The sequence below is a fragment of the Phocoena phocoena genome, chromosome 14, assembly GCF_963924675.1.
Source record: "Phocoena phocoena chromosome 14, mPhoPho1.1, whole genome shotgun sequence".
In the NCBI taxonomy this organism is placed as follows: domain Eukaryota; kingdom Metazoa; phylum Chordata; class Mammalia; order Artiodactyla; family Phocoenidae; genus Phocoena; species Phocoena phocoena.
Window position 1 is genome coordinate 70,499,357 of NC_089232.1, and position 140,542 is coordinate 70,639,898.

A 140,542-nucleotide genomic window follows, 5' to 3' on the forward strand; every position below is an offset into this window, starting at 1 on the left:
TGAGAACAGTAACTACACCCAGGGTTGCCATGGGGCACCCAAGGAAGAGGCCCCCAGGGCTGAGAACCTGACCTTGATGCCCCTGGCTCCCTGGATGACAGAGAAGTCACTGTGGTGCCATGTTGGCAGGACTTGCTGGAAACCTGCCCCCCGGAACTCACTGGAAGTCCATCCTTTTGGGTCCCAAGGAAAGTTGTCCATGAGGAAGTATCTTGCCGGGGGCACAATGCTACTAAACCACCCAGAAGGAGTATTGGGTGAAGCTGCTGGCTGCTCGCGACTGTCGAACACTGCTGGAGCCAGGTGCTGGGGAAGCACCCTTGCTGCAGGCCAGGCGCTGGAGAAGCTGTGACTGGACAGGCCTGGCCACTAGGGGAGCCCCAGGGGCAGCAGGATCTGACTGCTGGACAAGTTGTATACGATGCAGAAACCCTTCAAGAGAGCACACTGGTTCTAGGAAAGAAAACTCCTCCTCCTTCAATGTCTCTCCAGTGCCCTCTCCTGAGGGAGTTTGATGTCATGCCAGCTGGCAAAGGGGACATATTTAAGGGGCCTAGCTTCATTTTCACAGAGCAGGCAATGAAGGGTGAATAAACTAACTGGCACGGTCTGCTGCTTGGGCTGCACAGCTTCCATCTGCCCCCTTTTACACACACGTGAGCTCCCCTACAACGACCCAATAGTTGTATTTCTACCTACCAAGACACAGCTGTCCTGCTTCCCGTTCTTACCCTGTCTCCCAAATGAGGCGTCCCAGCACTTATTGTATCAGTCACTGTCTACATGAGCAACGCCTCAAGTTCAGTCACAGTCTCACTGAATATTCTGTTACCTAAAGACTAAATTGCAACGTTAACTTCTAACAACTTGTATATAAAATATAAATAGTGGGAAGATGAAGGAAAAAGAAGAAAAGTGTTACCATGTACAAATAAACACACATCTATATCAAGTAAATAGAAAACATGCAAAACTGCTATAGTTCTCATTTCTATATTTGTTCACAAGACCACGTTTGCTCTCCGGCTTCCTTTTCCCATTTCCCATCCTGTATCTCCTCTGCACTCAGCTGGAACCTCAGCAGGGCAGGATTCTTTTACCTGGTGGAGTGACCCAAACCTTGATTCCTGAAGGATCTGAATCCTCGGTTGTCCTGCCTTTTCTTTTCTCGGTTCCTGTAGGTTTTCATTAACCCTTACTTTGGGGCATGGAAGTTCTAAGAGGTACTTGAGAGAATCCTCTGATTCCAGAAATTATCTTCCTGGCCTTTATTGTATACCAGCAACCCAATTTCTCCTTGGTAACTAGGATCAATCACTCCAGCTTGTGGAGTAACTCCTTCTTGTCTGTTGGTTCAGCGGCATTAAGGGGGTCCCCAAAGCCAGGTCAATGACTCGTCTTCCAGTGGAACCATTGCGGTGTCCTCTTGGCAGACAGCATTCAGAGCCCCTAAACCTTTTCAGAGATGCGGGAGTGGAGTGGGGACCAGATGCAGGGATCAAGGGGAGAGTAAGTGAAGAGGCTCTGGAGCTGGCACGTGTGGACCGTTGTTTAGAGAAGGCTGGAAGGGCCAAGAATCACACAGGTGTGGACGGTGGGCCGCCTCGGCCGGGGGTGGGAGGGGAGGACAGAATCAGAGCCGGGCTCGTGGCCGTCCAGACAGCAGGCCCCGCCAGGGTCCACATGGCTGATTCTCACGTGGACTGTCAGCCTGGACCCTGTGCCCTGCCTCCTGGGGCATGGGGAGCCCATCGACTGCCACCGCACACACGACCCCGACCCCCCAGCAGGGCTCCTCCTGGCTCACCGTGTTCGGAAATGCGTGCTCCTGTACGGAACTCTGTATTGGCTCATTTTGGCTCCCAAGAACAACTTCAGCTCCTTACCAGCGTCTATTCTGGGTACAAACCTCCTTTTTTTCTCTCCTCCCTGCTTTGGGGGCTGTGTCATGGTAACCGTAAGTGTGAGCAGAGGAGTCTGATTCAACTCGGCTCTGCTAGTGTGGCCGCCATGATGGTGGCATTTGGTGTGATGAGAAATGCTCACGCTGGTGGTGCTCTGGCCTCGAGGGTGGTGTGAGAGCCACAAGTCATCTTGCTGTGACTTCAAAGCCAGACAGATGGGCTTTGAAGTGGGGAACAGGATGGCAGGATTGTTGGCCTGTCGCCAGCGGCTTTTGGTGTTCTACTCCCCCTTATCCAGCCCCAGTCTTGTGACCAAGGGTGGGGGAAGACGTGGCAGATAAACATCTCTGTCTGGGAGGCTGTGATGTCTCCTCTCGGCTTTCTGCTGCCCCCAGCTTACCAAGCTTATCACCACCCTGGCAGATGCTTGGGTGGTGTGGGGCACAAGATACTCTCACGTCTTCTGTCACCCACAGGACTCATTTGCACCTCCTCCTAGGGTCAAATAGGAAATTCAGCCGTGAGGCTGTTATCTACGGGCTGGTGTCGCATCAGGGGCACAGAGAGCTGATCTGGGGTCTGTGTTACTCGTGTTCATCCGTGACTGGGTGTCGCCATGTCTGTAAGGACTCTTAAGTTAGATGGACCTGGACTCAGAATCCTGCCCTGGGACTTTCGACCTGCACTACTCTGGAGAGGTAATTAACCTCTCCAAGCCTCAGCTTATCCTTCCATAGAATGGGAATAATAGTAGAAGCAACTTCATAGACTTCATAGGTTGGTTGTGAGGATGAGACGGGACAAGGCATGTCCCTTAGCACAGTGCTGGACACACGGTAGGCGCTCAGTAAATAGTAGGATGGATAAATGAATGACTCCCTCATCGGCAGGGCACTGAACACGATGATTAGAAGCTTGGACTGCCTGTTACCACCCTTCCCCCTGCCCTCACAGCCGACAGGCCTCACCAGGAGAGGGAGACTAACTGGAAACTTTGTTTTCTGATCAATTCCTTGGGAAAGTTAACATGTTTGCAATGGTCACATGCTAATTGTAAGAGATCGTGATGAAGTGGAAAACTGTGGGCTTCGGCGGGGGACAGACCTGGATTGGTATCTGGTTCCTCCACCCATGAACTGTGTGACCTTAGGCAGCTTTGCTAACCTCTCCATACCTCGTTCTTCTCATCTAGAAAATGGGGATAAAAATAGTCTCCACCTCAAAGGGTTGGAGTGAGGTGTGAGGATGTACAAGATGTTGAAATTGTAAAGCTCTTTTCACAGGGCCTGGCGCGTTGTAAGAATCGTAACCAGTACAAGCTCCGTTTGAGTGAAGTACACTCACGGGTACTCCAGGGAGGTCAACAAAGGAGAGAAAACCGTGGGCTGGGTTAGTCAGGGACTAATAATTGTTAGAATGTATTGAGTATATTCTTTGTGTCAGGCACTCCTGTTGGCATGTTTCTTAAAGCAAATAATTTTAATGTTATTTCATCCATTCTATTTTTTTTTGGCCACGCCGTGCGGCTTGCAGGATCTTAGTTCCCTGACCAGTGAGGGAATCGAACCTGGGCCCCCTGCAGTGGAAGTGTGGAGTCCTAACCACTGGACCACCAGGGAATTCCCTGTTAGCATTTTTAATACATCTCACTTTAATTCTCACAACGGGCCTGTGAAGTGGCAAGAGTTATTTTCCCCATTTTACAGCTGAGAAAACTGATGCACAGTTATGCCTCAGGTCACACAGCTGACGCTAATACAGACAGAATTTGAACCCACGCAGTCGGGCCTCCCAGGGAAGACTTCAGGAGGTTGAGATTAGTATATGAGTCAGGACCGTCAGCCGCAAGGCACAGACTCACTCACACCAAAGTAGGGAAAGTCTCACATTACCGGGAGGTTCAGAGATGCCCTGCCTCCAGGTCCCGGGGCCCAGACAATGGCCTCAGTGTTCCAGCGTCTATCTCCATCCCTCAGGCAAGCTTTCCCCAATGCAGCCAGCAGCTCCTGACCCACGTCCCATCACGTTAGCATCTTTCCTTTGCACCAAACGCTCCTGGGGGGCCTCTGATTGGCCCCGCCTGGTCACACGCTCACTCTGTGACTAGGGTGAGGGGTGGGTGGCCACAAACACCACAAAACCCCACTGGGAAGGAGGGGAAGGTAACTAGATCGAAACCAGCAAAGTCCACTGCAAAAAGGGCAGACTTCAGCTAGAGGGGTGAAGAAGGACCTGGTGCAGAGACGGTCAGATATTTTTCAGCAATTCAAAGAGAGGACTTGAGATGGAGCCGGAGGGGCTCTTATGGTGGTCACATTAGGGTTGTTTTTGATGGAGGAAGACCTGGGTTTGTGGGCAATTATGGTTTTGTTTCTGGAAGAGGATGATTCCTCACTGGCCCTTGTTGAGGTGAGACTGGGGTGACGATCTAGTCGGTGCTGGTTGGAGCAGGCTTGGAGGTGAGCCTTTGGGGTGATTGATTGGCTCAGGGGGTGCTGATGGGGTTGGGATCGGTGAGGAGGGTGGGAATGGTGCTGGGGACGGTGTGGTGGCAGAGGTGGGAGGTGACGCAGCAGGACGGTCTGGAGGCTTCAGGAGATGGTTGAATTGTGGGTCTTGGGTCTGAGATGGGCTGATGAGCGAGCTGGGCTGTGGTTAGGGATGTGGGCAGCAATGGCATGTCAACGTACAGTTAGGGGGGAACATAAGGGAGGTGCACCATGCTGCACATGGGCTGGACTTGGTGGAAATGATGTGTTGCGAGAATTAAACATTTCGTGAGGGATGTGATGGTGGGGCGGGGAGGGAGGTACCACTTTTAGAGCGGATGATGGAACTCTGTGTGGGGGTGAGGAGCTGATGATGGGTGTTCTGTGGGACGTGACGGTTTCGTAGCGTAACAGAGGTGGGAGGACCTAGCTGCACTCTTATGGAGGAGGATGGAGGCCAAACCCATCCAATGGTTGCAGCTGGATGTAAGCCCTCATTCCCAGACCCATTCTCTCTTTTTAAAAATTACTTTTTATCTCTTCACAGTATTACATGCATATAATTTAAGAAGTAAACAGGACTAACATCTCTTCACCAAATGCAGTTGTTCCTTGTCTCCTTCCACCTTCTTCTTCTCAGAGGCAACCACTTTTAGCTGTTTCTTCTAGCGATTTTGCATCTCATGGGTCTGAGTAATGTTCGTATTTTTGACTCTTCCATTGTAGACATTTTCCATTGATTTCCTATTTGGTAAATAAGAATTTAGCTCTCTTATATGGCCAACCATGGCATTCTACCCAGCCAACCCCCTCAATATTTCTCGTGGTAGACATACTATCAATAGTACCTTACCAGGGGTCTTCCCTGGTGGCACAGTGGTTAAGAATCCACCTGCCAGTGCAGGGGACACGGGTTCGAGCCCTGCTCCGGGAAGATCCCACATGCCACGGAGCAACTAAGCCTGTGCACCACAACTACTAAGCCTGTGCTCTAGAGCTCGTGTGCCACAACTACTGAGCTCTTGTGCCACCACTACTGAAGCCCACGCGCCTAGAGCCCATGCTCCGCAACAAGGGAAGCCACCGCAATGAGAAGCCCCCGCACCGCAACGAAGAGTAGCCCCCGCTCGCCGCAACCAGAGAAAAGCCTGCGCGCAGCAACGAAGACCCAACGCAGCCAAAAATAAATTAAATAAATAAATAAATAGTACCTTACCAGTGTTCTTTCAAAAATGTCTTGTGCCTATAATAATATACATATATGTATGCGTGTAGCAGGCAGGATAATGGCCCTGCAAAGACGGCCACATCCTAATCCCCTGAACCCGTGAATGTGTCACCTTATGTGGCAAAAGAGACTTCACAGATGTGGTTAAGTTAAGGATCTTGAGATGGGGAGATTTATCCTGGATCATCTGGGTGGGCCCAGTGTCATCATCAGGATCCCTGAAAGTGAAAGGCAGAGGCAGGAGGGTCAGAGTAATGTGATGGGAGAAAGACTGGCCATTGCTGGCTTTGAGGATGGAAGGGAGCCAGGAGCCAAGGAATGCGAGCAGCCTCTCGAAGCTGAAAAAGTTAAGAAAATGGAACCTCCCCAGGGCCTGCAGAAAAGCATGCAGTCCGCCAACACCTCGATTTCAGCCCAGTGACGAGAACCATTTTGGACTTCTGACTTCCAGAACTGCAAGAAACAAATTTGTGCTGTTTTAAGCCATTAACTTTGCGGTAATTTGTAACAGAAGCAATAGGAAATTAATACACCAGGTAGTATGTCTACATCCACATACATACATACAAACATGCATACTTATGTATGTTATGTACACATACTTGTTAAATCAGCTAATGCAACTATTCATAGCTGAGCTTTATACTGTATTACAATAGTTTCTTTTTTTCCCCCTGAAATGAATAATTACCTCGTTTCTTTTTCTTAATTGACTTTTGTCATTTAAAAAAATATTTATTTATTTATTTAATTTGGCTGCGCTGGGTCTTGGCTGTGGCACGCAGGATCTTCACTGCTGCATGTGGGATCCAGTTCCCTGACCAGGGATCGAACCTGGGCCCCCTGCATTGGAAGTGCAGAGTCTTAACCACTGGATCACCAGGGAAGCCCCTACCTTGTTTCTTTATCTGCCTTATTTTCTTTATACCTTTTGCCCATTTCTGCTACACCTCCTAATAGCTGTCTGTATGGCTTCCACGAGGGCGGTCACATCAAGTGTTATGTTTCAGTTCCATTTTTTGAGTTATCCGCTCTATTGCTCTCGGGGCGTGTGGCATAGGTAGCTGCCGTCCGGTGACTTCTTTTTGTTGTCCTCCTTGGCATTCCCTTTGCCTTCCTTCTGGTTGGAATTCTGGAGCCCATGTCTTCTTGCTTGTTTTACTCCCCCGTTTGGAGCCCATTGCCCAGGACAGGTCTTCATCTTTATCCAAATCCATTCAGTCCCTGAGTTCAGACCACAGAGTAAAAACAGCGAATGACACCTGTAGTTTTGTCAGGTTAAAAAGACAGTTCAGGCTTCCCTGGTGGCGCAGTGGTTGAGAGTCCGCCTGCCGATGCAGGGGACACGGGTTCGTGCCCCGGTCCGGGAAGATCCCACGTGCCACAGAGCGGCTGGGCCCGTGAGCCATGGCCGCTGAGCCTGCGCGTCCGGAGCCTGTGCTCCGCAACGGGAGAGGCCACAACAGTGAGAGGCGCGTGTACCGCAAAAAAAAAAAACCAGTTCAGTGGAAGCAGCTTAAGTGTCCATCGACAGATGAATGGATAAAGAAGATGCAGCACATATATACAATGGAATATTACTCAGCCATAAAAAGGAACGAAATTGAGTTATTTGTAGTGAGGTGGATGGACCTAGAGACTGTCATACAGAGTGAAGTAAGTCAGAAAGAGAAAAACAAATACCATATGCTAACACATATATATGGAATCCAAAAAAAAAAAAAAAAGGGTTCTGAAGAACGTAGGGACAGGACAGGAATAAAGATGCAGACGTAGAGAATGGACTTGAGGACACGGGGAGGGGGAAGGGTAAGCTGGGACAAAGTGAGAGAGTAGCATTTACATATATACACTACCAAATGTAAAATAGATAGCTAGTGGGAAGCAGCCACATAGCACAGGGAGATCAGCTCGGTGCTTTGTGACCACCTAGAGGGGTGGGATAGGGAGGGTGGGAGGGAGACGCAAGAAGGAGGAGATATGGGGATATATATTTATGTATAGCTGATTCACTTTGTTATACAGCAGAAACTAACACACCATTGTAAAGCAATTATACTCCAATAAAGATGTTAAACAAAAAAACAAAGAAAACCCCAAAAAGATACATGTACCCCTATGTTGACAGCAGCACTGTTTACAATAGCCAAAACATGGAAACAACCTAAATGTCCATCGACAGAGGAATGGATAAAGATGTGGTACATATACACAATGGAATACTACTCAGCCATAAAAAAGAACAAAAAAGGCCATTTGCAGCAACATGGATGCAACATGAGATTGTCATACTAAGTGATAGTATTATCATGCTATCCACTAAGATTATCATACTTTCTCAGAAAGAGAAAGACAACTATCATATGGTATCACTTATATGTGGAACCTAAAATAAGGCACAAATGCACCTATCTACAAAACAGAAACAGACTCATAGACATAGAGAACAGATTTATGGTTGGCAAGAGGGAGGGGGGAGGGAGAGGGATGGACTGGGAGTTTGGGGTTGGTAGATGCAAACTATTACATTTAGAATGGATAAACAGTAAGGTCCTAATGTATAGCACAGGGAACTATATTCAAAAACCTGGGATAAACCATAATGGAAAAGAGTATAAAAAAGAATGCGTATGTGTGTATAACTGAGTCACTGTGCGGTGCAGTAGAGATGGGCACAACATTGTAAATCAACTCTACTTCAATTTAAAAGAAAAAAGAAAGTTCAGTGGTAGAGGGCATGGTGGTGCCCTTCCATGGTGGAAGCACTGCAAGTTGGAGTCTTCCCTCGGATGTCTAGTGGTCCTTGGTTGTCCTTTCAGGGTTAAGAACAGGGGACTAAAAAGCTGATTGGAAGCTGGCTGACTTGCAGATCCACACTGGCTGACCTAAACAAGCCATTTGGAAACCATTTGGGTTCTGGTGTCAATATCTGTATGCTTAGGCCTTTCTTCTTGCGCTGGTAAGATTCTCCAGAGAAGAAGGTAAGGTCTGGCTGCCACTATTCTAGGAGCCCAGTGGGGGACTAGCCTGGGGGACTCAACCTCAGCGTTGAAAATAACCTTCGTCTCCTTGGTTTTTGTTTATTACTCTTGCTGTCAACGGTGCTTGTTGACTCTCTGCGCAAAGACCCTCTGTTTTGTGCTCTCTAGAGAGTGAATCTTCAGACTTCTGGGGGAGGTGGATTTAGGGATTTTACTTCTTTCATTCGATCCTTTTTATTTTCACACATGCATCCTCTTCACCCCTGGTCCCGGAGATACGTGGTGCTATCATGCCACGTGTCTTTAAAGGACTCTGTTATAAATCACTTGTCCTGTGCTTGTCTGAAATTTGCCTGCCACAAATCTGCTTTCCAGACCCCCACATTTTGTTGGTGGTGTCTCCTCTCTGTTCAGCCCAATCTTGTGACTTTATGTCTTCTTTATTTTATTTTTTTCTGGCCACACCATGTGGCATGCGGGATCTCAGTTCCCCAACCAGGGTTCGAACCCGTGCGCCCTGCAGTGGGAGCACGGAGTCTTAACCACTGGACCACCAAGTAAGTCCCTTTATGTCTTCTTTAAAAAATCTTTCTGCTACATTGGATTTAGAAGGTGGCGCACTTGGGTGTGTAGATTCAAAATCCCATTCCTCTTCCACAGCAGTTTTGTAACTGGAGTGGTGAGGATGGTGACCATGTCAGTTGTGATACCAAGACATTTTCATGATAGGATTCCTCAAAACAACTTTTTTTGAGTTGTTATGAAATTATTCATGGCCACTGTGGACGTTAGCAGTATAAAGGAGAAAATAAAAGCTGCCTATTGTGGCGGTAGGGCTCTTGGCAAGGGTTTTTATTTGGTGGTGGTTTTGTGGTGCAGCCCTTGGCATGCGTGAGGAGGATGCTTTGGTGCCGGGAGCAGCAGGGCCGTCATGTCATGGTAGACACACGCTGCTGTGTTGGGACCGTGGGCCCAAGAGCAGGTCTCTTCCCTCGGCAGGACTGCTTGGGAGAAGAAGGAAGCTTCTAAGGACGGGCGGGAAGCGCAGTGTTCAGGCCTGGACCTTGGCCACCACAGTGGGCTCTGGAGCTGTGCAGTGCATGGCCTGTCCAGCCATGTGCTGGATGGTCTTAGATGATGCTGGGTGGCTTTGAGGGACACTTACTGACAAGGCTGTTCCATTGAGTTACACAAAGGAACCGAAAGACTGACCCAGGTCAGCTGTGTTTGCTGTGAGACAGCATGCAGCTCATGTCAGAGGGGTGAGCAGAGGAAGGGGCGGAGGAAAGAGCCTTTCCTTTCCTTTCCGGGGTGTCTGCCGTCAGGGTCAACACCCTGTGATGTTCTGCATTTCCCTCCTGCTTCCTTCCTCTTGTCACTAGCCACCAGAGGTTCTCTGAAAGTTTTTTCTTACAGAAGCCCCTGGATGTTTCTAGGCCTCAGGGCAGCATTGAGACACATATCCGGGAGAGGGCTATCTGCCCCTGACTTACTTTGTGCCTGGCTCGGACTCCATTATAGGGCTCTCGGGGCTCCTGGAGATGGCCCAGCCTCGTAGGATCCTGCCCTTTGCCTTTGGGGCCTCCAACAGCTTGGCAGGGCCGGGCTAGAAGACGTTCTCGAAGATCATCTAGTCGACCTCTTCCATTTTATGGATGAGGAAGCTAAGGGCCAGAGAAGTTCTTCCCGGGTTCAGTGTTCTTCCCAGCCAGACCCTGCCTCTCTCAGCTAGCTCATCCTTTTGAAGATTTTGATGTGGTGGGTGATCGGGGATATTTGTGCTAACAGACAAGGGGTGGGTTTGAGGGGGACTCGCGGGCTGGCTGATGATGGTCAGAAGCCTTGTAGAGTTCTGGGTTGGCCCGGTTGTCTGATGGGCTCTCGGGGTTGTTTCTGTGGGGTGGTGTAAGCTGGGGGGCGGAGCTTCATAGAGATGCCCTCAGAGCCCTAGAGTCAGAGATCTGGATTCAAGCCTCTGCCCTGACACTGAGACACGGGTAAGCCCTAGCCTTTTGCAGCCTTAGATTCAATAGTAGATGGTACTAATACTTGTAGCTGCCCAAAGAGGAAGACCCGTCCCGGGCTTTGCACCGCGTGGGACACACGGATTTGCTCTCCCTCCTGCACCCGCATAGCAGACGTTCCTCGGCCCAGCACTGCGCCCAGCCTGGACCAGCGCTACACCTGCGGCTTCCTTAGGGCTCACCTGGGGGTGGGTGGGAGCACCTTCAGCCTGTCCAGGCTCTAACTTATGGGGCCCCTCGTGTCCGGGCCCTAAGGAGGCTCCTCCCAGCGCCAGCTTCCCCCTCCACACCCCCCCACCTCCCAGCCCAGCGCCCATCCCTGGGGAGGGGCTGCACCCGTGGGAGACCCAAGCCTGCGCCTTCTCCGGTTCCTGGTTTTCCAGGGAGCTCTGGCTGGAGGGGGATGGGAGAAGCAGCCCTGGAGTGGGGTGGGGGGGAGCGGGGGAAGCAGAACCGGGAACTGGAAGTGGAAGGGTGTGGGTGGGCCCGGATCCAGCCTGCCTCCCACTTTCCTCCTCCTGCCAGGCCCCTCCCCGTGCTGGCTGGCCCTCGGAGGCAGGCGCTGGGCCCAGGCTCCTCCTGGGGGGCGAAGAGCCGGAGATCTCTCTGCGGCTCCTCCGAACCAAGGGGGTGAAGCCGCGACCCGCCCCCCCCCCCCCCCGCCCCAGCTGAGGCCTGTGGCCCGGCCTTTGTTAGTTCACTGGCGAGAGGCCCGCACCTGAAGCAGGGAGGCCGAAAAGCCCCTAAAATTCAGCCATGTGCGTTCACAGGGCCCCCTGGAGCCCACAGTTCCCCAAGGCAGGTGGGGCTGGTTCGCGGGGTGCCGGGGGAGCGGCCTGGCATCCTCCCTCGCTCAGTGCGGCTGCCGCCTCGCCCCCTGCCCCACCCCGGGGCGTCCCCTGGACAGCCCTGCAAACCCAGGCCTTCAGCCTGGCCGCAGTCCGGGTTCACCCTCAGCCTTCTCCGGGCCCAGGCGCTGGCCCTAAAGTGAGGTGACATTCATCTCACTACATCCTGTGACTGCGGCTCACTTCCTCCACGTGGTGGGGGCGGGGTGGGGGTAGGGGCGCGGGGAGGACAGATCAGAAGGAAAATGTAGCCGGCTGGGGACCTCTGGGATTTCCCGGGGGGGCGGGGGGGGGGCGGAGGCTGCGGGAAGCTTTCAAAGGAAAGAACAGCCGTGAATGAAGAGACGGGAGGGGGCGGGAGGCGGCTGGAAGTCCCACAAGTGGCGCCCACTGTGCCTCGGCAACTGTCGCGTGTTGGAGGCAGGTGCGGCCCTCCTGCCGATTCGGCCTCGGTGCCCGCATCGCTGGGTGCCCGCATCGCTGGGTGCCGGGTCAGCCCGCGCCTGGGAAAAGGAGTCAGGCCAGCGTGGCCCCGGGGCCGAGGGTCTGGCCCTGGGAGCTGGTGGCTGTCAGCTGGGGCCTGGGGTGGAGGTGGCTTGCCCTGCTGACCCCTCTTCTCTTCCCCCCACAGGTGGAGCCACGGGAAGCCCAGCCCCACAGACAGCCTGAGGCCACGTTTCACCCTCGGCGCCGGGATCTATGTTTAAGTTTTAACTCTTGCTTACCAAGACCACGATAATTCCTTCCCCAGAGGCCAGCAGCCCCCCAGCCCCGCGCAGCCCCAGCCTGCCTCCCACCGCCCAGCTGCCCGCGATGCCCGCCAGCGGCCCCGGGGACGCCAGCGGCCCCGCTCCGGAGCGGGGGGAGGAGGAGCGCAAGGTGAGCAGCCGGCTCTGCTGGGGGCGCTGGGCGCTGGACCGCGCCGCTCCGTCTTCACACGGGCCTGTAGGGAAGACCTATCTCCCCGTTTTGGTGATGAGCAAACTGAGGCTTGGAGAGGTTAAATCCTGGTGGTCAGGCTCCGGGACCCAGTCTTCAACCCCCGCGGTGTGTGAGCAGAGCTTCAGACCCCAGGCGTGTGCGATTGTTAGGGCTGGCCTTGCAGGGTCCTCACATCTGGCTTCCTTTCTGGATCGGCCTCTTACTAGCTGTGTGTCCTCAGGTGAGTCACTTTACCTGGGTTAGCTGCCTCTGTTTCCCCAGGGGGGTTAGTAGCTTTGGGGAGGCCAAAGACAAGTTCAGGGGGCTCTGTAGATGGGAGGCCTCGTGAAGGCTCCCCCGGTGGCACAGACAGCGAGGCTCACCGCGGTGCGTGGCGCGCTGTGTGCTGTGTGCTCAGGGTGGCACCAGTCACAGTGGAGATGGTGATTTCCCTCCCCTGCCCCATCCCTGGCGCTGAGCAAGTGTCACTTCTGGCCATGGAGCTAGTGACCTCCTTGTTTTTGGAGCCCCATGAGGGGTGACCTCTTCACCCTTCTGCTCAACTCCAGGATGGGCCTAAATCAGTTAGAGGAGATGCCAGCAGACTGGTAGGTGTCCCCGCTGGCTTTCGACAGGCAACCTCGGGACCTCACCAAGCCGTGTCCACCTGTAGGCAAAGCCATTCGAATCCCCAGCACGTGGACTCTTTTTCCCTTCTGTGGAATGGTAGACCCTGCCGCCACCCTTCCAGGGAAGCTATGCCAGCCAACGGCCTTCCTGGGGTGTCCCATCTGTCATGCCCTGGTCCCCGCAGTTCCCTCTGCCTGTTCTCCTCTCCCTGAGCGGGAGTGAGGGGTGGTGATACTTGGTGGTATCTGAGAGCTTCTGGGGCACAGTTTGTCCTCCTGGAACCGGGGTGGACACCTGACACTAGGTGTGGGACCACTGAGCGCTCTGAGGGGGTCAGCTCTGGTGATCCGCCATCAGCGGCAGTTCCGAGACCTGCTTCCTGCCCCCCCTCCCGCCGCGTGTGCTCAGCTCCCTCTGGGCTCGCTCATTCTTAGAGCCAGTGTCTGCCTTCTGGGTGGTTTCCATCCATTCGGGCCTTGAGGACAGCCCTTGAAACAAGTGGGGCAAGGACAGATGGCCCTGGTTTGGAGATGAGGAAGCTGAGCCCAGCTTATCAGTGGGGGGTCCAGATGAGAGCCTGCTCTCCTGTATCGGAGTCTTTTTCACTGCCCCACCTGCATGGGTCCTGTTACGGACACACACACACACACACACACACACACACACACACACACACACACATGCACGCACGTGCGCGGATGCGTGCATGAAGCCCAGACACCTGTCTTTCCAGCCCAGGATCCTGCAGAGTGCCACGGGACTGGGGACCATGTATACCCCCAAGCTGGGAAGAAAGTGCATGCTGCAGCCCACTGGGTGGGGCTCCTAGGGGTTACAGGTCAGTCCCTTTCTTTCTGATCCCGCGGACTCAGGCGGCAGCAGACCCAGACCCTGCCGCCATAGAGTCAGGGCCACCTGCACCCACCTGTGCTCTTGAGTGGCAGCCGTGGCCATGGATAATTCCCTTCCCTCCTTGGGCCTGGCTTTGCTCCTCCGTTAGATTAGGTGACCCTGACCCCTCCCCCGGTCCGATGTCCTGACTGGTGCTGACACAGCTCCGTGTCCATGCACTTGTAGTTGGTGGTCAGCTGCCCCCCGCCCCCCAGCTGGAGGAGGAGGGGCAGCCGAGCCACATTTCTCCGGTTACTGAACAGGGCTTCCCTGGGCCGCAGAGCCCCCGGCCCCTCCCATGGAGAGCCGCAGACAGGCTCGCCATCATGACAGTTCAGGACAGGGAAAAAGCACTGGACAGAGGGTCCCGAGTCCCCGGCCCCAGGCCTGAAGATGTCACTTATTGGAGATGTGACTTCAGGCCCTCTGGGCTTGCGTTTGCTCAGCTGTAAAATGGGGATAGTAACTCTAGCTGTGCCTGTTTTATGGGGTGGTTGTGGAAGTCAGATGAGGTCACGGGCATGGAGTGAGTGCCCTGCAAACAGCAAAGTCTGGTCCAATTATGAGGGATTACGATTGCTATTATTATCTACCCATAGTAACTGTTCTGGCTCAAGAGGCAACAAACACACACCCAGGCCCAGAGCCTGGTGCTGATAGAGGGAGCTGACAGATGGGGGCTGGGGTATGGGGGGCGCTCTCCCCAGTGTGCATGCTGGCTCACCTGGTACACCTCCCTGGCACCGCTGGGCTGGTTCTCGTGCAGCGCCCAGGAGGGCAGGCAGAGATGCTGACAGCCGCCCACGGCGGCCCGTGAAAGCCAGGCCTGGGGCAGGGGTGCTGTGTGGCTGCAGAGTGGAAGATGGGTTTGGGCCACAGCCCAAGGAGTCTGGCAGAGTTTCCAGGGGCACCTGGCACAAAGGAACTGTTTGGTGAGCCAGAGGGCAGGGGTGTGGCTGCCCACTGGCCCCTTCACCACCTGGCCCCATGTGCCCTTCCCGCCTGCCCCTCCCCCCCCCCCCCCCCCCCGGCCACGCCTCCCTGTACCTTTCACTCCAGTACTTCCTGGAGCTGCCAGGCCTTTGTTTATGCTGCTTCCTCTGACTGATGTGCCCTTTCCCTAATTTTCTCTCCTCTCTGATCAAAGCCCTGGCTTCAGTCTGTCTTGAATTACAGAGAGAACCATTGGTTCTCAAAATGTGATCCCTAAACCAGCAGCACCTGGAAGGCTTAGAAATGCAAAAGCTCGGGCCCCACCCTAGACCTGCTGAATCAGAAACTCTGGGGAGGGGACCTAGCAATCCTTGTTTTTACCAACCCTCTAGGGGATTTGAGAAGTACTGGTGTGGATAATATCCAGCCCCGCAGCTGCCCCAGGAGCGCAGGACCCCAGCCACCATCGTCTGGGTGGATCTTCAGGGCCCGACTAGCGCACAGTAGGTGCTCAGGAAGTATCTTGTGGATAGGATGGAGAGAAAGATGAGAGTGGATAAGACCCCTTCACAGGAGAACAATCCCAGAGCCCTGATCAAACAGGCAGGGTGCAGAGCTGTGCGTGGTAGGCTGAGGCAGCCGTGGCTGTTCTTGGCAGTGCAGAGAGGCCTGTGTATGTGGTGTCCTTGTGGCACCTGCCCAGCAGCCTCCCCAGCCCTACTGTCCATGTGTTGGGCAGGGACGGGGCAGCTTGGGGAGCCTGGGAGGAGGCAGACTAGGTGGGGGTGGTGGTGAGGAGGGATGCTGAGCCCTGGGACTCTGGCAGTGAGGGTCGGCTGGGTAAATCTGGCCACAGAAAAGGGAGGGGGAGCTGGCCTTATGAGAGATGGGAAGGGAGGTGAGCATCAGGAAGTCCAGGAGCCTTGGTTCTGGCTCAGAGGGGATCATGGAGATATGGTGCCAGGCCCTGTGTAGAGAGGAGAGAGGCGGGCAGAGGGAGCAGGACGGGGGACCAAGAGCATTCCAAGCCCGGGGCTGGAAGGGCCTCCTCAGATCCCCAAATGTGAATCAGTGCCTGGCCAGGAGTCCAAGCCCCGGGCTGGGCCCCGATCTTGCTGTTCCCCTCCTTCCTCGGGCCTCAGAAACATAACAGATGCATTGAGTGCCGACTATCTGCCAGGTGCTCTTTTAAGCTCTGTACTTGCATTATCTTATTTCATTCTTACAACTGCTCCATAAGGTAGGCTCTATTATTTTCATCACTCTATCTTATTAAAGACTAAACTGATGCTCAGAGAGGTCAGGTCACTTGTCTAAGGCCACACAGCTAGTAAGTAGTGGTGCTGGGATTCGAACCCCAGCTCCTGTGCCTTTCAGGCTGCCTCCTATGTGAAGGGGGATGGAATGGATGGTGTCTCCCAGCTGTGATGTTCCATAGTCCTATCCAAGTTTCTTCTGAAAGTCGGGATGGTCAGAGAATGCTTTTCTCTGCGTAGCAGTGCTCTTGCCCTGGGGTCGCTGTTGGGGGCACTTCATCTCCAGCAGGAGCTCACGTACACAGGCTAGTATGTGTGACTGGCTATACGTGCGCACGCACATACACACACATACCAGGTACATACTCTTATGTGTGGAAGACACTGCTGTGGACACGTTGCTTCTTTCCCTTCCTCCTTCCTCCTTCCCTCCTTTCCTCCTTTTCAGACTTAGGTACCTTTCCAGGTACCTGGCACATAGTAGGGCTCCACGAGTTTGTTGGGTGAACTGAATATACCTTGCTGGAGGACCTAGTAAAGGGAAGGGGATAGGAAGATACAAGGATGGGTAAGCCATGCCTGCCCTCTGGAGGAAACAGGCCGCTCCTGGACGGCTCGCCCTGAGCTCACCCTCTCCTGCTGGGTAGGAGAAGCGCCTGTTGGGGGGGTACGTGTTTGTGCTGGGGGGAGCACAGCAAGTGTGCCTGTGTGTGTGTGTGCATGCCTGTGTGTATATGTATGCACGTATGGCCAGTGCTGTGGCCAGGGCTCCTCCCTTCTCACCTAGGTCCAACCCAGAGACCTGGCGTACTGATTTCCCTCGGGCGCCGACCACTTCCTGCACTCCGGTTCCGAAGTTCAAGGGCATCCTTGGGTGGGGTTCCCCCGGCTCCACGCTCAGCTGTTCTTGCTGGCCCACAGATCCGGTGCCCGCCCCGGGCATGCCCTGCCTTTAGAGCACTCAGATGCCCACACACGGTCACTCGGCCTGCTCTTTGCTTTAAAATCGTCACTATAGGGGTCGTTGAGGGAGCATCCCTCTTACACATTTAAACAGTTCCAGTAAAGGCAGCTTTGCCCTTACCTCTTCGGGAACACAGCTAATAATAATAATGGCGTGTCCGTTTTTAGCTCAGTGGAGTCGATTAGATGCTTGTGCATGGAGAGCAGGCAAGTGATGTAAACAGTGCCCACCCCAGAGCTGACTGGGACCTCCATTTTAGGGTTCGGGTTCTCTAAAATTCTCTAAGTTAACTGCTATTACATGTCAAGTTTAACTCTGCAGTCAATACAGTCTTGAGTGGGGGTCGGTTGGACTCTGGAGATAGACCCTTGTTTGAATGTGGACTCAGCTAGGTGACTGCCGAGCGGCGTAATGAGAGATTTCCGTGAGATGGTGTGTGTGAGTGGTTAACACGGTGGCACAGATTTAGTCTTGTAATTGATTTTGGACAGTGAACTAGCTGTCTGTCTATATACTTACCTTCCTCCCCATCTACCTGTCTCTCTGTCTGCCAACCTATCTGCACATTTGTGGTGAAGATCCACTGCAGCCCCGAGGACTGAGAGGCATGGGAGAAGAGTGGGGACAATGCAGACGAGGGTGTGAATGGTGTGGGTTTAAAGTCCCCTGAGAGCCCACGGCCTATGGCCCCCTCTCCCTTTACCCACTGAACAGAAGCAAAACTGAGGCAAGTTGCAGGATGACCTAACTCCTTTTTTTTTTTTTTTTTGGCTGCGTTGGGTCTTTGTTGCTACGTTCGGGCTTTCTCTAGTTGCAGCGAGGGGGGGGCTACCCTTCATTGTGGTGCGCAGGCTTCTCATTGCGGTGGCTTCTCTTGTTGCAGAGCACGGGCTCTAGGCACCTGGGCTTCAGTAGTTGCAGCACGCGGGCTCATTAGTTGCGGCACTCAGGCCCTAAAGCACGTGGGCTTCGGTAGTTGTGGCTCGCGGGCTCTAGAGCGCAGGCTCAGTAGTTGTGGCGCACGGGCTTCGTTGCTCCGCAGCATGTGGGATCTTCCCGGACCAGGGCTCGAACTCGTGTCCCCTGCATTGGCAGGTGGATTCTTAACTGCTGTGCCACCAGGGAAGTCCCAGGATGACCTAACTGCTGATGGCAGGGGCTATGCTACCTTCAGAGGCTCGCATGCGGGGCCACGGCCGGGCCCAAGGTCCCTCAGGTCTGGGCTGGGGTTGGAGCCCATCCCGGCCAAGAAGCCGGCCCCACAGGGCCTGGGCGGGGAAGCTGAGCTCAGCTCTGCAAAGGGAAGAGGGCCGGTGGGGAGCTGAGCAAGAGTGGGTGTCCCAGGATGACTGAGAAATGGGAAGATATCCTTCCTTTCTGGCACCTGGACTGGGCACAGGGCCTGGTCATGTCCTGCAGCTGCCTCTGTGGAGAGCCACAGGGCTCTTAGGGCTGTTACTTACAATCACCCCCCCTTAGCATGTGCGCGGTGTGCAAGGGCGTCTAAAGGAGTTTCCTTTGCCCGGCAATTAACTCACCTACCCCTCACAGTAACTGGAGGATCCCCATTTTACAGGTAGGGAGTTGAGGCTTAGAGAGGTTGAGAAACTTGGTAACAGTCACGTGGCTACGAAGTAGATTTTTCTGGATTCTTTCCATCCACCAAGGGAGGGTGGCCGGTGGGGTGGGAAGGAGATGGTGGGCTGTGCAGAGCCCGGGTGTGCTGCTGAAGGAGCGAGGGCGAGGGGGCTTGGGGTGGCTGCTAGCAGAGTGGGCGCGCTCCATCCCAGCCCTCGGCACAGCACAGGCACTTGTGTATTTATGTGTCGTCTCTCCCTCTGAACTGAGTTCCCTGTTTGCTTATCTTTATATCTGGTACATAGCTGGTGCTCGGTAAATGTTTTTGAGCACATCCATGGGCCTGGCCTTATGGTAGCCCTAGGACCACAGGGGTGGGCACGGCTGGGCTGCAGTGGGCTGGGTATGTGCTGGGGGGAGTCTCCGTTCCGGAAGGCGGTGAGGCCCCAGCATGGTGCACGGGGTGAGGAGGGCCTGGGGAAAGCCCACAGTGCACAGGTGCCTGGGAGCTGTGCGGGTGTCGGAGGGGCCATCAGGACACGGACGCTGCCTTCTGGGAGCATGGCCTTTTGGGAGTCATGGAAGACCTTCCTCGATAATTATAATACGAAGCCCACTGAGCAGTCAGTGAATATCTGTTGAACATTGTTGAGTTAGTTGAAACAAAGGACTGATGAGCTTTGGGAGGTGACCGAGAGCAGAAGAGACGGGGGGCTTGGGAGGGCTGCGTGGAAGTGGGAGCACCTACAGCAATTCCCGGTGCCCCTGCTCTCCCCTCCTGTCCTCCTGCAGCTCACCCTGCGGCCCAGCCTGGGCCTGCCATGCGTGTGCGTGTGCATGTGTGCGCGCGTGTGCGCGGGGTGCTCTGCGGAGTCGTGGGCCTGGTACTCAGGCACCCAGAACGGGGCTCTGCCTGCCAGAGAAGCCAATTCGTTTCACTGAATTCCACGACCACAGACAGGTCCTGGGAGGCCAGCCAGCCAGCTGGCAAAGGCTGTACGTGCTTCTTGTCCCAGGGGGCCCGGGCAAGTGGCCGGCTAGATCCGGCAAGTTCATCCCCTTGACTCAAACGCCAACTTGAGACATCTGCTCAGCGGATGCTGGGTCAGTAGCATCCGGTGTACGCTCTGAAGGGGGCACGTATGTCTGGCTGGCCGGCTGGCTCTGGGTGAGGGCCTCGTGGGATGTGTCTCTCTTAGCGGGAGGGGTCCCCGTCTAGGCATGAGGCCCCTGAGACAACTGCGTGTGGATGTATGCGTGTGAATGCCAGAGCATACCTTTACCTTGGCTTGCCTGCCTGCTCATCGTCGTGCATATGTACACGTGTCAGGGGCACACGGCATCGTAGGGTATGGTGGCATGTTGCTGTGGAAAGACCCAAGGGCTGGGAATCAAAAGATTTAAATTTTGGTTGTAAAGGCCTCCCTTGCTGGCTCTCTGATCTCTGAAAGTTAGGTAACCACTCTGAGCTTCAGATTTCCCGCCTGCGTAATGGAAAAAAATAAAACCAGCTCTACTTTCTGTAAAGCATAAGAGTAAAATGAAATAACGTACGTGAAAATGCTTTGTTAATTACCATGTACTGTACCAACGTGAGATTATTGTCATCATGGCCCAGCTCCTCAGAATGCGAAGCTGTGTGTGGCCTAAAATAATCCATCCAGTGAGCTGTGTTAAAATGTAGGTCAAATCATAGCCTCAGAAGTTGAGAGAGGCTGATGGTAACCACCTAATCTAACAGGCCACCAAATGTAGAGGGGCTTTGAAAACTGTAAAGAGTTACATAAATTGAAGTGACATGATTACGTTTAAGACGAGAAAATACGTTTTAGTCATCCTGTTTCCTGACTTTGAGTCATAAAGATGAGAACAGCACTGGATTCTCCTGCTTGGCTGTATTTGTGCACGTTTGTGGATTTGTACACGTGCCTCTCTCTGTGTGTATGGACTTGTTTATTGAACATCTACTATGTGACAGTCACTCATCAAGTATTTTGAGTGCCTGCCCTGTGCCAGGTGCATCGCTCTAGGCACTGGGGACGAAGCCAAGGTGAATAAGACAGAGTTCCTTTCCTCGAGGGGCTTCTGGCTTGATCATGATGATAGCTGGTAGTTGCAGTGCTGGATAGTGGGTGCTATGGGAGAGGAAGGACCCATAGACTCAGTCTAGGTGGGGTATGGGAAGGAGGGGCCCGGGGGAAGGGAATCTAGGAAGTGAGGTTGGAAAAGTGAGGCAGAAGCAAGGGTCTGTGCCAATGTCCCAGGGAGGGAGCAGCCCACATTTGCACCTGGCATGGTCGGTTTACGATGGGTGGGAAGTGCCGGCCAGATCCTAGGGCCTTCCTTCACCGGGGCTAAGGAGCTTGGCTTGATCCTGCAGGGCCCTGGGAGCCCCCTCAGCAAGGGTTTAAGCTCTGTGGAGTGACGTAATCAGCTTTGCATTTTGGAAGGATCACGGAGCCCCAGTGTTCCTGAGTATCTCACTGCGGCGGTACCAGCCAGATGTTGGGGTTTGTCTGTAGCACTGAGTGATGGCTGCATATGCCGGGCAGTGAGCTGGGGTTTGCATGGGGGTGGGGAGGGACGGGGAGGAGGGAGGGATGCACGTTTGTGAATAGTTCTGGTCGGGACCTGGGAGCGGAGGAAGTCAGCGATTCTTGAGTGACTCTCATGTGTCAGCTTTCCATATATTACCTCATTTAATTGTTATACCATTGCTGTGAAGTAGATATTATTATCCCCATTTTGTAGGTGAGGAACGCTAGACTAGAGAGGTTAAATAGCTCGAAGGGACTAGGGAGTAAATAGCAGAGCAAAAAGTCCAGCCTGCCCCCTCCCTGCCCCAAAGCCCACCTCACTAGAATTTCTGCCCATTCCTGCCTCCTCCCACTGGGAGGACTGACGAATTCAGCCCCTTCACTTGACAGATGAGGAAACCAACCTGGGCTCAAGGCTCTTCCTGCTAAATTTGTTACTGTTTTCCAGCTGCTCCAAGTCACTGTGGATGCGACTCTTCCCTTTCAGAGTATTAGTGACGCCTCCCGGCTCAGTGCTACTGGCAGATTTGATAAGCATATTTTACATTCCTTTGCTCAGCCCATCAGCAAAGATATTGAATGAAACAGGCCCCACGACAGATGCGAGAGTGAACCGCTTGATACGCCTCCTTGAGGGGCACGCCCCGAGCCATCTGCTCACCCTTCTCAGTGTATTACCCCTCTCACTTGTGGGTGTGAATGCAGGCAGACCCAGAGCTGAAGGTATCGCCACCTCCCTTTGCCCCGCGATGTCGCCGTATCACGGAAGAATGACGTGTTGACCGAAAACGGCACGCTTTTCACAAAGCCGTGCTTCAGGGCTAGATGGAAAGGGTATGGGCCAGAGTCGCTCAGACCTCGGTGCCACTCCCCACCTGGACTCTCGTGGAGACTCGGTTTCCGAAGCACACCCCAGGGGTACCGGAGGGCAGAGTGTTGGACTGGGCATCAGGTGCCGTTCCCCGCTTGGGCCCTGAGGGATAGGCTCAGGACATGGCCCTGGGGGCTCCCCGTTCTCAATACATCAGGACCTGGACAGATGGTCTGGCATCAAGGTCTTCCACCTCTTCCTCTTGGGGGTGTTGCATTGAACTGAATTCAACAGGGAAGGATGTGCTGAGCATCTCCTGTGTGTCAGGCAGAGCACGTGTGTGGAGGTGAGGAATGACAGCAAGTCTCCAGATGGCACAGGGGTTGCCTATCAGGGGCCCCCAAAGGCTTTCTCCATATGCTAATGGAAGCTGGGGCTTGGCGGTCCTGAAACAGCAGGTGTCTTTGTTTTTAGTCAGCACAGGCAGCCTGGTAATTGTGGTTCCTTGGTGCTGATCTGAGGCTCTGATTGGCTTTCCCGTCTCTGATTAGTTCAGAGCAAAAGTTAGAAAATCAGATGAATCTCTTCTGTAAGAGATGCAGCGTGCTAAAGAAGTAGTTCAGAGCCCAGAATTTCTGGGTGGTAGGAGTCTTTTCAGACCCCATGGCCACCCAGGCTGGTCCTGACCCACCTCGGCACCCCCTCTTGGCTGCTCCCTGTGCATTCCAGGCCCATGGGCCCGGCCACGAGCAATGGTCAGAGGCTTGGCTAGGTGTGGCCTAGTGCTCTGCAGGCAAGTACAGGGGCTGGGTGGGCCTCCTGCTGCCGGGGAATATGTAAGTCCTCTCATCGAGGGGCATATGGAAGACCCACTAAGTGCTGCTGAGTCTGTTCTAGGCTCTGGGCATTCAGCAGTGAACAAAACAGGCAAGGGTATGAACCACTTAGTCATCTGTCTTCTTAAAAACCCGAGAAGCAGGCAGAATGGACACCTTCCTACCCCCATTTTATGGATGAGGAAACTGAGTTTCAGAGAGAACAGTCCTGGAACTAGCACATGGACAAGCCGGGCTCATACCCATTTTGCTTTGCTTTAAGCCCCGTGCCTTTCCACGACCTTGCGTGGTCTCCAAATGTGTTGTAAATGCCGAGTTACCCGGTTGGCACGATCAAGACGGTGCCCTTTTAGCCGTGGTGTAACCTGACCAAAAGCACCACCTCAGCTGAAATTCACTATACTTGGGTAGATTCAGTTGGAACTTTCACCAACGTTAAGCTGCATTGGTAATATTTTCTCTCTGTGTGATCCAAGTGATTGTTTCTTAAATGGGGGTGTCTGTGGGGTCTCAGAAGGCAGCCCAGCACCAGCAGGCCTGGCTTACCATGGGACATGTGGCCCTGGGCCCCCCTCCAGTCCAGGCCCACAGAGCTGTCATGGAGGCCTCCCCGCCACTTGGCTGTCCCACACCTCGGCCTTTCTGCCCTCACAGTTTCTCTGCCATGTTTTCCTGAAAAGAGCCTCTCAAGGGTCTCTGGTCCTGGGGCAGCCTTTCTCTCACCACCCTGGACCCTCACCTCCTGTCCGCAGCCGGCACTAGGCTCCCTGTCCTTGGCTTCTTTTCCAGACCTTTCTCGGCTGGGTTCCTTAAACTGTCTCTCCAGCCCCTCTCCGGCCCCTCGGTCCTCATTGCCGTGTCATTCTGCACAGCTTCCCTCTGAGGCTGACTGTTTCCACCCCTAACCAAATCTCTCTGCGCTCGACTTCTTTGCATCTGTCGACTTTGCCTCTTGGGTTGGCAACTCCCTTTTTTCTTGTACCCACAATACACCGGCATCCCCTTTCTGCTCCTCTGAACACTCTCTCCACCTCCCGCAACTTGACTGGAGTCTCCCCTCAGTGCTAAGGCCTGGGGCCTCTGTCATCTTCCACCCATATGTCCTCAGAGGGCTCCCGGACTCTCAGCTGCAATGCTAAATCTCCTTCCCGGGCAGGTCTGTCCCAGATGTGCCTTGAATGGATGGATGGACAGAGCGGGCCAGTGCCACTCTTCCCATCGGTCTCATGTCTGTGACGGGTCGCAGTAGGTTTCCATCTGCATGTCCCACCGTCACCTGAAAATTAATGTGGCAAACCACAAGCTATTTTGAAATCACAAAAAATGAAAGTAGAGTGGGACATCGAGGGCCACCTCGATTCAATCCCCTGGGAATCTGTGCCCCTCCCCTTTTCTGTGGCACCAGCGTGGCTCTGGGCTGGCGCCCTCCCCTGGGAGGACTGTGAGGATGTCTGCGGTGGCCGACGTCGTGCAGGGCACGAACGGCAGGCGGCCTGAGGGGCCTCTGCTGGGCCAGGGTCCCTTTCTCGCTCCTTCCCCAGCACAGCTTGCCCTCATGATTAGTCATGCTGGAGCCGGCTGAGTCAGAAGCAGCTTGTGGGTGGTTTGTGGCCAGGCTGGAGCAGTGAGGCAGGAGGACTTTCTAGGTTTATGTGTCTGCCCCACGAGACAAGCATTGCAGGGCTCGGCCCTGGCATGTGCCAGGTGAAGGGCGGTAACAAAACCAAACTCTGGTCCAAAATTCAGCGAAGGACGGGCATCACGGTGAACCAAGACACGGTCCCTGAGATGCTCCCGCGGGGTGACAGGCACATGCAGTGCCTCCGCGATGTGGCAGCTGCTTCAGGGCAGGTGTATGTACAGGGGCTGTAATGCCCTCCGTGGTCTGTGGTACGCCTCCTTCCAAGGGTTGCGTGTACTTCCAGTAGACATCGCTACATGTCATGCTTCTCTTCCTGTGATTTTATTCTCTTCAATAAAGGTGATTCATTAAAGACAGCATTAATCATTTTGGTACTTGTTTTAGATTTTTTTTCATATAAATAAACTCATATCCAGAAACAAATTCTTTGTCAGAGCGTGTGTTATGATTCTGTGGTTCAGAGAACGTGTCCACCCAAGGGAGAGCTGCGTTCTGCTGGGGCAGCGGGGCGGCTCTGAAGTCCCCTGAGGATGAAGTTGACTCGGCCCTCGGGGTGGCCCAGCTCTGCCAGTCAGAAAGCGGGTGAAGACCATCCCTGCCAGGGGGACCAGCGCGGCACAACCCTGGGAGTGTGGCTGCCCTGCGGGTGGGACGCTGGGGAGGGCGCTGGGGTCCAGCCCCGGCTTTACAGGCTGTGTCTGTGCCCACAGGAGGGAGAGGAGCAGGACGAGGCTCGCGGCAAGGAGGAGCGGCAGGAGCCCAGCACAACTGCCCGGAAGGTGGGGCGGCCTGGGAGGAAGCGCAAGCACCCTCCGGTGAGTGAGGTGGCGTACCCCCAGCCCAGGTGCGCGTGCAGGCGCACGCACGCGTACGCACACACGCTAACAGCACGCACGCACGCACGCGCCTGCGCACACTGTAAACGCCCGTGATGTGTCCTGCAGGGACCTGGGCACGCCAAGACGGGGCATGGAGTGTACCCCTCCAGCTGTAGAGCCCAATTCCATTCCCCATTCACTGGATCCCCAAAACCACCCCCAAACTTTCCTATTTTCTGCATCGAACTGGAGGCCCCTAGAGGCCAGGGGACTTGCGCTGTGGGTCTTGTGGGACTTGAACCAGGCGCCTGACTCTCAGCTTCTTTCTGGAAGGGCAGCAAGAGAGTGGGACTTGTTTTTCCCTAGCCTGCCTGCATGGGCCCCTCCCTCCCCATCCAGACACCCACCTTGGGCCTCAGCCCCACCTGGAGAACTTGGAGGGAGGGAACTGAGGTCTGGAAGTCCGATCGAAGTGAGTAGGGAAGAGACGCAGGCTGTGAAGAGAGGAGGAGGGCTGGGCACTGTGGAAGTCCAGTGGAAGTGTAGACCCCGGGCTTCCGGGTGCCATTGCCTCTGAATCGGGGTGGGGGGGACTCTGGGGTTGCCCAAGATGAGGCGTGCTCCGGAGGGCAAGGCCCGTGGGCGGCAGGAACGTGCCTTCCTTATGCCTTAAACTCAGAGGCAGAACAATAGTTATCTGCCAGCTGCAGCCACAGCTGGTTCCTTTCTTTTCGTCCCTTCCAGCTGAGAACGGGGAACTTGGAGCAAGAAGGTAAAAGGAGCCAGGAGCCCCGCATTTGTAACTCAGCCCTTCAAGGAAATGTTCTCAGCGGGGCAGGATTTTCCTCCTCGGGGCAGAGAGCAGGGTGAACGTGGCTGCAGTGAAAGGGGCAGCGGAGGGAGGGAGGGCGGGCTGCACCAGCTGGAGGTGAGGGGGCTTCTTGGAGTCGGGAGCTCTGGGAATCTGCAGGGCACTGAAGTGCACCACTGCCACTTCTGCTTGGAGATTTGGAGGGGAGGGGGGAAGAAGCTAAGTCATTTAACTGGTAAGTAATTTTAAACACTTTAATATTAAAGCAGACATGGATATTTTATGGCCTGGAATGAAAAATTCACATGCAGTTGAAAGATAAAACGGGACTTCAAAGGAATTTTCAGCTTGCAGCAGACTCCAGGCTGCGCTCCCAGATTCCCGGGGGTCCCTCCACTCTCCTCCCCACCCTCACAGGGCACCTGGCGGGAGAAGGTGGAGGGGCACAGTGCAGGCTGAGTCAGAGCCCACCTGTCATTCCGAATCTGAGCTGCATGTGCGCTCGAGATCGAGCTCTGCAGCGCAAACTCCGCCTTTCCCTGGCTCGGGTGCTGGGGATGGGAGCCACCACCTGTAGCAAATGGGACCTGGCAGCCCTTTGACTCACATTTGTGAGTCCCTGGAACCAAAGGGAGGGAACATCACTGAGAGGTGGGGTGGGGCCCCAGGATCAGAGGGTGCAGGGAAATCAGGGGTAAGTGTGGAAGTGCGTCCAGAGCTGGACGATGAGAGGGAAGAGGGGCACGGCCCGGTGGGTCATACACCCCTGGCCTGGAACAGTGCCCAGCATGGAAGGAAAAGCACTGTCTTTAAAATCCAACAGACCTGGGTTTAAATCCCAGCTCCGCCACAGACCACCTGTGTGACATTGAACAAGTCACTGCCCGAACCTTGGGTTCCCGTTCTGAAAAACAGAGATGATAAAAATGCATTCCTCCTAGACCCCTGTGAGAATTAAATGGGTTAAAACACCAAAGAGCCAGTGGTCAGCAAAGGTCGGTCCTGCCCTTACCCGAAACAGAAGCAGCAGCCCTGGATTTACTGCTTCCCAGCTGTGTGACCTTAGCAAGTTACTGAACCTCTCTGAACTTTTGCTTCCTCATTGGTAAAATACGGCTACCGGTAATACCTGCCCTGTCCACCTCCAGGGGTGCTGTGCAAACAGCAAAGTGGGCTCCAAATGCACAGGGCCAGCAGCGTCATAAACCGGCATCCCCACCCCCGGAGGGGCCAGTGGGCCAGGGGTCTGCAAGGCCTTTCGGGTGGGAGCCTGGCATCGGCCTCTCAGCAGCTCCAGTGGGCAGCGGTGCGCATCCCATGCAGGTCAGTGTGGATGTGGTCCAGTCCTAAGTGAGGCCCTGGGAAGGGAGAGAGTGCGTGGGGAGGCATGGGGCTGAGGCAGCTGTCGTGAAAGGGACGCCTTGCACGTAGAGGGGAACAGAGAACAGCCCGCAGATCTTCCCCGGCAGCAGGCCCGTGGACCCCAAGGGAGCCCACGTGGGGGAAGTTCGTGCTGCAGCTCAGGGCCAGCCCACGGTCTCCTGGGCCTCGGGCCACCTGGTTCACTTGTGGAGCAGGTGCTGGCCCAGGCCTCCACCCCTCCCCAGCCGAGGAGCACAGCAGGGAGGGCTTCAGGGGACCTGGCGCAGCTGTGGCCCTGGGAACAGATTGACCAGGGAGCTTTAAAGCAGCTGAGTGTGTGTCATCGAGCTAAGCCTGGAAACGGGGTGGGAGGGTGGGCTTGGCTCAAATCCTGGCAGGTGGAACAGAGGGAGCAGTGCTGGGAGTGCAAACATTTGTGCAAATGTTGCATATCCACTGCTGGACGGGGAGGGACGAGGTATATCCAGTGGTGTCCTCACCATCCCCCGGCCTGAGGCTGTGAAATCGTCTCCAGAATTTCCCCCAGGTCTGCCTGTCCCTGAGTGCCTTCCACTTTCTCCTGCTCCTGTGTCAGCCTCCTAGCTGCGCCCTCACCCAGATCAGGCCCCACCTGCCCCCAACATCTCTCTGGAACCCCCGGCCCTCTCTTTTTCGGTGACAAACACATTACACCTACTGAGCAGCTGCCAAATAAATAAGACTTATTTCCACCTAGTGTGCTAGAGGGGAGGCCGCTTGCGGTTACACTAAATACAGCCCGGGGCACGTCGCTTTCACCTAGGAGCTTTCTTCTCCTGGGACGAGACCTGGAGCCCTCCATTTGCCTCCCCCATGTGACCCCTCCTGCCTCTGCACTGCCGCTCAGCGTCCACCTCTTTTGCCAAGGAAACCCCGCCTCTTCGCTGCTCCCTGATCACCCCAAGCACGCTTGTCCCGCTGCCTCGTAAGCTGTTCTGCAGCCTTCCCTTCTCTCTACCTGCCCGGTATCACAGCCCACCAAGGCCTGTCTTGCAAATGAAGCCCAGGGCAGCCATCGTGACCCACGCTGGCTCTCCCTTTTGAACTGACTGTGAAATTAAAATGAACACTAAGAAGTAAGACAAGGTATCAGCCCACCAATCCCAGGCTTTGGTCCACACGCCTGACTGCGAAGCACCAATCTGCGAACTATTTTGCTACCTGTCTGTACAGAACTTGAGAATCAGCATTTAGAAACCTTTATATCAATTTGATACTGTCGCCACATCCACAGTCATGATGTTGTGTTTTCCAAAAGTACCATTTCGTGGTGGATTGGGAGTTTTAAAAAACCTAAACCAAAGCCTGGCTTTTCACACAGAAAAGCTGGTGGAGAGACCTTGTCTCTTCCACCAGATCTGCCATTTAGAGGCACCCCCGTTGCACTGTCTGCCCACTCACTGAGGTCAGCGACCACGAAGAAAGGCTCAGGGTGGTGCAGCAGTCGATTGCCAGCAAGGGCTTTCTGCACCGTGACCTCATTTGATGCCAGCGACAAACCTGTGTGGGGTAGGTGGAGGCCGCTGGCATTACCATCCCCACATTCACACGAAGAGACTGAGGTTCAGAGAGGACGATCTGGACCTGGACTCCACACCTCCCGACTGCAGGGCCCACGGTGCTCATTCCCCCCTGCCGCTCCAGCCGCACCGTCTGGAAGACTGGGTATCCCCAATTCGCCTTAAGATAACATATGAAGGCAGGGCTGTTTGAAAAAGCGTGTAGACCTGGTCCAAAAAGCATCCAGAGAAAACAGAACTGAGCAGGGCAATTGACCCAAATACCAGGGAGCCTGCAGGTACGTGGGGAAGGCTGCAGCGGTCTGAGGAGTGAGCAGTGGGCCCATTTCAGCCGGGCGGCGGGGTTGGTCTGTGGCACTGGCCTCAGCGGCGGAGCAGCAACAGGAAACAGGAAGCCGGCCTCAGGGCTGGGCGGAGCCTAGAAAGGGAGCTGGCACCTGGGTGCAGGGCCTGCTGGCTGGCCAGTACCCACAACCAGAGGACGGGACAGCAGCCTGCAGGGCTGGTCCCTGCTGGCCAGAGTGTGGGCCTGTGTGTGGGTGTGAGCGTCGGCTGGGAGGAAGAGGCATCTTCCTGTTCACCGGCTCCGAGGACGTTGCTGAGTAACAAGTGAGGGTGTCCGAAGCCGGTTCCTGCCTGCTCACAGACCCAGACTGCCCCGCGACCGCCTTTGTCCTATGTGCTGGTTACCGCTGGGGCTCCAGGAGGGACAGTATCTGCCCTTGCCTGCCAGACCCTGGGGTGGGGACCGGCCTTTCAGGGCTCCCTGCCCTGTTTACTAGGTATATGCACTTATTCATTGAAAATTTATATTCATCAACTTCCTCCAGGGTTATTTTTGCTCAGTGGGAGCACTCTGAGGTCACCTCTTGCTAAGAATAACCCAGAAAGGGGGGGAGGGGGAGGGGAGGAGGGGGAGAGGGCTGGGAGCAGGCACCGAGCTCAGCCAGACCCGCTGCTGCGTAACTCACTCCTCACTCCTCGCTGGAGGCTGAGCCTCCGTCGTAACGCCTGAGTGAGTGAGTTCCTGAGGGCCAAACGGCTCCACGTCAAAGCAGAAGACTTGTGCTGTAAGCTGTGTGAAGCCGGGGGACCGTTCCACTGCAGCTTAAGCCAGCCGAGTATCGTCTCACTCAGTTATTCGGCCTTTGCAGTGTTGGCTCATTTTCCCAACTAATATGACCGTTCGATTCTTAAGACAGAACTCAAATCCCCTCTTTGTGTCCGGGTTAGAAGGGCTCCCTCACTAACCCCTGGAACCTTGACTCGGTGACTTGGTGCCCCTTGTTTTTATGCACGAAACTTCCTGAAAGGGCATCTCCCATTCCTGGGCCCCGGCCCCTCACGGGGCATCCCTGCCTGTGACCTGCGTGGGCCCACTGCTGCCTGTTCGCCTGTGTCGTCGTGCTTTTGAAGGTGTGGGGAAAACAGGGCTGTCAGACATCTCGCGAGGTTAGAGACTTGCCTTGTAACTGTGCCATGCAGACTCCTCTGCCCATTCCCCCAGCTGATCACGTCAAACCAGCGCTCACAGAGCCATGCAGTACCCCAAGAGCCTGGCCCGTGGTCTGCACCTGAAGTGCGCTCACAGAGCCATGCAGTACCCCAAGAGCCTGGCCCGCGGTCTGCACCTGAAGTGCGCTCACAGAGCCATGCAGTACCCCAAGAGCCTGGCCCGTGGTCTGCACCTGAAGTGCCGAAGACATGTTGGTGGGAGGGGCTGGACTTGGGCCTTCGAAGGGAGGTGACGTGTGGCAGGGGAAAGTGGGAGGTTTCCCCACCTAGGACCTTCCTGAGCAGCGTATGCAGGGACGAATGTGCGCGGGGATGGGTGTGCTTGGGGGAGGCCGGACCGTGCGCAGACTGGCTTGGCTGAGTGGACGAGGGTTTCATTTACAAAAACCTTTGATCTTGGGTGGAGAGGTAGTTTGCAGGCAGCCTGAGCGTTTATATTTTATCCTCTCAAAAATGTGCTGTGTTTATCTGGAGGATTTTTGAGACGGTGGGAGGTGTGAAGTGATGGGCGTCATGTTTTGGGAAGCTCACTCTGGCATCCGTGAGCATGATGGGTTGAGCACAAGAGAATGCAGGGAGATAGGATGGGGTACATTGGGGCCAAAAAATGCCCCCAGAGCCTGTTGGGGGGCGGCCATGATGGGACAGAATTGGCAGGGCCTGCAGTCCTGGGCTGCGGACCAGGGAGAGGGAGGAAGGTGCTGCCAGCCCCCAGGGCCAGTGGCAGTGGTATTGTCAGAGATGGAGACTTCTGGAAGGGAGCAGGTTTGGCAGGGGCCCTTTCCAGAGGCTGATCTACTTATCTGGTCTTATTGGGGGAGCATCTGAGTGAAATCCCAGACTCTCCATTTTGTTTTTCCAAAAGCCCCTGTTTATTTTCATCCCTCCCCGGTCCCTTCCCCAGAGCCACATGTTCCAGGCCCTCTCCAGCAAGAGGGGTTCATTCCCTCCGGTCCCGAGCCCCGTGGGCTTCCTAGGACCCCGTGGGCGTCTCCGGAGCCCAAGCTGCACCTGCCCCACTCCCGCTGCTGCAGGGACCTTCCGCACACACATCTGGGCAGAGTCATTGACGTCGGTCTTCTTTCATCATCCTCACCTAGAGAATTTTGTGCGTTTCAGTCCTGCCACCTCAAGAAAGATATACAGAGATGGAAAAGCTCCAGGGAAGGGCAGCTAAATCGATGAAGGGGAAGGCAAGGCAGCCTAGTGAGGACAGACAAGAGAGCTTATGGCTCTCCAGTCTGGAGAGACGAAGCTGAGCGGGGATGTGATTAAAGCTATGAAGTCACGCTGTAGGGTGGGGCAGGATGAGCATTGCCCCAGCGGGGGTGGGCGGGGGTGGGGAGACACACATCAGAAACTTTAGAAAGGTTCGTGAAGCATAGACAAGAAAGCACCATTTTCCATGCTGAGTTCCCTTCTCACCCAGCCTGTCACCCTAGGCCTGGATGTAGAGGTTGAAAACAGAAAAAAACTGCGAAAGAGGTTTACTTAAATACGACCTGGATCTTCTCTACATAATGGCTTTTTCAAGGGAGGCTCCAGCTCACCCTGAAATCCTTTGAGGTTGACTTCAAAGAGCACAGTCAGGCTCTCTTCCAGGTGGACAGGTGTCCCTGCTGGAAGCGGAACCCCGGATGGGCCGCCACTCACCAGGCATGCTAGTTCTTGCATCCATTTGTCACAGCTAGCAGGGGCCCCGACTGAGTGACCTCTAAGACTTCGCCACACCCTGAAGTTCTCTCCTTAGTCCTGAGTCCCTCTTCTCTCTCTCTCTCTCTCTCTCTCTCTCTCTCACTCACACACACACACACACACACACACACACACACACACACACACACACGCTGGAGAGATCTCTGGGGAGGAGGGTGGGAAAGAAGCTCCCAGCCTCAGTGGTGAGAGAAATGGTGGCACCTAGAAGTCATACCCAAGCTGGGGTCAGACTTGCCAGAGTTGGCCCTCTTTGGCCTCTGGTCCTTCTGTCCCTTGACCCCACTGGTGGCCCTTTTGGCCACTCCACTAGGGAAAAGGAAATTGGAAGGGTCAAGGTCCTGGTTCCAAAGTCTTGGGGTCCGACTCCATTCACCCCAGGAAGGCTGAGCAGGGAGGCATGTGGGCCTCTCTTGGGAGTGGGCGTGGGGGACCTCTCTGGCTCTCCCTGCCTCAAGGCCACTTCCGGCCGATCAGAGCAGTGGGCTGCCAGGGGAAGGGGCTGCAGGAAGGCCTGGGGCAGAGGAGACTGGGGAGCCTGGGCCCAATGCCAACGCTTAGGGGACAGGGCTGCCCCACTTATGTGGACGGTTTGGCTGTTTCCTGAAACGAGAGTCAACCTGGGAAAATCCAGGGCATTGGCGGCGAGCTGAAGGGTCTGCGAGGGACGGGAGTGAACGGAGGGTGCAGGTGGAGGGGGTTGTTTGCGTGTTTTTGTTGACATCATTCTGGGGCATCTGAGCACATCTCTGCGGCTGGTGAGCGGGTGTCTCTGGGCCATGGTGAACCCCTTGTGTGTCTGTGCATGTGATTGCGTCTCTGTGTGTCTTTAATCAAGAGGCCATAGCTGGCCAGACGCCAGGGTCCCCGGCTGGCATAGAGCTGAGCGTTCCAAGTGCCTTAAAGGCACAATGGCGATGAGGGGGGAGGAGGGAGGGCAGGAAGGCTGGGGAGGGCGAGGTGAGGCCATCCCACATCTGCCAGCCTCTGGGCCTCTCCCCGCCGGAGCTCCCCTGGGGTCTGGGGGCAAAGACCCCTTTCAGCGGCCGCTCCTGGCACAGGAGGAGAGGGTGAGTCAGGTGCCCAGAGCCAGGCCAGAACGTGGCTCCAACCTCCAGGGCCTTGCAGTGGTAGACACAGGGTCCCAGGTCGCCCCCCTCCACACCTGGGCCCAGGTAAGCCTGCGCCCGGGGCTGTGCTGGAGAGCTGACCCGGGGCCCTGTCTCCCTTGTATCATTTTCCTCGCCTCTTAGCTTTCGTGTGCAGGTATCATACCTGTCAAACAGGCCTCAAAATCCCTTTCCTATTTGGAGCCCCGGCACTCTGCCCCACCTTGGAAGACGAGGCCTCCCTTCCTGAGGGAGGGTTGGAGTTCTGGGGTCTGGTCCAGACTTCCAGAAAAGGGGGAGGGGAAGGGGGCAGGGTGGGGCAGCTGGGGGACTGGCTTTGGCCTGGACAGGTTCACTGCAGGAGGTTCCTTCTGGCTGTGCCTCTGGCCTTTCCCTGTGGTGGCTGCTGCCTGGGAAACAGCTGCAGCCTTTCCCTGGCCCTGCTCAGGCACATCAAAGCCTCCTTTTCCCTCCTTGGATCCCTTGGGATTTGAGGTTGGGCTTTTCCTGAGACTCAACCCAGAGCGGGTGGCTAGCTTTCAAATGCCTCTCCTGTACCTGGGTCATTTTGGAAGCTTTACCACTTAGAAGGTGTGTGACCTGAGGCAGACCTTGGAGACCTTTTCCTTGGAAAAGTGAGAGTAACACCAACCCATCAGGATAATTGGGATACTTAAGTCGATCAATTGTATAAGCGTAGCTATGCCGAGTCCTCTGCTTACATGGGGAGCTGGCAGTGGAGTGGTTGGAAGGAAGAGAGATAAAAAGTTAAATAAGGCAAAGCTCACAGTCTAGGAGGGAGACACGCAGTGAACAAATAATTAGGTAACATGTGAGGAGTGCTCTAATGAGATAGGGTGTGAAAGTGCTTTGTAAACAAATGTGGTATGCGGTGGGCTAGGGGATGTGAGTGAATGCTGGGGTGAACTTAAGGGCCAGGCTCCACAGGGGCTTTGGGGGTGTTGGGGGCAAGGCTGAGGGTTCCAAAGACCAGGGCCTGGCACAAATACCACCCGGGGTGGTGTGTGTGAGAGACAGACAGACGGACAGACAGATTTTAAAATGTTCCTTAGAAGACGGAAAGTAGAATAGTGGTTGCAGGGGCGTGGGGGTGGGGGTGGGGGTGGGGAATTTTGTTTAATGGGTACAAGAGTCTCAGTTTGGGATGATGAAGAGTTTTCAAGATGGACAGTGTTAATGGTTGTACAACAGTGTGAATGTACTTAATTTCATTGAATTGTACACTTGAAAATGGGTAAAATGGTGGGGTTGATGTTGCATATATTTTACCAAAACTTTTTTTTGTTTTAAAAAAATGGTCCCTGGAAAAAGTCCCCGGTCTGCACCTCCATCCTCAGCCCAGGGCTTTTCAACAACAGCACCATCCACGTTTGGGGCTGCGTAATTTTTGTGGTGAGGGCTGTCCCCTACCCACCAGAAGCCACTGTCTTTCCCCCCAGACCACAGTGCGGTGACCAAAAGCATCTCAGACACATTGCCAAATGTCCTCTGCGGGGCAAAATTGCCCCCAGCTGAGAACCACTGCCTTCACTGCTTGGAATGAGCTGCTCGCAGCAGGGGCCCGAGGAGCAGGTGGGCAACAGAGAAGCAGGAGGCATTTCCCCGGTGTGGAGGGGTCTTGCCTGGAAGGAAGGCAAGGATCGGCAAACTCTGAGGGGCCCCGGGAGGTGGGCCCGGGCGGGGTTAGGCGCACGGTGGGAACATACTCTGCGTGATCCGTTGTGTCCACCACCCCAGGGAGGAGAAGTGAGGGGGCCCGTGGCTGCCGTTCCCATTCTGCCTCCACTCCCGCCCTCTTCCCGTACCCCACAGGTGAGAAGAAGGGGAGTGCAAACTGTCACCTCTAGCTGCTGGCGGTGCCTTCTACAGGGACCAGGGGCTTCTGCTGCTACCCCTCCCCGCCACGGGAACAATGAGTGTCTCAGGGTGTGCCGTGTCTCCTTTCAAGGCAACTGTAAAGAATAAAAGCAAACAGAAACAGGATTTTTAACAGTTACACTTGACATGAACAAAGTTGAAACTCCCTCTAGACGTGTGAACTGGATGCTCTCACTCATAACCTGGTCTTTGGCATTAAGGGATCAATTATGACTACTGAACACCCGCCAGGTGCCCTACTCCGCACCCAGTCTAACGTAATAAAGCGAGTCCCTGCCTCTAGGAGGTGACAAGCTAATGGGGGGTGGGGGGAAAGGAGGGCACAGGCCTGGCTGGGGTGGCCACTCCTAGTGGCTTCCAGGTCTGCTCTTCTCACCTGAGATGCCCTTTTAGGGAGCACCCGGCTCCTCCCTAGAGGTTTAGAGTTGCGTCAGTCCATTTGCCTGTGGACCTCCTTCCTTCCTCTCAGTGGTTTCTTCTGGGTGGATCTGACCTGCCCAGTTACCCTGAACTCCAGAGAGGGCCAGTGAGGGGCCACTACTGGCCATGTGTGTGGGGGGTTCTTGATGGGTAAGATGGATCAAGGGTTGACCATGGCAAGAGTCAGCAGCTCCCTTAAGCCCAGAGCTTTGGTCAACTCAGGGTCATCCACAACCAGAGAGGGCGGGCAATGGGGGATGGGCTGGTCGGGAGGAAAGGAGGGAGAGGACTCGTGAGATTGGGGTAGATTTCGGCCTGCTGAGCTACCCCCGGGGCTGGAGCTGTGCAGGGTGCTCCCCTACCCCTCATCCGCCCACCTCGGGAAGGATGGCGTGTCTCATGCTGCAGACGGGTCCTCCAGGGCAGGCCTGGGAGGGGTGCCCGATCAGGGTGGGTTGGGACCCTGGGGCTGGGTTGAGTCTCGGAGCAGGTACTCCTGGGTCTCTATGCTATGGAGCTGGCAGTCAACAGGAAGTGAGTCCCAGGGTGAGAAGAGGCCGTGTGGTCCCCGGGCAGGAAGTGAGTGACAGCGGAGTTGTCTGAGCAGTTTGTGAGGCTGGGAGCCTGCCTCGACTTGAGGTGTCTGTGGGGAAGCAAGTGGCTAGAGGAAAGGAGGACCACGGCCATGGTAAGAGATTGGCACTGACCCAAACTTCTCAGCCTGCGTTGGCCAGCGGGATCCCCGACCCACCTCCCTGGGAGTGCCGCGTTTGGGGCTCTGTGGCGCTGGCACAGCCGGGCCTGAGGGTAGCAGTGGGGGCCCAGGCATGCCTGGCTCTCTGGGTTGCCTGGGCCACCTGACCCTCTCACACACTGGAGCCTCGAGGAATGAGAGGATTTATCCAGGGAGGGGAATTCTAGGGAGCCTGCTGGCTTGAGCGGGGAGGTGGGAAAGACCTTCTGAGTCCTGAACAGGGTGTGTGGGTCCTGACACCTGGGGATGGCAGCTGAAGAGAAAGACAGGGCCTGGCTGCTCCCCTGGCCGTCCTGCGTTTGGCCTCCTGGCTCTGCCGGCTTCGGCCCCAAGTGCCCAACCCTAGTGGAGGACTTCTCCCTTCCGCCAGAGGCCAGAGGCCTCGTCTTCCCCTTGCTGCAGCCCCCACCCCTGCTGCTGAGCCGCGCACACGTTTGTAGCTTTCTGTGGGAGGTTTTCTTCCTGGAAGCAGGCCTGCCCCCGGCCGTCCCACACAGCCCTCCACACGGCCAGGAGAGCAGGCTGGCAAGGCCGCGCGTTCCCTCTGCTCGCCCTCAGCTTCTCCGTGTAGGGACTCGTCCAGGGAGGACGCTGGCTTTTATTTTTGTTATTTTTTAACAAGGCCCACGTCCCTATTCGCCACCTCGGGGGTTTCCTCACCATACAGCAGTGGGCTCAGAGTTGAGATCATAGATCCTTGGAGCAGAAGCAGCCTTGAAGGCGGCCGGGCCTTGCAGGGAGGGTCTGGGGAAACCAGTGCTCTCTCAGGCTTTGGGGGGTGCTTCAGGGATACAACTCTCTGGAGGGAATTTGGCAGGATCTACTCACACGTGGATGGGCAGGCCCTCTCCCCCCGGCCAGTCCACTTCTGGGACTCTGGCCTACGGAAATCCACAGGTGCGCAGAGCTGTTAAGTGCAAGGGGTTCACTGCAGGAGAAAGCAAACCAGCCCAAAGGCCCACCATTAGGAGATGGTTGGAATAAATTAAGGAGCATCCATTCGATAGAACGCTTAGCAGCTGAGACAGAATGAGCCCGATCCATATGCACTGGTATGGAGAGATGCCCGCTGTGCTTGCTAAGTGAAAAAGCAAGTTGCAGAACAGGATAAGTCGTATGATCCCTTCTTAGGGGAAAAAAAAACCTGGATCTGGATGTGTGTATAAATACATGTGTATAAACATGTAACTTACACATGATTGTAGATGCATAGAAAAAAAGTCGAGAAAAGCTACTTGCCAGACTGTTAACAAGCAATTTAAAAAAATCTTTTCTTAAATTTATTTATTTAGTTTTTGGCTGCACTGGGTCTTCGTTGCTGCGTGCGGGCTTTCTCAAGTTGCGGCGAGCGGGGGCTACTCTTCGTTGCGGTGCGTGGGCTTCTCAGTGCAGTGGCTTCTCGTTGCCGAGCACAGGCTCTAGAGTGCGCGGGCTTCAGTAGTTGCGGCACGCAGGCTCAGTAGTTGTGGCACGCAGGCTCCAGAGCGCAGGCTCGGTAGTTGTGGCGCACGGGCTTAGTTGCTCCGCGGCATGTGGGATCCTCCCGGACCAGGGCTCGAACCCGTGTCCCCTGCATTGGCAGGCGGATTCTTAACCACTGCGCCACCAGGGAAGCCCCAAACTGTTAATAACGGCTCACCTGTGGGGAGTGATTTTGGAGGCACAGAAGTGAAATAGGAGCTTTAACCTTTTAATACTACTCACTTTTGTGTGGTTTGAGTTTTTATAATATGTGTGTCTGACTTTTATAAACAGAAAAAAAACTTGAAAAGAAGGAAACCCTCCATTGGTCTAGCCTAGTCATCTCACCTTACAGGTGGGGAAACTGAGGCGCCCTCTTGAGCGGCACCTTCCTGAGGTGTTTGCTGAGCTGGTGCCGCTCCCGCCCTTCTCCAGGCGGCTGATCTGCAGGGGAGCCGATGGGTAGGGCTGCTGGGGGCGGCCTGGTGCCCGCGGATGTGGCAGAGCGCCAAGTATAGGGGACTCTTGTCTCTCCTGCCCCAAGAGGACACCTTCGTTCCTTCTGCTGTGTCCTGGCCTACCTGCCCCCAGATGACCAAGGACCAAGTGCTGGCCACGCTCTGTCCTCACAAAGTGTGTGGCCTCAAGCTAATCACAAAATTCTCTGAGAGCCTCCCCAGGGAGGTCGAGTGGCTCTGAGGGGTAACGGGTGAGGAGCTTTTGCCCACCATGCAGTGACACTTATGAAGGACGGTTATGACAACTCTCAGTGTGATTCTTGTAGCAAGCTCAGTCCTGAGACTCTTGGGAACAAAGCAAGACACTTCTTCTTGGAGGGGAGCATGGCGCCGCGTGCTAGGGAGGGTTCCTGCAGAGACTGCGGTTGCTGGCTGGGGCCTTGGCTCTCCTGGGGTCTGAGCGCCCAGGAAAGGCTGTGGGCCAAAGCCGAGGGAGGGACCTGTGCTAGGCTTTGGGGCCCAGAGGAGGCCCTCCTTCACCCTCACACTCCACCTGGCCAGGCAGCAGCTCGAGAGACCAAGAGGAGGGGTCCTGGTTTGAAGTAGGGATAGTGTGAGGAGATCTGTTTTCAGTAGAGGCCACAGAGAAGACTTGGGCACCCTCTGTCACCTCAGTGAGTGGGGATGGCCTGGCTGGGGCGCAGCTGGCAGTGGGACCAGGCTGTTAAACCTGCTCGGTTTCTCCTCCTGTTTTCTTAACTGGAGTCCACAGACCTCTTGACTTCAGGGGGTCAGGCCTGTGAACCCCTTGAATCTGAGAGGACAACTGTGAGTGTATTTGACTCCATAAACATTTATGTGAACACAGTTTTCTGGACAGCGGTTGTATAATTTTCACCAGAATCTCAGATGGGTCAGTGATGCAAAAGGGGCTAAAACCACTGGTCTTAATTCTCCCCTCACGTTTATCTTTCCAGGTGGAAAGCAGTGACACGCCGAAGGACCCCGCCGTGACCTCCAAGTCCCCGTCCATGGCCCAAGACTCAGGCCCCTCAGAGCTGTTACCCAACGGGGACTTGGAGAAGCGGAGTGAGCCCCAGCCAGAGGAGGGGAGCCCCGCTGGGGGGCAGAAGGGCGGGGCCCCAGCAGAGGGAGAGGGTGCAGCTGGGACCCCGCCCGAAGCCTCCAGAGCCGTGGAGAATGGCTGCTGCACCCCCAAGGATGGCCGGGGAGCCCCTGCAGAAGAGGGTAAGTCCTGGGCAAAAGCAGGGCAGCCTCTGCTGGGCTGGCTGGGATCCCCCTGAGGGTTAGAACCTCGGGGCTTAGTGGGTCCCAGGAGGCCTGGGCTGGGCACGGTAGCGGAAGGTCTGCTTGCCAAAGCTGTGCCCTGCAGGCTGGATACAGCCTGCACACATTTTTGATTTGGCCCATGTAGTATTTTAAACATTAAAAAAAATGAGTTGCCAGTATTTAAGAATCAAGAAATTTCACATGAAAATCTGGAGTTTTGGCTTCTCATGGAAAAAAACAGCTAGATCTGGCAAGAGTGAGTTTACAGAATGCCATTGGTTGCCGGACTGCGGTAATGGCTGTCTCCCCATAGCCTGGTCGTGTGCCTCGCTTTCCCTCAGCCTTTGCCTGGCCTGCTTACTCTTCCGCAAGACCTGCGGCTCTTCGGGATCCACACGTTGGTAGCCCCTGGCCTGGGCGCTCGAGGGAGCAGATGTCCTTGTGGATATTAAAAGCCCAGCTAGCTTTTCCCGGTGCAGATGTCCTGAGCCCACCATAGTTGAGTGGACTGGACTGAAGTTTGGTGGTGACAGATTGGGGGAGGGGAAGAGCAGGGGGGGAGTTGGGTGTGCGCTGCCCAGCCCAGGCCTCTTCCTCTGAGGACTTTGTGGCCTGGCCCTGGAGTCCTGGAAAGTTGCCCACTTTTCTCTTTAAGGTTAAGCCAGGGATTTCGGGGCCAACAGAGCTGTAAACATGTTAGTAATGAGGACAACTAGCATTTGTACAGGGCTTCACAGTTTACGAAGCACTTTCTCATACATTATCACGTTTGATCCTCCCAGGGCCCTGCCAGGTTGTTTTGCATATGTGCATTTTGATTTCAAAAAGCCTTCCTTCCTAAGTGTACGTGAGGGAGTGAATCAGTCGATTAATTGGCATAACTTAATTTCGCATGCATTCAAACCTAATATTCGTGCAAGGTAGAGAGCATCTCCGGAAAAGAGATTCCCAAATTTATTTTAAAATATCTTTCATTCGTCTATTATTCAACTATTTATGACGTTCCCACCATGTGCAAAGCGCTTTCTGAGGTACTCACTCTGCATTTGTTGTTTTATTTACTCTTCCAAACAATCTTCTTCAAGAGGGATTACTATCCTCATCTTAAGGTGGAAAAAAACTGAGCCTTAACGAGATGAAGTGACTTGGTCAGGGACCCCAAGCCTGTCAGTGGCAGATGCAGAATTCATTCCATCTTGGTCTCTAGCTTCCGAGTCAGTCGGTGTGCCCTTCCCAGATCCCCCGCTGTTCTGGAGTGGGGCTTGGAGTGGGGGATGGTCCTGAACTCTGCACCTCCGGGGGTGTGTCCTGACTCGTGGTGGGAGTGGCCAAGGGGCCAGAGTGGAGTGAAACTGGAGGAGAGGGAGAAAACGCCATCCTCCCCTTACAACGGCCAGAGCAGAACCGGGGAACCCATCGGCCCTTCCCACCAAGTAGGCAGCTCCTGGGGCCCCACCATGGCTTGCCCCCAGCCGCCACCCAGGGCCAGGGCAGCCCTTGCTGCCTGGTGGGATGGAACCAGCACTCCAAGGCTGCTCTTAACCCGTGAGAGTTTGCTTTCGGTTTGGGATCTCCCCGGCTCTGTTCGTTCTCAGGAGGAGCTCCTTCGGTCAGTGAACAGGGGTTTATTAAACACCCATTTGGTGTGTGCCGGGATCTGGGGAAACCATCACGAGCAAAAACCTGGTTCTTGTCCTGGAGGACCTCCCAGTCCACTGGAGAGATAGGTGTTAATGAGAAATGCACACTTACAAGTGTGTGATTATACACGGAGATAAGTTCTCTAAGGGAAAATAAACATGGTTTTCTGAGGAGCTGTAACAGAGGAACGCCAGCCAGCCTGGGCTGTTACACCTAAGCTGAAGGATGAGCTGGGGATCACCAGGGAAGGCGAAGGGCCGGGAGGAGGTGAGAACAAGTGGGAGGGAGCATGGTATCCAGGGACCTGACAGAAACCTACAAGTCTGGAATGGGGGGAGGAAGGGAGAAAGGTGTGCGACAGCAGACAGGACCAGCGCAGCTTCAAGGCTGCCCTCTCAGGGGTTGACGTGATCCGCTTTGCATTTTGAAAAGATCCCTTTGCCATCTGGATCCTGGAATGGAACAGAGGGGCTGGGAAGCAGGACGAGCGATTAGGAGGCTGCTGCAGGCGCCCAGGGGAGGAGGGTGGATCTGGGGAGCTGTGGATGCTTGCCAGGGACACAAGGGGGAAGGGGAGAGATGGTTCAAGGGTTACTCCTGGGTTTGGGACTTTCACATATTGAGCGGATCCTTCTCAGAATCTTAGTGCAAAGTGTACTGGGCAAAAACATCCCACGTGTCCTTGATCTTCAAAATTTGGCCCTGGAGCAGTCCTGTGTGGCCCCAGCTATTCAGGTAGTGGGGATGCTGGCAGGGATCAGAGCTGGGATCCCTAAAGGTCACTGTGAATTGCCTGGTTGCTGAGACTGGTGAGCTGTTACCTAGAGGGGTGGGCAGTGGCCTACTGGAGGCTCGGCCACCGGTCCAGCAGTCAGCCACATAGAACACATATGCAGCTGCTTGGTTCCAATGAGGAAGGAGACTGAGGCCCCAGGGTGGAAGTGAATTGGCCATGGTCTCCTTTCGGTTCCCCTCATTCCAGGTCTCTTTTCAGGGGCCCCATCCGTCTGTCCCGGAGCCACTCTCATTAGTTCCTACACAGGAGAAATGGAGGGCTTTAAGGCAGTCTTGGCCTGGGCACCCTCCCAGGAGCCCCAGATCTTGATAGTACAACCAGGAGAAAGGAAGAGCAGAGGAGATGATGAGTAATAAAGGACAAGAGCCACCTGGACAGGCAGGTGGTGGCCCTGGAACTGCTCCTGCACTCTTAGCCCTGAGGCCGTCATGATGATAGTAGTAACGATGGTAATGTGGCTTTCTTTTTTATTTTATTTTATCTTATTTATTTTATTTTTTCTGAATATTAACTCTGTGTTGAGTGTTCTATGTCCTTACTACTCAAAGTGGTCCATGGACAGCAGCGTCTCCTGGCATGACCTGGGATGTTAGAAATGTAGAATCTCAGGCCCCACCCTAGACCTCCTGAATCAGAATCTACATTTGAAAGAGATCCTCACGATTTCAATGCATATTAAACTTTGCTGTTTATGTAATTCTCTTATTTAATCCTTGCTAGCATCTGAGGAAGACTTTTTTACCCCCCCCCCATTTTTCAGGTGGGGAGACTGAGGGTTCGGACAGGTTAAGTAACTTACCGAGATTATACAACCAGTAAAGGACCAGCACCCGAGTAGGGTCAGTACAAAGCTCCTCTCTGCTTAGACAGAACACGCAGCATTGGGCTAGTGGCTGCCCTCTGAGGCCAGCCTGGCCTCAGCCCTGTCATTGAGATTTGGGTTCACTTTAAAGGGAATTTGGGGGTGGCCCCTGGCAGAGTGTAGCCTCAGACCAACAGGTAAGTGTTAGAAGCACCCTGGCCTCTCCTGCCCCCAGGACATGAGATGCCCCAGGGTCATGTCCAAGCCTGCCAGGGCCACCCTGGAAGGCACACAGCCACCTGGCCCAGCCTGTGACCCTGGATCTGGGCCAGGAGCAGATGGACTGCAGAGGGAGTGTCGAGAGAGAGCCGCTGACCCCCCTTGACTCAGGACAAGTGCTGCATTCTAAGGCCGCCCAGTTGGTTGTTTTGCTGGGACGGGCTGGAAAGTGTGTGTGTGTGTGTGTGTGTGTGTGTGTGTGTGTGTGTGTGAGTGAGAGAGAGAGAGAGAGAGAGAGAGAGAGAGGGAGATCACTCAAGTGGGCATGCGCAGAGTATGTCAGGGAGAAAATTCCAGAAAGAAGCCAGTTGGAAACCGCATGAGGAAAAATTCTGTTTCGGGGAGCATGGGGGCTGGGGAATGAGGAAGGGGGGGAGCATCAAGGTGGTGCCGTGTAAAATAAGCTAGCCGGCTTGGGAGTCAGGAGCTCTGAAATCTGATCTCAGCTCTGGCAGTACGTCTCTCTGCTCCTGGGGCCTCAGTTTCCCCTTCGAAGGGCTAGACAGGTACCCCATCATCTCTACAATTCCTTCAGCCCCGACTTTCTTTCATTCTAATGAATAGATGATTCCCCGTAAACCACATGCCACGGAGGGTCCCGGAAGGAAGGTCCCAGGGGGCACCAGGCTGCCTCCTGATTCAAGGGTGGGCGCCCCCTCCTGGCAGCCCAAAGCCTCACTAGGGCAGAACGCGGAGGATCTGAGAGGAGGGGCGACCCCCGGGAAGGAGGGAGGCCCGGAGCGGGCAAGAGGGGAAGCCTGGCTCCAGGATGCCCGAGAAAAAGTTGGGGAGCTGGCTGTGGTGAGACAAGAGAGCCTAAAGGAAGCTCGAGGAGGAGACAGAGAAAGTCCGGTGAGACGTAAAGGCCTGCTGTGTACACAGCCTTGGCGAGTACACGTGACCCCCACTTCCTCCCGCCCCTGGGGGCAGCTGGCACCGCGGGGCCCACACCTCCCACTAGTCTGCAGGTGCTGGCCCTGCCCTCCCCGTCCCCAGATTCCAGGTCGCCAAAGCCCAGAGCAGAGCCCCGGGTCTTCCCCAGTGAGAGAGGGGGAAAGAAACATCCTCTTCGGGGACCGAGGATTCAGAGACCTTCAGTGCTGTAGCTGGTTTCCGCCTCAGAGCCAGGAGATGCAGGAGGGGCTGTTTTTTCCGTTTTGGGCTCTTTGTCTCCCCTTCACACCCCCCTCCCCGCCCCCCCAAGCGACCATGAGCCAGCCTTAGTGACCTTCCTGCTTTGGGCCCAAGCTCAGTACTCTTGGCTTCAGACAAAGGAGTTCTGGGGCCCAGGTGAGAGGAGGCTCACCTCCCACTCTCCTCACCCCCCAGCCCAGTCCCGTCCTCCAGCAGGAAGCTCAGAGGCATAATTAACCCAGCCTACAGCCAGGCCAGGACTGCAGACTCCGGGATGTGATGGCCCGGGAAGGGCGTTTGAGAGGTGACGACCCTGAGCTGGGTGGGGTAGGAGAGTGGGTAGGTACCAGGGTAGGAGCGCAGGGACATTCTGTGCTCCCCGCCCCGGACCCTTAAAGACGGTACTGCTGGGGCTTCAGCCTCCAGGGGAGCCTTCCCTTCCAGGAACTGGAATCAGGGCCCATTGAGGAACTGCAGGGAAGAGGAGCAGGGAAACGCTGCCTTCCGGAAGCATTAGAAGGGTTATGTACCTTGATTCAGTGAAGAAAAGGCCTGGAAAGCTTACAGAGGTCACGTGGAGACAGTTGGAATCCAAGGCTTCTAGAATAAAGGCCGAACTCAGGGACCTAAGAATGGGCGGAGAATGGGGTACCGAAGCAGATATTCATGACAGAAACGCATTATTGAGAACTTCAGGAGCACCTTAGAAACCATTTCCAGCATCTTTATTTTCCAGATGAGGAAACTGAGTCTCAAAGAGACGAAGTTGTTTCAGCAGAGTCTTGCTGCTGTCTCCCTGTGCCCTCCCCCTCCCCCTAGAGCATCTTTATTGCACCCCACACATACAAGCCAATGCTCCCTTCCAGGGCCAGGGAGGGCTGTGCAGTCTGGCCCCTCCTCTGGGAAGGGAGCTGTGTCGCAACTGGGAGCAGCCAAGGGGGCTATTTCCGGATCCCTTCTGTGTGCCTGAGGCACTCGATGGGCCAGAAGCCACAGTGCTGGCTTTTCTGTTGTTCCTTCGGATTTGGGCCTCCAGCCCTGCCCCAGTCCTTTTTCTGCCCTGGCTGTGCTCTGAGTCCTGGGGCCAGCATGACGCCTGGCACACAGTAGGCCATCAGGTTTGACACAGGAATGACTAAACGGTTGGAGAAGCCCTATCCCCGTGGCAGGGACCCCAGGCACAAGGTGAGGCCTCCGAGCCACTCCTGTAACTCTGCCGACAGTCCCTTTGTTCTTCCCTCTCCACAGGCAAAGAACAGAAGGAGACCAACATCGAATCCATGAAAATGGAGGCAAGTGTTTTCCTCAACCCCCAGGGGCTCTGTGGATCCTGATTCTAGGAGAAGAAAGCCACCGCTCTGACCGACTGTGGCGAGTGTGTGTGAGGGGGCCCAAGGTGGCCCCTGGCCCCTTCTTTACATGTCCCTCTGTGAGGAGCGGAGGAAGTGGGTGTGGAGGTTGGAAGGCCCCCAGCAAGGCAGCCAGCTGGTCCCCCTTCAAGACCAAGCACCTCCCCTCCCAGTTTATGTCCTGCCCCACATCCCTCACTTCTCCAGCCCAGACAGGGGCTTGGCCCGCACTCGCAGGGCTGGCATCTCTGGCCAGGAGTCAGAGCTCTGTGTTCTGCTCGAGGTGAGTGCCTCCTTGGTTTCCCCTCCAGGAGGAAAAAACCCTGCAGCGGGGCTGTCCGTGCTCACCTTAATGCCGGTCTGTCTCTGTCGTCTCTGTCCTAGGGCTCCCGGGGCCGGCTGCGGGGTGGCCTGGGCTGGGAGTCCAGCCTCCGCCAGCGGCCCATGCCGCGGCTCACCTTCCAGGCGGGGGACCCCTACTACATCAGCAAGCGCAAGCGGGACGAGTGGCTGGCACGCTGGAAAAGGGAGGTGAGGTGCCTTCTGGCCTGGGCCCCAGCCTGTCCCACGGAACTGGGAAACCGGAAGTTAGCTTCAGCCACTGTCTGCAGCTGTTGTCAGGCCCTGGCTGAGCCTCAGTTTCCCCTTCAGGTTAACCTCTCGCACTTACAGGGCACTGCTGGATCCCTAGGCAGTGGCTGGGTCCTTTGTTCTTTCAACAAATGTTATTGGACGTTTACCGTGTAACCAGGCAGTGTCCTGGGCTTTGCGCGTATAGAATTCCTGCCCTCATGGAGCTGACATTCTGATGGGGAAGATGGACAGGAAACAAGTAAACAAGGGGTTGAAATAGAGGTTAACAGAGGCCTGCTTTAGGTGGGGTGGTCAGGAGAGGCTTCTTGGAGGAGGTGGCATTTAAGTTCAGGCCTAAAGGAACAGAAGAGCTGGCTCTGTGAGTTGTGGGGTGGGGGAGAACATTCTAGGCAGAGGAAGTAGCACAAGCGAGGCCCTGACTTGTTCGGCTACGTGAAAGACCGATACTCCCAGAGTGAACCGAGCAGGGGAGAAAGTGGGGTCAGATGAAGCTGGGCGGTAAGCAGGGTCCAGTCATACAGGGCCTTGAGGTCCCGGCCGAAAGCTGTTTTTTTGTTTGTTTGTTTGTTTTATAAATTTATTTATTTTTGGCTGCGTTGCTGCACGGGCTTTCTCTAGTTGCGGCGAGTGGGGGCTGCTCTTTGCTGTGGTGCCCGGGCTCCTTCTCATTGTGGTGACTTCTCTTGTTGCGGAGCACGCAGGCTCAGTAGTTGTGGCGCATGGGCTTAGTTGCTCCGCGGCATGTGGGATCTTCCCGGACCAGGACTTGAACCCGTGTCCCCTGCATCGACAGGTGGATTCTTAACCACTGCGCCGCCACCGGGGAAGCTGCCCCGAAAGCTGGTTTAACGCTGTGTACTGGGAAGCCATTGAAGGTTTCTGTGCAGGGGAGTGATTTGATGTGGATTAAAGGAGCAGCAATGGAGACAGATAGGGACAGAGCCGGAGATTTAGAGATAGAAACAGCAGGGCTTGCTGATGGATGGCCGGGGTGGGGGAGGGGAGGGAATGGAAGCACGACTCCCAGGGGTTTGGCCTGAACACCTGGGTGATGGGTGTGCTACTTCCTTAGGTGGGGAAGACTAGGGGAGGAACGAGTTTGGGATGGGAAGGAATCAAGGTTTAGCCTGAGATGCTGAGGTGCCTGGAGCCTGGAGCATAGGGAGGTCCAGGCTGCAAATCAAAGATGAGAAGGCGTCAGGAGCAGAACCTGGCGTTTAAGTCCACGAACACTGATGAGCTCATGTAGGAAACAGGAGGAGAAAGCAGAGACAGTGTCTCTGGATTCTGTCCACAAAAACCCGACACTTACAGCCACGTGGAGAGGGGGAATGGCAGCAGCAGGACTGAGAAGGGGCCTGGGAGGAAGAAGAGGGAGGAAGAGCCGTGTCTCAGAAAGGAGAAGGTTTTCCAGAGGCAGTGGCCGCCCAGCCCTGCGGAGGCTGAGTTGAGACAGGCTGTTTGCACCTGCCGATCTGGAGGTAGCTGGTGACTTTTAGAGAGGCTTCTGTGCGGGTTGGGAGGGAGAAAGCCAGCCCAGGGAGGGCTTCAGTAGCGAGGGGAGGTGATGCCGTGGAGACCAAGGGGCGAAACCAGTTTACGAAGCACCATTGTGGGGCTGCTCTCCTGTATGTCTGGTTAGTAGAGAGAAGCCCGTTGACCTACCGGCACCAGGAAGGGAAGGGAAACGCGAACTGCCACCACGTGGGGCCTTTCACCTTCACTCTCACTTGTCTTTACCCCAGGCCTGCAAAGGATGGTGTTATCCCGTTTGCATTGTGAGAGAACTTGCTCTAGAGAAAGTTCAGTACAGGGTGGGGTGGCTACTTGATTGTTTCCAGTTCCTTTGGGATCCAGGAAGGCAGAAATTTCTCTCATGGAGGAGCCTGGAAAAGGGACAGCCTTTCCAAGGTCTGGGAGAAGAGAGGCTTGACTCTGAGCATTAAACTGGTCTTTGGGATGGAAATTCATTCAGGACCTGGGGCTATTCCCCTGTGGCCTGTGGGAGGGGCTTTGCCTTTTAACCCCTTGTTATGAGTGGCCTGTATTTCTGCTCTCCCTTAGCCCTAGGGCCAGAGGCTAGATATAAAGACTTCTTTTTTTTTTTCTTTAATATTTATTTGTTTATTTGGCTGCGCCGGGACTTCGTTGGTGCGTGTGCGGGATCTTTTAGTTGCGGCATGTGGGCTCTAGTTCCCTGACCAGGCATGGAACCCGGGCCCCCTGCATTGGGAGCGCAGAGTGTTAACCACTGGACCACCAGGGAAGTCCCTAGATACAAAGACTTTTACTTGAAGCTTGAAGACCTTCTAGAAATTTGGTGATCCTCAAACTGTGCTCCCTTGAAGAAGCAGTATGGAGGCCTGCTCTCAGTTGCAATAAAAAAGGCAGGTCTTTTCTCAACTCACAGGGAAAAGTAAGATAATAGATACATTTTCTCAATTTTAAAATTTCCACTAAAATTTAAAAAGACTTTTTTTTTTATCATGAACCTGTTCTGACATAGACAGAAATAGAGAGACTAGTATAATGAACCCCCATGTACCTATCACCAAAGTGCAACAACCATTAAAAGCTTTTCTAGAAAAAAAGTGCAACAACCATTAAAAGCTTTTCTTTGGCATCTGCTTCCCCCAACTGATAAAGGTCATCAGTGAGCGTGAACAGAAAAACTTTAAAGTTGATTTAATTTACAATATTTTAGGGATGCGTGACTTGAGATGTAGAGACTTGCACCCAGAATATATTTTCTGTTAGTAACGTTGTTCCTTGTTCGTATGATACAACTCAAGATTTCCACGACTTCCGGTACAAGCGCTAGAACCCTTGAGCCCGTTATTTCAGACTAGGGGCTGGGGCTGCAGAGTTACGTACGAGCTGGCCACAAGCTTACTCAGGGCACAGGGAAGGGGCTGGAATGGGATTGAGTTCAGGCTGCTACTGCCACGTGGGGGCCATCCCCAGAGACCACACCCGCCCCTCTTGGGCTCTGCCAGGGCACTAGGGAAGGGCTAGCTACAGGTAACAAGAGCATTGGGGAGGACTTCCCCGGCAGTCCAGTGGTTAAGACTCTGTGCTTCCACTGCAGGGGGCTCGGGTTTGATCCCTGGCCAAGGAACTGAGATCCCACATGCCTTGCGGCCAGAAAGAACCGTGGGGAAACACAGGTAGCTCCCGAGATTCCCAAGTGCCCCTCAGGCTAAAGGGCAGTAACTGTCTTCACCAGGCCTGTTTTCTGAGTGGCTTACCGTCCTCCTCTTGTGGTTTCCCCTTAGTTATCTGGCACTTGGCCCTTTCTTCTGAAACTACCTCACTAGGCCTTTCTGACCTCGTCCCCAAGATTCTTCCCATCTCCTCCAACTGCACCTTCTTAGCATCCTCCTCTGTCCCTTGACTGTGGCACCCCCAGATGTCTGCTCCCTCCCTTGACAGTGGCACCCCCAGATGTCTGCTCCCACCCTCAGCCAGTCTTTAAAGACCTTTTTTTTTTTTTTTTTTGGTTGTGTTGGGTCTTCATTGCTGCGCGTGGGCTTTCTCTAGTTGCGCTGAGCGGGGGCTACTCTTCCTTGTGGCGCGCAGGCTTCTCATTGTGGTGGCTTCTCTTGTTGCGGAGCACGGGCTCTAGGCATGCAGGCTTCAGTAGTTGTGACTCTTGGCCTCTAGAGCGCAGGCTCAGTAGTTGTGGTGCAGGGGCTTAGTTGCTTCATGGCATGTGGGATCTTCCTGGACCAGGGATCGAACCCGTGTCCCCTGCATTGGCAGGCGGATTCTTAACTACTGCGTCACCAGGGAAGTCCCCTCAGCCAGTCTTGCTCCCCTTACCACTTGTGTGCTCTCATAGATCCTACTCCCAAAAAAGACACATTCCCTACTGCCGAATACAAGCTGTTTCCCAGACTATGCCACTGGGAGGTTCCGCCAGCATTTCCAAACCTCAGAATGTGACGCCTGCCCTTTGAAGTTCCTGCAGGGCACCATCATTGAGCTGACAGTCAGAACCCTCCCTGTCTGAGTGCCCAGTAAGACACTGGAGCTACCAGAAGCCTAGGGGATTCCTGGTTATCCTATGACAAGGGCGAGGGATCGGTCACCTCAGGAAGAGCATCACCAAGGGCCTTAGGCTAATTCTGCCTGGGGTCATCCTCAAATCAGCGAGAGTTGGCTTTTGGCTTTTAAAGGATGAACTTGAATTTAGGGAAGCGGGAGGAAAGGCACTGCAGAAAGAGACATACAGCATGTGCAAAGGTTCGGAGGCACAAGGCAGTGTGGCCTTTTCAGGAATGGAAGTTCATGGTGGTGGGTGATGGAGCAGCAGGAGTGTGGCTGGGAAGCTGGGCGGGGCCTGAGGGCCTGTGTGCCCTGCTGTGGTGCTTCACCTGATCCCAGTTTGCACCTGGTCCACATGCCCCACCTGTAGGGCCTTCTTCCCTCAAAACATCCCCCTCAGCTTAGTTTCCTTTTCCCGTGACCACCCTTGTCGGTCCACAGTTACTGAGTGAGGTCTGCTCTTTACTGCGCTGTCTATCTGAGATTATCTGCCTCCCCAGGCTTTAAAAAAGAAATTAAGAAGACTTAGAATATCACAAATGAATGAAATTTTAAATAATTGGATGGGGAAAGTGGGGCATTTCCTCCTTCCCTGAGGCTGAAGTGGGGATTCCTGCTGGAACTGGGATGCTGGTGTCTGTCCCATCTCCTATTCTCTGCATCTCTTTGCCAGTCCTTTTAAGGATTAATCTCTGCTTTAGTCATGACCAGGTCCTGCTACAAAACCAGCAATGGTTCTCCACTGTCTCCCCATCATGTCAGAAATCCTCTGGTTGTTTCTCAAGGCTTCAACCCTCACTGTGACCTCCACGATGGCTCCACCCCACTTCACTACCATTCTGTAATAGAAAGGTCCCCTGTGAGGGACCAGTCTCCCCTTTATACGTCCTTCCTCCTTGCCGTTGTTCCTGCTGTGCTTTCCCCTATCCATTCTTCAGGGTTGAGTCCCAGAGTTGCTACCTCCTCCAGGAAGCTCTCTAGGATTTCTCCAGTCCACACTGACCTCTTCCCTCCTCCGCACCCCTGTAGTCCTTACTGTTAATATTGTTGGGTTTAGCAATCAATTGTACTTCATAAAGTATTTTTCACTAACTCTTTCTTACATGTTATGTCTTCACCAATCATGCCCAACCTGGTTTTGGGCAGGGAGAAGAGGCTCAATGAATACCTGTTGGTTGACTAAGCAGTTGGGAGGTGGGTGAATACGAGACCTCTTCTCAGGGAGCTCAGGCCCAAGCCATTGGTTTGCAGAGGTCCTGACAAGTGTACCTGGAGAACAGCGTGGGGCTGGGGGACTGTGGGCGGGCTCCCACGGGTAAGGCAGTGCCTGAGTCTTCGCCACCCTGTGCTCCTGCTGTTCCCACTGGGCCTCTGCTGTGCTTGAGTCGAGGAGAACCTTCCTTGGCCTGGCAGAGCTGGCCCAGTCCTGGGCAGCTGGGAGGGCAGAGGCGAGGCATCCCTCCACCCAAAAGGGGGCAGTTCCAGGCTCCTCCTTCTGCCTATTTTCAGAACAGAATGACCCTGAGGGAGCGCTTTAGGCTTAGGAAGGGCTTTTTACAGGTGTTACTTTATTAACCCTCATTACTGAGAGGCAGAGGCCTGGCCAAGCAGCTGGAACAGTCATTGAGCCAGAGAGCCTGCAGACTCCCAGTGTGTATCACTGCTTAGGGTTTTAGGACACAGTTATGGCCGGGCGATGTTATGACTCTCTTTAATCTCTTCACCCCAACTGATTCTAAATTACTTAGAGCCAAGGTACCGTGTCCTGCTGATCTAGGATCTGGTTTCTTTCCTGGCTCCCAACCCGAAAGGAAGGACTTCTGCATCCTTAGACTTATTAGATGCTTAATACATATTAAATACTGATAACGAATAACCTGTGGTCCAAATATCACATTATCTCCTCCCCTCCCCTCTCCCTCCTGCCCTCAGACCCCCCTCCCCTCCTCACAGGCTGCCCTCGTGGCCTCCTCTTTCCTGGAGGTGAGTCCAGATGCTGACTCGGCTACTTACTGGATGTGGGACCTTCAGCATCACTTACAGCTGAGCACAGCTGAGGTCCCTGTGCTGTTTCTAGACTTGGCTCTACTCTGCTCTCCTGGGCATGTCTCATCTTCATGGGAGTAGCACTCACCAGTTTGTTTTCTGCTTCTGCCCAACCTGAGCTTGTTCAAAGCAGGCCCTCTTGGCGCCTCCGCCCCCAGGGCCGCCATTCAGGAGGTACTAGGTAAAGGTTTGCTGAATGAATTAATGAATAATTCGGATCTCAGAGCTGTGTGGGTTGATAAGCTATACTACATAACATTTATAGCACAGGGCTAGTGTATAATAGGACACGGATAATGCTTTGTTGTTGTTGTTTTTGGCTTTTTGGGCCAAGCAGCACGGCTTGTGGGATCTTAGTTCCCTGACCAGGGATTGAACCCGCACCCTTGGCAGTGAAAGCGCGGAGTCCCAACCGCTGGACCGCCAGGGAATTCCCAGAAATGAATAATTTTTAAAAACTGATTTTACATAAGTATTACACAAATACATTCCTGTTAAAAAAATAAATAAACCCATCCCTTCCCAGTGATTTTAATTCCCCCATCAGAGAGGTACCTAATGCTATCAGTTTGGTGTACATATGACATGATTTTCTCTATCTGTGTGTGTGTAAATATATAATTTTGCTTCACAGTTGCTTTTTTTTTCTTTTCCTTTTTTTAATATATATAGAACCACACCGTAGTTTCGTTTTACAGCTTGGTTTTTCGCTTAGAATAAATCTGGGCAATCAAGCCACGTAATTACTGTTCTCTTCCACCATATGGATTACCACGATTTTATTTAACCATTCTCTTACTGGCGGACACTTGTGTGGTTTACAGTATTTTACTGCATAAGCACTGCAGCAGTGAACATCCTGGGTCATGCCTCTTTGCGCATCTGTTTCTCTAAGATAGATACCTAGAAAGAGAAATGCTGGGTTGAAAGGAATGTATATCTTGCATTTGATACAGTCTCTGCCAGATCGCCCTCCAAAAAGGGCAGTGCCAATTTATGCTCCCGTAAACAAGGTATGAGAAGATCTCCACCTTTGCCAACATCAATATTTTGCTAATCTAACGGGTGGGAAAACGGCGTCTTGTTATGATTGTAATTGGCATTTCCCAGATAATAAGTGAGGTTGGACATCTTTTCATATGTTTATTGGCCATTTGCGCTGCTGCTTCTGTGAGCTGAGCAAATGTTGCTTCCTCTTGCTTTATAACCCTGCAGTCTCAACAGACTGTGCTTCCTGTCGGCCCTGGGAAGAACAGCCTGTGAACGTCCAGCCTGTGAATGTCATCTCCTGCTGTGCTATATTCCATTTAATAAGCAACCGCTAAGCACCTACTACGTCGGGGGGGGGGGCATTGTGCTGGGGGCTTTGGGAATAAGGAGATGAATTAAGTGTGATCTCCTGGGCTTTAGTACAGGAGATGCGAGAAATGGCAACACAAAGTAGACCATTAAGGACTAAAACCAAACTATTAGCAAAGTATGTGCGTAGCAGTTTTAGGGGATTCCGACTGGCAGACGGTCCTTGCTTATTCACTATATGTAAACTAATGAAAACCTGAACGCTTGCAGGATGGCCTCAAAAATAACACCGCCCTTGAAGGAGATGATGCCATTTGGAGCAGGCATGACAAGTATACTTTACCAAAAGGCTGAACACATTTTAAAGGGACTCCTGTGACAGCTCGTAATCAGTAGTGAGTTCCAGGGCTGGCCTTTAGGATGGGCTGTGAAACTGTCATCATAGAGGCGCCCCATTGTCTCTTAAATGGACCGGCTGTTTGCACACTGGCGTGTTCATTCCATCTGGGGGGCACAGAGAGAAGAGCTCTTAGAACAACCCTCACTTTTTAGTGGTGAGAAAACAGTAGTGGGGAGGGTGGTCGTAATTTGAGTCTGGTCCACCAGCGGCCATGGCCAAGCCTGAACTAGGCCAAAGGGGTAGCTTTGTGAGCACGTACTCCATGCCAGGGACTGTGCCGAAAGCATTAACTTTCGCCACAGTCCTAAGAGATGATAAAGTTAATTTGTATATCAGGATTCACAAAATGGAGGCCACCCCTGTGGCCCAGCCCAGTTCACGAATCTAAACCTAGGTCAGTGCATGGGAATTCCCTGGTGGTCCAGTGGTTAGGACTCCGTGCTTCCACTGCAGGGGGCACGGGTTCCATCTGGGGTTGGGGAACTAAGATCCCAGCGTGCCTCGTGGCGCAGCCAAAAAAGTTTAAAGGATAAAATAAAATAAAATAAAATAAATAAACCTAGGTTAGTGCAGTTACAGGAAACCCTTGCCAAGGAATCCTAACATCCACCAATCATAATCCTCCAACTCAGTTTAGCGAGCTCACCTTCCCCTAGGAAACAGGACCGGCTGCCTCTTAGGGAAATTCCATCTCTCCTAGCCAATCATGCCCTGTTCCGAGGTGCCCCTTCTTACAGTAGGTGAACCTCGCTCTCGCCCAGCATCCCTGGTCAAGAGCGCTCGCGGCTCTGAGGTGCTGTACTCCCCCAGTCCAAGCACTGTTCTGCCCTGAATAAAGGACATCAAACTTGTTACTAAATTGTATATTTTTTCATTTGACAGGTATATTATCTGCAATTACTACAAGAACTAATTTTTATCCCCATTTTACGATTAGGAAGCTAAGATTCCCCTAGGTGAGGAGGTTAAGAGCCACGTGGATGTTCTTGTGGAGAGGCCCATGGGCTAAACCAGACTCCAGTTTACATGCTGCTTCTGTTTCGTACCCAGATGACTCCACTAGAACCGGGTCTTCCTGGTTTTCAGTCTTGGCTTCCCCTGAAACAACAGAATGGGGTGGGAGGGAGCACAGTGGCCCAGCCCTCCTGCCCATGCTGCCTCACCCCACCTCCGCCCTCACCCCACCTTGGCTGCCGGGTCTTGCCAGGTTGGGGTCCTTTTCACCCTGGGGACCCCTCCCGCACTTCCTGCTCCCCTCATTTGGTCCTGAGCCCTTGCCCTTGAATTACTGTTTTTTCATGATCTTATGTTTGATGTTGTGAAACTGGCTTAAGTGAATGGAATGAGATTCAGGAGGTCTGGTTTCTGGGCTCAGCCTCTACCCCTGATCAATTTGAGAAGGTCATTCTCTTCTCTGCGCTTTAGTTTCCTCGTTTGCGGTGTGACACAAATAGACTAGCCGACCCTCGAGATTCTGAAATTGCATAATCTAGGGGGAGGAGGACTGGAGTCATGACCTGTAGCTCCCTTTGTCTCTTATATGACCTTGTACGTACATCCTAAATTAAATATTTGAGTGAATTCTCAGACTTCACATATATGCCTATTCAAGAGGCACATACATAAAGCATCTTGATAAAGATGCTTAGAAAAAAACTTTCATAAAATTCACATTTTGTGCTAGAATATAGCTTTCTTTTTTTTTTTTTTGCGGTACCTCTCACTGCTGTGGCCTCTCCCGTTGCGGAGCACAGGCTCCGAGCGCAAATGCTCAGCGGCCATGGCTCACGGGCCCAGCCGCTCCGCGGCATGTGGGATCTTCCCGGACCGGGGCACGAACCCGTGTCCCCTGCATCGGCCCAGCCGCTCCGCGGCATGTGGGATCTTCCTGGACCGGGGCACGAACCCGTGTCCCCTGCATCGGCAGGCGGACTCTCAACCACTGCGCCACCAGGGAAGCCCTAGAATATAGCTTTCTTTTCCTCTTCATGATGGTCCCCTTTTCTTCCTCTGTGTTTTCGGCCAGGATCAGAAAGGTGGGACATGAAGCTCGTCGTTGACTAGGCCTGGGCGTGGGAGGGGCTTGAATCCGTCACTAAGAACGCTGATGTTGCAAATGCCCTCCCCACCCCCCGTCGGACAGGCACATCTTCCTGGGGCGTTTCCTTAGCTCAGGAACTCACATCCTTGTTCTGACTTTGGTCGCCATGTTCCTAGGTCTGCCCCTGACCGCTACTTTTCATTAGTCACACAATCATCTGTTCATTATTTTATTTTTGGCTGCATTGGGTCTTAGTTGTGGCACGCGGGATCTTCGCTGAGGCGTTTGGGATCTTTCATTGCGGCGTGCAGGCTTCTCTCTAGTTGTGGCGCTTGGGCTCCAGGGCGTGTGGGCTCTGTAGTTTGTGGCACACAGGCTCTCTAGTTGAGGTGCGCGGGCTCAGTAGTTGTGGTACGCGGGCTTAGTTCCCTGACCAGGGATCGAACCCACGTCCCCTGCACTGTAAGGCAGATTCTTTACCACTGAACCACCAGGGAAGTCCCTGTTCATTATTTTAGAGAGTTACAAACCTTGACTGAGCAAATACTTTGTGCTCAGGCTTTCAGAAAACTCCATACGCATCTGGGTCTCTACTGTGTTCCCACATTTTCTAGACACTAAAGAAACACATTTAAAGGAATGTGAGAATCTCACCCTGGGAGAGGTAGGCAGGTAAGTACTGCAATAGGTTGCAGTAGAAATGTGAGGAAAGGGGCCATGGGAGCGGCTAACTTGCCCTGCCAAAGGAGCCCGGGAAAGCTTGCCCAAGAAGAGACATCCTGCAGGCCTGCCACTGGGACAGGAGTTTGCCTAACAGGGACAGTGGGGGGAGGGCATTGAGTGGGATCATGAGGTAGGTGGTCCAAGAAATCCTCTAGGAGTTTGGGATCTAGAGCACCTCAAGATTTCTTGCATATTTAGTTCAGCTTTTGGAAACATCCTCATAGCCCTTGCTACGAGGCAAACAGGAGAAGACATAACGGTGCCCTTCTCTCTGCTTTGTTTTAAAGATCAGACCATTCGTTAAGGAGGTCCAGGGAGGCTCAAGCATGGCGGGGGTCAGCTGGACTCTGTTAAGGAGCCAACGCTCTAGACGAAGGAGTGAACGGACTTGTGTTAGTATTTCTTAGATACACACAGCACCATGCTGGCGCTGTAGGAGACCGCTGCACCCAGTCCCAGGGCACACATGGTCTAGAGGAGGAGGCAGGAGTGCTCACCGTGAGCTGCTGTGTCAGATGCAGTTCTGTGCTCCTGCCACCAAGAGTCTGGTGAGCACAGAGGAGGGCGAGAGAGCTTCTGCAGGAACTCCTGGAAAGTTTCATGGAGGAGGTGTCCTTTGAGAATTCCAGTAAGGATAAATAGAGAAGGTGTTTCAGGAAAAAGAACCACTGAGGGCAAAGAGAAGGAGGCATGAAGCTTCTGGGTTGTTTAGGGAACAGCAAGAGATCTGGTAACTAGGTGTGGGAGTTGGGGAGGAAGAAGAGAGAAAACTACAAAGGGAGATGGTCAGATCGTCACCAGTCTTCCTGTCATAGTGAGAAATGCAGGCTTCACTGTGTAGAGGGAGCTGGAATACGAGAAAACTTGATGTGTATTTTGGGAAGATAACCGTGGCCGCATTGTAAGGGGGCCCAGAGCAGGGAAGGTTAGAAGAAGGACCAATTAGGAGGGCATTACGTCTGGAGTTGACGGAGGGTCCAGGCAGCGGGAGGCAGACTTGGTAGATACAGCTTACCTCTGGTTGGCAGGAAGAGAGAAACCTGCCTGGGGTTTGGGGGCTGGGGGTGAGGGGACATTATCTCAGCTAGGGAGGAAGAGCAGGTTTGGGGCAGGAAGGTGGTATGGACTTTCCATTTTCTTAAGGATGTATTTTGATGAGCGGAAGTTTTTCATTTTAATAAAGTCCAATTTAACCAAATTTTTCTTGTATTGGGGTGTGTGTGTGTGTGTGTGTGTGTGTGTGTGTGTGTGTGTGATCTCTGAGTTCTCTGCCTACCCCAGGGTCATGAAGATATTCTCTTAGGAGGAGTGGACTTTTTTTGTGTGTGTGTGGTACGCGGGCCTCTCACTGCTGCGGCCTCTCCCGTTGCGGAGCACAGGCTCTGGACACGCAGGCTCAGAGGCCATGGCTCACGGGCCCAGCCGCTCCGCGGCATGTGGGATCTTCCCGGACCAGGGCATGAACCTGCGTCTCCTGCATCGGCAGGCGGCCTCTCAACCACTGCCCCACCAGGGAAGCCCGGGAGTGGACTTTTAAGTTAGGTTTTGGACAAGCTGCTTTTGAGAAGCCAGCGTGGTGGCTGTTGGTGGGGAGAGGGTTAGCAGGCACTCAAGAGTCATCCACCTGGAAGGCAAGTGCAGGCTGGTGAGCAGGGAGGGAAGAGCCCAATGCATGGAGAGCAGCCCTGCCTTGAGAGGACCCGGGTAGGGAGCGACAGGCACTTGGGGCCTCTGGGAGCAGCTGGCTGGCATGCGGTGTGTGTGTGTGTGTGTGTGTGTGTGTGTGTGTGTGTGTGAATGTTACCATCTTTCTGACTTGCCATTCTTTAATAACAACTCTTCACAGATGCCATATGACTCTAGTCAATGATTAGTGGGCAGTATATTTTAACTTTTCACTTCTAACTCAGATGGATTAAACAAAAATAGGGATAAAACAGTGCAGTCTCCTATATATTTGAATCTAGATACTGTTTAAAAGGCAACTATATTGGGCAAACAAAAAACCAGAAATTGAGTTGGACTTGCTTTATATATACCAAGGATGCTATTAGAATTCAGTATTTCTTAAAGGGCAGGTTTGTGTATTACCCGGGCAGTGCGTTAAAAAGGCACATTCCAAGGCCCCATTTTGAAACTAGGAGGCAGAAACTCTGGTGGTGTTCCTGAGAAATCTGATTTTCTAGTCAGGTCTCCATGGTTCTGGGGCTTGTGAAAGTTTGAGAACCACAAAGCTTCGGATGATTCGAAGTAAACCAAATCTGACAGCAGAGATTCCTCCAAAAATGCATTTATTGTATCACCTACCACCCTGTCACCCACATCGGGGGTCTCCCCACACATTCGGATCACCTGGGAGTTTGCTTTAACCACCGCTGCCTGGGCCCCTCGCTCTGGGTCCAGTACATCTGGAATTTAACGATGGGCCCTGGCCCAGAGCATTCCTGAAACTCTCCAGGTGATTCTAATGTACAGCGGGGTTGAGACTCTCAGACCTTGAACACACCAGCCAAGGGAGAAGTACGGGCTCTAAGGCCGGCACAGCTAGAGAACCGTTTCCAAACGTCGGTGGGGGAGAAGACCGGAAAGGACTTGGTTCGGGGATTCAAACTTTTCCTTTGGGATGGAGATGGTAGGCGGTCCTGCTGTTCTCAGCAACGGTTTACCGCACTTGCTTGTCTGCTGGGCTCCTCCTGGGTCTTCTCTTTGGACCCTGAAACTTGATAGGGTCTGCATGCCTGAATCTGAATGGTGGTCCCTGAGGTCCCTCCCTTTGACCCCTGGAGGCTGGAGACAGGGTTGGGGGAGGGGAGGAGAAAGCAGCCCAGGCTGTTCAGGTTTACCTGGTTCCTGTTGATACACCGCCCCCCCACCCCAGGTATAAAATTAACATTTCTCTCCAGAGTCTAGTTTTTAAAGCAAAGTGACAGTATGAGCTTGTGCGTAAGATTCTTTCCACCTCTTAAATGATAAGCCCTCCGGACTTCCTTTGATCTTATCTGTAATACTCAGCAGATACTTGTGGTCCCCTTAGACCGATCAAGAAACTAAGATACAGAGAAGCTAGGTGCGTACTGACCGTCCTGGCGTCGGCTGGGATTCCCTGCTCACATGCTGCTCCGTCTGTTCTTTCTCCTGGCGAGGGGCAGGTGAGGTCTGGGGACCTGCAGCAACGCCATCGCCACCCCTGCTCCCCGCCCAGAGCCTGCACTCGACTCGCTCCGGGTTAGGGGATGGAAGTGCTGGGGGCAGGAGACTTGGGTTTGTGGAGAAGCCTCCCCCCCGGAGCTGTAGGGAAAGAGGATGCGGATCGGCGCGGGGAGGGAAGAGGCAGCAGCTGAGGCTCCAGGAGCCTGATGGCAGGTCTGGAGAGTTGGGGCTTCCAAGCCCTCCCATTAGGGAAGTGTGGTAATGACCTGGGAAGGAATGGGGGAGCCAGGGAGGAATGAGGGATGCCTGGGACAGAGGCGGGGAGTTGGAGAAGTGAGGGGTCAGCGAAGAGGTGGCTCCCAGACCCTGCATTTTACGCTCTGGATCAGAATTTATGTGACTGAGCGGATGGTACACCAGGCCCCAGGCAGCTCTCCTCCCCAGCGGGGGTCCGTACAGCTGTGCTCCTGCTTCTCCCTGGGAAGCTAATGCGGTTTGCAGATGCCCCCAGTGATCTGGCCGTGCTGTCTGGGAAACCTGGGAGGCTGGGCCCAGTCCTGGTTCACCCTCTCTCATCCTCCCTTGAGGCTTCCTGCCTTTCCCGATCCGGGCCACCTCGGATTTCCTTCAGCACATGGAGAAAGCATCTCCACCACATAATTTACCATCTAATTGCATGCTGTCTTGAATGAGGGCTGTGGTTTCATGTGCGGTGGGTCTTGGGCACGCAATTAGGCTGTGAGTAACAGGCGGGTGGAGGCCATCTCCTGCACTGTCTCCTCCATGTCCTTCCTGGCCTGGCTACTGCATGTGCTCGGGACTCCTAGGGCTCCTGGACCCTAGTGTTTAGGTGTGTTTCGGGCAGGCTCAGAGGTTGGCTCCAGGGTAGAGCACAGCCTCCTTACAGTTCTGAAACTAGACTAGACTGGCGGGGGAGGGGGGTGCCCCTGCCCCATGGCATTTGCCTAAAGCTGTGCCTCTCCTGGGCCCAGGTTTGGGGAGGGCACCAAGCCCAGCTGGGCTGGCACCCTGCAGTTGCCATGGTGACCCTTTAGCTTTCCTCCCGAAGGAGGATGGATTTCTCTTTCAGCCCAGATCATCTGCCTGGGCAGCCACCATGCTGTACACTCTGGGAACCAGACTGCCTAGCCCCACTACCTTCCACTTTCTGCCACAGGGGACGGTTTGTTGAGAGGCTCAGTTTTAAATCCCAGTCCAATATCAGAGACAGCGTGTTCTCGTTTCAAGGGGGAGCAAGAGAGACAGGCCCAGGAGGTGGGCAGCTCCCCTCAGGTGTGTGTTTACCTCCTCAGTTTTTGGCTCTGACCCTTTGGGTGGGGGGCTGAGTCCCCTGTAGGCCTGTTTCCTCATTTGTCACAGCCAGGGCCATTGGTGGTCTCCACACCTGGCTGGTATCAGAATTACCTAGGGAGGTTTTAATAGATTCCTGGGCCCTACCCCAAGCCAGCTGATCTGCATAGGTGGGGCCCAAGAATCTGTATTTTTAAAAATCTCCTCGGGTGATCCTGATACAAATAAACCCAAATGAGTATGGGATTCTCCTGGCAAGGTGATCTGTGAGGCCCTCACAGGAAGGAAAGGAAGCTCTGCCCTGTGCTGAGGATTGACAGGCCTTACTGGGGTCCCAGGAGCTTCCGAAAAGCCCGTTGTAGGTCAGTCTTGTCAGGAAGCCGGTGTTTCCTGGTCATGCTGGCTAAGCCAAGACCAGGCCCCCACCTTTTCCCCACAGGAGAAGCCAGGAGAGAGAGGATGATGGGCTGGTGGGGGGGGCGCGCGGGGGGCGGGTTGCCATAACAACCAGCTCCAGGCAGAGGCCTCCCTTCCAGGGGCTGGTACTTCACCCCAGCAATGGTGGTTTCCATGGAGATGGGTTACTGAGGGACAGGGGGAACATTTGCCCCACTTAGTGCATTAGTCAGGAGGTACCAGAAGGCAGAACATCTCTAGGTGGGATCCCTGGACCCCTGTCAACTTTGAGTTCCCCCCACCGTGGCCTCTGCTCTCTGGGTGCAGGTCTGACGCTTTCTCCCTGCTTGGTTGCGCTCTCTGCGACCGGTCTCCCTAGCAACAAGTCCTGCTAACTCCTTGTCGTTGGCTCTGTGGCTATTTTTAGCTTCATTGCCAGCAGCCCAGTCCTGGTCATTTGCTTGCAACCTCCATATGGATAGCAGGGGAATAGGAAAACAAAGATTCCTGGCCTCTTTCGGGAGCCCTGGACCTGGACCTCTTAGCACCGATCGGAACTTTGCTGTGGAAAGTACCCGTCCGCATCTGGGAACTTGGTCAGTGGACTCCATATGAGGCTCCTGAGACAATGTTGGATTCAGTTCAGCAAACACTGCTTTCATCCTCTTTTCAGCCAGCAAGAGGCTCTGGTCCACACTGCTTGCATGTGAACCTGAGTAAGATCCCGGCCCTGCCCTCTAGGATTTTTAATTTTGTGGAGGAGAAAGATGAGTACACAATCAGCTTAGTACAGGCAAAGACTGGCAAGTGCTAGGAGAGGATTACAAAGTGCTCTGGGAGTATGGAGGAGAAGGAGGGACAGGGTAACTTTTCAGTGGGGGAAGATCAGGGGGAGGGGCTAGAGCAGCACTGTCCAGAGAACATTCTGCAATGAGGGAAATGCTCTAAAATCTGTGTCCCCGGTACAGCACCCCGAAAACCCACATGGACTCTTGGACACTTGGGACATGGCTAGTGCACCTGAGGAACTGAATTTTTATTTAATTTTAATGAATTAAATGGCACATGCAGCCAGTGGCTCTCTTATTGGCCAGTTCAGGTCTAGAGAAACCTTCTTGGTGGAGGTAACTGGTGAATTGGGCCTAGAAGGATAGGTGGGATTTTGGCCAGAGGAAGGGGAAGGGGAAGAGCAAGGAACAGCACGAGCAAAGGCACAGAGGCAGGGAAAGGGCATATTTGGGAAACAGCAAGTGGGTGGGCAGAGTGTGGGCTGTGTGATGTAAGTGCTGCAGGTTGTGGGGGCCTTGAATGCCATGCAAGGAGCGTAGATTGTAATCAGCAGGTAGTCACAGGTCTACTGTGTAGTACTGAGGCTTTTGGGCTGCAGATGGAAGGGCAGGCCAGGATCAGAAGAGACATCCATCTTGATCTTGTAGCCTTTGCCTGGATAAGGTCTCGCTGGTCTTGGGGTCAGTGGGAATGTTTATGTGGCAGAAAATATGCAGTGTCCTCCCAATATGTGGCTTTGCAGATGGCTTCTTAGGGATCCCGGCTTCTCTGATTCTGAGTACAGGGACTCGGGGGTAATGTCCTGTTTGCGGGAAGCAACATAACCTCCCCACCTCCCACCAGCACTGGATTTTATGACAGAGCACGCCACAGAACGCTGAACTTTGAGTTAAAACCAGTCAGGCAGGCGTGGCATTCCCACCTGCACCTGTGGGAGTTGCTGCTCTTGGGTGGAGGATCACGACTTAGCATCTCACGTCAGCTCTGTGAGCTGGAAAGTCGGATTCACAGCACATCTTACAATCGTGCTCTTCAGAGACAGGAGTGTGACGTACACCAGGATGTTCAGTTTACAGATTTATAACAGGACTTGTCCTTTCAACGCAGATCCTAGTGATACAGGACCTAGTGGTCCTGATGTTTTCTGGCAACTTACTGGCATCAGAGTCACTGGAAAATGTAATTAAAGTTAGAAGTTTGCTTGATGAACACGGGATAAGTGCTGAGAGTCAGGTGTCCTTAAGAGGTGTTTTCATCAGGCCTACTGGATCACTGCTATCGGCCTGCCAGACAGGAAATGTGCCCTCTCTTTCAGGTCACCCTCCCTTTTGGACCATGCTGGACACTTCCTCTCCAGCGCTTCTTTTAGGCTCTTGACATCCGCCAGATCGTCTTTTCGTCCAGGGGTTCCTCCTCAACATACTTCGAGAACATTTCCAAGAACCTGGCTCACTTTACATGACCCTGCTATTTTAGGTTGACTATCTTTATCTTAATCAAAAGACCTATCCCAGTAACCACCTGGGAGGGTTACTTTGGAAGGTCGAGGACATATATGACCTGAGGATCCTAGAAGGCTGCCCTAGTTTTTTCCTGACCTTTTGCTAAAGTCACCTCTTACCCTAGATCTCGGGGTCTCTTCTGCGTTGAGGTCTCTCTCTGCCCACCAAGTACAAAGAGGACACGAATCTCAGTCTGAGTGACTTACAGTATAGAAAAGGGTAACCTTACCTGTCTGTGTAGCTACAGGAGAGGGGCGGTGCTCTAAGTAGCGAGGGGACACCTTTGAATTGGGCTTTTTTTGCTTCAGTTGGGAGCTGTGTGGAAGAGGTAAGATTTGAGCTTAATTTTACTAAAGCAAATTTTTTTTATTGAGGTGTAGTTGATTTACAATATAAGTTTCAGGTGTACAACACAGTGATTCACAATTTTTAAAGATTATACTCCATTTATAGTTGTTATAAAATATTGACTATATTCCCTGTGCTGTATACTATATCCCTGTAGTTTATGTTATATATAGTAGTTTGTACCACTTAATCCCCTACTCTTATGTTGCCCCTCCCCCCAATTTGAGCTTAATTTTAAAGAATGAGAATAAGGAAGTTTGGCAGCTGGAGGGAAAGGCTACTTTATTAAGTGGGCCAAGAAAAAGTGAAACTGATGGCCCTGGTCCATCCTGACACTTTGAGTCCTGACTGCATGCATAGGCGTCATTACTTACTGAAGAAGTCCCGAGACCATGGAGTGCAGAGTCTAAGGTGTTTAACCGCATGGTGATGGAAAAGGAGATGCCATAGATGAGATAGTGTTTTTAAAAAGAGCCGGCTAAGCCAGATCAGGAACTTCATTTTGAGAGGAGGCCTGGGGTGAGGTCTAAAGTGGCCTGGGAGGATGCCGGGGAGGCATCAGTGAGAGAAGCCAAGCAAGTCTTATTATATTCCTTAAAGGGTGGGAGCAGGCAGGAGGTATAAACTCACGGCTTCTCATCTCTGCTTGGGGATCTTCTGAAAAATTATACCAAGCAGGTACCTTGATTGAGTTGAAAGATGGCTTGGAGCAGAATAGGGCCTGTGTTTTATGGAACGGCTCCTCTTTGCTGTATGGGTTCTGGATCTCAGTCAGGGTGGGGAGAGGAAGTTTGTACTCCCTGAGTATTATTTGGAGAAGGCTCGCTCTGATTTGGAGTCCTCTTCCTTTTTCGGGGCCTGCTTGTTCTGACGGCCCCCAGAAGGGTGCTGAACCCCAGGAGGGATGGTAGGTAGGCTCTCCTTCACAGCCCATCTTTTGACCTCCTTATACCAGCACCTGTTCCAGCTGGTTTGTTCCCGCAGCTTGTGGTTGGAAGCCAGGCACCTGGGGGCATTATCTCCTTAAGTGATGCTGGTATTCCAGGGCCTGGGAGGGCAGATGTCATCACTCCTGTTTTGCAAGTGAAAAAAGACTTCTTGGAGTTAAGTGGCTTGTCCAAGGTCACAGTGATAGAACCAGAACCCCAGTCCAGATCCTCAGCTCCCCTGCTCTTCCTTTTTTTTTTTTTTTTTTTTTTTTTTTTTTGGTGGGGTGGTACGCGGGCCTCTCACTGCTGTGGCCTCTCCCGTTGCGGAGCACAGGCTCCGGACGCGCAGGCTCAGCGGCCATGGCTCACGGGCCCAGCCGCTCCGCGGCATGTGGGGTCTTCCCGGACCGGGGCACGAACCCATGTCCCCTGCATCGGCAGGCGGACTCTCAACCACTGCGCCACCAGGGAAGCCCCTCTTCCTTTTAATTCATCTTGCAAACAAACCAGGCTAATCTTTCTTTCTTTAAAAGGAATATTTATTTATTTTGGCTGTGCTAGATCTTAGTTGTGGCACGCATGTGGGATCTAATTCCCCAACCAAGGATGGAACCCGGCCCCCTGCACAGGCAGCGTGGAGTCTTACCCACTGGACCACCAGGGAGGTCCCCAGGCTAATCTTTCCAAAATACCCATTCACCCTGTCATGTAAGAAAACCTGCGGTTATTCTTCACTGCGATAGGATATATCCATCAACATCTCTCTCCGCACCCCTTAGCTTTAGTTGTATTGTGGGGCGGGAGGTGAAGGTGGGCAAGTGTTTTCCTCCCTATCCAGCCTAACATCTCTTATTTCCTCCCTATCCAGCCTCATTCCAAATCTGATTCATCCTCCAGGTTCAGCCTCTGCTCTACACTGACCTCCTTAACCTCATTTATCATTGATACTACTTATTTTTGTTTGGCTTCCAAGCCATCCTGGCCCATCAGGGTGGTTGGTATTTGTGGTGTAGTTCTCTTTATAGATGCTTTTCAACGATCTTTTCCAATCTCTCCAAGTCTAGTTGAATTTGTCAGCTCCTTGAGGGCAGGGCCAACAGTGTCTGCTTCTTTGATGTCGGGAGGGAGAGGGAGAGAGAGGGGGAGAGGGAGAGGGAGAGAGAGGGGGAGAGGGAGAGGGGGAGGGAGGGAGAGAGAGAGAGAGAGAGAGAGAGTATATGTATGTATGTATGTATATAGATAGACATATATATACACACACATATATATTCTTCTTGGGGGGCGGGGCCTCTGCTCAGGAGGAGGGAACTTGAAATGGTTGTAGCTGCACCTGGAGGCTCCGAAGGAGTGCAGTCTTGAGCAGCAGATGTCTGCTCCTGGGAATGAAGGAATTGCTGTACTTTTGAACTCCTCCTCCCCACCCCCCAACCCCGCACCTTGCAAACAGGAAAATGAGACATCCAAGGCTGACCCAGAGTGACCTAGGGGACCCAGGGACTTGGCCAGGAAGTGATTTTCAAAGCCTGAACTCCTCTTCACGCCACGCCGTTTAAGGCAGAGGAGACCACCCCCCCGGCAACGCTCCCAGTTCCCGTTCTGGAGCGCACCCAGTTCTGTACGGGCGCTTTCTGCCCATCTCTGTGTGCTTTGAGTTTTCCTACAGTTTCCTGGGCCTCTTCGCTCATCTGTAAGCTTTTCCTTTTTTTTTTTTTTTTTTGGTTGTGCTGCTGAGACTCACTTTTAACAACTTTCTCCTGTCTCTCCCAGACGGCCCGAAAGCTCCTCTCTCCTTTTGCCTGCGCTCCTGGTTCTCTGGGCGCTCGCACCTTACCTCCGCAGCTGGAGGGCAGACCCTTCCCTCCCGGTTCTCCTCCTTCCCTCCCCGCGCGGCCCGCGGGCTCCCGGCCTCGCCCCCCGGCTCCGCGCCGGGCTCTGGCGGAGTTGGAGGAGAGGGGGCGGGGAAGGCTGGCCGGTTGGAGGGGGCGGGCACCGCCTCCAGCCTGGCCTGGGCGGGGCCCTGGGAACGGGCGGAGGCCCAGCCGCGCCCCCAGGCCCCAGCGCCGGCCCGCGCCCCTCGGACCGAAGGAGAGGGGCTGGCCCACTGCCAGCGTCTGAGAGCCGGCCCCCTCCCCCGGCCCGCTCGCAGCCAACCAGGCACTCCAGCGGGGCCCACGTGACCTGGAGTTCTAGACAAAGAAAATGTTCAATCCCTCCCCCCCACCTCCCCCTCCCCCTCTCTCTGGCCCCCTCCGCCCCCCAGCCCCATCGCCCCCTTCCCCTCCCCCCAGACGGGCAGCTACTTACAGAGCTTCAGGGCTGGGGCTCACACCTGAGCCGGACCACAGAGGGGCTGCACCTGGCCTTATGGGTAGGTTCCTGGATGGAGCCCTGGGGAAACTGGGGGCGGGGAGGCGGCCGGGGCCGGTGGGAGGATCTCTGGGCCTGCAGCCCTCTGGGCTTGAGAAGAGTCAAGTCTGCCTCCCCGGCCCGCAGGAGCTGGCTCCCCTGCCTGGCCTGAGTTCTGGAGATGCTGAGTTACTGCTGTCCCACCCACTTCCTCCTCAGGAGCCCCAAGCCCCACTCCTTCCTGCGCTCAGGTGGGACCTGGCGGCTCAGGGGCCAGCAAGAGCAGGCCTGGTGTGAGCCTGGGGCAGTGGTCAGCGAAGGCTGGGGGCAGGCCCCGGCCCGTGGAGTTGGGCTAGCAGCGGCGGTTTTGCTGAGCTGGCTGGCAGATGGGTTGTTGGCATTTCCTTGCTGACCTGTGTTCCTGGCTGGTGGACCACGCCGTCCTCAGGCTGTGCCAAGCTTGTGGCCTCTTGAGAGGGACAGTTTCTTCTCCTGCCTGTTCCTGGGAGCCACCGTCAGGCCGCCAGAAAGAAGTGGTGTCAGGGTGGGAGGGAGCAGTGTGACCCTGACAGGGGGCTGTGGGGTGGCCTGACGCCGGCCTGTGATGGGAGAGGCACCTGGGACAGCCCGGGGTCCGCGTGGGTCCCTGGACCTCTGACCTTTGGAATGGGAAGCAGCCTGAGTCGCAGAGAGAGGTGGAGGCGGGACAGCTGCCCGAGGAGACGGGACTGGATGGGGAGGCCATGCCTCCACCAGAGTGGAGTTACCAGTGGCTCTCCAGGCAGAACAAACTCCAGGCCAAGTGGCCTCCTTGAGCCGCCGTAGTGGGGCTGGTGTGGTGTCTTCCTGATCCTGCCCAGTCTCTTGGCTACTCTGGGGTAGGACCTTCTGAACTGAGGCGGGGCGGGGGGGGGCTTTAGCCCAAAAGCCCCAGCCCAGAGTTAACCCTTATTTCTCCTATTGTCCGGGGGGTTGGCATGAACGTGGAAAAGGGGCCTCCTGCACTGCCCTAGGCAAGTCTATTCTAATGAGCCCCTCCCCCACCCAGCCACCCTCTCGCCCCTTCTTCCCCTTTCCTCTTGCCTCCTGCTGCTAACCCACCCCCTTCTTCCTTCCCCCACCCCTTCTGGCCTTGTCCCGATGGAGGCCCCTTCCTCCCCTGCCTGCCAAACCATGCTGGGTGCGTGTTCTCCTGCACCTACTGGGTTGGGGGCGCTTAACAGCCGTCAGCAGCACCGTCTGACAAGCTGGGGGAAGTTGTGGGGGAAGAATAATGTTCAGGAACTCACTGTGGAGGGGTTGAGAAGAGAGACAAAGGGGCTGAGGGGGAGTGAGGAGGGTGGTGTCAGGCACGACTGCCTTCTAGACTGGGGGAGGCCGGGGGGAGCCCGACGCGTGTGCCCCGGCCCCCCGCAGCGCTGCTTGCTGGGATCCTTTCCCCCTGCCGCCTCCTGCCACCTGCGCACCTTGTTCTGGCTGAGGGGGCCCGTCGCCCCTGGAAACTGGGTCTTTTGGCAGAATGGTGCTGCCTTCCACCCAAGGCAGCACCCTGGTCTAGGTCAGCGGCCGTCCCTGAAGTTCACGGAGGCATGGTGGAGGGAAGGGAGCAGAGACTGCTAGGCAGAGCACTTATCTGAGCAGATCTGGCCCTGGGATAGCGCAGCCGCAGCTGACAATTCTGAGAGAGAACCTCTCTCCCCACAGGCTTGAGAGCACACCTAGGCACACCTTGTGGGAGAGGAGGAGGTAGATTTTAGGAAGGGGTGGGGCAGAATCCCCCAGGTGAGGGTGGGGCTTGGGAGGGAGGAGCAGGTCCTCTGCGTTCTTCCACCCTCACCCCACCTCGGAGCTCTCTCTCCCAGCTGTTTGTGGGCTGGGGGCAAAGGATGCTTTATCCCATTTTAGAATTTGTTGAGTCAGAGAAAGAACTAAGACTTCCATCCTCGTGTTTTAGGAATTGCCACAAGAAGCAGATTTGGTCTGTGGCCAGTAGGCAAAGACTTGAAGATAGATCAAAATAAAATGAATCTAAGGGACAGTAGACCATTGAGCTGTTCTTAACCTGGGACCTGGGGGTCCACTGACAGGCTTTGAAGAGGCCTTGGAATTCTTGGTACATACATACGTCAGCTTCTTCAACCAGTCAGAAAAGGTTAACAGAAATCCTTCAGTTCAAACTCCTTTTTAGGTGGAGCAACTCAAGGGACTGCTCCAAAGTCGGCTGTTAATTAGTTGCAAGGCTAAGACAGGAATATAAATGCTGTGACTTCCAGCTTAGAGGTCTTATACTCCAGGTAATCTTGAGGGTGGGTTTGTATTCACAGCTCTAAGCTCTCAGGGAAAGCTTCATGTTGAAGGTGGGATTTTTTTCCCTTTGCATCTGGTGTGGTGAAAACGGGTGCAGAGCCTTGAAGCTTGAGGGCCACGTGTCCTAGATTCAGCCGTTGGGGTGAGATGGGTGAGATTAGGTTGAATGGCCCTCAGAGCTAAGTATCAGGCATTTCATTCTCCTCTGCAGGGTGATGGGAATACTGGAGCAGGTTTTGAGAAGGAATGGGCGTGCAGGTCATAGCCTGAAAGATGAGCATGAGATGGTGAACGGTGAAAGGATGGAGGCTGTTCAAATTGGGAGAATACTTGGGTTTGGATTAATTTGTCAGTGGGATGGCAGAGAGGATGCCTGGCTATACTGTGGACTCCCTAAATAGTTGTTGAAAGAATAAGTGTATTTATGGATCTGAAAGGTGCATGTAGAAAGAAGGCGTAGAATCTGGTGACAACATACATTAGATGTGATCCTGAGAACTCCAGGATGGCGTGTGAGCATGGGAGCAGGCAAGCTCTTCTGGGGCTTTTCGTGGTGGTTGAGCAGATGGGGAAGGAACCGTGCGCTCTGAACACAAAACAGTGATTTCTTCGTTACGTATCACAACAAAACTAGAATTGTGGTCTGGAAGCCAAGACCAGGAAGAGAAGGGGTCGATTGCCCAGGAAAACTGTGGAGAAAAGGACAAGAGGATCCATTTCTAGATCGGGGAGTAAGATAGGAGAGGCTGGAGCCAAGGTCTGTGCCTCATCTAAGGGGCGTGGTTAGTATCTGAACAGAATTGATCTCTCCGTATCAGAAGATGGGCAACTGCTGATGCTGACAATTGAGGAAGATTAGACGAGGGAGGAAGATCTCCTAGGAGGCAGAGAAGGCTGGCATTGAGCCAAGTGATCTGAGCTCACCTCTCAACTTCACGTCTTTCTGTTTTCCGTGGCAAGCTGGTTGAGTTGATGAGGGAAGAACTCCTCTCTCCAGCCCCTTACCTTCTGTCACTGTCTCCAGACCCTGGAGAGATTGAGAAGAGCCCCTTGAGTGTCAGCTCAAGGTAACTTCTGTTCCTTGTTTCCCCAGGCTGAGAAGAAAGCCAAGGTGATTGCAGTAATGAATGCTGTCGAAGAAAACCAGGGGTCCACCGAGTCTCAGAAGGTGGAGGAGGCCAGTCCTCCTGCTGTGCAGCAGCCCACCGACCCCGCATCCCCCACTGTGGCCACCACGCCTGAGCCCGTGGGGGCTGACGCTGGGGACAAGAACGCCGCCAAAGCAGCTGATGATGAACCGGAGTACGAGGTGAGCGGCTGGCTTCACCTGCCTCGTCCAGCTCCTCCCGTCCTGCTCTCTCTACCCGACCCCAGGCCTCTTTGTCTCTCCAGTCTCGCTCTGTCCATTCAGATGGCGCTCCCTCCTGGCTGTCCTGACCCTCAGATGCCCAGGGCTGGGGTTGCTTTGGGGGGAATCAGGGTGGCAGGGCCTCGTGACCACCATGTAATGACTTCTGCTCCTTGGGGCTCCAGGACGGCCGGGGCTTTGGCATTGGGGAGCTGGTGTGGGGGAAACTGCGGGGCTTCTCCTGGTGGCCAGGCCGCATTGTGTCTTGGTGGATGACGGGCCGGAGCCGAGCAGCAGAAGGCACCCGTTGGGTCATGTGGTTCGGAGATGGCAAGTTCTCAGTGGTGAGTCGTGGGGTTTGGCGGTAGCCTGGCAGGGGAGGGCGGGGAGGAAGGGGTCTTGGTCCCGGGGCCTCTGGTTTTGGCTGGGGGCGTGGTTCGGAATTGGGATGGTAGGAGGGGCTCTGCTCGTCTCCACTCTGTATATGTGCGATTGGAGGAAGCCCTTGAGATCATTAGGTTGCACTCCAGACAAGAGTCGGATGTCTTCCAGGAACCCTGTACCCAGAATTCCCTTCCACCTGCATTCAGGTCCTCCCCGACACCGGGGCTTGGACTCCTCCTTTATGTCATGTAATTATTTCCTGGTGCATCCAGTCCTCTTGAGGGCAGAGGCCGGGCCCTAATGGCCCCACCCCTGACCACGCCAGGCAAGTGGTGGGTGCTCAGTGAGTGTGGAAGGAGGAGCAAACGAGGGCGGGTTGTGCCTTCAGGTGTGTGTGGAGAAGCTGATGCCGCTGAGCTCCTTCTGCAGCGCCTTCCACCAGGCCACCTACAACAAGCAGCCCATGTACCGCAAGGCCATCTACGAAGTACTGCAGGTCAGTGCCCCTCCGAGGGACTCAGCAGGGCGAGCTCAGACGGCAGGGACCACTTTTGGTCTGGAAGCTGGAGCACAGGGCTTAGGCCTGGGCAGAGGGTCTGCCTGGGAGGCCCTCGGGCCTCCTTTTCTCCTTACTCGTCTCCTTTCTGCACCTTCTCCCACCTCTTGCCTGAGCCCACCTTCGCTACTCTCCCCACACATGTTGCCCTCCAGGTGGCCAGCAGCCGAGCGGGGAAGCTGTTCCCGATGTGCCACGACAACGACGAGAGCGACACTGCCAAGGCCGTGGAGGTGCAGAACAAACAGATGATCGAATGGGCCCTGGGAGGGTTCCAGCCCTCTGGCCCCAAGGGCCTGGAGCCCCCAGAAGGTAAACGCAGGTGCACCAGCAGCTCCGCACCCAGGCTCGGAAAGCCGTGCTTAGGTAGGGCCGTCAAGGCCTCCTCCATCAAGCTTCGCAGTGGGAATGGCCGCTGTCTCCCTCTCCCTGGGGCCAGGTAGGGCCAGTGCCACTCTGGGACTTTGAACAACCTGCTCCCCCTTGGCTTGCTGGCACCAGAGACTTGGGAGCTAGGAACAAGCTGGGCACCGGGCCGCACCCTGCTACACCCCGTTGTAGGTAGATGGTCCAGGGGAAGAGAGCTGGGATTCCTCGTCAGCCAGTAACCATGACCTCATCACATGCTTTCCCGATCCAGAGGAGAAGAACCCCTACAAAGAAGTTTACACAGACATGTGGGTTGAACCCGAGGCAGCTGCCTATGCACCGCCCCCACCAGCCAAAAAGCCCCGAAAGAGCACAACTGAAAAGCCCAAGGTCAAGGAGATAATTGATGAACGCACAAGAGGTAGTTGGCCTGGCTCTGGAGAGAGCGGCAGGGTGAGGCCGGCGCTCAGAGGAATGGGCATGACCCTCGAGGCCTCCTCTGACGCTGGGCTCTCCTCCCCTCTGCAGAGCGGCTGGTGTACGAGGTGCGGCAGAAGTGCCGGAACATCGAGGGTGAGTCCTGAGGGGGCAGCTGGGCCTTGCCCCTGGGAAGTCAATTGTCTGTTCCACTTGGGCCCTAAGGTGGTGGCCGGCACGGAGTACTATAGGTACCGAGGAAGGTACGATGCCGTGGGACATCAGTACTTGGTGACAGGATGTGTCCTTCATGTCCCACCACCTCCAGCCTGCTTGACACACACATCTATCTTCCGGTGCCACGATCTTTCCTGTCGGTGGTGGGAACTGGTCATTAGGGTTTGGGACACTCCAGTGGGTCAGATAAGGGTGGCCTCTCTTGGATCGGAACTTGCCCTTTTACCTTTCCTCACCTTCTCTCATCTGGGGGTCATTAGTGCATCCCATATCTGTCTCCCTTGGCCTAGTGATGGTGTGTCCAGCTCGGGGCCCTCAGGGCCAGGAAGGATGAAGGCAGGGGCCTAGGCCTTAAGGGTTGACTGACCAAGGACATCTCCAGAGTAACACAGGGTCAGGCCCCGTTCTCACAGCGGGTTCTTAACCCTCGTACCATGCCTTTCCTGGAAGGCGGCATTGCTGCTCAGGGAGATGAGTGGGCTCCTGAGATCGGGGCCACGCTGCCTCCCTGTTCCATGGGGCCCCTCCCAGACTCTTTCCTGCCTTCTTTTCTGGCTGCTGTTCCAGCACGCCCCTTGTTATAGCTTTTCTGGACCTGGGCTTCGGCCCAAGCGGGGAGGGGGCCCTTCTGTGACACTCACTCTGCTTCCTCTGTTGCCCAGACATTTGCATCTCTTGTGGAAGCCTCAACGTCACCCTGGAACACCCTCTTTTCATCGGAGGAATGTGCCAAAACTGCAAGGTAGGGGCACACCCGGCAGAGGCGAGGCCCCAGCTGGCCACACCTCCTGGCCTCTGGGCCGCAGGCACCTGGGATAGCTGCGAGGGTGACTCCGAGGTTTGCTCTTGAAGCAGAGTCCTGATAAAATGGATCCTTGGGTTTCAAGCGTTTGACTTGCTGTTGCTTTTCCTCTGAGTGTTCCCTGCCCCCTCTAAAGCCCCATTCACGTCCCCAGATGTGGGCTCACAGTCGCTAGTGTGAAGTGGGCGTGGACAGGCTGATGGGTGGGTCGCCGTGCCCTGGGCGCGGGGGACCACAGGGCGGTGCAGGCCTTCTTTTCCGGGCCTTCCCACGCGCCTCTCCTCGGTTTGTCCACTGCAGTGGGGAGGCATGGTGTCCCCTTCCCAGATCTGTGGTCTGGGCTGGACCCTGGCTGGATGGGTAGCGGGGTCGTGTCTCCAGGGCTCTGTGTCGAGGTTTCAAGGCCAAAGCCCAGAGGCTGGGTTCGTAGCCTGCCTTCACCCTGGCTGGCCTGGCTGCTGCCCGGCGGTCTCTGAGCCTCCGCCGTGCTCCCTAGAACTGCTTCCTGGAGTGCGCGTACCAGTACGATGATGACGGCTATCAGTCCTACTGCACCATCTGCTGTGGGGGGCGCGAGGTGCTCATGTGCGGGAACAACAATTGCTGCAGGTGAGGCCCCGCCCCCGCGCGCAGCGGCCCTCCCTCTCTGCCCTGCACCGCGGCCACCCTCCATGCGGGACTGGCCTTGGGGTGAGGGTCCCCTCCGCTCCACTGGGCTTCCTTCCAGGTGCTTTTGCGTTGAATGTGTGGATCTCTTGGTGGGGCCGGGAGCTGCGCAGGCAGCCATTAAGGAAGACCCCTGGAACTGCTACATGTGCGGACACAAGGGCACCTACGGGCTGCTGCGGCGGCGAGAAGACTGGCCCTCTCGGCTCCAGATGTTCTTCGCCAATAACCACGACCAGGAATTCGTGAGTGCTGGGCCGAGGGTGGCGCTCCTCACCCCCCCACCGCCTGCCAAAGCCAGAGGGCAGACTCCACCAGAGCGAGAGTGCTTCGGTTGGTCGGGGGCCCGGGCGCCGGGCAGCGGGGCCTGAGTCGCGAGCGGGCTGTGCAGGTCTGGAAATCCCAAGCGCTCACAGTTGGCCGGGAGGCCAGCCCCGCGTGCGGGTCTGTTGGACACTCCCGGACACTCACCTGGCCTGTTGTGCTGGCTGCCTAGGACCCTCCGAAGGTTTACCCACCTGTCCCAGCCGAGAAGAGGAAGCCTATCCGGGTGCTGTCCCTGTTTGATGGAATCGCTACAGGTGAGAGTCATTGGCATCTTCGTTCTGGGACGTGGGAGCTGGGCTCAGGGGACTGTGTGTGCGTAACTTCGGCAAAACAGAGTGACAGTTAACGTTACAACTGTTAAAATATTACCATAAGGAGGAAACTTCTGTGTTCAATGAAAAGTAAAACTAAGTGGTAAACCAGCACGTTTGGTGGGCATTGCCTTACTGGGGACGTGAGGCCGGGGGCGGGGGGCGGGAACGGGGGCAGTGGGAGGGAGGCGCTCCAGCAGAGGATAGAGCCGTCGCTGGTCAGAGACTATGGAAGATTTTCACAGAACCTCGAAGGACAGACTTGGCGACCAAAGCAAAATCACGGGCAGTCCTGTTGTGCTTTGATTATAAGTCGCAGTGAAAAAAACAAACTCTAAACAAGAGAGTCTAAAGAATATTTAAATCGCCCGTAATCCTATGACTAGTGTTTTGGTATATGTCCTTTTACATTTTTAGATTTCAGAATTTTTTTTCTGTGCATGTGTGTGTTTATATAATCATATGTAGGTAGATAAGTAAGACAAAAGGATAGTAAAATGCATAGTAAATAGTAAAATGTGTCGTAACGTGCCTTTTCATTTATGATATCATGACTGGTTTTTCATGTCAACCAGTATAGAACTACATTATTTATAAATGCTGCATAGGATTCTATGGAGGGAAACTACCATCATTTATTTAATGAACCCCCTATTGGGTTGTTTACTTTTTTCCCCACCGCTATGAGCAGTTCTGTGACAAGCATCCTTGTACATGCAACTTTATATACTTAAACCATTAACTTTTAGGGAATACCGGGTCACCGTGTAGCCGCTGTTTTTAATTTCATGTGGTTCTTGACGTGAATACTCATATACACCCCTCAGCCCTGCCCCAAGGCTGAGGCTTTTCAGTCCTTAGGAAACAAATAGTCCTCCTTAGAACTTGTCTTCATGGGACCAAAGGGAGATAGATGGGCAGGCTGGGCCCGGAGACCTTGGCCAGAGGGTGGGGAAGGCACCTGGGCCAGATGTCTGTCTTCTGTTCCCAGCTCAGTGCTTGATGTCATGTGAACCTAAAGGAGTTAATGTACAGCTTTGGTTTCCCAGGCTAGGACCTTGAAGCCTTCTTAAGCCCCGTCACACTCCAAGAGGCCGTGCAGGCTCCTTGTGGGGAGGTCTTTTGGGAGCAGTGGGAATGGTGCTGTGTCTCCTGACACAGGGTCTGTTCTGTTTCCTTGCCTCAATTCAGCAAGCCTTTGGGGAAGGGCCGTGGTCAGGAAGTGTGAGTAGTCAGTTCAGGAGGAAACACGCTGACTGAGACCGCCCACTCTGTCGTGAAGACATTTGCAACCCAAGAGAAGGGCTGGCTCAGGCGTGCGAGCTGCTCTGAGGTGGAGGATGTGCCACCTCAGAAGGTGCTGGGCCTTACAGAGGGGGGGAGGCCATCCCGGGGGCTGTAGGCTGGGGTGGGCATCAGTGAAGCCTTTCTAGAGTAGGTGGCGTTTACCTTGAGTCTTGACGGATGGTTGAATTTTGCAGCAGGAGGTGATAGAAGGGCTGAGGAAGGACCAGTGTATGCAAGGTACAGAAACAGCAAAGCCCAAGAGTCGCCTGTTGTTGTCCCTGCTTTCCGAAACCCCCTGCTGTCCTGTCCTGACTATTTTCTGAGTAGATCAAATTAGGCGTGAGAGAGCCTCGACGTAACAGCCTGTTTGATATCCTTGCTATTGATACTCCAGTTTGATCCAGAAGTCTCCTGCGGCTTTCAGGGCAGGGTAGGGCTTGGGCCTGCCTTTGACCCATGTGTCCGGCTGGCCCGAGGGACCCCCTGCAAAGACTGGGGTGCCAGGGAGGTGACCCAGTGACGGTGCGTTTTGCTGGCTGGCACAGGGCTTCTGGTGCTGAAGGACTTGGGCATTCAGGTGGATCGCTACATCGCTTCCGAGGTGTGCGAGGACTCCATCACGGTGGGCATGGTGCGGCACCAGGGGAAGATCATGTACGTCGGGGACGTCCGCAGCGTCACGCAGAAGCATGTATGTCAGTGCCGCCACGGCCCCGCCCACCTTCTCTACGTCACTTAGCTCCGGGGACAGCGCCAGCTCCTTTCATTTTGTCCATTTGCTCTTTTCCTTTCTCCCCTCTCCCCTGTTGAACTCTCTCCCTCCTTCTCTTCCATTTCCCTCCTTGTCTCTAGAGGATCGGGGCAGATTCCAGTGGGAATTGGGGGCCAGGCTTCTTGGGCCTGGCTGGTTTCCGGGCCCTCTCGAGTGGAGCGCTGTGGGTTGCAGTGAGGTTCCCATCCTCCCAGTACTGCTGGCGAAAGGTTCGCCAGCCTCCATTTTGGGGAGGGGGGGATCTGGCGGGATCCTGCCTGAGTGGCCCCTTGCTTTTCCAGTTATCCATGTCGACCTCGAACTACAGGCCCTCAGGCATCCTGAAGGGCATATGGAGGGGTTCAGATGGTCCAGACACCTGCCCAAGGTGCGCAGAGCACAGAGTACCTTTCATTCAGCTGCCCAGCCTGGACCGCTGTCCCCCCTGAGTGGCTGCTTTTCCTGCTGGGGGCACACTGGTTTCCCCACTGGCCTCAGAGATGGTCCAGTTCAGTCCTTTCCCTTTATTATTTAGGAAACAGCCCAGAGAGCCTCAGTGACTTGCCCGTGGCTGCACTGTGTTTGCGCGCGCGCGTGTGTGTATATGAATGTACGTGTGTATGTAGAGAGCATTCAAAGCAGCTGGGTCTCTTCTCTCCCATGCCAAAGTACTTTTTTGCCAAATTCACAGATCCTTTCTCTCTCCCTTTCTGCCTCTGTCCCCGGACATCAGGCCCATCACCTTACCTTTATCCTCCCAGATCCAGGAGTGGGGCCCGTTCGATCTGGTGATTGGGGGCAGTCCCTGCAATGATCTCTCCATCGTCAACCCTGCCCGCAAGGGACTCTACGGTAGGTGCTGCACTCACCCCTCCGCCTTCTGAGCTGGTGCTTTCGCACGTCAGTTTCCTACTTGGATATTTCTGCCCTGGGACGGCTACTCCCAACGACCCTGTCCTCCCCTGCCCTCCCCGTGCCCGGGCCACACCACTGTCTCCTGCAGACAGCCCCAGCTGATGGCTTTCTCTTCCGACCTCTCAGAGGGCACTGGCCGGCTCTTCTTTGAGTTCTACCGCCTCCTGCATGATGCGCGGCCCAAGGAGGGAGATGATCGCCCCTTCTTCTGGCTCTTTGAGAATGTGGTGGCCATGGGCGTTAGTGACAAGAGGGACATCTCGCGATTTCTCGAGGTATAGCCAGCACCCTTGGTTTGGTCAGCTCACTAATGGCTTCTACCTTGGACTGCTGCTTTATCCCTGTCTCATCTGCATTGTGGAGCTGGGGACTGGTGACTTCCGCTTCGCAAGGGGCCCGTTTGGGAAGCTCTGGGCTTCCCAAGTAGACAGGGAGGAAGCACACCTTGGACAGAACCCGTGGTCTCACTGTAAGAGGTGGTATGTGGGTGTGGGCCTCAGCACTTGGAGGACCTGACTGTTGTAAACGGGGTGGAGTGTCAGACTCCTGGGCTTGGGGGTCTGTGTGGCGTTTCCCTGGGGGAACCTTTGAGATACCAGAAGCAATTTTCCCAACCAGAATGGCTTGTCCTCGCTCCCTGGCACTGTGACGGATGCTTTATGACACCTGGGAAGAAAACACAGCTTATCTCAGTTTCTATTTCCCATTTTGTGGGTCCCAACTTGGCTGAGCCTGGTTTGGGCTGTGCACAGAGGGTTTCTGCAGCCAGAGTCGTCCTTGGGCCGGGCAGTCTGGGAGCCCGAGCCTGTGCTCCCGGGTCTTGGGGGCAAACGCCTCAAGCTGGTGTGTTTGGCTCATAATGTGGACGTACTACAGCGAACACATCCACACTCGTTGGAACTTTCTTTCTCAAAGCCTCCGGGTGAGCTGGAGCTGTGTGGTCCAGTGTGGTGGGCATCTGCCATGTGTGGTATTTAAATTGACATTAAGATTCCTCAGTCACACCAGCCTCCTCTCAAGTACTCCGCCATCTGCAGCTGGTGGGCTAGTGGCCACTACATGGAACAGTGCAGACAGAACATTTCCATCATCGCAGTGTGGACTGTGCGGGTCTAGACTGTTGCAGTGGGAGCATGTGGAACGTAGCTGGGTTTAATTCCAGCTTTTCCTGGGGCCTTCGGGCTCTCCCAGTGTGGCCTCTCGAGAGAGAAGTAAGAGCCTTTGAGGCTCTAAAGTAGCCAACTTCCTGGCACTCTGGCATTTCTCTCTCACTGACCTCTAACATCTGTCCTGTTTTACAGTCCAACCCTGTGATGATTGATGCCAAAGAAGTGTCAGCTGCACACAGGGCCCGCTACTTCTGGGGGAACCTTCCCGGGATGAACAGGTTGGTGAGAGCTCTGTGCCCAGGTGGCCGCGGGTGGGTGTCTGCAGGCAGGATGACGCCCCGAGGAGGGGGCCAGCCTCCCCTGCTGACCAGCTTGCTGCTCTGCCGTGTTCTTCTTTGTTTCCTTTTCCTTGAGGAAGAAGGGGAGTCAGGTGTAGAAAATACTTGCCTGAGAAACCAAGGACTAGTGGTCCCAAATGGGACCTTTAAAAAGCACACTCTTGACACAGAAGAGGACTCATCGTGCTGCTGAGTTATGTGGTTGGTTCTCCTACGTTGGTGATGTGTCTAGAGTCAGCTGGTCCCTAGTCCCCTGAGGTAAAGCTGTGGAGGATGTGTTTGGGGATGGGAAGGAGAGCGGTGCCCACAGCTGGGCCACATCGGGCTCCAGGAGAGAGAATCTCGAAGCAGCAGGCACCTTGCAGCTTAGAGGGCCCTGCTCCACTTATTATCCACACACTTTGTGGGCTTTAAGTCCTTTTTTGGAAGGATGCTCTTCGTTGAGGTTACACAGAGATTTTAATGTCCAGGAATGAAGAAAATTTCGTTTCCTCAGCGTAATAATCGCACTGTAAAAAGGCGTATGTGAAGAAAGGACTTCTGGTTGAGAGTTAGTGGTTCAAAAGCAGAGGGAGATCCACCCGGTCTAGATATCGGAAAGAAATATTTTGCAGCATGTTTTGAGTGTGGATTTTAAGCCTCCTTGGTACACCTACAAATTGGGAACATCATTTAACCTGGCCTCGGTCATCTAATCTGCCTCTCTGCCAATAGCATGAAGTTTTAGGAACTTCCCCGGTCTCATACCTGTTGGGCAAAGCTGCCGTCTTTTGCGAGGGCTTGTTGGCTGGGAAGGAGATGGGTCAGTGGGCAGCTGACCTGAAAACCGTCTCAGTGTCTCCCTAATGTTCCCAGGATGGATGTCTGTGCGTATGGGAAAAATGGACTGGCTTATGTAGTCCAGTATTTTTATGGAGCCAGTAACTCAGTGTACCCTGACAGCCCTTGGGGGGATTGTTCTTACATGCTTCTTCCAACTCTAAAATTCTAGAACTCTGAGCCTCCAGGAGGAGCAGAGGTACCCCGAGGGACCAAGTACAGTGTATATGCACATAAACAGGGAGGAGTCTGGAGGCGCGATTTGACCATGGGTCCAGGGGTGATTCCCATGCAGAGACGGTGGACCGCTCTGTGAAACCTTTATTAAGTAATCCTAAATGTCAGAAAAGGCCAGCAGCGAAGGTGATATTTAGTGATCTGGTCTGCCTTCTGAGAAGTGACACGTTCCGTGTCACAAAATTTTAGTCTTCTGGGGACTGTGCAGAATTTGTCTAGTTAACTAGCTGTACATTTCAGGTGTACAGTTTGATGAATTTCATCCAGTGTACAGACCCATGTAACCATCACCGTAGTCGAAATACAGGACATTCTGTCATGCCAAAGCTTGCTTTGTGATGGGTACTTTTAAGACTCAGTCTATTTTTAAGTAACAGGTTTAAAAATAATTGGGCTTTTCCCCGTCTGGGCAGGCGTTGTCTGTTCATTTGTAGTTTGAGACCACTTCTGAATTTACCTTTAGGGCTTAATGCTTGGGGGACTTGTGTCTGTGAGTGGCTGCAATGTATGTCGCATGTGTTTTGGGGAGTTTGAAGGGGCTTACGACGCATGTGGGTGACGGGGTCCTCTTTAATTTCCCCATGTGAGTCAGATGGCTGCTGGGTCAGGGCCCTGGGTGCATCCCTGCCGTCGTCCTGGTCTCTGTTGCTACTCTCTCTCTTCTGCCTTCTAGGCCGTTGGCATCCACTGTGAATGATAAGCTGGAGCTGCAGGAGTGTCTGGAGCACGGCAGAATAGCCAAGGTTAGCCCCAGCATCAAAGCCCTCTGCTGGGGGTAAGGAGAAGGGCAGGATGGGCTGGAACAGCAGCAGGGCTGTGTGTCCGGCCTGCAGAGGATGCGACTGAGGGGGTCGTGCATGCAGTTGGCCAGAGCCGGAGGGTCGGGCTGGGGGGTGGGGGGGAAGCCTGGAGGGCTGGGGGAGAGGTCAGGAATCCTTGCTGCCTGCAGCCATTCCGTGCTGAGCTCGCCCGCTGCTCCTGTGGGAGGCAGACACTTAAGACGTCTTTGCCAAGGTCCCTGCGTCTGCTACGGCTTTTGAATGATTGAGCCAGGACCTATTGCACGAGCCTTCAGAGCAGAGCTTCTCCTGTGATGTGGAAGCTCCCTTTCTCTCTGGAGAAAACTCCTGGGACTGCTGGCACCCCAGGGGTATCTTTGCGCCCCTGAGTAACTTGGCATCCTTTTGCCTGTAAGTCACTACCCCTGGGAAAAAACAATTCTTAGGAGACTTACGAAGGACAGTGGCTCAAGCTGCTGTCTGTCAAGCCCTTGGCCAGTGGGATTGGACTGAGGATGGCCGGGTGACCTCAGTGTAGGAAGAAAAGCAGGGCAGTGGGGTCTGTGGAGGCTCACGACTGGAGCCTGACCCCGGCCCCTGGATGGACCAGGCCTTGTCACCTTTGGACGCACCAGTCCTTGGCAGGTGCCTGGCAGGAGCAGATGAGTACTCATTTCTCTTTTCCCCTCCTCGTCTTCTAGTTCAGCAAAGTGAGGACCATTACTACTAGGTCGAACTCCATAAAGCAGGGCAAAGACCAGCATTTCCCCGTCTTCATGAATGAGAAAGAGGACATCTTATGGTGCACTGAAATGGAAAGGTACCCACTCACGCTGGTGTCGGGCAGGAGCGGGTGGGAGGGATCTCCGCCTCTGCACCAGGCTCGGATCCCCTGCGGATACCCCGTGAGCAGTGGGTTTTCCCAAGCATTTCCCAACATGGCAGATTCCTGGGGGAGGACTCCTGTGCGTTGTAAGGCTGGTTTAAAGTAAGGGGGGCGTCTAGGAATCAACCCCCGATGCCTTGGCTCCCAGCGGTCCTTCTGAGCTCCAAGGAAGCACTGCGGCTGCAGGAGCTTGCCTACGTCACACTTGCTGATGTTATGTGCTTTGCAGACCAGGACAGTGTGGGACCAGGTGGGCCTTAAAGCCTCAGCACCCTGCTTTGGCACAGATTGGACTTGGGCTAGATTCCTCATTCTTGGGGTAACTGCCATTTAGCCAGACAAAAAGATCACTTACACAGACAGCCAGAGCAAGCAGGAACTCCTGACATCAGGCAAGGGTTTGGCCCCTTGCAGAGTCTTCCGTTCTCTGCGGGGGAAGATACCAGGGATGTATTTTTATTACATACAGAGTTGAGATACCCACCGTGGGTCTGAATTTCAGGTGGAGCGTGTCCTGGAGGTGTTTCTCACAAACGCTAACTCTGTTTCTACTGTGTGGGAAATCTCTAGGCAGTGATCATCTTAACATACCTTCAGACCCACAGAGAGTAGCCGGGCGCCTGAGTCTCGAACGGGTTATTAAGGACACAGAATTGCCCAGGCTGGCGCTGACTCCTGCCCTGTCTGCCTTTTCTCCCCAGGGTGTTTGGCTTCCCTGTCCACTATACCGACGTCTCCAACATGAGCCGCTTGGCGAGGCAGAGACTGCTGGGCCGGTCGTGGAGCGTGCCCGTCATCCGCCACCTCTTCGCCCCGCTGAAGGAATATTTTGCTTGTGTGTAAGGGACGTGAGGGCGAACCGAGGTAGTGAGACAAGGTTCAAACAGACACACAAAAACACAAAACACAACAAAATACCAAGAACATGAGGATGGAGAGAAGTATCAGCACCCGGAAGAGGAAAAGGAATTTAAAACAAAAAAAAAAACCCCACAGAGGCAGAAATACCGGAAGGCTTTGCCTTGTAAAAAGGGTTGGACATCATCTCCTGATTTTTCAATGTTAATCTTCAGTCCTATTTAAAAACAAAACCAAGCTCCCTCCCCACCCTCCCACCCCCTTTTTTTCGGTCAAACCTTTTGTTTTCTACTCTTTTCAGAGGGGTTTTCTGTTTGTTTGGGTTTTTGTTTCTTGCTGTGACTGAAACAAGAGGGTTTATTGCAGCAAAAAAAAAAAAAAAAATCAGTAACAAAAAATAGTAACATACCTTGCAGAGGAAAGATGGGAGTGAAGGAAAGAAGGAAATTCTATAGAAATCTATATATTGGGGTTTTTTTTGTTTTTTTTTTTGTTTTTGTTTTGTTTTTTTTTTTTACTATGTATCTTTTTTTTGTTGTTGTCTCTAGCCTGATCAGATAGGAGCACAAGCAGAGGACAGAAAATAGACACTCAGGTGGCAGAGTTCCCTCCCAGCCACTGAGCTGTCTTGCCAGCACCATTCCTGGTCATGCAAAACACAACCCAACTAGCAGCAGAGAGACGAGAACACCACACAAGACCCTTTTATACAGTATTCAGGTGCCTACCACACAGGAAACCTTGAAGAAAATCAGTTTCTAGAAGCCGCTGTTACCTCTTGTTTACAGTTTATATATATATGATAGATATGAGATATATATATAAAAGGTACTGTTAACTACTGTACAACCCGACTTCATAATGGTGCTTTACAACAGCGAGATGAGTAAAAACATCAGCTTCCACGTTGCCTTATGTGCAAAGGGTTTTAACCAAGGATGGAGAAAGGGAGACAGCTTGGAGGTGAACCGTTAACCGTGGTGGGGTTTTTTAATTTCCCCTTGGTGTTTAACAAGGTGAAGGAGGAGAATTTGGGAACAGCATTCTCCCGTTTCTCCCTGCCAAAAAAGGGGGTGAAATTCAGTGGTCGGGACCGTGGAAAGCTGAGAGTGGGATCCATCCAGGCTCATGAGATAACCTTTTGATTTTTTTCGAAAAGGAGACTCCCTCGGCAAGATGGCAGGATGAGGGGTCTTCATTCCCAATTTCTCACATTAGCCGATTCGAGGGCTCCTTGCGGTGGGGTCAGAAAAAATCCAGAGTGCGGGCAAGTGACAGTTCAGACCCCACCTGGAGCAAATAAAAAAACATACAAAACGTACTGGTGCTTTCCTGTCTAAGTCGCTTTTTGTGTGTTCTTTTATGAGGCCCCCACCATCCACCCTCTGTGCACAAGGCGGCTTCCGGCCCCTGGAATGTGATGTTTTTGGTCATCTCCAAAGGCTGCAGTTTTATACTGGGAGGCTGATGACACCTTTTGTTATAATTATTCTTATGGTTCTGGTTATAATTATGTTTGTTTTCAGATTTTCTTTAAGAAAACAAAAACCCAACCCCCCCTCCCTTTAGGTTTCAAACCAAGGTGCGGGGAGCAGGGTGCTTCTAAGTCAGTGGTGGCCCTGGTGCCCTGGCTCCCCACCCCTCGGGCCAGGTGGGCCACCGGGCGCTGCGACAGCTGGGCGTCGGCCAGGGGGTCCCCGAGGCCGGCCTTCCGGGCGCGTCCCTCTTCTCTTCTGCTTCCCTCCTCTCGAGTCACGTGTGTCAGGGCTGGAGGGAGGACCAGGCATCTCTCTCCTCGCGTGTGTGATTGGAGTGGTGTGTATTTCTTTTCTAGTACTTGGTCTGATGATAGCTGTGCTCTTACCTCGAGTCAGCGGCACCTGGAGCCCCAAGTGCATGACACTTGGTTCCGCTTCCCGGCGAGGCAGGCAGCCTGGTGTTGGCTGTAGGCAGGGACGGCATGTGTGGCTCCAGGGTGAGGGCCCAATGGGCAGATGCCTGCCTGGGTAGATGGGGTGTAGATAATGTGGCATATAGAGATATATATTTTATAATGGGAGGGGGGAATGGCACCTCCTGGGACTGGCAGGGCTGGGAGGTGTGCTGCCAAGCACATGGTCCCACGTTCGCATCCCTAGAAAGATAGGGCCTACGGTGATAGGCGCTATATAAATACATAGATAGGGTCACGTATAAGAAATATTTTGTAGTGGGGAGCGGGGGAAGGAGGCTCAGAATGCTGAGTCTCGGGCCCCACTGCAGACAGGCCCCACACCAATCAGTCAATCCCGCACGCACGCACACACCACACACACACACGCCACACACACACACCACACACACACACACGCCACACACACACCACACACACACACACACGCCACACACACACACACACACACACACACACACACACGCACACACACACAGAGCCAGGGAGCTCCCAGCGCTCTTCTCCCCAGGATTCAGGACTTTGCAGAGTCGGCCCTGCAGCTCTTTACCTCTGTTGCCCTAATTGCAGGTAGACTGTCAATCCCAGAAGTTGCTAGGTGCTGAGGGCAGGAAAAGGAGGAGGTTTTCTTTCAGCAGGTGCTCTCCTCTAGCAGGTAGCGTTCTATCTCTTTTGCCCCTGGTGATGTCAAAAGACTCTTCTGTTAGCAACCTGTGACACTGACCTGCAACCCTAGGCACCAGTCCAGTCAGCCCTCAACTCCCCCTACCTATTCTCCCCCGACCAAAACGAAACTGACGTCCAGGGCTGTCTTGGCCAGGGGGCTTCCATTGGAAAAAAATGGGACAGTGAACCTCATCTTTTGAATAAAGCAAATTAGTAATTGGTGACAAAACTAAACCAGGCTTTGAATCCCGTGCTCATTGCTCAGGAGTAAGCTCACAGCTGGTGGCCGCGGTCTCCCACTCCTTTTAGGGGTGCTTAGTGCCGCACCCCAGGCTACTCATTTCCCTGTCAGATTGGTTTTTAAGATGATACCCAGTTGCTTCCTGCCAGCTCTGTGCCGTGATGCCAGGTGGTGATGGTGGGCTCCCACGGGGCTGGGGCAGCTGTGGGGGAAGCCCTCGGCCCTTCCCTCGTTGGAGTCTGTACCGAACTGTGGTGCTCACCCCACCCCCTCCAGCCAGGCTCCATCTTCCCGGCCCAGAGCCCACCAGCACTGCTCCGGAGGGCTGGGGGAGGAGGGCTGCCGCAGGCAGTCCAAGGTGCTCCCTCCCCTGGCGGCCAACGCTAAGGTCTTCCCAGCCCCAGTGTCAGGGCAGAGTCTCTTCCTCTGCAGACAGACTTCCTGGCTCTCCGAGGCCTTTTGTCCACTGCTTGTGTGCAGGAGTTTGCTTTTCCCAGTGGCCCAAGCTCCACCCAGGGGCTTGGTGTGGGGAAGCAACTCGGTAGCCAAGGATGTGGTGAGCCTGAGGGCTCGGCGTGGGCCCGCCAGCTTGCTTGCTGTGGCTGATGACCTGTTTCGCGCAGTCTGGCCACCTGACTAGGCCCCAGAAGGGGCCAGATGCACCCTCGAAGGGATGAGAGTTAACGATCACCAGCTTTTCTTCCAGCCACACCCGTGGGCTTGGTCCCATAGTAGAACCTGGTAGGGTGCAGGGGACCTTGGGGATGTGCCAACTTGGCCACACCGGGGTGCTGTCCAACTCTGGGGGTGCTCCTGGGGGCAGTGATCAGGTCCCCTTCTAAAGGGGAGCTGTGCTTGGACAGGCTGAGGTGAGGTCGCGCGGGGATGCAGGTGGGGGTCGTGGCACTTGCTGTGCGTGAGGCTCAGGGTAGAGGCAGTGCAGCGGGAGAAACCACGAAGGCCTAGGGAAAATTCTGGAGTGTGTTCCCAGTGGGGTTTTCTTTCTGAAGAGCAGAGGCCAATTTACAAGTTCCTGGAAACGAGGGTTTCTAGGGCCGAGGATGATGCCCCCGACTTGCTGCAGGTGCCAGAGGGACCTGTGCCTCTTGCCGGGGGTAGGTAGCTGGGGCTCGGCAGGGCGCAGGGCCCTGGGTCGCTTGCCCGAGGAGGAAGCTCGTCTCCAGCCGGCGCCGCTGAGCCCCGTGGGCCTCAAGCTGGCTGGTGCTGCCTTCCTTTCCCGGGAGCTGACCGAGGAGCACAGGACCCGTGGGGTCTTGCAGTCAGTGATGGCAACCCAGGTGTGCCACTGTCTGTTTTTCTTTCTAGACCCCAGAACCTTCCTGCTATTGAACATTCTAGAAAGCAAACTTCCCAAAAGAGCACGCAGGACCGCTTTGCTTTTGAGATGGGCCTGGGAGTGGCGGCTGGCGAAGATGCCTGTGGGTTTTTGGTGAGTCGCTAGAGTGCAGATTGGGACAGGCAGACCCAGCAGGAAGAAAGGCTGGTGGTGGACATCGAACTGGTCTAATGAGGGCCGGCTCCCCTTACTTCCTGCATAGCTGGCAATTCTGGGGAAGCCTGAATTGATGGGGTGGGAATTAGATGGGAATAGCCCACGGTCTCCAGCACAGGAAGGTCTGTAACAGGAGCAAAGGAAGGAACTATTTCAGCAGAGCCACCTGGGGAATGTTCTTAGCCTTCATCTCTCTGATGACATCATTATACATAAAGTGGATCTTGGAGGCGCTTTTGAATTCCTGTCGCTGTCCTGCTTGGGGCAGAGAGGCTGTGGCACTGGTATTTTTCAGAGGTGTCGTTTTCAGGAAACTTGCAGGGTTAGGGCCGTGGGTCCTGCCTCGCACCGTGATCTGATGAGGGCTGGTCGTTGCCTGTGGTCAGGGTAGCAGCAGAGCCAAGATGCTGGTGAGAACTGGGTTTCTAGCCAGGCCCCGTTTTGATCGCAGGAGATGAGGAATCTGAATTTGTCATCGGGCGTGGTCTAGTCTGGCCCCTCCCAGCGCTTGTGATTAGAGATGACACTGGAGTTGTCCTGCCCTCTTTCCTTCACCTCTGGAGGGCTGGCGTGGAGCTGGAATGGCCCTCCCGGCCATTCCTTGCTGAGGCAGGGATTAACCACAAGTGTTTGGAGGATCTAAGAGGAAAGAGAATAGATTTCTATCAAGGGTGGACTCCACTGTTCTAGCAGAAGCTCTCGAGTCTTTACGTTTTGGTAAAGGAAGGCTGGGGTCTTCAGGACGCGAGAGCAGCCCCTCTTGCACCGGTGTGTTCCAGAGACCCGGCTGAGTGGGCCTTGGCTTGTTTATCAAGCTGATCCTCAGCAGTGGAGCCTGGGGAGGGGGAGAAACAAGCAGGTCAGAAGCAGTGAGGGCAAGGATGGAAGGTCCTTAGCTGGCCGTGGCTGGCCAAATCGCCCGAACGGAGGCCCGCAGATTCCTGTAACTCCAGTAACTGGAAAACGCCCCGCAGGGGCATGGGAGGGCACCTTTCTCAGCCTCTAGTCTCACGGCCTCCAGCCCTGGGCCTGAGGACATGAGCAGGGATCCGAAAGCATCACCTGAGTCCCATTTCACTTCACAGACTGATCTGGTTGCACAGCCCTAGAACCCAACCAACCACAAAAATGCCGAAATTCCTTAGAATACGCAGAGGGAGGAGGTGACTCAACAAGGTGCTAAAACATTTTATTAAAAATATATATTGTTAAATTAAGTCTGCTGTCTGGACAATGACTGTTTGTTTTGTTTTCTTGTAGTGGAGTTTAAAAGAGACTATTATTTTACTCTGATATATTATTATTAAAAAGGCATTTTAACTTTGTACTTGAAAACTAAATGAGCGATTTCATGTGTTTTAGCTGAGGCATTGAAGTAGCGGGTGCTTACTTATTTGTGGGAAATCATGTATTCATACTGAAGAATAAACTCCGTAGCTGATTTGGTAATAACTTTTACTGTTACAGACGATTTCGCTTTGACCCCGGCGGGAGAGCACTTTTACTGCACATTCCACGCAGCTAAATGCAGGACTTAACTCCCCAGACCCTTCCCTTCCCAGCCCTCTTTCCTTTCTCTTCAGTTCCTCTTCTGACTCTTTGTTGTTGTTGTTGTTTTTTTTCTCCCTGGTTCCAGCATCCTTTCACCACTGTATTTTTTTTAGGGTTGCTTCTCTATTTATTGACAATAATAATGTACATTTCACAGTCTGGTTCTGGGACATCGGGGAGGGGCAAGTGTGAAAGGGCCCTGCACGGGTCCCCACCCCCATGCCCTGGTGTTCTGTTGTATCTCTGTGTAAGTGATGCTCGTGACATAGCTGTTATGAAATAATTATAAAGAGGTCAGTGCGTACAGCAGATGTAGAAAGTCTGTCAGTTCCGCCTTCATCACGTTTTTTTTTTTTTTGGTTTTTTTTTTTTGGTTTTTTTTTTTTTTTTTTTTTTGTGCCCAGAAGCATATAATAAAGCTCCTTTCTAATGTACTTGTGCTGGAGAACACTTGAATAAATGGACTGTTTTTGTGCAAAAAAGAAAAACGGAAAAAGCACCGTAATAATGTCCTTTTGTCTTGCGTCTCCTTTCCCCTGACATGACTGTTGGCAACCTTCTTCAGAGGGGTTAAGTGCCCAAACCGGGAGGTCCTAGCACTGGGTCTAGACAGTGCAGTTCCTCCCTTTAAAAACATCACCTGCATGAACATTCAATAGGGACTGTAAACTGGGTGCAAAAATGGGTGGTTTGGTTGACAGGAAGCTCAAAGATAAGTTAGAGTGAAGCAAGGTTGCAGGAAGAGCAGATTCTGTCCAAGGCTGAGCTATAGAAATTTTCAGACTAGAGCCGGGAGAGGAGTGGGCCTTGTGCCTGTGTCAGACAAGCTAGAGGGCTTTGGTTACGGGCACCGTTCCTCTCTGTGTGGGGTTTCTCCAAACCACAAGGGCATCCAGAGGAGAGCAGCCGGGTGGTGGACAGTCTAGACTGTGCAAGGGACCCTGGAAGACACAGGTGTTTGGCCCCCAAAATGGGAGAATTTAGAGAATGGTGCAGACAATGACAGGGAGAGCCCAGGGGGCTGGGATGATTTGGGGCAGTTCCACGTGGCAGGCGGAAGTGGGGCCAGTCGGCCGAAGTTGGTCTCTTTCAGCTCAGCATAAGAAGATCCTTTTTCACTACTGGCCAGCAGTCTGAGGGCTGCCCTGGTCAGTTAAGAGGCGCTGGACAGCCACTGGGGCTCCTGCTGACCTTCCTTGAGACCCCAAGTCTGGGTCATTCTGGCTGACCCACCCCTCCTCAGCAGTATCTTGCAAGTGGACGGTGCCTTGCGGTTGGAAGAGCCCGTTCACACATGATGTCCCCTTTGTCCTCGTGACTCTTTGCCTGGCAGTTACTAGTTCCCTGTTGTCCCATCTAAGAGACTGATCTGAACACATAGAAGAACTGGGCTTTTCCCATCACATCTCCTCTCTAAGACCCCTGGCATTCCATGCTGCATTTCCATTTCCTAAGTGCCAAGCAGATCCCGCCAATGATTTCTTGTCTTCAGGGAGGATTATTCAAGGTTTCTTTCCTACAGCAGATTTCGGGGGAGATTTAGGACCGCACCACTTTGCTGGCAGCTTTGAAAGAAATTATAAGGGGGAAATTTGAGAAAAAGGGGAAAATAACAGGCTTTTTTTTCATGGGCACTTTTTATTTTCTTTACAAAATTGTAAATGTATATTTAACTGTTATCCTACTTTTTTCTCAATATTTTTCAATGTTGATGTAGAATTCTTTTTTAAAAAATGGCTGCATGGCATTTTCTTGTTGGATGTTTGTTTCTATATATATATATATATATAATATGCATTTTATTTTAGCTATAAATAGAGCTGCAATAAATATCTTTATGTGTTGGCTTTTCCCCCCTATATTTTGTATTTTTTTCTTTAAGATAACATTACCAGAAATGAGACTTACTGGGGCAAAGTAGATGAACATTTTGGTTGGCTCCTGACATGTTCGCCTGATCTCCTCCCAAAGGTCAGCCAACAGTGTATCTTCAGCTCTGAGACTCTCAGTTCAGAAAGAAACAAATGTAGTCTTTAGTTTGACCAATTCAGAAATGTGTTAATCTCAGTGGGAAAGTAAAGACTCAAGACACTCTGTGTGTGTGAGAAGCTAAAAATCTGTAGCGAGAAGCCAGAGGTGGAAGCAACACTATTTGGTCACTTAAGTTTTGAAAATTAGCTCACCTGGAGTGCCAGCCTAGAGGAGGCATGGTGGGGGGTGGAATTCGGACTGAATCCCTGAGACTCTAGCTCCAAGTCTAAGGAGAAATGGGAGGGTATCTTCGGTGTCCTTTGGCTCTGAGAGCCAAGGCTGAGCACCCCAGCGTCGTCAGAGCTGAGGGTGGGAGGTCTGGCTAGAGCTTATGGGAGGGAGCTGCTAGGGCCATTTCATTAATAAAAACCATCCTGTGAAGTTCCTGGGTTTAAATGAGGTGTCACTTGATGGTAGAGGGGTTGGGAAAAACAGGGAAGGGTCAGGGCTGGGCAGGAGTCAAGATAGATGGGGAGTGACAGGGTTGACTGCCCAGGTGGGTCGGCCCCAGGCGGGGAGGAGATGCCACACACCACCAGACCCAGGCTGGCTGGTTCAAGAGAACCTTCCCTGGGCTCACCATGTTTGACTCAGTGGATCTGGGGTGGAATAGAGGAAGGAGGGAGAGAAGAGGCTGCCTGGGGGCGCTGGCTGGTTGGGGGAGCCAAAGCCATAAATAAGTAGCAGGGCCAGAGGTGCAGGCATGGGCACTGGGTGTAATTCCTGGGGGATGTGGGTGTTGGAGGAGGGGCTGCAGTGAGGGGAAGAAACTGTATGTTGGAGATGGGGACGCGGGGAAGTCACGTGCAAGGGGCACGGGGGCTCCCCTTGGACAGTCTCCTGGCATCAGCCCAAAGCTCCCTTTCTCTTAAGTTTCAACACACCTTAAAAGGCCATGGCCCATTCACCTCAGTGTACCTTTTCCTCCCCTCAGCTAGGATCCTAGGAGGGGGTGCGGCTGGGTTGGAAGTGCCTGGGGGCTTGGGGGCGAAGGCCTCTGAGAGGTGGACAGCTCACAGCAGTTTCCAGAGATGGATTCAAACCTCAGAGAGCGACACTGCCAACCCCTCACCCCTTCTCGACCCCGAAGCCCCCAGTGCCCTGAACTGTCTCAGAAGAAAGACCACCATTCAGAACCCACGGATCTGGATCCTGTGTGGCCTCGGGCAGGTCAGCTACCCATCCTGAGCCTGGGTCTTCCCTTTGGAAACCTGGGTTTTGTCTTGTGGTCAAGCATGTGGCCTCGGGTGCCCTACCCCCAACCCCAGCGTGGGTACAGCATGGGCGCTGGGTGGGGAGGGGCCCTGCCCGTGGGACGTGCCACCACGCAGCCCCCCTGAGCCCAGGGCTTTAGCCAAGGTCAGTGCACTTGGCTGGAGGGAGGGAACCCGGAGCCTTTGAGAAGCTTTGCCTCTGATGGAATCAGAAGGCCTCCACTCCATCGGAGGAAGGAAAGATACCAGCATAGAGAAATATACCCCCGTCTCTCACAAGGCGTCCATCCCTTGCCTGGCCCTGACTTGGCTCATGTAACGGCTACGTGAGCCCTAATCCATCACTGAGGTCCCGCCTGGCCCAGTGTGAGGACTTCTGTTATCTCCTGTCCTCCCTCCCCCAGCCCACCCCTCTTGCCTGTCTTGAGAGGGAGCTGACCTGCTCTGCTGCGTTGCCTCCCTCCACCGGCTCTGAATCCCACTCTGCCCTCCTGCTCGGGCCATAGCTCCCTCTGTCTTCTCCGTTTCTCCCCAGGCATCTCCTTAATGCCACCCATCATCTCACGCACGCATACTGTCCCTTGACCCCCATCCAGATGCCCTGTTTCTCTGCTCCACTTTACAGCAAAACTTGAAAGCACTCCCAGCCCTTGCCGGCTCTGCTCACTCACTTCTGGTTCCCTCCAACCGCCCCGGCAGGGCCTTCACCCCCATCCCCATGACCTCTCAGGAGCTGGACCGACGACTCCCCTCCTCCCTGAAACCTTCTACCTGGGCTCCTGACATCACGCCCCGCATCTTCTTATGCCCCCGGGTCCCTTCCTCCTCCTGTTCTCTGCATGTGGGAGGGTCCAGGACTCCCACACCCGCCCCAACCCTGACTTCCCTCAGAGACCCAGGTTCATATATCCAGCTGTGATAAACCCCCCGCCCCGCTCTTGGAGGTTAAATAGGCACCTTAAATGTGACCTGAAAATCCGAATTGTGACCTGAAAACCTGAATTCTTGGTCTCCTCCCAACTGGCTCCTAGTCTTCTACATCTTAGTAACCGGCGCTTAATTGCCATCAAAACCCTCGGGCTCATCCCTGATTCCCCCCTTTCTGTCACTTCCTGTATCTGGTTCGCCGGCTTGCTCTGACAGTCCTCACCTCTAAATATATCCTCCATTCAGCCATCTTTCACTACCCTGCTTCTGCAGCTTTAGCCCAGGTCCCCATCACCTGTCTCCTAACTGGTCTCTGGCCCCATCAAACCACAACAGGTCTCTTTGCTTCTCTTCCTGTCCCTTCCGGTCCATTTAATACACAGAATAATCTCATTAAAAATCACATCCTCAAAAACTCCCATCAGCTGTGTTCTACTGCAGCAAGAAGAAACCTTCTCACCCTGGTCTCCAAAGGCCCACCAGCCTCAGACAGCACCCCAGTCACACTGGCTTTCTTTCCCGTGAACGTGCCAAGCTCTTTCCTGTCACAGGGCCTTTGCGCAAGCTGCACCCTCTACCTGGAAAGCTTGTTGGTCTCCCTCCTCTGTTTCCCCTCATTCAGGTCTCAGGGCAGAGAAACACTCCCTGACTACTCTGTCTCAGGATATCTTGTTTCGACTCCTTCCTCATTTATTCCTTATCTTTGTAGCTATCACCCTCTAAAATTCCGACTCATTATTTTGGCTTACCTGTTTATTGTTTATCTTCCCTGCTAAAATGAAAGTTCCGCAAGAGCAGGGACTTTTCCCTGTTTCAGCAGGATCCCCGCGGCCCAGACCAGGTCTGGTACATAAACGTTCTGTAGTTATTATAATCGCTGTTATCACTAACATGTGTTGAGTGCTCAGTACGTACCAGAAATCATTCTGTACTAACATCTCCACAACCCTCTGTGCCAGGTACTATTATCCCATTTTACAGATGGGATACATACTCTGTCATGGTCACAGGGCGCATAGCGGCAACATCCGAATTTCAAAAACTTGTCTGCACACTCAAGGCTGCAGGTTGCAGCCTGAGTTAGTGCCCCTGCTTTGCCTCTCACATGTCTTGGGCTGGTCCCCTAGGGTCTCTGTGGCAGCTCCCCACTCCCTCCTCAAGGGTCTGGGTGTGCAGCCCCTCACCCTTCCCTGCTTAGTCCTGGCTCCTTCTCCACCCACCGCCCCAGGGGACTGCCTCTTCGGAGTCGGGGGCATGCAGGAGCTGGAAGCCAGGGCATAGGGGTACCTCAGTGAGAGATCTCCTATTTTATAGTTCCAACTGTGTGCAGACACTCCCACTGGTACCTCCTCCCCGAGAGAGGCTACCCAGGCTCAGATTTGGATGCCCTCCTCCCTAATTTTCTGTTTCAGCCCCTTATTTCCATTGTGGTTCTTACCACAATTGGTAATCGTTTTATTTACTCATTTATTGTGACTCCCTCACTAAAATGGAAATCCAGGAGGGCAGAAACAGACTCTGTTTTGTCCTCTACTGCAGCGGTCCCCAGCATTTTTGGGGGGACCCCTGCCCTAGAGAGTGGACCACGGGTTTTTTTTTTTAATTAATATAACGTGACGCTTTTTCTTCTGCAGCCTAAAATTATACTAATTGCACCGAATTTTAAAATAACCAAAAAAGGGAAAAAGCAAAAAAATCATTCATCATCTTATATCCCAGAGATAATTGCTGTTGGAATTTGTTTCATTTTTCTTTTGCATTAGATACATACACAGTTTACTAATTTAAAATTGTATTATTCATTAACATACCATTTTGTAATAATTACTAACATTTTTTGAGAGCTTACTGTGTGCCAGATATTATTTTTCTGTCAACATTTTATTGTGAACATTTCCCCACATCACTAAATATTATTTGAAAACATCATTTTTGAAGGCTGCATACTATTCTCCCTGCTAGATATACCATATTTATTTAATCCATCCTCTGTTTGGGCATTTAGATTGTTTTCTTGTCTTTTATTTGGAGGGTGCTAAATATTATCAAACTGTGTTGGAGTGAGCATTCTATCGTGTTCCCTCACCAATCAGCATACTTTTACATACATTTTTGTAAAACAAAAAACACAGCATAGTTACCAGAAAAGTAGCAGAGTGTGATGGGAGGGGTGCGGTGCGCTCGGGTATCTGCAGCTTGGCTGGGTCGGGGTTGGGGGGGGGGTCCCCGGTGTTGCCTGACGATCCAGACAAACCTGGCAGCTTTTCCTCCAGCAGGCCCCAGACGCCTCTCCGCACAGCCCGGGTACTTCGGGGAGGGGGGTGGGCCTCTGCCTCGCACGCATGCGTGCACCGCCTTCCATGCCTGCCGGCCGCCTTACTTTCCTAGCTCTGGCTTCCTTGAGAGCAGAGAGGTCCCTCCCTACCTGGGTGGGGCTTGCGCCCAGGGGTGCGGGAAGGTGGGGGAGGTAGCGGAGGTGGGCGTCTTCACCTGCGGGGATGCCGCAGGTCCCCCTATGACCGAGACAAATTCCTGTCTGCAAGGGGCACGCAGTCTAGTGGGATCATGTGCAGCCTTGTGCCCATAGCTGGCCATTTTCTAGCATAAACGTTTTTGGGTTTTTTTTGCCCATCCCCAGTCCCCCGCATGTGGGATCTTAGTTCCCTGACCAGGGATGGAACCTGCGCCCCCTGCATTGGGAGCGTGGAATCTTAACCACTGAACCGCCAGGGAAGTCCCTCTAGCATTAAACAGTTCGAAGTGTAATTTCAGCTGAAAGGGCTCACGTCCTATGTTAGTAAACTGGCCCCAGAGAGACCGCGCGCTCCCATCTGCAGTGCGTGAGGGTGCGCGAGGGCCGGCCCTCTGAGCTTGTGTGACAGGTGGGGCAGCAGCTGGAGAAAGGGCAGAGGCGTTAGGGGCTCACTTTTCCTGGGGGGGCTTGGGACTGTCTCCACGCAGTTGTCCGAGGAAGCACTCTTGGATGCCGCCGCGTGTGGTGATGGGGACGGGGTCTCCGGTGGTGGCCGGTGACAGGAGCGTGGTGGTTAGGGCCCCTAGAGGATCTGGGTTGCAACCCTGGCCCTAGGAAGGTTATTTCATGCTCTGAGCCTCGGCCACTTAGGAAAATAGGGGCAATCACGGGGTTAGTGTGAAAATTACAGGTGATAACTGTTGTGTAAATGCTCAGCACAGGGCTGGGCTGGCCTATACAGGAGCACAGTAAATGCTGTATATACCAATCGTGTGTGTGTGTGTGTGTGTGTGTGTGTGTGTGTGTGTGTTGGGGGAAGGGGTAGTGTCCAGGAATGGACACAGTTTGGGATGTGCACAGGTTGCCCTGGTCTGCAGCCTCCTCCCAGGGAAGCCTTAGGTTGCGGTGCACTTTCCCCCATGTTAGTCCTCAGCACTTGGGTTTCTAGGTTAACCGAGTTAGAGGAGGGGGCCTTGATGACTCCTGGGTGTGCAGCCTGAGGGGAATCAGCTGTGGTGGGATCTCTCCCTGGAAGCGGAGAGGACGTGTGTGCTGGGGTGCGGGGGTTAGGGGGTGCTGCTCTCCCTGTCCTAGCTGCCATGGAGCAGAGTTCTGACCGTGCTGGGGACTGGGACAGGAGGTGGGTCCTACTGGCAGGTGCTCTCCTGTTTTGAGTGTGGATGAGGTGTCAGTAGGTTCCCAGAAAGAGCAGGTCTCCTGATATGGGCCAGCTTTCACCATCCCCCACCTGAATCAAATTGGTGACTAAAGAGAGGGGGTCATTGTCCTTCAGGGCCGGGCTCTGAGGCTGCTGTCTCTAGACAGGCCAATGGCCTCATTCCCTGCAGCTCTGGGGAGCCAGGGACCCCTGAACGCGCCTGGAGAAAGTCCAGTCGGGCTCCACACACCTAGCTGAGTAAGGCCTATGGAAAGAGGGTGGGACTCGGGGTCCAAAACCATCCCTTATTGGCTCTGACTCTCCACATAGTGGGGGACAGAGTCGCTGACCCGAGCTGTGGTTTATTCATCCAAAAAATGGGTTAATGTTCTGCTTTAACCAGGTCCTCAGACAGTGGCTGTGGAGAGCCCTCGGGAGCGATGGTTATTGAGACCCCCAGTCAACCTGCCCCACCCAAGGGCTGGCTTCCCCTAGAGCGCAAGGCCAGAGACCTGGGACCTAGCTCTCTCCATCTCTCTCTGTCCCTCTCTCACAGTACATGTTTGTATCCAATTACTCAAGTCATACTTGTCCACCGAATTAAAAACATTAGAAATTCAAGAAAGGCACAAAGGAGAAAATAAAAATATGTGGTAGTTACATGGGTGTGTATTTTTGTCAGAACTTTAGCTGTATCTTAAATACAGTGGGGTTATTGTATGTAAATTATACCTCAATAAAGTTTTTATTTTTAAGACTCCCACCATTACTGACATTTTAGTATATTTACTTCTAGATTTTTATTTATATATAGTATATATTCTATTGTATATACATATGTAAATGTGTGTATATGTATAAACCTATGTACATAAACTCTAAACAACCCTCAAATTCTAAATGTATGTGTGTGTGTGTATATATATATATATATATGTATATATATTTGTCTTTTAAATAAAAATGGACCGTGACGTGTGTGCCCTTCGTGAAGAGAGGCTTTCCGTGCAGGTGGCCGGCAGCTGGCGTCCTCCACCTTCAGGAGGTCTTGCCCACTCTGTGGAACTGGGCTGTGCACGCTGGGCCCCCGTCCAGGCCACGGTGCCGCCTGAAGCAGTCACTCGGGGTGGGCAGCCCGAGAGCAGCTCTCCCTGGACTCAGCCAGGCCTCTCTCATCCGCATTTCTGGAAGGGCCTCTCAGGCCCTGTGAACCCCGGGCAGACGAGGTACCAGGCCTGTGTATGAGCCTAGGGAAGGAGGCAACACTGACTAGAGGACTTTGAAGTGAGAACGTCCAGGAACTTGGGGATGGCCCGGGCAGGGAGGGAGGCCCACTTGAGGGGGCAAGGGATGGCAATGGGGTAGCCTAGGTCACAAAAAGAAACAGAATCCTGTCTGACTGACAGAAGGGGGCTTGGCAGAGCTTGGACTAGGTGTGAAGGGTGGAGGGTTGGGAGGCGAAATGCATGGACTGACGTGGGGTTTAGGAGAGAGGCAGGGCCCCAAGAACTGCTATCCAGGTTTCTGTATGGCTGGAGCCCACACTGGGAAGGTCTGATAGGTGTTCTGGATCTCCAGGTCTGGCTGTGTAGAACACACCATCTATTCCAAAGGGCAGACAGAGTGGACAGATCAAACAGTGGGGCAGAGCTACAGGGGCTGTCTTTATTTCCAACAGGAAGATGTGGCCGGCTGTCACCACGAGAGAAACTTTCTGATCAGCTCATCCTCCACCCCTTGAACCTCATGGGGTGAATCATACTGCCTTCGTCATGGTGACATATTACAGAAGCACGTGCTTAACAAAAAGGAAACAGACCCTTTCAGTTAGGAAGGATGCAGGGTTGATTATTCACAGCATTGAACAGACCTCGAGACCCGGCGCCAAGGCTTGGTGCCTCTGCTGTCTCTCTGTCTCTCTCTTTGGCTTTCTCTCTCTCAGCTCTCTCGAGCTCTCTCCACTTCTATCATTTGTTTTTGTTTGGCTGTGTCTGGCTTCCCTCTGTAAACAGACTGATTCCAGACGGGGGAAAGATGGCCACTGACAGCCCTAAATTTACATGCTCTCAGCTGACAGCCATCTAGCTCAGGGAAGAATTCTGATTGGTCCCGCTTAATCCTGTACCATCTCATTACTGGGTACAGTCACTGTGTCCAAGGGAGCTGGGTACCTTGATTGGCCAAGTCAGAGTGATATGGCTGAAGGGTAGTGGGGTGGGGGAGGTAGACCCCCTGGTTCCAGAAGGACATGGAGTTGAAAGGGGCCGATCAACCCAAAACAAGAGCAACCAGATGCCATCACACATGGTTTCTAGGATGGAGAGGGCAGAGGGTCTACATCACGGAACACACAGGCTACTCAGGGAGACGGGAAGGCCAGAGAGGTCAGTAGAAGATACTCATGGCTGGTTGCCCTCAGACCGCCGGGAGACTGCTCAGCTTCTGGAAAAATTAGAATAGAAACACTGACACCCCTATCTTGCAACTGACTGACTCACATTTCCAAGGCCACAGAAGCTGGAGGAATCAAATCTAGAACTGTGGATCTTAATAATGGTAAGGATTCAGTGCAGGAAAGCAGAAAAGGCAGACGGACCAGAGTCAGAATCCCAGCTCTTTACCAGCTGTGCGGCAGTCAGCTCAACCTCTTCAAAGACTCCGTTTCCTCACCTGTAACGTGGGAACAATTGATAGCCTCCTTCCCAGGGCTGTTGTGAAGATTAAGACGTGTACGCCAGGTGTTCAAGAGAGCACGTGTATGCGTTCTCAGTCAACGAGATCTAACGTTATGGAATTAGTCTTTGACCTATGCTGCCACCAGTGAAATTGCTGGAATCCCACCTCCCTCCCTCTTTTCTGGGGGATCCTTGTTTCCCAGAAGTCACCCCAGATGCCTTCCTCGGGCAGAAGTAAGGCATCCAGCCCGAGAAGGCAGGTGGGACCTCCCTGGACGGGGGCAGGCGCTCTGAGGACCTGCCCTGGGCCGCCCCGTCCCGCCTTCCCTGTGAGCCTGCCGCAGGGCAGCCGGTTTGGCGAGCTGCAAGCCCCCTGAGCTACTTCACATCGAGGGGGCCCTGGAGTCAGCAGTCAGGCATTTCAGGACACCCAGCTGCAGGAAGCAGAGTACGGAGGGACACCCAGACAGCGGCCCTCTCCAGCATTCCTTCCCTGGGGCCAGGTGCACGCTGCCCGTGGCCCTCCCTTGTCTGTTTCCTTCCCTTACCTCTGCCGTGGCCCCTCTAGAGGGCTGGTGTCCCAACCTTCCTAATCTTCCGTCCAGGCACCATGCCTAGTTGACCCAGTCTCTCACTCCACACCAGGTTTCTGGGACAGAATCTGATCGCCCGGCTTGGATGGGGGTCACTGCTAATCCAATAAGCTGGGATGGAGAACGGCTGTGTGGTGCTGAAGCCTTTATTTGTTTTAGCAAGGGGTGTGGCCGGCTGTCTCAGAGGCCCTGAGAGAGGGCTCAGTGGAGAGGCACGGTCTTTGGGGGAAAGGCCAGACAGCCCTCGTCCCAGGCTCTTACCTGCCTACTTGTGTCTGTGCCAGATCCCGAGGCTGCCTTGTGTTCTAGCTTGACTAGTGATACCTGGAGAAGAAGTATTTGGTGACATGTGAACACTACGTCAAATTCAAATTTCAGCTCTCTATGAGTTTCTTAGGCCTGCCATGAGAAAGTACCACAAACTGCACGGCTTACAACGACAGAAACTTACTGTCCCACGATTCTGGAGGCTTAGAAGTCCAAAATCAAGGTGTTGGCAGTGCCAGCCTCCCTCTGAAGCCTTAGGGAGGATCCTTCCTTGCCTCTTGAGCTTCTGGTAGCCCCAGGTGTTCCTTAGCTTGTGATGGCATCACTCCATCTTTACATGGCCATCTTCTCTCTGTGTCTTCAAATGGTGTTCTCTCTGTGGGTGTGTCCGTATCAAAAAAGTCCCTCTTCTTATAAGGACACCAGTCGTACTGGATTAGGGCCCACCCTAATGACCTCATCTAAACTTGATGATATCTGCAAAGACCCTATGTCTAAATAAGGTCACACTCACAGGTACTGGGCAGTTAGGACTTCAACCTATCTTTTGGGGGACACAGTTCAACCCATAACAAGTGTCCATAAATAAATGTGGCTAGTGGTGACAGAGACCACATGCGAAGTGTGGAATACTTACTATCTGATCCTTCACAGAAAATATTTGCTGTCCCCTCCTTAAAGGATCAGGGGTGGGGGTAATCCACAGGAGGAGAAGGCCGGGGCTGTGGGGCATCCCGGACTGAGGGGACAGGAAGGCTAACCGTGATGAAAGTCAGGATGTCTGAGGAGCTGTGAGCCTGGAGCTGTCACAGAAAAGGCATCTGAAGGAGCTGGAGTTAAAACACAGAACATCTCCTTTTGAAACACCTTCAGAAACGCGCCTTCGGTTCTTCTCCCCAGTGGAGAGGGTGTGGGACCCCTTCAGCACAAAGCAACACAGGGCACGTCTGGACGCCTTAGGGACCCCCCTGGGGAGAAAGCCCAAGTCAGGCGACTTTCTCGGGAGCATCGGAGGAGGCCAGTGGGCACTGTTTCATGAGCTCCTTTCCTATCAGGCCCCGTCTTCCTCCAGCTGCCCCACGGGAGTTGCTCTTAAGCCTGGCAGTCCAATTCTACAGACAGGGCCTCTTCAGCAGTAAATATTTGGGAAGCCGTTCAGCACGTTGTCTGCCTGCTGGAGAGATGGAGGGTGGTGAGATCTCCCTTTTTGGTAGCAGCTGGGCTGTGAGTGGTAAGAAGCCTGCGGGAGCTGCCCTTGCCACCCCGTCCCAGGCTCATCTTCTGGTCGGGCTGGTGAACTGACTGTGCTCAGGCCCTGGATGACATTGCCTGAGTTTGGCAAAAACAACCTCAGAGCAGCCCTGTTAGAGAGCGAGGGCCCAGGGAATGTGCGCCACTCAGCTGCTGACAACTGCAGCTCCAGGGATGTTGCTTGATTTGCCCAAGATCACAGAGCTAGGCCAGGCCCGGCCAGGCGGGCATCTCAGCCTCCTGCAGCCCTGGCCCAGGCCCCCTCCTCTCTCGACCTGCCTTTGCTGTCCACGCCTTCCTCTTAATTGATAACGTAGCAACATTAATGAGAAACATTGAAAAGAAAATCTCTCACATCCCACCACCTTCACACAGTTCTACACATGGACACGTTCTTTAAAAAAACCATTCCGATGTGCTAAAATTGTACAGAATATGCACACACACACACACAGACAGGAGTATAATAAAATTGGGGAAATCTGCATGAGGTCAGTGGATTATATCACTGTCAATATCCTTGTTTTGCAAGATGTCACCAATGGGGGAAACTGTAAAAGTGGTAGCTTTTTGTATTCTTTCTTTTTTTATTTTTCTTTTTTTTGTAGTACGTGGGCCTCTCACTGCTGTGGCCTCTCCCGTTGTGGAGCACAGGCTCTGGACGCGGAGGCTCAGCGGCCTTGGCTCACGGGCCCAGCCGCTCCGCGGCATGTGGGATCTTCCCGGACCGGGGCACGAACCCGTGTCCCCTGCATCGGCAGGCGGACTCCCAACCATTGCGCCACCAGGGAAGCCCTTGTATTATTTCTTACAACTGCACGTGAATCTACAATTATCCAAATAAAACATCAATTAAATACAAAGTACTTCTAAGGAGCTGAGATCCACGAGTATGTAGCATTTCATGTTACACTATTTTACACTAAGATGATATTGTAAACATTTCCTGTGTTTCTACAACCCTGGCAATAATCACCTACTAGCTATGTCATCTTGAGGGTGTAAAATCGTTTTCTTAACCATTCTTCTTACTAGATCTTAAGTTGTTTCCAATTTTTAGGCACTGTCAATAATGCCGTAATGAACATTGCTATGCGTATAGCACTTTTATTCTTTTGAACTATTTCATTAGCGTAAGTTCCCAGGGAGTGGGAGCATCGGGTATAAGGAAGGTTGGAGCTTTGTGGCTGTATTGTGTTTTATTAATTTAATGTTATGATACCTTTATTATTGTCTTTTCCAACCTACAGATTGGCTTTCTCCCAAGTGAGTGAAAATTCTCTGCTGTGCCTTTCGGCATTCAGATTCGTAGGAAAAAAACAAGGACACCTCCACCTTTTTCTACCTACACAACTTCACCTGGGATGTGAGTGGCAGAATGCAGGGGCAGCAAAGTTCAGCGAGAAGAGCTGTCACCGGCGTCACCTCCCACGGGGCCTTGGCGGGCGTCCTAGGACTTCGCCAACCCGGCTGGCGCCCACCACCTTCTCCCCAGCGAGACAAAGCAGCAGAGGCGAGGCGGAGCCTGCGACTTTCCGGAAAACGGAGCGGCATTTGCTCCCTCTTCGGGCGCTTCTTTCTGAGCGGCAGAAAGCCATTTCTAGAACACACTGGCTTAGGTTAAAAAGCGGTTGAGAAACCGCCGCGTCCTTCGGATGCCGTGTTGGGGGGGTCCTGAGTGACAAGCCCCCACTTCTCCGGGGCGATCGCCGCCTGGGAGGCGCAGCAGGGCAAGCCCTGGGCAGCGGCTCTTCCAGAGCTTTCTGCGGGCTCTGCGTCACCCTCCGGAGTGAGCCGACGCCGCGGGGGGGCCGCAGGTGAGCGCTTCAAGGGCGGGGCGGGCGGCCCGGGAGACGCCAAGGCCACCGGCTAGACAGCCTGCGGGGCGCCAGGGGCCAACCTTCGTCCGCTGGGGGTGTGTTATTTTATATTATTTTATCTTTATCTTATTTTATTAATTTATTTTATTATTCAAAAATTTGTTATTTTATATTTACTTTAAAAATTTTGTAGAGCTTCCCTGGTGGCCCAGTGGTTGAGAGTCCGCCTGCCAATGCAGGGGACACGGATTCGTGCCCCAGTCCGGGAGGATCCCGCATGCCGCGGAGCGGCTGGGCCCGTGGGCCATGGCCGTTGAGCCTGAGCGTCTGGAGCCTGTGCGTCTGGAGCCTGTGCTCCGCAACCGGAGAGGCCACAACAGTGAGAGGCCCACATACCGCAAAAAAAAGAAAAAAATTGTATTATATTTTATGTTATTTAAAAAATAATTTTATCATTTCACTTTCTTTTTTATATTGTACTTTATTATTATTTGTTTTGTTTTATTTTAGTCTTAATATAAAGTTTTCTTAATTTAATTCGATTGAGGGGGCAGTTAAGATGGCCAGATAAAGTACAGGATGCCCAGTTAAATTTGAATTTCAGATAAGCAACAGATAGTTTTTCAGTGTCAGTATATCCTGTTTAGTATGCCCTGTGTAGTATATGTATGTCCCAAATATTCTGTCTTGTATTTTTATTTAAATCTGGCAACGCTATTTGCAGTAGAACGCCTTTCTTTGGAGGGAATCTGACTGAGAGCCCCAACAACTCACACAGAGAAAGTGACACATTTCGTGTGGACTTGGGGTGGGCAGGAGGCAGGAGTGTGTGTCACCCAGAGCCTCTGTGGCCGGCCTGAGGAGCCCCACTGGACAGAACTGATGTACCCAAGCTCTCTGTAGGGGCCGGAAAGCAAGATAGCAGGAATCACAGCAGGAACCCAGTACCAGCCTCTGCGGTCACTGTTTCTGTCCCCTCAGATTTTATTTTATTTTATTATTATTTTTTAATTAATTAATTTATTTTTGGCTATGTTGGGTCTTCGTTGCTGGCGTGGGCTTTCTCTAACTGCAGCGAGCAGAGGCTACTCTTCACTGCGGTGCAGGGGCTTCTCACTGCGATGGCTTTTCTGTTGTGGAGCATGGGCTCTAGGTGCGTGGGCTTCAGTAGTTGTGACATGCAGGCTTCAATAGTTGTGGCTTGCAGGCTCCAGAGCACAGGCTCAGCAGCTGTGGCTCACAGGACCAGTTGCTCCACGGCATGTGGGATCCTCCCAGACCAGGGCTCAAACCCGCGTCCCCTGCATTGGCAGGTGGACCTGTAACCACTGCGCCAGCAGGGAAGTCCCCCCCTCAGATTTTAGAAGAGGACTAAGTGGCACTGCAGAGGGAGCACATTGGATTTTCCCAAACACAGCCTCTGAAAATGTCCCTCGGGCTCATCTCCTGTGAGCCTCAAGCTCTGAGGGTGGGGCCCAGGTTGGTGACTGTGGGATCTGGGCAAGAGACAGACACCTCGGTTTCTCCATCTGTGAAATGGGGCTATGGCCGGGATTACACGAGATGAGTGATGGGAAAGTGCCCGGTGAACTGCAAAGCACAGGTACTCTGCTGTTCGCTTATACTTTCTCCTGTCAGCTTTACTGTGGTGTAATTCACAAACAGTAACATTCACCAATTTTAGGCATACAGTCCACTGAGTTTTGACCTATGTTTATAGTTGTGTGATCACCACAATTGCAAATATCCCTTCGTTTTAGGTCATCAAACATTTGTTGTGCATCTATGCCCTAGGGCGTGCGAGGTACTCTGGACAGAGATGACAGTCCTTTCTGGAGGAACTCAGAGTCTGGTAGAGAAGATGGATCACACATGTACCTGTGTGAGAAGCACCCTCTGAAGGGAGCACACCAGGGCATGGGGAGTCCAGCAAGGTATGAGGTTACTATTGTGACTATAACTCCCTAGAGCATTTCACAATCTGGCTGCCTCTAACTCAGACCATCAAGCTCTCAGGCCCACCCTACAAGAAGCCTGCTGGGTCTTGAATACCCCGTGCACATCTTTTTGTCTTTTTTTAATCTGCCAGAGGCTCATTCCTCTTCATGCTTCAAAGCCCAGCTCAGATGTTGCCTCCTCTGAGAAGTCATCCTGATTTTCCCGGTGGTTGTAGGGCAGAGTTTCGACTCCCTGCTCAGTGGATTTGGGGCCTGCAGGTGTTGAGGGTTAGAGGGAGGCCTAGTTGGAAGGGCAGCAGGGTAGGCCAGAGGATCACTTCCTCTAAACAGCAGGTGCCGAGGGCAGGGAGTGTGGGGACCGGGGCTCACGGATGTGGTGGGGAAGGCTGAGTACCCTTCCTCCTGGACCAAGTCCACCCAGCCAATGAAGTCATGCTTCCTGCCGGGCAGGAACCAGGGTTCGGGCTGTGGGGAGTGAGTGGCGGAGGAGGCAGGTGGTGTACCTGTCAGGAACGGCCTCTGCTTGCACACCCTTCTGAATCTAGGGTAGATGGCACCCATGCAAATACTTGTTCAGCAGGTGCCGGAGCTTGTACTTGTGAGGACGTGTAATGCGGGTCGATGGGCAGAGCCGGCTCAGACCCTGCCGTCTTCCCCGAGGTTCCCCCGTGCTCTGTGCCTTTCCCTGCACTAGCTCCACGGGGCGTCTCCCACTTGGAGGCTCTGAGCTCCTAGAGCCAGTGCTGGCACAGCGGCTTCCTGGGCTCCTCCAGGCTCTGTCCTCCCAGAGCTGATAGTCTAGTGGCTGTAGGGCAGAAAGGTGGGGCAGGAGAGTTGCTGTGGGAGCGCAAAGGGCTTCCTTTCTCGCCTTCCTTCTGGTCGGCATTGCCTTTTAAGTAGATCTGGAATCCACTTATTTCTTTTCAGCTGTACCGCCGCCATCCCAGCCACCATCATGTCATATCTGGATGGCCAGATGTCTCTCCACAAGTCATGACTTGTAACTTTGGTCAGTTCACTCCATGGCAGCCTGAGTGATCTTAAAACAACACCAACGACAGCAATGAAACAATTTGGTACTATTACAAAAGCTAATACACACTTATGGTAAAAATTCAAATAATAAAGGATATATGGGGAAATGTCCAAACCAGATCCCTCTTTCCCTCATCTGCAACCTCCTGACCTACTTCCCAGAGGCAACCAGTTTCTTCTGTGTACTTCCAATTTTTTTCGAGGCATATAAATGCTTTTTTATATGTGTGTGTACATAATTGCATATATATGTATACAGGTGTGTATGTATGCAACCTTAAAAAGCAAACAATGCAGACTCCTGCACCTTGCATTTTTCACCTGCAAGTGTGCCAGATCTCTTTTCCTACTGCCAAACCCAAGGACTGCTGCCCTATTGTTCCCAGTGATTTGCTCTTATAAAAAACACTGCAGTGCAATCAATTCCTAGAAGTGGAATTGCTGGCTTAATGGAGACGTGCAATTAAAATGTTGATAGCTATTGTCCAGTGCCTCTCAGAATGGCCTTCTGATTTCCATTTCCTGAGTGCGATTTCTCCTCACCCTCACCAACACTTCCCCATATCTTTGTCACTCGGATAGGTAAAAATTGGCAACTCCTTTTAAATTGTATTTTTAAAATTACGAGTTAGGCTGAGCGTCCAACATATCTGTTATCCACATGAATCTCTTTTTCTGCTGAGTTGCCTTTCTTGTTCTTTCTGCTGGGTTCTTTATCTTTGGCTTTTGAGTTCCAAGCATTCTTTGTAGTTAAGGAAATAGGCACACTGTCTCTCATATTGTTGCAAATATTTCTCCCAATTTTCCAATGGTCTTTTGACTTTATTTTTGCCATGAAAGAGTTTTATGCTTTTTAGAATCAAATTAATTAATCCTTTCCTTCTCGGTTTATGGAATTAGTACCATGATTTTCTACTCTGCTGCTACAGAAGAAATCTATTCATGCTTTCTTCTCATGCTTTCATGGTTTGATTTTTACATTTAAATCTTTGACCCATCTGTAATTTATTTTGATGTGAAGGAGAGAGGTATAGATCCACGTTTAATTGTTTTCCAAATGGCTAGCCATTTTCCCAATACTATTTACTCAGTAATCCATTCCCCCCATGTAGTTCTGGCTTTATCATGTTCTAAATTTCCATGTATAGTTGGGTCTACTTCTGGACTCTGTATTGTGTTCTATTGATCTTTCTGCCTATTCTTGTATGTGTGCCAAATTGCTTTATTTACTCCAGCTTTATCATGTATATATTTTTACCTAGTGAGGTTCTGTTTTAGAAATTTATTGGCCATTTGCACTCATTTTTTTTCCAGATGAATTTTAGTGTTATTTTATCAGTGTGGTGGGTAAGCAACCTGACATATGTAATTACAAAGTAATTTAATCACACTGTGGGATGTGGTGTGGAGGGAAGGTACTGGGAGTTGGGGAAGTGTAATATACTGGCCCTATAGTTCAGAAGGTTATATTATATGTATGTGGCAAATGTATAGATAAATTTAAGGAAACTTCACATTTTCACAATACTGTCTTTTTGTTCAAGACAAAATGTGTCTTTCCATTTATTCGAGTCTTCGTTTTTGCCCCTCAGTGAAGTTTACAGCTTTTCTTTAGATACATATTACCTACTTCTGGGTAAGTGACTTTCTGAATAGTTTGTTCTTTGTGTTACACTTATGAATGGACTCTTCATCCAGTGTATTTTCTTTTTGTTTGTTTGTTTTTGTTTTTGCAGTACGCAGGCCTCTCACTGTTGTGGCCTCTCCCGTTGTGGAGCACAGGCTCCGGACGCGCAGGCTGAGCGGCCATGGCTCACGGGTCCAACCGCTCTGCGGCACGTGGGATCTTCCTGGACCGGGGCACGAACCCGTGTCCCCTGCTTCGGCAGGCGGACTCTCAACCACTGTGCCACCGGGGAAGCCCCTGCCTGCCTTTTTCATGGCTGCATCCCCAGCCCCTAGAATAATGCCGGCAGGTGGTATTTAGATAGAAGTCGTGTGCCCTGACTTCAGGTCTGGAGCACTCAGACGTCCAGGACTGAGGACTTGCAGACGGTAAGAAACCCACGCGGGTGGCATGTGGCAGCAGTTCAGCCAGCAGCACCTGACTCTTGCAAAAAAGGAGACTTATCTGCCTCATTCTAATTTCAAGAAGAAGGTGCCCATATACTGGACAAATGGCTGAAGACATTAACTCAGTGGGCTGGCAGAGATCTTTATGAAGCGTGTGTGGCAACATAAGTTATGATAGAAGTGAAGATATCAGGATACAAAATACAGATTGATTACAGGCAGGGTGCAAGCAGCACAAATACAGTGACTGATTTTTTTTTTACTTGTTTTGTTCACAGCCATTGACTGGAACAGTGCCTGGGACATGGTGGGTACTCCGTAGATACTTGATCGAATGAATGAACTAGGCATAAAATTGGCATAAGATTGGAATTTCCAGTAGCATCAAGGGTATTAAGGTGATGTGATTACTTTTTATTCTCTTATTTGATGTCTTCCCCATTGTCTATAACGGAGTTAGGCAACTTGTCGAATAAAAAATTTTTTTCTTAAGTTTTTTGGTCAAAGCTTTTCCGAGATGGCACCGCACTAGGTGGCCACCAGAGGGCAGGGTTGCCCTACTGTCAGGGGCTGTAACCACCAAACCAAGTTTCTTCTAAAACCCTTAAGTCTTGTGGAGGTTTAGTTACACACCTGGGGACCTTCCTGGTGACAGGATTCAATCCTATTTCTCCCTCACCCAGCTCTCAGCTGCCCAGATTGGAGGCAAAAGCTTTTAAAGTGTGAAGAACACAACCTGTCCCATTGGGCCCTGCACCTTCTCTGAACCAGCTTTTAATTTATTGAGTGCTGAGCCCCCTTCTGAGTGCCTTCTCTGGGATCAGCAGTGAAGAGGACTTGGTTCCTACACTCACAAAGCTTGTCCCAGGCCTTCTAACCTTCAGATTCACACAGGGAAACTCAGGCCTGGAAAGATGCCAAGCTTGGCAAAAAAAAAAAAAAAAAAAGTCTAGAGCTTAATTTAGCAGCCTGTCTTATTTATTTGTGTGTCCATTCAAAAAGAGAGTGGTACTGGTGCGTGTGGCTGGGGCTTGTGGGAGGATTCATTCATTCTCCCCAAATATGCACCAGGTCCCTCTTCTGCACAGACACTGCTCCAGTCACTGGGGAAGCAGCAGACCCTACCCTCGTGAAGCTTACAGTTTGGTGGTGGTGGTGATGGGGGTACAGACAAATAAATACAGAGTGTGAAGGTGGCGATGAGGGCTGTGAAGGAAAACAGGCAGGAAAAGGGGGTTGAGAGTGATGGGCTGGTGATGCTGTTTCTATAAAGAAGTCAGGGAAATCTCCGATGAGGTTAATTTTGAGCAGAGACCTTAGTAAAGTGAAGGAGCAGAACTAGTGGCCATCTGGGAGAAAGCAGAAGGGACAGAATGTGCAAAGGCCCTGAGGCAGGAATGTGCTCAGGTGGGAATGTGTATGTGTGTGTGTGGGGGGGGGGGGTGCAGGTTCTGGAGAGGTGCAAGATCCCACAGACCCTGTGGGCTGCTGTAGACTTTGCCTTTTGCTCTGAGCTGCTGCATTGAGAATAGTCTGCAGAGGTGCAAGGTGGCAGCAGGGAGACTGGTCATCCGCGTGAGCTGATGGTGGCCTTACACCTGGGACCCTCAGTAAACGCTTGCTGAATCGAACTAAGCTATTCTTGTCAGAGCTTGCTTGAAATCATGACCTCCTGACCTGCTACAGAGAATGGAAAAAGCACCACAGGAACAAAACCTCCAAAGGAAAAACTTCCCCAATTGTGGTGGGATAAAAAGGAAGATTTTTTTCCTATTCTCCATCAGGAACCAGAATTCTGAAGGGGAAAGGCTCCTGGCCAGAAATGCCCGGCCAGACCTCGAATTTGGCAGAAGAGCGATCTGAAGCCCAGGGTGGTGAGGTGACTCATCCAAGGTCACACAGCAGCTTAGTGGCCACCTGGGATGCTGGAATGAGGACTCTTGCCCTGCACTGTGTACCTCTTGCTGCTTTGTTCCTTTTTCCCAGGCTCTCAGACAGGCCCTTCTCTGCTCCCACAGTATGAATCGCCTCTCGCCTGGGGTTCTGCTCGTGGCTCTGGCTACTCGCCAGCTCAGCCAGGTTGCACCCAGCAGCCCCAGCCTCGCTGTGTTCTCCCAGGACCCTGAGCCAGCTCTGGTCCTCTTTCCACTTGGCAGGCCCACTGGTTCTCTCACTCCGAATCCAGGACAGAAATAAATTTGATCTGTGACTGACGCTTTCATGCAATGTTGGTGAGAGGGAGAATTTGCAGTATCTATCAAAATTACAAGTGCCATGTCCTTAAACCTAGAATTCCACCTCCAGGGTTTATCCTGTGGAAACGCTGTGACTCTACACTCTCCTGGTGGCCTCCTCTCTGCCCTTTCCCTCTTCCACCCAAGCTCTCGACGTGGCTGTTTCTGCAGGCACTAGACCTTTGAGGCCTCTCCCCTTCTGTGTGCTCTCTGGGTGTGACTCTCCGTTCCCTTGGTTTTAAATGCCGTCTCTACGCTGACTCTCCCTTGGTTAAGACATCTCAGTGGCTCCAGTCTCATTCAGCCAACTGCCTTTTTATTTTTTATTTTTGAGATGTAATTCATGTACCATAAAACTTGCCGTTCTGAAGTGTGTATTTCAGTGGTTTTCAATATACTCACCAGGTTGTGCAGCTCTTGCCACTGTATAATTCCAGAACATTTCCATCGCCCCAAAAGGAGCCCTGCCTCCACGAGCAGTCACTCTCCGTTACCCTCTCCCGTCAGCCCTAGGCAGCTGCTAATCTATTTTCTGTCTCCATGGATTTGCCTATCCTGTACATTTCCTGTAAATGGAACCACGCAATAGATAGCCTTTGTGTCTGACATTCTTTCACGTAGCATAATGTTTTTGAGGTTCACCCATGTTGTAGCGTGTATCAGTACTTCATTCCTTTTTGCGTCCAAATGAGGGTTTCATCGTATACCATAGACGTAAACCATATTTTGTTTACCCATTCATCGATGGCTAGATATTTGGATCGCTTTCATTTTCCGGCTGTTATGAATAATGTTGCTGTGAACATTTGTGTACAAGTATCTGTGTGCCTATGTTTTCAGTTCTGGCCCATCTCTCTAAAGCTGTAACCCTTCTTCCCTATCCCACCCTTCTCTCCTGCTTCCTCACCCCTCCCTACACCACCCCCATGGCACTTACCACTCTGTATCCTACTTTAGATTTTACTGATCTGATTGATTGTCTCCCTTTCTCTCAATAGAATATAAACTGCATTTTTGGCTGTTTTGTTTATTTCTGTATTCCTAGTGCCTTGAACAAGGCCTGGCACCGAAGTAGCTCAGCAGATATGTGTTGAATGAATAAATGAAGGAAGGAGACACAACTGTTCTGCTTCTCATCTCTTTCCCCTCCTCCAGTTCTCTAACTAACTCAGGGGTAACCACTCACCATTGTTTCCCAGGTAGTTAACTCGGTTTCTCTAAATAACACGCCACTGCTGCCTTTTTCGATTTATCCATTTTAAACTTCTATCAACTTCCTCTGACCCTGCGACCTCTTCTCCATTATCCCCAGACCGACACTTTACATTTAGTTAAGTCATTCAGACTATGGAAATATCGTTCGGCGTTTGCACTTTCATTAATATTTCCTTCCTTAAACACCTTTTTGCTTTTCTTAGAGCTTCTAATTGCCTATGTCATCCCCTGCAATGTTTATTATTATTATCATCACGACTCTGATCATTTAAAAAAATTTTATTTATTTTATTTTTGCCTGCATTGGGTCTTCGTTGCTGCACATGGGCTTTTTCTAGTTGTGGCAAGCGGGGGGCCACTCTTCGTCGTGGTGCGTGGGCTTATTGCGGTGGCTTGTCTTGTTGCGGAGCACGGGCTCTAGGAGCGCGGGCCTCAGCAGTTGTAGCACGCAGGCTCAGTAGTTGTGGCTCGCGGGCTCTAGAGCGCAGGCCCAGTAGTTGTGACACACGGCCTTAGTTGCTCCGTGGCATGTGGGATCTTCCTGGACCAGGGTTCGAACCCGTGACCCCTGCATTGGCAGGCAGATTCTTAACCACTGCACCACCAGGGAAGCCCCAACCCTGACCATTTTTGAATGTTGTACCATATTAGAGAGTCTTAGCAGTTTTTTTTCATCCGTGGTGCTTATCACAATTTGTAATTATGCATTTACTTGATTGTTTACTTTCTTAAATTTCTCTCGTTGGAACATAAGCTTCTAGAACAAAGCCTGCTTTGTTTACCAGAGCATTTCCAGTACCCGGCACTAATAGAGCCTCAATACATATTTACTGAATAAATGAACAGCAAAAACTGGCAACATATATGGCCACCGGTGGCTGGTTGGTTCAGCAAATTGTAGAATATCTCTATAATGGAATAGTATTCAGCATCTGGAAACAATGAGCTATGAAGGTTGAATACTCTTCTGTATCATCACTGTTTTGCTCTTATCACTGCTAAATCCCCCAAATTTTGCAGCATCAGAGTCATCACTATATTCTATTCTGCTCAAGGATCCTGTGGGTCAGGACTTGACTTCCACATTTGTCTTTAAAACTTAACATAGGGACTTCCATGGTGGTGCAGTGGTTAAGAATCCACCTGCCAGTGCAGGGGACACAGGTTCGATCCCTGGCCCAAGAAGATCCCACATGCCGCAGAGCAACTAAGCCCGTGCACCACAACTACTGAAGCCTGCGTGCCTAGAGCCCGTGCTCCACAACAAAAGAAGCCACCGCAATGAGAAGCCCACGCACCGCAGTGAAGAGTAGCCCCTGCTCGCTGCAACTAGAGAAAGACTGCACGCAGCAACAAAGACCAAAGGCAGCCAATATAAATAAATAAAATTTTTTAAATGGTCAAATGGTAACTTAAAAAAATAACTTGTGTTTTATCTTGTAAGATCGAAACATAGTTATTACAGAAAAGTCAGAAAATATAAACAAAAGATCAAATAGAAAAGACTTCGTAAGGTAACTCAGCTAGCAATGAGCACTGTTAAAATCTCCAGCGTGTCCTTTCCAGACCCTTTGTATTCTGTTTTCTGGTAAATCCTTCCAGGCTTAAACAAATGTATATACAAATCCATCGTGCTGGGTTGTGATCTGTATTTTCTACCCACCACACATTGTGGCGGTCTCTCTGTATCAGTGATACCAACCTCAGCCTCTTTCCTCCAAAAGGCTTTATAACATCATATTATGTTGTTCATTTGTTCTTCCCTTCATTGAACAAATGCCTGCCATGTACCAGACACCGTGCTATGTTGTTAGGTGTATAGTGGGGTTTTTTTTAAGTGGATTTTTTTAAAATTTGTATTTTATTGATTTATTTTTGGCTGCATTGGGTCCTCCTTGCTGTGTGCAGGCCCTCTCTCCTTGAGGCGAGCGGGGGCCATTCGTCGCTGCGGTGCACAGGTGTCTAACCGCAGTAGCCCCTCTCATTGCAGAGCACAGGCTCTAGGTGTGCAGGCCCCAGCAGTTGTGGCACACGGGCTCGGCAGCTGTGGCTCGCGGCTCTAGAGCACAGGCTCAGTAGTTGTGGCGCATGGGCTTAGTTGCTCCACAGCACGTGGGACCCTCCCGGACCAGGGGGCAACTCAGAATTTCACTTGCCGGTAGGGCTTCGTGTCACCCGTAGCCTTGAAGGGCTGATGTCATTTGACGCCCTCTCTTCAAGGTCGTGGGTGAGAGTGTTTCCAAAGACCAGTCCTTGCACAGACCTCAGAGCCCGACCATTGAGGCCAAGTCCTTCTTGCTGTCATGCCAGTGTCCTGTCCGTGACCATACACTCCCCCCCAGATGGTGACACATCTTCACTGAGTCATCTTTGGTGGAGAAGCCACACCTCACAGTCCCAAAGTATGATGAAATGGGACTCAACTGCCCCGACACATTTTCCTCAAGGCCCCGTCCCTTACTCCTTAAGGCAAGACCTTGACCTGAAGGATTATTATGGGATCTGAGGGTAACAGATGCTGCGGCAGGATGTGAAAGAGAGAGCTTTATATTTATTTTTGTGTTGTTCATTTAAATTTTATTATTAATAAAAATGCTTTCTTACAAAAGGACTATATGTTTATTTTAGAGAATTTGGAAAATTTAGAGACAAATGAAAAGAAGAAAACAAAACTCCCCAGTAATCCCCAGATTAGCACTGCTAGCACGTGGTGCACGTTTTCCGGAGGGTCTAGTTCTCGTCTATGTACTCTGTTAAAACAGCAAAAATGGGATCACACCATAGATATTGATTTACCCCTTGCTGTTTACCACTTAATAACAGCATGAATGACTTTCCACGTGATTACACATTTTTCTACCGTGGGAGAGACTTCTGGGTGCTCAGGTCGGCAGCAACCTCCTCATCCACGTGGGACGCTGGCCCTGCCTTGCCCTCTGGGGGGTGGTACAGAGGAGACCCCCGCTCTGGGCCCTCGTGCCCCCCAACCCCTCTGGGCCCCATGCTATGGCCAGTCCAGGACAGGGGGACGGTGCGCATCCTTTTCCCTCCCCTCCCGAGTATAAGCCTTGAGGTTTTAAGTCTGTTGTTTCAGATGGCCAAGCAGACCCCCGAGTAGGCAGCAAGGGAGGTGGGCTGTGGAGCAGAGACCTCAGGGTCCCTGAGAACTTCTGAGAGGCACCCGCACCCCAGCCTCCCGCCTCCCTCCCTCCACCCCTGCCCCCACCCGCCTGCTCTTCACATCCCATTACCCTGGTCTGGCCATCATTAGCGTCTAAAACATTTGGGGGGCCGAGAGTCACTGGGCTCTGAGGCCTTTGTCATCCACCCACTTGAGTGGAGTACAGTGGGCTGAAGGCCACGGGCACAATGGCAAATGGCTCCCCTGCCAGTGCTGATGCAGCCCCTCGGGCTCCCCTGAAAGCCTCTCCCTTCCCCAAGCTCATCTCCCCTCCCCGAGCTCATCTCCCTTCCAGCTCCATCTGGGAAATCGACCTCTTCAACTTAGTGCCCAGCAAACCACTTCTGCTCTCAGCTCCTGAGCTTTTTAAAAGCAGAAGGGGAAGATGAGACTTGACTACTGTTTTTGTTTCCCTGCTCCCTCCCCACTCCCCATCTAGGCCTGTGAAATGGAGGCAGCAAGCCAGCGGCTGCCCAACGAGATGCCACGACTTTGTTAGGGGAAGACAGGGCCTGGCGGACACTCTCTCTCCCAACGGCTTCAGCTGAAAAGCCAGGGCCCCTTGACGACGTTTGTTTCCCCTCAATGACAGTCCTCAGGCCAGTGTTCTCAAGGCCAGGCCACCAGCAGCCCTGGGGCACAGTCACCACAGACGGGAAGTGGAGGGTACGTGGCTGGATGTGCAGGGAAAGCTGCCCTGTTCTGCCAGGGCTGGTGAAGAATTCAGAGACTCTTTGAGGGCAAGCATAGCCACCATTCTCTTCTCTTTTAAACTGGGGTATAATTTACCTAGAGAGAACTGTGCACACGGTGACTATAACTTTGGTTCTCTTTTGATACACCTGTGTGACCCACACCCATCAAAATATAGAGTATTTTCCTGACCCCCGAAAGTTCTCTCATATGTCTTCCCAGTCAACCCCTCACCACCACCCCCAGCCCTCCCTGCCAGGCGCAACCACTCATCCAACTTCTCTCACCAGAGATGAACTTTGCCTGTCCGAGGACTCGGTATAAATGGACCCACACACACTGTGTAAACTCTTCTGACTTCCTTCACTCAATCTCATGTTTCTGAGATTCATCCATGTTGTTGCATTTACCAGTAGTTTGTTCCTTATGAATACACCACAAGTTTTCATCAGTTTCCCTCCCAAATCGCCCCCTCTTTTTTTTTCTTTTTTGATGTGTATTTCTTTTCTTTTCTTCTTGGCCGTGTCGCACGGCTTGTGGGATCTTAGTCCAGGGATCTTGCTTTGGGAACGTGGAGTCTGTGCCACTGTGCCACCAGGGAAGTCCCAGTTATCTCTTTATTTAGATATTTAGATATTGTCTCTTGATTTCCTAATGATCCATAGTGACATTAGTTATGGATTACTTCTCCTCTCTCTCTCCTTTGTCAACTAATTTGTTGCTCAGGGTTTTATCTCTGTAATCTGAAATAAGTATCATTCGATTTTTTCCATTTCAAAGGACATTGTTTTATTCTCCCCTAATAACCAGGGGCAGTCAGAAGCCTTATTCTGGTTTGTACTTATCGCCTTTCTGGTTCTCCCATTTTCAGTCAGTTGAATTATTCCTGCAGTGTCAGAGCATCTTAAATTTGGTCTGTGGTAGGTTCCTGCATGTTCATACCTGGTTGCTTGTGGCCTTTATACTTGAAGAGAAGTTTAACTTAATATTAAATCTTCGGTTCATGCTTTTCGGTGAGAATGCTGTTTCCATTGAAATATTACTGCCAAGAAGTCCGAAGCCAGTCTGATTTTCTTTTGCTTTACTTTGATTCATACTGGATTTGGATTTTTTGCATTATGATCAGAGAATATTTTCCTTAATATTCAAGCCCAATGATTGTATTGAAATTTTGTCAGTGTTGAACATTTTGAGTCAACTTTTCAAGTTATGAAATGCCCTTTTAATATAAGCATTACAATATATGTATGTCTATATTTTTTAATCTTTTATTATAACAATGTTTCCTTGAATTTTATTTATTTATTTATTTATTTATTTAGGCCATGATGCATGGCTTTTGGGATCTCACTTCCCGGACCAGGGATTGAACCCGGGCCCTGGCAGTGAAAGCCCAGAATCCTAACCTCTAGGCCACCAGGGGACTCCCTTGAATTATCATTTTAAATATTAGTTTGTTCTTTGGTATTCTTTTCTGGGGGTTCCAATAAAATGTGGATCAGATCTCCCTTGTCTAGCTGCTTTATGTATCATTTTCTCTAGAACCCTCTTATTTCTCTTTTTTCTATATGACTTTTCTTTTAATTATGTCTTTTAATACTTTATTCCTTTTCTGTGCTTTTAATCATGTTTATTTTCTCTTATGGTTGTGTTTATTTTTTCGTGTATTTCTTCTAGCTTAATCTTTATCTCTGAAACATCATTTTTTTCCTAATACATTTTTAAATTCAATAAGAATTCTTTCACATCTTTCTGTCCTTACTGCTCCACCCCCTTGAAATAACTCGTTAAGGTGTTAGACCATATCTCATTTTCTTTTGCCTGTTATTTATTATTTTGGCCACATCTCTCGGCTTGTGGGATCTTAGTTCCCTGACCAGGGATTGAACCTGGGCCCTCAGCAGTGAGAGAGAAGAGTCCTAACCACTGGACCGCAAGGGAATTCTCCTTTTGCCCGTTTAGATGGGATGGGTTTTCTTAGGCTACTATAGGAGGTTCCCATGGAAGGGCGTGAGATAATGGAAAAAAAAAGAAAAAAATATATATACTGGCCTCTGCCCCCCAGTACCTGGCCAGAGCTCCTAAAACACTTGTATCTTCCCTAGTGATAAGAGCACTAGAAGCATCTCTTGTTCTACTGAGGCGACTCTGGCTGGGCTTCTGGATGATTCCTGGATGGGGACTGGTCACCAGAAAGACCAAGCCATGATCAGAAGCTTGGAAATTTCATCCCTGAGAGAAGGGAGAGGGGCTGGAAATGGAGTTACCTGCCTACGTGAAGAAACCTCCATAAAATCCCAATAGTGCAGTGTTCTGGAAGCTTCCAGGTGGGTGAACACATGCACACTGGGAGGCGACTGCACTCCAGTTCCGTGGGGACAGGAGCTCCTGTGCCTGGAGCCCTTCCAGACCTCACCCTGTGTAGCCCTTCATTTGGCTGTTCATCTGTGTACCTTATCATATCTTTTAATCAACTGGTGAATGTAAATGTTTCCCTGAGTTCTGTGAGTGGCTCCAGCGAATTAAACCTGAGGAGGAGGTCACAGGAACCCCCGTTTTTTAGCCAAATTGGACGGAAGTTGTGGGAAACCTGGGGACCCACTACTTGCGATCGGCATCTGAAGTGGGGTGGCAGCAGTCTTGTGGGACTGAGCCCTTAACCTGTGGGATCTGACACTATCTACAGGTAGAGAGTATCAGAATTGAGTGAAATTGTAGGATGCCCGGCTGGTGTTGTAGAGAATTGCTTGATGTGGGGAAAATCCCCCCCACATATTCGGTGACCAGAAGTGAAGTGTTCAGTGTGAGTAATAAAAGGAAACATACAGGAAAGAAAGAGGAGGGGAAAAGTGGGTGATTTTTCTTGCACAAAGGGGTAAAATGTCACATCTTTGTATCTGGAGGATTCCCTCCTCTTCTGCTATGTTGAAAGACAATGCATGGCTTTCTCAGAGAAGTAGTCACTTTTCTGTCTCTCAAAAAATCACCCCCTTTTAAAATAACAGTTATATTGAGATATTATTCACTTCCCATACAATTCATCCACTTAAAGTGTACCAAAAAATGACATTTATAATATTCGGAGCTGTGCAACCATCACCACAATCAATTTTAGAACATCTTCATCACTTTAAAAAGAAACCTCATACCCATTAGCAATCACTCCCTATTCTTCCCAACATCTCCAGCCCTTGGCAACCACGAATCTACTTTCTGTCTCTATGGATTTGCCTCTTCTGGGCATTTCATATAAATTGGATCAGACAATATGTAGGTTTTCATGTCTGGCTTCTTCCAATTAGCATAGTGTTTTTAATCTTCATCCATGTTGTAACATCTATCCATACTTCACTTCTTTTAATTGCTGAATAATATTCCATTGTATGGATATACCACATTTTGCTTATTTATTCATCAGTTGATGGACATTTGAGTTGTTTCCACTTTTGGATACTATGAATAACGCTGCTATGGACGTTCATGTATAAGTTTTGGGGTATATACCTAGGGGTGGACTTGCTGGGTCATGCGGTAACTCTATGTCGATAATAGATAAACCGAGGCACATTAAAATCTTTAAGAGCTTACCTGAGCAGAAATGGATTTGATCGGGCAGCATCCAAGCTAGCAGACAGAGAGGAGCTCTGAGGAGCTGTCCAAAATAAAAGACTTTTATAGGCAGAAGGGATTGGGAACAAGGAGATTACACTAGCAAAAAGCAGGTTGGTTATTGCAAATTTACTTTCCTTTAGGGGATGGCAGGGGTCTATCAGGCAAATGACCTAACTAGTGCGGGTCAGGTGATTCCTGAATTCCTGATTGGTTTGAGATCCTATTTCCGGGAGATTAAGTCTTGGTCTGGTGATGTGGGGCTTAGCATAAGAAACTCCATTTCGGGCCTGTTGTCTTGTTTTATTTATTTAGTTAGTTAGTTAATTATCTATCTATCTGGCTGTGCCGGCTCTTAGTTGCAGCACACGGGATCTAGTTCCCTGACCAGGGATGGAACCTGGGCCCCCTGCATTGGGAGCATGGAGTCTTAACCACTGGACCACCAGGGAAGTCCCTGTTGTCTTGTTTTTAACAATGTTTAACTTTGGGAAGAACTGCAAACTATTTTCCAAAGCGCTACATTATTTTACATTCCAACCAGCCACTAAACTTCCTTTTAAAAGCAAATATTCTGTAAGGTCTAATTTAATATCTTGAAATGAAATTTATGCATAAGATGACCTTCCCACGCCCATCCATCATAAATAGAAAATGTTTCAACATAAAGACCTAACTATAATAAAAAGGAGAAATAAAAGGAACATAACTGGGGCTTCCCTGGTGGTGCAATGGTTGAGAGTCCACCTGCCGATGCAGGGGATACAGGTTCATGCCCCGGTCCTGGAAGCTCCCACAAGCCGCGGAGCGGCTGGGCCCATTAGCCATGGCCGCTGAGCCTGCGCATCCGGAGCCTGTGCTCCGCAACAGGAGAGGCCACAGCAGTGAGAGGCCCGCATACTGAAAAAAAAAAAAAAAAAAAAGAAACATAATTGATACATTAAAAAAAAATGTGACCCAGGACTCAGAAGACTGGTCTTCTCTGGTGACTTAGAAACTGGTCCTGGAGGTGCCTCCCCAGAGGGTCCACCAATGGCTTGAGCCCCAGGCCCATCTCTGGCATTAACGACACCTGCCCAGGGAATGTTTTGAAGGAAGTCACTTTCGTCTGACATAAAGGTGTTGGCCATTTTGTTAAAAACCAAACTACCTTCCAGATACCGTTGCACAGCTCACATCACATGCACACGTGTGTTCGGGTACAGATGCAGAGTCATGGGCTTTGGAGCTGCTGCACAACAGGTCACTGTGCACCAGCTCTGCCCGGGCCTGGCGCCACTCTCCCAGGGCAATGGGACATGAGGGCGTGGTGTGGGCTCTCTGGACCTCAGGCTGGCTGCTTGAGTTTGCTGTCCTGGTTGCTTTGAGGAGGGCATGGAAATGGAAGTCAGGCACCCAGCAGGCAGGGCTCAGAGATGGCCCTGAGCTGAGTGCTTGTAAAAAGGCCACTTCAGCCCCCTCCACGCAGCCATTGTTGGCTCTGGAGGAAGGAGGACAGTCTGGGGCTGCTGAATGCCTCTCCCTCGCTGCACTAATGGATGTACATTATCAGCGTCCCTCCTGGCCACGAGTCACTCTCCCTACCTCCACCCTTGGCTGAAGAATTCTGCATCATTCTGGAAAAGTGGCTGTCATGCTGGCAGCCCTCACAAAGGCATTTCCCCACAAAAGGACCATTATGACCACCGCAGCATCAGAGTGTGGCTGCTGGTGCCTGGGCTCTGGAGAGTCTGCTGTGTTCTTAATGTCCACCATGTCTTCAGCAAGACCCCACCTCCAAGAAGTCTGCCCTGATTGCACAGGAACAAACCCTCCGTTTGAAAAAAAGGGATCAGGATAAGGGAGTAGCTCTGAAAGAACACTCACATGGTTCCATGTGGCAATATACCCGTGTATAGAGCGCAGGGGAGGAGAGCTTGACAGTTCTAACACAGGACTGTAAACACAAACTCACAGTCCTGGGGTGTTGCACTGTGTAGAGAAGCAATCACAGGGGGCTCTTTGCCTGGGGCTGGCCACCTGCAGGCTCCGTGGACCCCCGACGTAGCTGCCTTCAGGGCTCTGCCCAGTAGAAGAGAAGGTTATCGGTCAAGTGACCCCACTGGCTTCCTTTGGAATTTGTAGTGGAGAGAACAGAGAACTGGTTGACTCATGTGAGGGGACTCAAGTAGAAATTTAGAGAAAAATAGGGCATGAGGGAGGCCCAAGAGACCGATGGACAGAGAGGGCTTAGCTCCTTGGCCCAGCGGGCTCTGCTCTCTCCACTCTAGGCCACATTCTCTAAGACTAGTTGTTCTCTACTACAGAGTTTGACTCTAGGTCTGAGCTTAAAACTGTTGCAGGAGGGGGACCCCTTCCAGGGGACACACGTGATGACAAAACAAGAGACTTTATTGGGAAGGGGCACCCGGGCGGAGAGCAGCAGGGTAAGGGAACCCAGGAGAACTGCTCTGCCACGTGGCTCGCAGTCTCAGGTTTTATGGTGATGGGATTAGTTTTTTGGGTTGTCTCTGGCCAATCACTCTGACTCAGGGTCCTTCCTGGTGGTGCTTGCATCACTCAGCCAAGATGGATTCCAGCGAGAAGGATTCTGGGAGGTTGGTAGGACATACGGACTGGTATCTCCTCTCTCCTTTTGACCTTTCCCGAATTCTTCCCATTGGTGGTAGCTTGTTAGTTCCTCGTTCCTTACCAGTACCTCCTGTTCTAAGACGACTCATGCAGGTGGCTACTATCTTGCCTGGCCAGGGCAGGCGGTTTCCGGTCAGTGGTTCCCCTAACAAAACCATAAAACACCAGACCTGGAAGGACCTGAGGGGCCATCCCGTCCACACCCTGCCTCCAGGCCACCGTTCAGATAAGGAGACTGAAGCCCGGAGGGGAGGTGCCATCCGGCAACAGAGCTGGGGCTGGAACCCAGGTTGTCTGCCCTCCCACTGCCTCTGCCTGCACTCTTGACTGTTTTGGGCCCTAAGGGGGCTGTGGACCAGTTCCTGGGAGGGGCATGGACTCTGGTTCCCTGCCCCTCTGGCCTTGCAACCTGCTGCGCCCCCCCCCCCCCCATCCAGGGCATGCAGACGGAGGCCCAGGCTTTGCACTGGTGCACACATTAGCAGATAAAAGCAGTCTCAAGGGTCTTTTCATGAGGCCTCTCTGGCTGTAACAAAGCAAATTAAAACCCCATTCAAAGGTCAATTGAAATCTCTTCCATTCCAATTCTCTGCACAAATTGATTCCTCTTTGCCCTTGGGGTCAAACCGAAAGCCGTTGCAGTGGCCTGGCCACAGTGTTGAATGGGGTGTGCAGGGAAAGGGGTTGTGAATAGGAGTGTGTGTTGCAGGGGATAAATGGGGCCAGTGGGACCCTTCCCCATTCCCTGGGCCATCTGGGGCACCAGAGACCTTCTCCTCCGCTGTGCTCCAGGCTTCAGGGTCCTTTTTTGGAGACTAGGCCTACCTCTGCCCCCCAAACCCCATCAGGCTCGCCTCGGAGGAATTTGTAGTTAGTTTTTCTATTGACGAGAATCTAATGGTAGTTAGGATTTCTTTCACCTGCTCATGAGTCTTAAGCACTGCGAGCTGGGGCTTTGGAGGTGCCCAGAGAAACTCAGAGAGGTTAAGTTACTTGCTCAAGGTCACAGAGCTCATTGTTTCCACCTCCAAACCTAGCTACCCCTCAGTCTTCCCAAGATCACTGAATGGCACCACCCCTCATCCAGCAGCCAGAAATCTGGAACCATTTTTAACCCCCTCCCCTTTGCCTCACTTGCACGTCTGCTCCAAGTCCTATTGGTTCTGACTCCCCAAAAGAGGCTATTGGTTGCTTGCTGTCTGATTCGTTCTCCGGACATTAGCCAGAGCCATCTTTTCAAGAAATTCTACTGGATCCTGTCATTCTGTTGCTTAAAACCCAGCAATGGTTTCCCTCTGCACTTGGCATAAAATCTAAGTCGTCATCTGACGACCTTCATAGCCTCCAAGGCCTGGCCCCTCATGTCCCTCCTCCCAAGGATTGCTCCCCTCCCCTGCTGCCACTCCAGCAGTGCTGAGAACCTCTTCTCTGCCCCAGGGCCTTTGCATCCTCTTCCTTCTGCTAAGAAGCCTTTCCCCTCCCCTCTCCCACTCTGTTTCCTTAATTGAATTTATCACAGCTTGTAATGATTTGTGGACTACTTTGTTATAGGTTTCCCTAGAGCTGAAGTCCTCTTAGGAGCACAGACCAGATCTGTCCCGGTACATGTAGGGGTCAATAAACATCCATCGAGTGAATGAGTGACAGGACAAAACCTGGGCCCTCCAAGCCGGCACTTTTCCCACCTCCCAGTAAGCCCTGTGTGAGCACCCACTGGGGGACTGGCGCTGGGCAAAGGGCACATTGAAGAGCAGCTGCTTCAAAGTCAGTGTCTTAGCGATTCCGCACCCGACTCCACACGGCTTTCTAGCCCTGCCCTCTGCTCCCCCAGCCCCACGCCTAAATGCCTAAATCCTGCCTGACTTCCTTCTCTCACCCTCTCTCCCCGACATCCAGTCAGACCCCAAGGCCAGGCCGTGGCCCATTTCTGCCGCTCCCTCCCAGGGTCCCTCAGCTTGTCCCGTCCTCTCCAGGCTCTCTCCCTAGCTTGCCCTCCCTTCCCTCCTGCACCGCTGGGGCAGAGAGGCCCTGCCCGAAACATGCTCACCTTCCTACCCTGCTGTGTGCCTCCCACGGACCCCCTCTCTGCAGCGCAGGGTGGGTCCGGGTCCTGCTTCCCGCCCTCCTCGCCCACTCCAGGCCCCACATCTGCTTTACTCTCTCACCGGGAAGCCCCTCTCCCTGGCACCCATAACGCACCAGGCAGGAGGCTCCCCTGCAGAAGGACACTCCGTGTCCTCTCTTCTTGTCTCTGAATGCGGAGATGCCTGGAAGGCGAGAAGCCTGCAGTGACTTAGGTCGGGGTCATGCGGAGCCAGAGCCACCCCAAAGCTGCCCGTAGTCCCTGGGCTGCTGCAGCCGGGGAGGGGTGAGCTTTCCCCACCATCCCCAGCAGGCACACACATAAAGGGGCGGGTGCTGGGCTATTTCTAATCCAGACACATTGTGCGGAGAGAGATCACCTGTCAGTTTTAGGTTCATACGTCCTGCAGAGGAGGTTTGGAGAGAGTTTTAGAGGATCATGCATGAGCTTCTGCAAATGGAGGCTTCAGAGGGTCTCCCTTCCGCAGTCACTCCCTCCAACCCTCTCTCTGCAGATCCTCTTGAGCACCAGTTCTTCTCATACACTGACTTGGGAGCTGTCCCCTTGCCGGCAAGGGGCACCAGTGGAGCAGGCCTGAGGCCCGTGCAACCCAGACAATAGCAGGAATGAAGCGCTCCCTCGGGCAGAGGCCCTGGCTGGGCCCGAGGAGCCCTGAGAAGGGACCGTTGTTCTGACCTGAGGCAGGGCTGGCAGCCTCCCTGGCTTGTTCACTGAGACTTGGAGCGGCCAAGATGGAAGGCTCGGATTCCCTCGCACCCCACCTCCACCCCTCACCCCAACCCTCAAGGCTTGAGTTGGCTTGTCTCAGAGTCTGCGGAACACAGGCAAAGGGCAGCCTCATCCCTAAGTCTTCTCTTTCCCCAGTGAAATGTCCCCTGTTGCCCGGCCCCAGGGCCTGGAAGCTGAGGCCTAGTCTACCCTGCCCGTGTCCCCTCCCGTGAAAGCTCTCAGCCACCTGGTCTGCCCAGCACTTCCTCTCGCCCAGGAGTCTGCCTCCACACCTGTCTTTGTAGTGCATTCACACCCTGGTGACATTGCTTTTCCAATTAAACCCTCAAAGGTGAAAAGCTGGGGTGACGAGAGCAGCCCTGGCCCTGGCCAGCAGCCAGGTGTAGATGCCTCACCCCGGCCCCAGGCCCTCAGATGAGCACATCAGCTCCCTACCAAAGAGTCATGTCTGCTCCTGTCTCCTTCCTCCTTTCCCTCCTTCCCTTACCCCCACCCCGCCCCTCTCCTTCCCTCCTTCCCTCCACGCCAGGTGGGCTCTCCTGGGACCAGCACTTCCATGATAAGAAGAACAAGGGCAACCATAACTAAGGCCAGGCCCTGCTCTCCCATCTTTACACGTATTACCTCATTGCGTCCATATGGCAGCCGCAATCATTTCCCTCATTTCACAGATGGGACAACTAATACAGAGAAGTTGGGAATTTGCTCAGAACCACACAGCTAGGCAGTGGTTGAGCAGGATTAAGACCAGCTGTCTGGCTCACAGCTGTGCTCTTAACCATGATATCACACTGCCATCCACGCAGCCACGGTAACCTCAGGTGGGGAAGTGTTCATGACTCCTTCTCCCACATTGATGCCACCTCTTTAGTATTTCATGAGCCTGCCTCTGCCTCCTCTCTTGCCTCACTGCTCCCACTGTTGGCTGGACTGGCCTCCAGGCCCTGGAGGAGAGCGTCGGGCTCTGGGTCACCCCGTGCTGGCTCCAGGCTCCCTCCCCTCTGGTCATTCTCCTCACTGCTGCAGAAAGCTGGTCCCACGGCCCCTCTGACTCAGTCCCTCAATGGTCCCCACCTCCTTCCCTCTGACCTCTGACTGTTTCCAGTCTTCTCTCTCTCCCTCTACCACCTGTACCAGCACTCCGTGAACATAAGGTTTTTCCTGCCTTGAATCCTTTGCACATGCTGTTCCTTCTGCCTGGAATTACTTTCCTCTCTTCATCCTGGTGACCTATTGTATCAAGACTCAGCCCACCTCAGCATCCCCTTCTCTGGGAAGCCCTTGCTAACTACCCACCCCCTCTACCTGGAAGAGTAAGTCGCCTCCAGATGCATGCTTTGGAGACCTGTGCCTATGTGTAAGAAGTCTAGCTCCCCTAAGGCTGCATGCTGAAGACGTCACGTGGCCAGGCTGCATGGAGATAGATAGATATGTCTGAGGAGCCCCAGCTCTCCTTGCCCCCAGTTGAGTCTTCCCAACCAGGAACCAGTTGTGTGAGTGAGCGGTTTCAGATGATTTATAGATGTCGGCCTTTGAGCTGCCCAAGCTGTGGCCAAGCAGAGCAGGGACGTGTTGGCCCAGCCAAACCTTGGCCATACTGCAGATTCATGAGCAACATAAATGCTTAAAACCATCAAGTTTCGGGGGTAGTTTGTGATCTAATATTAGATAACCAGAACAACCATTATTAACACTTTGGTATCTCTTAATCTTTTTCTCTATTTCTATCTCTTTCTGTATTTACGGTATCCCTCCATATTCACGAGAGATTAGTTCCAGGACCCACCTCGGATACCAAAATCCACAGATGCTCAAGTCCCACAGTTGGCCCTCTCTGTCCACAGTCCCACGTCCGTGGTCTAACCATGATCATGTAGGACAGTAATGTGTATTTACTGAAAAAAATCTGAGTGTAAGTGGACCTGTGTAGTTCAAGGGTCAACTGTATATCTATATTTCATCAGTGGTCATTTTTTATGTCTAGAAATAAACATCTATTTTATTTTGAATGGCTGCAAAATATTCCGTTGCATAGCTTTACCATAATGTTTATGAGTATACTTTACTGTCTTTATAATTACACCCAAGATGTTTAGTTTATTTCATTTTACTGCTACTATGTTGTATGAATAGTCTTGAACATTATTTAGGGTAACTGTTAGATATTTCCTCAGGAAATTCTGGCTCAAAAGGTAAAGGCTTTGGTACAGACAGAAGTCACTCATCTTCCCATGGCTTATCCTGTGTCTATACCCGCTTCTTTCTTGGAAGAGGAAAGCTTTCCACTGTTTGGAGGCCAGGTTCTTCCTCTGGACCCCACCTCACCTCTACTTAAGACCTGGATCATTTGGTTTCAATTTCCCCTTCTCTACTGGATTATTTCTAGCATGCAACCATGCTCTAGTAGCTTTCTGCCGTCTTCATCCTTGATTCTATATTACCCTCCACCACTGCCCCACATTCACCATTAGATTTCTAGAAGGAGTTGTTTTTATGCCAGGACCAAAGGGAGAAGTAGCTAAATTTATGAAATGAATGGGGAGATTTAAAAAACATACATCTATTAGTAACTAATGGATTAAAATGACAAATAATCAGAAAGGATAAGGGTATAGAAAGGATATAGAATATTTGAACAATCATAGAATACATATTCTTTTTAGTTTACAGGAAGCATTAATCAAAATGGACTATATGTGCATCCATTAAGCAGTCCCGCAAAATTTCAAAGGACTAAAATCAAAGTACGTTCTTTGACCACAGAACAGTTATGCTAAAATTTAGTTTCAAAACAGAACTAGAAAACCCCATGGGTTTGGAAGTTAAACAGAACACTTCTCAATAACCCACAGGTCAATGAAGACATCTCAATGAAAATAAAGTGTTTTAAACTAAATGGTAATAAAAATATGACATATCAAAACTTGTGAGATGCAACTAGAGCCATACTTAGAAAGAAATTTATAGCCATAAATACACATGTCAAAAAGAATAAAGGTTGAATATCAATTATCTAAGTAAAAGCATTTATTTAATATCCAACTCAAGAGAATAGAAAAAGAATAGCTAATTAGAAATTAGAAGGCAAGAAATAATAATACAAGTAGAAATTCTGGAAATAGAAAAAATGTACATGCAATAGAGAAAATCAACAACATCAAAATTCATTCTTTAAAAATACTAATAGGACTTCCCTGGTGGCACAGTGGTTAAGAATCTGCCTGCTAATGCAGGGGCACGGGTTCAAGCCCTGGTCCGGGAAGATTCCACGTGCTACGGAGCAGCTAAGCCCACGCACCACAACTGCTGAGCCTGCGCTCTAGAGCCCCTGAGCCACAACTACTGAGCCTGCGTGCCACAACTACTGAAGCCCGTGCGCCTAGAGCTCGTGCTCTGCAACAAGAGAAGCCACCGCAGTGAGAAGCCTGCGCACCACAATGAAGAGTAGCCCCCACTTGCTGCAACTAGAGAAAGCCCGCGTGCAGCAACGAAGACCCAATGCAGCCAAAAAAAAATAAACAAACAAACAAATTAATTAATTAAGTTGGTAAACCCCTAAGAAAATCAGTCAAAAAAAAGAGAGAGGACATAAATTACCAATATCAGCGATAAAAGAGGACCATAAGTACAGATTCCATAGGTGCCAAAAAGATAATAAGAAGATATAATAAAAATTTTAAGCCAATAAACTTTAAAAATTTAGGTGAAATGGACAAATACCTAGAAATACACATCTTACTAAAACTGACACAAGAAGAGACAATTGGAATAGTGCTATTTAAGTAATTGAATCTGTAATTTAAAACCATTCAACAAATGAAAAACCTTAAAAACCTAGATAGCATCGCTAACAAATCATCCCAAACATATAAGGAAGAGATAAACACCATTGTACACAAATTCTTCTACTAAATTAGAAAAAATGGGGGTGGGTGGAGGGATTTCTGACTTGTTTTATGAAGACAGCATAATTTTGATACCAAAACCTAATAGGAATTCTACAAGAAAGGGAAATTACAGGCTGATCTCATAAACACGGAAGCAAAACTATTAGATAAAATATTAGCAAATTTAACCCAATCCTATATAATGGTAGCACATCATAATCAAACTGAGCTCAATCCAGGAATGCATGGTAGGAAAATCAACAACGTAATTCACCACATTATCAGAATAAAGGGGAAAATCATATTATCATCTCATCAGGGGCGCCTGCTCCCGGCTTTCAAAGAGGAGCTCGTGATATAATGAAGCAAGGGCAGTGGTCAGTCCTTTCTGGTAATATCAGCCAAAGTGGGAATGACAACCTCCCAACCTGGGTATAGAAGTGACATCTATGTCCAATGCCTGTGGTGTTGACAGTACAGCTTGTGACCTCTTGGTCCCAAGAGTGGTCTGGTTTTCTTTCTCATTGGATCCAATCAGTGACCATGATTCCAGCCACCTTTTGTCTCTGCCCACTTTTGGATCCTGGTTGCCCAACCTTCCCAGTGATTCTAAACGTGGTTCAATGGAGCTTCAATTCACATCGGCTAAAGTCGGTTTTGCTGCATGTAATTAAGAACTCGACTGACAGAGGAGGACAGAGGCTGGGTCAATCTGAACTTTTCCTGGTCTGGCTTTTCTGCTACCATCAGCCGCCTCTTAAAGTTATAAAAATAATACAGAGGAAAATGAGATTAAAAATCACAATCTGAGAGGGCTCATAAGCCTGGCAGTGGTAGGGGCAGTAGCGGGTGGAAGAGGGAAGATGGAAGACCGAGTGGAATTTGTTCCAGCTGTGAAACCTACATGTACAGGTGAGATGGGAATGGGCTTCTCTGGAAAACAGAGATTGCCATGTTTCATGCCCTGGTAGGACAAGTGACCAAGGAGGGCTTCAGGGAACAGGTGATGATGGATCAGCTAAATCTTAATGCAAGAGTCTAATTTTCCCAGGTGGCTGGAAGGAGAAAGGGTGTTTTAGTTGAGGGAATAGCATGGACAAAGAGATGGGGTTTCGAGAAAATAGTGTTTATGGGAATGGGAATGTTGTGGATGGTTGATGTGCCAGGACACAAAATGGAGAGGTTGGAGATGACCCTGGAAAGAGGCCAAGCCCAGGTAGTAAAGTACCTTATTTACTGTTAAGGAGAGTGAATCTCTCCTGTGGCCCAAAAGAAAAGGATTGCTGAATATAAAGCCAATGTCACCAACCAGAAATTCTCAAGGGAGTCCTGGAGTCTAAAAGGGCGTCTGATTGGGAATAAAGAAAGTTCCTGCAAATGACAGATGAAACAAGCACCTTGAAGTTCAGTTTAGCCCCAACACTCCTGCTCACCCCTGCCGCTCCTCACAATTTGCTTCTGCTTCTTTACTCCAGGTAAAGGTAGAGACTCTTCCATTGCAGGTTTGAGTGCTGTCCTCTCCTCCCTGGCCTGACATGTGAGACTAGCACCAAGCCAGACCTCCAAGACCAGGTTTGGAGAAGACTGAGAATCCCCAGACCACTCTGTTAGCTCATTGGCACAGGGAAAGTACTTCAGCCGCTCTTCACAGAGGACTCCCTCCTCCCTCCATTAATAGGCTAAGGTTAACAGCACTTTTTCCTTGGGGTTTAGGGCACAGGAGGGAGCCTGCCAGGGACTAGGCTTTGCAGAGGAGGCCCCAGTGGGACAGTGCAACACACCTTCACACCCCCAAGAAGGCAATGTATCCTGGGCCTCAGGTGAGTGACTCCTGACCTTCTCTGCCCCTGGTCTCTCCAACCTGTAACAGAGGGATTGTGACTGCTTGTGACATTTTCACATCACAGTTTCCAAATGCTGGGGAAATCTGAGGCATCAGAGACGTACTCCCTGGGCGGTGGTATTTACCTCCAAATGCGAAGGAGGCAGATGCCAGCCCAAGCACGTACACAGGTAACTTCATCCTCTCCTCAACGACCTCAGCGGGCGCGCTAGACCTGCCCCACACCGGGGTGCTAAGCCTCCCGCTCGTCCTAACTGCAGACCCCAAACCATCCTTAATTAAGTTCTTACCTGCCCACTGCCAGGTGTGCCCTTCAGCAGGACAGTGTTAATTCCAGCCTCCGGGAGCAGGGATCCAGCCCCCTTTCCGGGCACGTCTGCTCTCGCGCTCAGCCCCTACCTGGAAACCCCCTCCTGCGCCCCACGGCCCCCCTTCCTGTGGACGGGGGAGTTGCCTGTTACGCTGCCGCTGCCGGGAAGTTCACTCACGTCCAGCGCCCACCCAGGCGAGCCCCGCAAGTATATAAGGACCGCGGAGAGCGAGTGGGACAAGGCGGCGCGAAGGAAGAGAAAGAGGGGAAGAAAAGTGACCGAGAGGCCGCCGAGCATCCTCGCCCCGGCGAAGCGGGAGTCTACCGAGAGCAGCCTCCCCGCGACAGGTAGGGGCGCAATGGCGCGGAACCTCGCTCTTATTCCCGGACCCCTTGCCCCTGGGGCCTCGGGATGCTCTCGCGCAGCTCCGATCTCAGAGGTATCTTTGACTTGCCGCGGTCCTGAGTTCTTTGAAAACTTTCTGTACTGGGTGCAGCGTGGGAATCCGCCGGCAGCGGGGCGGCGAAGCCCAGCCTCTGGACGGTGGGAGAGCGGCTGCGACGGCTGAAAGTGGTGCCTTCCACGAGCTGGCAGCCACATCTCCCCCGCGGAGGGGGGCTGCTAGGGCCCCTGGGACTCCTACCGCGTTCTGGGGAGATCTCGGGAGACCCAGTCTTTCGGGTTTTCTTCTGATTTTCTGGGTAGGTGTCACTTCTTAAAAGATACCATATGATGTTGGAAATGGGGGCAGAAGAGACGAGGCTAAAAGTCACAATAAACTCCCTGCATTCCAGACTTTTTTGGATTCAAGTTTCTGAATCCTCGTTTCCCTGTCCGCCTCAGCGCACCCGACGGGGCCGCGTTCTGATACAGCCATGGCCTCCTCTACGAAAAGCAGCTGGTGTTAAAAAGAGGTGGCCCGGATGGGAACTGTCCACGGTCCTGAACCACCCCGTCTGTTCCCTCAATAGGACCTCAGAATGGACCTTCTATCTCGCAAACCCTAGATTGCAGAGCAGAAGCGGCCGTAGGAGCCGATGGAAGCTCAGGCAAGATGGAGACTCAGGCAAGGTGGGTTCCCAGTGAGGGAGAGAGAGTCTGCAGGGCATTTGGATTCCCCAAATTCTTCCTGAATAAATGGTGAGGTGGTGGTTCCCACAGAATGGCTGGAAGGAGCCAAGGAAAGTAAAAGTGTGCATTTGTTCTGTCCATTGTTGAGATACGTACAGACTATGGCTTATGTAATGACTTAATGTTCCTTTGACGTTCTGTTTTAGGATTTGATACGTGTGTATCATGGTGCAAGGACAAAGCTCTGTGCCTCTGTTCCTCTAATCTTTACAGAGGGCATGGCCAGTGTGCAATTTTATAGTAACAAACAAAATGTTTTGGGTGGTGCGGGAGGGAGGGACTGGGAGTTTGGGGTTAGCAGATGTAAACTATTATACACAGGATGGCTAAACAACAAAGTCCTACTGTAGAGCACAGGGAACGATGTTCAGGATCCTGTGATAAACCATAATGAAAAAGAATACTTTAAAAATAAAATAAAATTTAAACAAAACAAAAAAAGTTTTGTTTAGCTCATAGAGAATTCACCTACACAAATGAATTTCTAATAAGTGTAGTTCTATTACAAAGTTAATGTCAAGATTAGCAAATTCCAAATTTCTACTTATTTTTCCAAGCTTTCAATTATTGGACACTCCCTACTTACAGAAAGCACACTTGACAGCTCCCCCTTACTTTATTGCTTTAAAAAATAACACAATGTAATATTTGTTTTTTGTTGAAAAATAGAAAATATACAGAAGCAGAAAGAAGACAAGTTGCTTTCAGGGAGCTATCTAATTTTTAGCAGGAGATTGCAGCTCTGAGAGGGTGGGGAGTGAGAATGTCACCCTGTTGTACACATAGCCAATGGAGCAGGAGAGGAAATGCTCTCTGAGGCTTTTCAGGAAGGTCTGAAGTCATGAGGTAAGTTTTTAGAAAATGAAATCATTCCAGGGCTTCCCTGGTGGCGCAGTGGTTGAGAGTCCGCCTGCCGATGCAGGGGACACGGGTCGTGCCCTGGTCCGGGAAGATCCCACATGCCGAGGAGCGGCTGGGCCCGTGAGCCATGGCCGCTGAGCCTGCGCATCCGGAGCCTGTGCTCTGCAACGGGAGAGACCACAGCAGTGAGAGACCTGCGTACCGCAAAAAAAAAAAAAAAAAAAGAAAATGAAATCATTCCAGAATGGCCAACTTTGAGAAGAACTGAATTATACTTGAGGGGACTGTCAGACCTGTATGATTTTACTTCCTTCTTTACTAATATGTTATTTTACAGTTGCCCATAGTGATATAAAACTGTCATTTTTTGGGCTTCCCTGGTGGCGCAGTGATTGAGAGTCTGCCTGCTAATGCAGGGGACATGGGCTCGTGCCCCGGTCCAGGAAGATCCCACATGCCGCGGAGCGGCTGGGCCCGTGAGCCATGGCTGCTGAGCCTGTGCGTCTGGAGAGACCACAGCAGTAAGAGGCCCGCGTACCGCAAAAAAAAAAAAAAAAAAAAAACTGTCATTTTTCTGCTTCTCTTGTAAACCTGGGCGTTTTTTTCTGACCGAAATGCGTTGTGTGGTCTCAGAGCTTTAACATAAATTGCCTTGTCCACCAAATTCAGGCTTTGTACTTGAACTGGAGCACCAAAAGTCTACAACAGGAGCAGCCTGTCCCAGGTCACAACTGGACACCAAGGTTGACCAATGTTCTCCCAGTTGCCCTGAGACGCTGATAGGCTAGGTCGTTGGCTGCCAGCACCACCTAATGGCTGCTCTGAAAACACTCAGGCTGTGCTTGGCAACCATTCAGAAGGGAGCCCTTTTGGCTCGGCTTTTGGGGGAAGGAGTGGGGTGGAACAGAGAGAAGGAAGTGGCTTCCTGAAGTAGACAATGAGAGCCAGGGGGATCTTTCACTTCCAGAGCCTTCCCTATAAAAAAGATTTGGCCCATGCCTCCACAAACAGGAGATTTCTTTAGGCAGATATTTTTAAATTAGGAGAGAAAATTAGTCATCCACACCTTAATGTGAATTACTTTTCTTATCTAATTAGATTTCTTCCTAACAGCTGGTTGAAAAGATCTTCTGAAATCTAAAATGGTTGTGGAGTTGTTGGTGAGCTGATGACAGAACTCAGGGTCATTTCAGAGGGCTGACCTTCATGACAGGGGACAGGGCAGTGTGAAAGCTAGAAAGCTGGGGAAAGAGTCAGATACATGGGGCAAAATGCAGCCTTGATTTTTCCCTTTACTGCATCCTGACCCCTTGAACTCAGCATCTAACCAGTGGCACTTCCTGACTTCTCTGAGAAAGAGTCTTTGGTAGGTGTTCACAATGGGAGGTAATTCCCTTCTGCCCTGTATGACCATCTCCTTCCCTTCCACACCCACAGCATCTTCAAGTCCAGCTATTTCAGACTACATTTGAGAGACTCATAGAACAAGAGGAGGTCTGACGTGTAATGTGTTCAGGAGATGAGCCAGTTTTAAAAGAATGGGTCTGATTTAAACATAAATCTCGGGCTTCCCTGGTGGCACAGTGGTTGAGAGTCCGCCTGCCGATGCAGGGGACGCGGGTTCGTGCCCCGGTCCGGGAAGATCCCACATGCCGCGGAGCGGCTGGGCCCGTGAGCCATGGCCGCTGAGCCTGCACGTTTGGAGCCTGTGCTCTGCAACGAGAGAGGCCACAACAGTGAGAGGCCCACGTATCGCAAAAAAAAAAAAAAAAAAAAAACTCTTCAAAGTTACAGGGCCCTGAGAAATAGTGATCCCCTGAGTGATCTGTGTACAGGACATCAGATTGGGTTGGCTGAGGTTTTGGCTTAACTGGACAGAGATTTTATTTGCCTTTATTTAAACCTACTATTCATAGGAAACAGGGTTTGTGAGGAATGATAGAATCCTGGTGGAGAGGAGTAGACCATCTCAAGCAGGAGTTTCGGAGTGCTTTGCCTTTCCCAAGTAACTCCTTCGATCTGGAGTGTTGGAACTATAGTTTCCTGAAGATGGTAAAATAGAAAAGCTCTGTGCTGGATCAGGAGAACTTAGCCTTACCTTGTCATGAACATCTGAGTCATTGTCTCTCCCTGGGCCTTAGTTTCCTCATCTCTCAAATAAGGGGCCAGACCAAATGACCCCTAAAATATCTTCCGCTCTAACATCCTTTGGGGTCTGATTTTTAATAGGAGATAAAGGAGAAATTGTACATAGTTTCCCCAGGTCCCACTGCCCTCCTCTCTCTCCCAACTCACACGACCACCCTGCACACCGCCTGCTCCCTGAGCTTGTCCTCGAAAGGCCTTGAGCTCCACAGATGAGTGTATTGTTAATGTTGGCTCACGGTCCTTTCTGATGAGTGGCCAACATTGTTCCGCTCCTTGCAGGGGTCCCATTAATCTTGTTTGCCTCTGCAGAGCCTCAGCCTGCCTGGAAGATGCCGAGATTGTGCAGCACTTGTTCGGGCGTCCTGCTGCTGACCTTGCTGCTTCAGGCCTCCATGGAGGTGCGTGGTGGGTGCCTGGAGAGCAGCCAGTGTCAGGACCTCACCACGGAAACTAACCTGCTGGTATGTGGGCTGTGGTCGCCATCTTGGTTTGGGTATCAGATGGGACTGGGGCTGGGACAGCACAAAGAAAGGGGTATGGGGAAGGGGAAATTCATTCCCAGAGATATGGGTAAGTCATCCAAGGGCAGGAATAGACCTCCAGAGTGAAGTCAGAATTGGGCCAAGGAAGGGAGGAAGCAGCTTCAGGGAGATGGGTCTGGTCCCCAAGTTCTGCTTGATTATCTTTACTTCCTGTCCTGTCTTCTTGTATAGAGACCCACTCCATTTAAGCTATTTAGAGACAGTGCCATTAAAGCAAACAATACTAACAATGGTGATAACAATAATTGCTCCCTCAACTGATCCTATACTTTCAATCTTTTAGCCCCCAAATTATTCCTTTTTATTTTATTTTATTTTTTTTGTGGTACGCGGGCCTCTCACTGCTGCGGCCTCTCCCATTATGGAGCACAGGCTCCGGACGCGCAGGCTCAGCGGCCATGGCTCACGGGCCCAGCCGCTTCGTGGCATGTGGGATCTTCCCGGACTGGGGCACGAACCCGTGTTCCCTGCCTCGGCAGGCGGACTCTCAACCACTGCGCCACCAGGGAAGCCCCTCCTCTTGTGTGTTTTTTTTTTTTTTTTTTTTTTTTGCGGTATGTGGGCCTCTCACTGTTGTGGCCTCTCCCGTTGCGGAGCACAGGCTCTGGACGCGCAGGCTCAGCGGCCATGGCTCACGGGCCCAGCCGCTCTGCGGCATGTGGGATCTTCCCGGCCCGGGACACGAACCCTCGTCCCTTGCATCGGCAGGCGGACTCTCAACCACTGCACCATCAGGGAAGCCTCAAATTATTCCTTTTTAAATAACCTCATGTCACTTGACATTTACATTCCATTTTTCTTCCCTTTCTATCTACTACCAGTTACAAAGCCAGGAAGGTAGTACTATAAACCATCTCTAGAGGGAGAAGGAAAAAACCCTTCAGCAGCCTTTCCAGAAGCATATAAAGGCCCTTTTTGCCAGGCTGGAACTCCCTCTAGGTCACCACAGTGTGTGTGTTTGTGTGTGTGTGTGTGTGTGTGTGTTTATGTGTGTGTGTGTGTGTGTATTTGGATCGGGAGGCATACATGAGAAACAATACCAAGTCAAGGCAAAAGACACACTGCTGGTGTCTGTGACTGAGTTCCATCCTTCTGCCTGTACCTGCCTGGTGAGGGTGCAATGCATATCACTACATTCTGTGTATTTTGTCAGTAGAGAAGCTGAGTTTAGGTGAGGAGAGAGACTTTCTCAAAAACAGAGCAGGTTGCATGTGGAATATAAAATAGAAATAAAGAGCCTAGGGAATCCTGTGAGCTCTAGTTCAGAGAGACCCAAGAGACTCTTGATCGGAGACACCCATTGCACAGCCTCTTCCGTTGAGAGCTCACCAGGGAACGAGCTCTGGCCACGATCAGAGCCCATGGGTTCTAGTCCCAGCTCTGTCACCAATGGGCTGTGGAACCTTGCCAAGTTCCCTTCTCCTCTCTGAGAAATTGGGTGTCATTATGTGTCCAGGGGAGAGGAGTATGAGATAATTTTTGTTTTCCACTGTTAATATTCTGCAGCGTTGTAATTCTAAATCCCTGGAGTATGAAATCCCCAACTCAACTGAGTAGGTGCGATCATTCTGTTCTCTCCTTTGTTGTCCCCAGTAACTGAAAACTCAAGGCTGCAGCCCCAAGGTCATTTTCCTAAGCAAATGTGTGCCACAGTTGTCCAGTTATAGGGAGAGGAGATACAGGCTCCATGACCCCTGCAATGGAAATAATCCTGACTTTCTACCCTTCCCTCCAGTCAGAAGGTGACAGGGAAGTGAGACACCTCTTCCCAAAGCTCACTGATTGAGGAAAGTATAGGATCAGCTCAGAAGACTTGAAAGTGCGTGCCAGATGGGTGTGGGAAAGTTTGGAGGGAGATGGCTGGGGGAGGGTATGAGGTAGGTTTGCAGACCACTGGGGTAAGGTTGAGGCATTATGGAAAATACAGGCTCTAGAAGCCTGGACTTCTTTTCCCACGTTGGGAGATTCTCTCCCAAATTTCAACCCGATGCCCTTCCCAGACCGAAATGAACCACGTTTTATTTATTCAGGATTCACTAAGTGCCAACAACTACCACCCACCTACCATTTACTGATGAATTCCTATATATCTGGCTTATAAGGTTTAAGACGTTGACCCTGCCCACAAAGCTAGGGGACAAGTTAACCACCGAGTGGGACAGGGATTTTGTTGTAGCTGCCAGGCAGGGGTACCAGGGGACAAACGAGGCACTGCCCGAGTTGAGTCTCAGATGTCCGTGGGTGCCCAGAGGCGGGGGTGGGCAGACGTCCTCGGCAAGGAATCCACAGGGCACTGGGGCCGCACAACGTGCGGAGGGAGCAGAGGCGCAGGGGCAGCTTGTGGGTGGTGAGGGCGCCGCGGCGGGGTATGGAGGCCGCGGGGCGCGGGGGCCTGACTCGCTCGCCGCTCTCCAGCAGGCGTGCATCCGGGCCTGCAGGCCAGACCTCTCGGCCGAGACGCCCGTGTTCCCCGGCAACGGCGACGAGCAGCCGCTGACCGAGAACCCCCGGAAGTACGTCATGAGCCACTTCCGCTGGGATCGCTTTGGCCGCCGAAACAGCAGCAGCAGCGGCGGCGCGGCCCAGAAGCGCGAGGAGGGGTGGGTGCCGGGGGGCGAAGGCCCGGGGCCCCGCGGCGATGGCGCCGAGCCGGGCCCGCGCGAGGACAAGCGCTCCTACTCCATGGAGCACTTCCGCTGGGGCAAGCCGGTGGGCAAGAAGCGGCGCCCCGTGAAGGTGTACCCCAATGGCGCCGAGGACGAGTCGGCCGAGGCCTTCCCCCTTGAGTTCAAAAGGGAGCTGACCGGGGAGCGGCCCGAGCCGGCGCGCGGCCCCGAGGCCCCGGCCGAGGGCGCAGCTGCCCGGGCCGAGCTGGAGTACGGCCTGGTGGCGGAGGCCGAGGCGGCCGAGAAGGACGAGGGGCCGTATAAGATGGAGCACTTCCGCTGGGGCAGCCCGCCCAAGGACAAGCGCTACGGCGGTTTCATGACCTCCGAGAAGAGCCACACGCCCCTGGTCACGCTGTTCAAAAACGCCATCATCAAGAACGCCCACAAGAAGGGCCAGTGAGGGCGCAGTGGGCAGGGCTTCTCTCCCTGGGAAGTCGACCCCAAAGCCCCACCTCCCGCCCTCCGGCCGCCTTGCGGCCTGGGTGAGGACTCGTCCAGGCGGTGATGGCGCCAGGTATTCCACCTTTTAAAGCTGTCTGTAGTTAGGAAATAAAACCTTTCAAGTTTCACATCCGACTCTGACTTTGAATATTGACTGGGCGAATAAAATAAAAATGCATATCCATCAAATAAAGAGCAACACATATTGAAGGAGCGATAGTGGTTTCCATGTGACCAAGTGGTAGTATGTTTCATAGGATATAGTGGGAATGAAAAGAAAATGTATTTCCCACCCGTGACAAATGGGTCTTCAAGGGGTCAAATAGTTTGGGTGATGGCTCAGTATGGCTACATTTCCCACTCTCCATTGGATGGGGAAGGACTGCTCAGCTGGCTGATGTGTCAAGAGGCAGGATTCCTCCAAGTGACCCTGCTTCCCATCCAACTCCATGAGCCAGCGGGAAGCCGATGAAGCCCAACCAAAACGGGGAGGACGCTCTGGGCTCAGGTGGCAAGCTGTGGTAATGCCTCCGTGAATCTAGCCATCTGGGACCTTGGGCAAGTTTCTGAACTTCTCCAAGATTTAGTTCTCTCATCTACTCCTTTCTTCCTTGCTACTGTGAGGGCTACTGTGAGGGTTAGAGAAAATGGATGGGATCATGTTATCACTGAGAGGCTAAATGGGAGAGCTGAGGGTTGGTATCAGTTCAGATTTGACTGCCTTATCAGACTACTCTCAGTTATTCTCAAACACAGGGTCTCACCCACATAAACACACACCCATGGAGACACATCTGTCTAAATACAACACAAAATGCACAGATGCTTCTTCCAGTCCCTAGGGCTCAAGCCTTGAGGTGTGACTATCTTTTCCCCCTTGTCATGCCCAAGCTCTCTCCTCATGTCCAGCTGCAGCCTTCTCTTCATTCTCAGCACTTGCAGCTCAGGCCTTAAGTATCCTAACAGCTTCCTAACCAACTGGTGTCCTTGTCTCCAGTTGCCTTCTTCCCCAATCTATCGTACACATTCTTCATGTTAATGTATACAAAATCTTGCTTTCTCCATATTCCCTAGCTCAAGACACAAAACAATCGCCCCATCCCCACTCTTCCATCAATTCCAAACCACTGGGCACGGCACACACAAGGGCCCTTGTCCATCAGTTTCACTCTCCTTACCAAACCCCACTTCCCCTGGTCTTCTCACTCTTCTACCATCCTCCTCCACCCTCTGCCTGGAATTCCCCACATTCCCCCTCCATTTTGAATGTTACCCTTTTTTCAACATGAGCCCAGGCTGAAGTCCACTTCCACTGGGAAAGTTGGGATCTCTTGCAGCTGAACCTGCTCATTTTCAGGGTTTCTGCAGTCAGCCCCTCTGCTTTGGGGGGGGCATGCAGACCAGCTCAGATGGCAAGTTTCTTGCTGCACATATCTTGTGCTTTTCTCTCAGGGAAACTCTAAGCTCCATGAGGGCAGAGGCCAGGGGTTGGGCTTCTTTTGTATGTCCCCATGATGTTTTCACAATGTTGGGGCCACTGGTTTGCAGTCACACACATTTACAATTCACAAGAGACTCACAGACACTGATACAGAGATGCACATCTCCACATCAATTCCATCAGACATACCAGGGGATGATGCAGAGG

The 140,542-nt window shown here is 52.4% G+C and overlaps 2 protein-coding genes and 1 non-coding gene across 6 annotated transcripts; 2 read left to right on the forward strand and 1 right to left on the reverse strand.

Moving 5' to 3' along the window:
• Window positions 1–6,434: 6,434 nt before the first annotated feature.
• On the reverse strand, window positions 6,435–6,507 carry TRNAG-UCC (transfer RNA glycine (anticodon UCC)). Its single transcript has one exon. It is a non-coding gene; the product is annotated as a tRNA-Gly (tRNA).
• A 5,780-nt stretch (window positions 6,508–12,287) lies between these two features.
• On the forward strand, window positions 12,288–83,651 carry DNMT3A (DNA methyltransferase 3 alpha). Of its 4 annotated transcripts, XM_065890942.1 has the most exons (19): window positions 25,190–25,288; window positions 39,330–39,600; window positions 70,965–71,180; window positions 71,405–71,563; window positions 71,992–72,099; window positions 72,315–72,471; window positions 72,800–72,949; window positions 73,057–73,101; window positions 73,845–73,924; window positions 74,481–74,593; window positions 74,712–74,895; window positions 75,147–75,231; window positions 77,121–77,266; window positions 78,088–78,178; window positions 78,368–78,516; window positions 79,543–79,628; window positions 81,418–81,487; window positions 82,225–82,343; window positions 83,111–83,651. In XM_065890942.1, the coding sequence occupies exons 2-19, from the start codon at window positions 39,553–39,555 to the stop codon at window positions 83,250–83,252; spliced, it is 2,148 nt and encodes a 715-aa protein (XP_065747014.1). In that variant the 5' UTR covers window positions 25,190–25,288; window positions 39,330–39,552; the 3' UTR covers window positions 83,253–83,651. The 4 variants fall into 4 exon arrangements, with proteins under 4 accessions (XP_065747011.1, XP_065747014.1, XP_065747013.1 ...); XM_065890939.1 differs by lacking the exons at window positions 78,088–78,178; window positions 81,418–81,487; window positions 82,225–82,343; window positions 83,111–83,651 and adding exons at window positions 12,288–12,353; window positions 45,543–45,586; window positions 46,028–46,174 and having other exon boundaries at window positions 25,184–25,288; window positions 79,543–79,555; XM_065890941.1 differs by lacking the exons at window positions 25,190–25,288; window positions 39,330–39,600 and adding an exon at window positions 67,580–67,586.
• Window positions 83,652–131,346: 47,695 nt separating this feature from the next.
• On the forward strand, window positions 131,347–139,029 carry POMC (proopiomelanocortin). Its single transcript, XM_065890928.1, has 3 exons — window positions 131,347–131,449; window positions 135,552–135,703; window positions 138,203–139,029. Exons 2-3 carry the CDS (start codon window positions 135,572–135,574, stop codon window positions 138,851–138,853), a joined length of 783 nt encoding a protein of 260 aa, XP_065747000.1. The 5' UTR covers window positions 131,347–131,449; window positions 135,552–135,571; the 3' UTR covers window positions 138,854–139,029.
• The last annotated feature ends 1,513 nt before the right edge of the window (window positions 139,030–140,542 follow it).

Excerpts from the sequence above, each read along its gene's own strand:
- DNMT3A (XM_065890939.1), top strand. The coding sequence starts at position 12,288 with ATGCCCGCCAGCGGCCCCGGGGACGCCAGCGGCCCCGCTCCGGAGCGG. Across the intron at positions 25,289-39,329 it reads GGAAGCGCAAGCACCCTCCG|GTGGAAAGCAGTGACACGCC; the intron begins GTGAGTGAGGTG and ends TTATCTTTCCAG. Across the intron at positions 74,896-75,146 it reads ATAACCACGACCAGGAATTC|GACCCTCCGAAGGTTTACCC; the intron begins GTGAGTGCTGGG and ends CTGGCTGCCTAG.
- POMC (XM_065890928.1), top strand. The coding sequence starts at position 135,572 with ATGCCGAGATTGTGCAGCACTTGTTCGGGCGTCCTGCTGCTGACCTTG. Across the intron at positions 135,704-138,202 it reads CCACGGAAACTAACCTGCTG|GCGTGCATCCGGGCCTGCAG; the intron begins GTATGTGGGCTG and ends GCTCTCCAGCAG.